This window comes from Puma concolor, chromosome D2 (assembly GCF_028749965.1).
Source record: "Puma concolor isolate L17-30 chromosome D2, mPumCon1.1.hap2, whole genome shotgun sequence".
Classification (NCBI taxonomy): Eukaryota; Metazoa; Chordata; class Mammalia; order Carnivora; family Felidae; genus Puma; species Puma concolor.
In genome coordinates this window covers 87,826,596-87,946,353 of record NC_141677.1, presented here as the reverse complement: position 1 = coordinate 87,946,353, position 119,758 = coordinate 87,826,596, and the positions used below count along the sequence as shown (strand labels likewise).

Genomic DNA, 119,758 nt, shown 5'->3' with positions numbered 1-119,758 from the left:
CCGAGGCCAGGCCAGGGCTCCCGTCAGGACATCAAGAGTCCCTGGGAGAACCGGCCCCCGCGGCCCCCCCGGGGCCCCGTCCTGGGGCTCCCCCAGCGCCCACCCAAGTCCTCACTGCGACCTCCCGGGGTAGCTCACACCCGCTAAGGAAGAAGGGGTAGGAGACCCCAAAGGCTCACCACACCTGCTGAGGTCCTTCCCTCCGTCCCCTCCCCCGGGTGCGCCTGCAGCCAGTGCTGTCCACTGGGGCGGGGGCGGGGGGGGACCCAGCCCTCAGCCCTTCCCCCACCTCTCCTGGCCACCTGCAGGGCTGGCTTCTCCCTCGGCCTGGGAGATGGCGGCTGCAGCTGCCACGTCCACGGCCAAGGAGTGAGGGGCTTCTGCCCTGCGTCCCCAGCAAGAGCCCCAGAACCCCCGGTGGATCACGCACCTGTGTCCAAAGGGCAGGGCCTGAGCAGTGAACCCGCCCCGCTGAAGCCAGCCTGGAGCTGGGAGCTGGCGAGGGGGGAGGGAAGGGGCTTCCGTGGATTCCCAAACCTCCACGGGCCTGGCTAGCGGGGGGTGGGCACAGAGAAGCTTCCGCTGGTGCCCCAGACCCGCAGGAGCCGACCCGGGAACCCTCGGGCCCTCCGGGCTCCAAGTCCTGCTCCCCCCTGACGAGCGTTCTGCAGACAGACGGACAGACAGATGGGGGTGGGGTAAGGGGGGACGGAGAGGAAGTGGGGGGGAGATTAGCGGGTGGAGCAGGTCTTGGGGCACATCCGGGACTGCAGCTTCTGCCCTTCTTGGAGGCCGACGTCAGGGGCCCGGGAGCCCGAAGGTGGAGGGCAGAGCCCAGAGACTCCCGTGGAGAGACCCCCGCCCCGCACGCCAGCCCCCCGCTTAGCCAGGCAGACACAGGCGATCGGGGGCGGCGAGGCCTGCCCCTTGCTCAGGCGGACCAAGGCCTGGGGTCGGGCAGTTCCTGGTTTTCCACCCTCATCCTGCAGGGGGGGCCCTTGTCCAGTCCCTCACGTGACCCCGGTGTGCCCCCTACCTCCGGGCCTGGGGGGGGGGGCGGGGTGAGGGCTGACAGGTGTCACCGCCTGGCTTTGTGGCTTCCTTCAGGAAGAAGCCTGTTTGGACCAGGAGCCCCGTGCTGCTCCCGCCCTCACACAGGCTGGGGTGCACAGCGTGCCCCGGCCCAACCCTCTTGCGTCGTGTCCTTGGCCGTGCTCAATTTTCTCTTATTTTTATTGGTTTTGGCCTCTCACTCTCTTCCTAAGTGGGACGCCTGCGTCCTTAACCTTCATTCTTTTCCCCTTGTAAGGCAGCACGGCGTCCTCTGAGCACCACTTTGCAGGGCCCTGTGTGCATGCTGTTCCACCCGCTGCAGACTCGACGGCAGGGCGCTCACTGCAGTCCAGTCCCAGTGGTTCCGGTTCCCATTAGACACTATTCTGTGACCCATGCATCCTTCGCAAGTTCACATTTTACTTCCCAGGTAAATTGAGATTTTAAAGGATTATTTTTATTATTTTAAATTACTAAGATTAATTTTTAGATCTTGTTTTGACTTTCCACTAATTGCATTAAGGACAGAAAACATAGTTTGTATGGTATCGATTCGCCGACATTGGTTGGTTTCTTTCGTGTCCTGACGTGCATTATTTTTCATAAGCCTTCCGTGTACGTTCGAGACTAACAGGAAAGGGGCGCCCGGGGGGCTCAGTGGGCTGAGGGTCTGACTCTTGAATTCGGCTCAGGTCACGATCTCGAGGTTCGTGAGATCAAGCTCCTCCTCAGGCTCTGCGCTGCCGGTGCGGAGCCTGCTTGGGTTCTCTCCCTCTCTCTGCCCCTCCCCAGCTCTCAAAAGAAATAAATAAACATTAAAGACGGAACGGGAACGTCCCTCAGAGTGCCTCGGTGGCCAGAGAGCAGGACGGATGTTCCCTCCCTTTTGTCAATACAGCTACAAAATCACGGACTCGACTTTCAGCCGCTCGGCGGCCGCGGCACAGCGCTCTCGACGGAAGACAGCTCCCCGTGGGTGGCCCGGGGCCGGGCGCTGTCTCAGCTCTGGTCTGATCCAGACTCGTCTTCGGCCTTGCCCCTCTCTCGGGGTCCCTCATGGGGGGTTTCTCCTTGTTCCCTGCACCTGTGCTCGCTCGGGACGGCTGTGCCTCCCGTCAGCGCAATTGTGCGGGAGGCGACTCCCACCCCATCCCCAGAGGCTCTGCCTCTGCCCCCACCGCACCGGCAGGAGCCGGCTCCCCCCTTGGGCTGGGTGGTGAGCCTTCCTGTGCAGCCTCGGGGTCATGCAGCGGGTGACTGGGGACCCTTACTCGTGGGGTGAAGCCCTGTGCTCACAAGGCCCTGGGGCCCCACGGCTGCCCGGCGGTCTAGCGGCTTATCTTGCTTCGCTTTTTGCCTGAGGAGTGGTTTCCAGGGGAGGCTGAGTGGGCCTCCTGCCCTCGCTGTCACACCTTGCTTCCCTGCCTCCTCGCGGCCAGCAGGGTGGGCTCACTGCCTAGCACGCGGGGTGTGCTCACGAGGTCCGGGCTCCGAACATGCCAGCTCGGCAGCTCCCGTGTCTGAGTTTGCTCTCCAGCACTGGGCCGGCGGAGGGACGGGGAGGGGGGACAGACACGGGTCAGGCGGTGCGGGGCTTGGGCGTTGACCCGGGCCAGGCCCCGGGATTCCACAGCCAACAGGCCAGGGTCCTTATCCTCAGGGGCCCCTGGAGGCATGCGGGAGCCAGGCTGCCCCTCATCGCTGCTGGTGGGGTCTGGTGGGTGGCATCCTCAGGCTCCGTGCCGTGAGGGTGCAGGTCAGGTGTGAGAACGTCTGCCTGCCGTGTCCGGGCGCCTGGCCGTCCGCCCCAGAGGCCGGGCCGGTCTCTGGCCCCACACCCCTCCCTTGTAGACAAAGCTGTTTCCTAAAGCATCTGGGGATAATTCCTCGCTGTGCTCCAAATGGGGTTTCCAGAACCTTCTGGGCTTGCAGGTTGACTCCAAGGAGGACTTTCCTCAGACGTGTGACATCACAGCACAGAGTTCTCCGTCAGTGCCTCTGTGCAGCCTGAGAAGACGCTCAGTGACCCCAGGGACCAGGCGGCCCAGGCAGACTCCGTGGGGCAGAGGAGGCTCGGAATGGACCCGCCCCGAGGAGCCCCTCTTCGTCCATCGGTCTCGTTGAGGCTCCAGCCACGTGGCTCGGACGCACACGTGAGCCTAGGGGACCCCTCCGGCACAAGTACAGGTCACGATGAGACTCAGGAAAGCATTCGGGGGGTCTCCGATACATCTGTCCCCCTCACAGGGTCACACTCTCCCTCTTCACTAGCAGGCGAAGGGTTCAAAAGGCAGGTCAATAATGTGGGGAGACTGGAAGGTGGAGCTTGGGGTCTCAGGTTCACGGAGGAGAAAAGTGAAGTCCTGTGGAACTGTGTCCAGGGCACAAAGCTGTCTGGTCTCATTCGTGAGTGAGTGGATGGATGGACGGACGGACGAGTAAGGGGGGAGGATGAGGAGAAGGATGGCCGTCCCATCCCCACTGTTGGTGGCCCGCATCCAGTGGCCACTGTCGGCACATTGTGTGTCGGGGAGCCCCCGCGAGTGGACGTTTCCGTGCGTCCACCTGTGACCCAAATTCCATGTCTCACGAGGGGTGGCGGCTCCCGGGGGCCCGGGACTCAGGAGCGGGTGCCTAGGTAAGATTGGACAAGGCCGGCCTCCACGCCCGGGGGCCGAGGGGCACAAGCGCGGACAGGAACCACTCAGACTGGTCAGGCACCAAGGCGGGACGGCAGACACCTGCTGGGACCTCTGCCCCGGGAGGGAACGGAGTGGGGAGCTGGCCTCTGCTCGGCGGCAAGGTGGGGTCCCCTCCTGCATTTAGGGCCCAGCCTGGGAGGCCCCTCCGGAGCCGGCCGGCAGGGTTCCAAGGCCTCTTCCTGGGACCCTGGGAGCAGCACCCTCATCAGGCTGGTCAGCCCAAATTCGGATCCTCCACAGAACGTGGCCTGACCCGGAAATCAGGTCTCTGGGAGATGGGCGCGAGGCGGAAGGAGACCAGGCCCAGGGCCTGGAGGAGACAGGAAGGCCCGTCCCCTGGGCCCCCTGCATCAGGGCCGGGAGGGCGTTAAGTCCCTGCTTGTGGTACTTTGTTCCGACAGCCCCCGGAAGCCATCACAGACCCCTGGCGGACTGGCGTGCAGGCACAGTGTGGGCTCTGTGACCACCCTGTGGGGCCCCGGCACGTGTGGGGCAACGGGCCCAGAGGTGGCGGGCGTGGGCTTGGACCGCACGACCTGGGTTCAAGTGCCCACCCCCACCCCCGGTAACACCCTCAGGACGCCCCCCGGGGCCGCCACGGGCTCGGCTATGCCTCCTCGTGGACTCAGAGCCCCCTGCCCCCTGCCTGGGCCCGTCTGCCTGAGGCTGGGTGCAGTTCCAGGTATTTTGGGGGTTCGGCCGAGGAGTGGCCAGCGGCTGGAGTCTGCCGGAGGGAGGTCCCGGGCAGTGGGCCATCCGTGGCCCCGAGCTGTGTGGGAGTGGGCAGCGGGGCCTGTCTGGGTGATGGCGGGGCTCCAACGGCAGCCCCCAAGCCCCCCCCCCCCCCCCCCCCCCCCCCCCCGCCGCCGGTCGATGAGGACCCACAGGCCGCACTGACGAATGTCAAGGCCCCGGCCTTCGGAGCAGGCTGGCGAGCCGGGTGGCTGACAGACGCAAAGGTCGCTGCTGATTAATACTGAGCTACCAAATGCCATGGGCCGCCAGACACGGGAGCGCCCCGGCTCGCAGCTGGTAATGGCTTAGGGATCGTCAGCGAGAGCTCCCGGGAGCCTGGAGAGCACAGAGCGAAGCTCCCCCCAGAAGGTCAGCCCACCGGCCGGCAGATGGCTGAGCGGGGGGTCCCCGTGTGCCCGTGTCCCAGACAGACCTGAGGGTGAGCCCGAGGAGCTCCGCCTGGTCCGTGTCCGCTCTGGGCCTCTGCTGCCCGGCGCACGCACAGCTGGAGACAGACACGAAGCGTGGCGGTTCACGCCCAGCCCCCAGGGCTGCGACAGGGGCCTCATGACAGCCAGAGCCAGGTCACCCCGGAGCCATGGCGCCCAGTCACCCCCTGCAAGGGAGAGACCAGTACTGGGTCCTCAAGGGGGATGAGGGCGGGCACCCATCAGGGGCGGCCGGGGCCCCGGCACCTTCGTTTGTGTCGGGAAGCAAACGGGCGTCAGGGAGGTCAAGAAGCTTCTGCTCACAGATGTCTGCCCTCCCCAGGGCCACGAGGCCTCCTACCACTCCAGGACGACAGGCAGCAAACACACCTGTGCGCACACACACACACACGTTCACACCCACGTGCACACATGCATGCACAACCCATTCCCATGTGAGTACACATATATGCATATGCACACGCACAGACCCAAAATAGAACCCACTTGCAACCTGTAAAAATAAATCCTTCCTTCTTTTTTTTTTAAATGTTTTTATTTATTTTTGAGAGAGAGAGACAGAGACAGAGAGACAGAGACAGAGTGCGAGCGGGGGAGGTGGGGAGACAGGGAGACACAGAGCCTGAAGCAGGTTCCAGGCTCCCAGCTGTCAGCACAGAGCCCGACGCGGGGCTCGAACCCGCGAACCGCAAGACCATGACCTGAGCTGAAGTCAGATGCTCAACCGACTGAGCCACCCAGGCGCCCCAAATCCGTCATTCTAAAAGTAGAGAAGATAACAAGCAAGTTGAGGATAAGAAGTATATTTTACAAACATTTCCAAATGGAGAAGTATGTATTTTGAAGTATCTGCTTCGAGCTTTCGTTAAAAATCAAGACTAAAGGCACTGAAGAAACGAGAGGACCAATCAGAGGCCTTCAGTGGAACTTCTGCCTGAGTGTCAGAAATGAAAAGATCGCTCGGCAGAAAGCAAACACGGGAAAGGTCACGGAGGAACCGGAAGTCAACCGGAGGAAAGCGATCTGCTCTAGAAGCCGTGAGGAACACGCACTGAGAGGATCCCAACCAGGGACACGGTGACAAGAGACATCTGGAAAGTGGAAAAGCTTTCAGTGAGTTTTGAGGTCAATTACATGTAGATATGAGTCTAAAAAATTGCATTTGGTTACAAGTCAGAACTAAATGTCAAAAACAATTCTTCAAAAATCACATAGCAGACGGGCGCCCGGGTGGCTCAGTGGGTTAGGCGTCCGACTTCGGATCGGGTCATGATCTCAGGGTTCGTGGGTTCAAGCCCCGCGTTGGGCTCTGTGATGACAGCTCAGAGCCTGGAGCCTGTTTCGGAATCTGTGTCTCCCTCTCTCTCTGACCCTCCCCCTGCTTATGTTCTGTCTGTCTGTCTCTCTCTTTCTCTCAAAATAATAAACATTAAAAATTTTTAAAAATCCCATAGCATAAAAACTATAAGTGAAATAACATATAACACTACTAAAATAAATCTGTACATCTAAAAGAAAGGGGTGATTTTCTGAGAAAATGGGCTTTTCCAAAATTGTCTCAAGAGGAAAATTAAGAAGTCCAATAGGTGACTAACCCTGGAATGAATTCAAAGCGTTGCACGAGAAGTGGTGTCAGATCCATACAATTTCAGGGTATTTATGGATATTTCAAAATTTTAAGCAACAGATATTTCCAATGTCATATAAATTGATAATTGATTTAAAAAATATGAACATGTTCTCCGGGACACCTGGCTGGCTCAGTCGGTGGAGCGTGTGACTCTTGATCTCAGGGTCATGAGTTCGAGCCCCACGTTGGGCGTTGAGCCTACTTAAGAAAATATATGAAAATCCTCCCACTTAACTTTATGAATCTAGTTTAACCCTGACACTAAAACTTGGCAAAGACAGCATTAAAAGAAGATTTATGGAACAGTCTCAATTATGAATTCAGACCTAAGAATTCCAAATAAATTTATAGCAAGTTAAATTCAGTCACTGTCTTAATTAACAATACATTGAGTACATTGGATTTATCCCTCAAAGACAGGGATAAGCTAAAATTATAAAATCTAAGCTGTATCAATAATTTAATCATATCTACAGGTTAAATGAGAAATATAACTCATTAATAAATACCACAAAAGGCATTTGATAATACTTAATATCCATTAACCTTAATTATTTTTTTTGTAGAGAGAAAGAGAGAGCAACAGTGGGGGAGGGGCAGAGAGAGAGAGAGAGAGAGAAAGAGAGAGAGAGAGAGAGAGAGAGAGAGAGAGAGAAAATCCCAAGCAGGCTCCACACTCAGCTCAGAGCCCAACGCAGGGTTCCATCTCATGACCCTGGGATCATGACAGGAGTTGAAATCAAGAGTTAGATGCTTAACCAACTGAGCCACCCAGGCACCCCTCCATTAATCTTAATTTTAAAAAAATTAATGTTTATTTATTGTTGAGAGACAAAGACAGACAGGGCATGAGCGGGGCAGGAGCAGAGAGAGAAGGAGACACAGAATCCGAAGGAGCCTCCAGGCTCTGAGCTGTCGGCACAGAGCCCAACACGGGGCTTGAACCCATGAACCCTGAGATCATGACCTGAGCTAAAGTTGGACACCCAACCGACTGAGCCACCTGGGTGCCCCAACCTTAATTTTAATCAAAGTAAATACACGCTTAATTTTAAGAGTCAGAATTATTTGCCAAGGTTTATAACATAATGCTCTAGTCCCTTAATTCCTCTTAACTTGTAGCAATTTCTTGCTTCCCAGAAGCCACAACTTTCAGCTCTTTTTAAAAAATTCTCCATACTTCATACAATTCTAAGTAACATACTTCTCCTATCATTGCTTGATTTTTCAGTTTTAGATATTATCTACTGGCTTGCTTTGGAAGTTTGAAACTCTCTTACGTTGCCTCCATCATTATACAGTCCCATGGACTTCTCTCCCCTTTCTCATTTTTTGTGGGCTATATCACAATTTTTATTAAATCAAAATTATTGTTTGTGTTATTAGATCAGGTTAACGTCATTCAGATCTGAATGAAATGTAATTTGATTGTATCTCCTTTGTTATGTAACTTTATAGTTTCCCAGAGTTAATAATTGCCTTACTAGTCATTAGCTTGATTTTTCTGCCTAAGGTTTACAGAACTTCTTGAATCCATGGGCTGATGTCTTTCATTTGTTCTGGGAAATTCTAGTCATCATCTTTTTGCACATTGCTTCTGCCCCATTTTCTCTCCTCTCTTTCTTAAACTGTAATTATTAGTGCATTAGAACTTGAGCATGTTCCGGGCGCCTGGGTGGCTCAGTCGGCCAAGCATCCGGCTCTTGATTTTGGCTCAGGTCGTCACGGTTCACGAGTTTGAGCCCAGCATTGGGCTCTGCGTCGGCGGTGAGGTGCCTGCTTGAGATTCTCTCTGTCCCCCTGTCTCTGTCTCTCTGCCCCTCCCCCACTCACACACTGTGTCTCTCCCTCTCAAAATAAATAAACTTTAAAAACAAAAAAAAAGAACTTTTGAGCAAGCTCCACATGCCTCACATATGTTTCTCTGTTCTTTCCTTATCTGTCTTTTCTCTCTGTGCTGCAGTTTGGGTATTTTCTATGAACCCGGCTTCTGGTTCCTCGATCCTGTATTCTGCGAAGGGTGTTGATAGAGTTACTAGTTTCTGACATTGAACATACGGCTGCAAAATATCCATTTGATCTTTTTCTAATTTAGTTCATGGTTTTTTAACAAATATTTCAATTCTCTGGTGAAACTTTCCATCTTTCCTTCAATTTTCTATGATATATTCATCATACTTATTTGGGAGTCCTTGCCTGCTAACTCTAATACCCAGATCACCTCTGGGTCTACTCCATGGTCTGGTTTCCCTCTTAATTATGGGCCATATTTTCTTGCCTCTTCCCATGTTCGGTTGGCGTTTGCTATATGCTTAACACCGCGCACGACGGAGCCGGCGAGGCCCAGGTAAGACTCTGTTCCGCCCATCCTGTCTTCTAGGTGTCAGGCCCGACCGGGCTGAAGCTGGGTGGGCTGACCCACAGTGTGAGCCCCCCCTCGCGGCCTGCAGGCCGAGCCACCCCGAGGCTGTGAGAGGCCTGATGGCCTTTCCGGTGCAGGCTGACTCCCCAGCCTCTCCTTTCCTGGCTCCCATCTGGTGAATGACTAGGAGTTTCTCGTCATCCCATCACAGGCCCGTACCGTCCAGGTCTCAGGGCCGCGGGCCCCGAGCTCTCCAGAGCGCGTTTGCCAGGGCGGTAGAAGGGCAGGAGGTCAGACAGTTGGGAGGAGAAGGAGGCTGGGGAGCTGAGTTCTGAGCCTGCCTGCCAGTGCTGGGGCAGGCTGTGTCTCCCTGCAGACAGCTCCCCGCGGGGTCCCTCGGGCCCAGAGGGTCACAGCTGCAGGCCTCCTGGGGTTTGCTTTGAACCCTGCCCACAGAGGAGTAACCCTCGTACCAGGCCAGGAGAGCACTCGCTGTGCATTCTGAGCGTTCGACCAGCACCGCGGGGATAATTGGTTAATTATTTGGAGAAGAAAATAAAGTTAAATCCCTGGCCAAGCTTCCATATAAATTAATTCCAGATGGATTAGACTAGCATGAAAAGAAGAGGGAAAAATCACGCTGTAAATACAAGAGGCATATGTAAGTATTGCGCCGAATGGAATTTGATAAGAACTTTCTAGGCACACACCCGAAGAAGGAAAATACGACTGGCTTTCAGTGCGTGCCGTTTCCACATCTACGTATATGTAAGTGTCTCCAATAACCTAAAAGCCAAGTGACAAGCAGGAAAACACATTGGCAACAGAGGGAGATCTCCAAAACTGATGTAAAAAAAATGGAGAGTGGGGGACTAGGACCCAACCGTTTCAATAAAATAAATCCCATGTCTCCGTGAGCCAGGTGCCTCTACACATCAGAGATGAAACGAAAGGCAGGTGGGATTTACCTGGCACCCAGCTGCCCACCCCCGTCCCTGCCCCAGGTGAGCCATCTCCTTCCAGGGGGCGCCCCTCAGACCCGGTTTTGATTCTTGGCCCCACCTGCACCCTGGGATTTTCCCTTCAGACCTGAAAGGCCCATTAACATATCTAAACAAATAGATAGTTTCCCCTGGAGACAAAGCGTGCAGCCCACGGGGGCGGGGGCTGAAAGGGAACCCCAGGAAGCAGGAGGCGGGGCTCACAACCTGCGTAGACGCCCTCTCCCTGCCCTGGGTGGGAAGTCCCTGACCCAGCCCGCCTCCCCCCCCCACCCCCCTCTCCACCCGCATCTGCAACTGCAGGGGTCCTGTTTTGCCTCAGGACTCCTCCTCAGGGTGTGAGCATCAAGGGGACAGGGACTCTGTATGACCCCGGGGCAGGGCATGAACGAACCTGGGGCCAGGTTGAAAGGATGCGGCTACAAGGCCACCCTGGTTCCCTCTGGCTCTGGACTTGTGGGTGACTCTGGCTTCCTTCTGTTTTACAGCCGTTCTACAGCAGTGACACAGGTATTGTTGAGGTAGGCAGCACACGCTGGTAAGAGACAGTGCCCACTGAGCCCACTGAGCAGACACCCAGCCAGAGCGGCGGCCGAGGGGCCCCTGTGTGGGGCAGGGAGGGGACCTGACGCGGGGCTTGAGCCACAGAACGGGACCTGGCCGGGCTCCTCCTGGCCAAGGGGCCATAGACACCCGCCGGTCCAGAAGTGTCCAGGTGCCCAGAGGGCAGGGCCAGTGCCCAGCTCTGCCAGAGCTTCCGGGCTGTGACGCTGCCCGGGCACAGCCCTGCCTGCCCCGGACGCGCCCAGCCCTCGCCCAGGGGTCAGGAGGAGACGCCGCGCAGGGCAGCGTGAGGGTCAGCGGGCCCAGGGAGACTCCCCAGGGCTGGTGCTGCTGCCGCCGTGGGAACCTGGGAGTCCGACCCTCGGCCAGGCCGCCCCTCCTGCCGGAGCCGCTCTTGTCAGATGGAGCTCCTGGCTCCCTCCCTCGGCCTGAGTCACCGGGAAGCCAGAGCGGGCCACTGTCACATCACCTGTGCCCACACACCTCTGTTTACCCAGCCCCGGAAGGGGCGATGACCCCATGTGAAGACAAGGGGCCTGCCGGCTGCCCCAGGTCACCCTCCCAGGGCGGAGCGGGCCGGGCCCCGGTGGCCGCATCACCGCCCGAGACTTGGGACCCGGGGGGCTGGGACCGGGCCAGGGACAGCCATGGCAAGGCAGGTGTGTCCACCGGGCCGCTGGGAGCCGCCGGGAATGAGGTGTTGTGTAACCTCCCCTTCCTCTCTGGGCTTTTCGATTTAATTGCGAGTGTATTTCCAGCAGCGGAATCTGGGCCACGGTGACGCGAGCGGATCTGAGGGGAGGGACCAAGGCCAGGGGTCTCTCCCTCCGCAGTTGTCCCCAAGCTCCTCCAAACTCTGGTGGGGTGCTCGGTGTGGGGGGACACTGAAAGCCTGCCTCCTGCAGAACACATCTGGGTGCAAAGCTGAGAAGCAGCTAGCCTGCAGACCCTCCTGCCCTCTGGGCCAACCCTCTTTCTTCCAGAACCTTCCTTCACTAGAAAGTGGTCGGGGCTGGGTGCTGTGGTGACCGCCCATGGCCTGGATCTCCAGGGTGTGACCTGCTGTGTGCTCTGCCCTGTCCCTGCCTGCAGGTGGCCCCCACCTCAGCTGTAGATGCCACAGGAACCTGGCCAGCGGTGGCTCATCCCTCCCACATCCCGGCCTTTCACAGCAGCCATGTATCCTCGGGCAGGGCTGACCTCTCCTGGCCTCAGTGTCCCCAGGTACAACAAGAGGGACCGCCCAGGGCCCAGCCCTACCCGTGTGGGTGCGCTCCGAGGACCAGGGACCAACCCACCACACGGGGCTCACAGTGGACCCTGCATCCACCCCTGGGCGGAGCTGGTAGGGGGACTTGTGGCCTTGACCTACAGGCTGACCGCAAATCGAGCGCTGCCCCTGCTGGCCCTCCCAGCCGGGAGGGGGGCCCTCTTTCCTGGGGGGCACCTCCAAGTGGACCGGACACTCGGCTGTCCCGGTGCAGTGTGGGCAGGTAGCTGGGGGCCGGCTCGGGGAGGGATGAGCGCCAGCAGGGCCCTCGGAAGGCGGCTTCCTCCCGATCCCCAGCCAGGATGGGGCGGGGCCTTCCAGGACTCTCTACCGCCCGCCCGCCCGAGGCAGATCCTGTCCCGGAAGCAGGCTGAGCCCCTAGCCCCGCCGACCCTAGAAGCGCCTGCTGCCTCTGCTTACGCTCAGCTCACGGCACTGGCCTCTCTTCTGGGCGGGACTGAGGCAGCTGGCAGCCAGGAGTAGGTGAAGGGCAGGCTTTGGGGGTGGCCCGTCACTGGGCCAGGCCACCAGTGACATTTTTAGAAAGGATTTGGTATTTGTTATTTCCAAAAAGGCATCCAAGTGGTCTCTGCGGGAAAGGGCAGCACCTTGGCCTCCTTCCGTGTACTTTACGGCTTAGCGCTGTTCTTATTTTGAATTACACAGCGGCGGGGGTGGGGGCACCCCAATCCTCCCCGGGCCTTGGTCACAGCCCTGCATGGAGCCCAGGAGGGACTTGGAGACCCAGGCCCCAGGCAGGGGCTGCTGAGCGCCCGAGTCAGGCAGCTCCACGTCGGGGTAGGCCCGGCAGCGAGGCAGCCCAGCAGACCACGACCCCCGACCTGGCTGGTGGCCCCTGACCCAGCGACGTCTGTGGGCGGCTCTTGTGGGCATGTCTGCCGGGGCCACTGCCCGCGTGCTCCTGGGCCGGCCTGGCACCACATCACGGTCAGGACGGTGCCCGGTGCTCCTGGCCAGCGGCTCAGCTCCTCCCCGCTCGGGGGCCGGTGGGTGGGGCCCGGCTTGGCCTGCAGGGCGGCCTGGAAGCTTCCGGGTTGGGTTGGGACAGGCCTGACTCTGTGGAGTCCAGCCAGAGAAGAAAACCAGATGGGCTTGTTAGGAGCTGGCCCAGCTTCGGGCGGCCGGGCACTGCTCTGGGGGGAAGAAGTGCCACCGTCCTGCCCCTGGGAGGCCCAGGGCCCTGGCAGGTCCTGGTGGGGACACCCCCGGCATTCCGGCCCCTCTGCTGCCTGGAGGAGGCGTCCCCATAAATTCCAGGCCCCGGGACAAGAGTGACCTTGTCCAAAGCAGAGACCTGGGGTCCAGCGGGACCACCAGGGCAGATAAACCCCCTCGGAGCCTCAGTTTCCCTTCACCTCAGCCTGGCACTGGCACCCCGCCCAGGGGTCGGCCTTCGCCAAGAGCCGTGTCTGCCTGGCGGCTGGGCCTGCACACCCACGGGCAGAACAGACAGCACACAGGATCCCTGGAATGCTGGAGAAGAAGGCCTTCCCTCAGGCTTGGCCTGGCCCCCTCTGGACGCCGCGGCCAGGCTTGGACACAAGCTGGTTTCGCCGCAGCCAGAAAACATGAGGCTCTGGCACAGCGAGACAGGCGGCCCTTCCAGGGAGTGTGGGCAGGGCTCCTGGTGAGGCTGCCGGGGGTGGACAGGCGCACTGGGGATGCTGGCCTCGGGAGCCATCGGGCCGGCCAGGAGGGCCTGCGGGGGGCCCAGGAGCTCAGCTACGGGGGCTCAGGCAGCCTCAGGTCAAGGCCCCAGACCGGGTTTGAATCCAGCACTGCTGTTTAAGCCGGGGTGACCTTGGCCTCAGTTCCCCGTCTGGGATATGGACACAATGGATGTCCCTAGAGATTCGGTGCAAGCTGGTGACAGGGGGTGCTGGTGACCTTCTATGGGGACCCAGTGCCCCTTCCTCAGCCCCAGCCCCATGCCCCTGCCGGCTTCTCAGGGAGATGGCTGGGTGTGCGGATGCGGATAGGGCCCGTTTCCTGCCAGGCCCGCAGCCGACCCCCTGACCGCCGGTCATCTCCATAGCTTCGCACTGACCACCTGCCTTGTGTCCGGGCCGTGCTGGGAGCCAAGGACAACCCTACCCTCAGGGAGCACAGAGGCCATCGGACGGGAGAGGCCCAGAGGAGACAAATAAGGAGGTTGGGAAACTGGCCTAGGTCGGGGGTACAGGGAAAGGCGTCCGGAGCACAGATGTCCCCCTGGGTCTTTGCGCGGGCCCCTGGGCACTGTTGGCTGCCACATCGACCTCGTGGCGCACGGGGCCGAAAGGGTCCTTCTTGGGTCCCGTTTACAGGCAAGGACGCTGAGGCCCAAGGGATGAGGCCTCTGCCAAGGCTGTGAATGAAGAGCTGGGGCCTGGACCCGAGGCTTTGTCCTGCGGCCCCCAGGACAGCCTCCCCAGCCCGGCCCGCCCCCTAGCCCTATCTTCCTTGGCTGAAGGCCCACCTGCCTCCCCATCAGCCCTGTCCCCAAGACTGGGGGAGGCGGTTCTCAGGGGACTATCCCTTTCCCTGGTGCTCATGCTGATGCCGGGTGACATGACATCACAATCCCAAAGCCCAGAACACACAACCCGCTCTCTGCTTCCACATCCTGGACCTCGTCCCTGGCCCTGCACCCAGACCCAGGCCTCCACCACCTGTGCCGGGTGCCTGGGTCTGGCCTCCCGAGGTCTAAGTGTCTCCGTGAGCTCCGGGCACCCCACTGGCCCTAGTCTCGCCTGCCTCCTGGCCCCTTTGCCACCCCAGCCTGGTCCAGCTGCAGCTCTGCCCAGCCCCACTCACCCCTCCCCTGTTAAGAGGAGGCTTGGAGGGGCCCCAAGCATTAGAATGGAGGTTTGGGTTGCTGTGCCCCCTGGGTCCCTGCCAGGGCATGCCAGGGGCAGCCTTGGGCCGGCCTGATGCCCACCCCACTGCACTAGCCCACTGCGCTTTCCCAGAGCCTCCCACAGGCAGGCTCTCCTCTCCCGGACATTTCTAGCAGCTGTGGAGATGTTCTGAGGAAGCTGGAGGCCAAGGTGTAGGGGCCCCTAGGTCCCCACCGCTGTGGATGCAGTGTTCTGGCTTGTTCTGTGGAATCAAGGAGAGACATCTTGCCCCTGTTTTCACACCGTGGCCCAGGACGGCCCAGCAGCAGCAGGCTTCCTGAGCCACGGTTCCCGGAGGGGACTGGGAGAGGCCCGCACATACATTCTGCTTCCTGCTGGCTTCCTTCCGGTAAGCATTCTTCCGGATGAAGGGCCGGGCTTTGCCCATGGATTCTGATGGCCATCCTGATGGGAAAGAGAGCAGAGTGGATGTGTGGGCTCCCTCGGCCTTCGCCGCTGGCCCGAGAAGCTTTCCAGGGCGGCAGGCCGTGTCACCGGGGAGCCGGGCCCCCAGGACGGCCTCCCCGGCCCGGCCCGCCCCCTAGCCCTATCTTCCTTGGCTGAAGGCCCACTTGCCTCCCCCATCAGCCCTGTCCCCAAGCACCCCCACCATCATTTTCCAAGGTGGCTGGGCCTCAGAAGAAGCTGCAGGCATCCCTGTGTGGGCTGGAATGTGACTCCGTGGGTTCCCAGGACCCCATGAGGTCCCCCATCGCTCTGTCTAATTTAGAAACGACTAATGAGTCCACTCCCCCCCAACCCCTGGGAAGCACTGCCATCTGTCCTGGTTTTCGAGGCTCCTCCTGATCCTGCAAAGAGCTGCAGGTGACCTGATTTACCCACAGTCAGAGGAGGAGGTGCCCACAAAGGCAGGCGGCAGCCAGCAGCGGGATCTGGTGACGGGGCAGGCAGGCTGGGCCCCCCAGCTGCACACCTCGTCCCAGGGGAGCCCGGGGGCGCCTCGAGGAGGCAGGCCGGCCCTCCGCCTCTGGGCAGTGCGGACTCCCATTCCTGGGAGAACCCCAGGTCTCTGCTCCCATGACCCCCACCAGGGAGGCAGGGACACATACGGGCTCCCTTCTACAGCTAGAAGTCTCCGGCCGAAAGGTCACCGCCAGCCTGGAGATGCTCCCCTTGGACGTCATCAGCGGCCCGAAGGCAACCCCTCTCCCCAGCCCGTCCCCTGCACGGTGCCATCCTCTCTGGGACCCGAGTGCCCATCCACAATGCCAGGGCAGGGCCCAGTAGCCAGGGAGGTCCTACCCAGGCACATGATGCCTGTTGGTTCATTCATTCATTTGCTCAGCCGTGTGTCTACTGTTCTTGAGCGCCCCCACGTGAGCGGCCAAATTAGTACTGGGGACGAGAAGCAGTTCACAGCCCTGGGAACAGACGGGCACTGGGCAGGCGGGGAGAGAGGCCTGGGGGCCTGATGGGAAGGAGACGGGGAGGTTGGGAGGGTTCTAGGGAGGAGATGAGGCCTGAGCTGGAGAGCTTGGGGTGGGGCTGGGAGGAGACACGCAGGGTCTCAGGAAGGGAGAGGGACGGGCAAGGCCCTGGCTGGGCTGGCAGGTGAGGGCAGAGTGCACTCTGGGAGGGCCCCCGGAACCCCTGTCCCCAGGCAGACCCCCACCCCCTCTGGGACTTAACGGCTGTAACTCTGGTCAGGCACAGGCTGAAGAGTAAGACAGAAGACAGGAGCGTCCGTCACTGACCCTGCAGAAAGGGAAGCCCGTATAGACAGTGTTACGGTCACCTGATGGCCACCTGGCTGCGGCCGCCCCCCAGGTCAGGAGGGACAGGGTAGCGGGGGATGAGGGCGCTTGCTCTGCCCTCCCCAGCGAGGCTGGGTCAGGCCCAGGACAGACCCCTCCCCAGTTGGGTCCTGCAATAGGGGCACGCAGACTGCTGTCACCCTGCGTCCTGCTTCCTGAGGCTGCTAGGCAGACGTGGACAGCATCGTGGACAGCCCACGGCTGGGCAAAGCTTGATCGTGATGGTTTCCATGAACCACAAAGCAAGCAGGAGCTGTTCTCCACTGTCCCTCACGGGGCATCTGCTGAAGGGTTTGAACTGGCTCTAAACCTACTCGGGCCAAAACCGCTGAGCTGGGACTTCTGTCCGTTCTGTGCAGTCCCCGCTCCTCAGGGGACTCCTGCCCCTGTGGATGGAAGGGCCTACAGACACCCCGGCTCCATCGTGGGCAACCGGCAGTGACAGGACTTGGGGCTGAGGGAGGGGGTGGCCCTGGGCAGGAGGCCACCACATAGCACCGAGAAGGTTGTTCTCACCTGACGAGCAGGTCTGGCCCTGAGCCCGTGCTTCGGGCACCTGGTTCCTGGCTGCCCGGCCACCTCTGGCAGGTGCCGATTGCCCCGGGGGCTGCGTGGGGTGCCCACCTCACCTCCAGGCATGAGGCCTGGCTGCCTGAGAGGAGGTCCCACGTGCTGGGAAAATAAAGGTCCCGGGGGGGGGGGGGGAAGGGTCATCCAGGATGATCCAGGCAAGGGTCCTGGCAGGGGAGCGGGGGGCAGGAGGGTTCAAGAGATCAGAGAGAGGCACCTGCCGGCTTGAAGGTGCAGAGAGGGGCCGGGAGCCAAGGAAGGCAGGTGCCTCTGGAAGGTGCAGAGGGCAAGGAAACGGAGTCTTCCCCAGAGACTTTGTAAGAACCCCCCTGCCCACACCTGGACTCACCCACTCCACACTCGTGACCTCCAGACCCGAGATGGTAAATCTGCGGCTTCTCAAGCCCCTAAGCTGTGGTGATTTGTTATAGTGGCCCCAGGAGATTCCCGCACCCTCCTTCTTGGGACCAGGGGTCCTCGTGGAGATGACGACGAAGGTGATGGCGATGGTGGAGGTGATGGCTGCCGCCGCTGCTGATGGTGACATGGCAGCTCACGTGCGTGGCCAGAGGGATGTCCCTGCCATGTTCTCGTGGAGAGTCTGGCGGCGGCCAGGTGCCCATGACGGGCCCTAGTGAACCCCAAGGGCAGGTAAGACACTTACGGACGTGGGAAACAAGCCGCCCTCTGGTGAGACTGCCTGGGAGGAAAGCCCGGGCGTGGGGGCTGTCCGGTTAGGGGCGAGGGGGGAGGGACTCCTTTTCTTCCAGGTCTCCTGTGGCGGCTCCACGTGACTGTAGCCAGAGGGTCTTTGGTGCCCCTTTCGTGCTGTGGGCTCTGGGAGTTTGTGGGCAGCAGGAAGAGGGCAGGGGGCAGCGGGGTCGGCATGGGAGCAAGGCACGTGCTGTGCCTGGAGGGCGCCCTCTGTTGGCAGATGTGGCGCGCCGTGGGTCCTGCAGCAGGGGGCCACCTCCTGGCGTGGCTGCACCTGTGACCCGCCAGGGCACCCCGGGGGGCGGGGTGGGGCGGCCCTCTGCCTACGCCTGCTCAGGCTCGCCTGCTCGGGCTCACCTTCTCTCGCTCCCCGGGCACCGCTCACCCAGCTGGCTCCTGGGGACTTGCTCTGAATGTCACAGGAGGCCCTCTCTCCCGGGAGTCTCTTGGCCTCGATGGCCGAGTCAGCTTGTCTCTTGAGAGTGTGCTCTTGTGGTTCCTTCTTCCCCTGCCTGCGGCCCCGCCCCACACCTGCCCACACCAGGGCGCCGGAAATGGCAGGATGGGAGCCACGTGGCCTCCACCACCAAGCACTGAGGCCACTGATGGCTCCACGTGGGGTCGGCACTGGGTGCGGGTCCCCTGGACTGAGCTTTGGGTGCATGGAGCCCGTCTTTGCGCCGTGTGGGGCGCACGCCTGGGGCCGGAAAGGCCTCTCCGAGACCCCTGTGGCGCTAGGACTGCAGACGTGGTGTCCCATCTCCCTCCTGACGTCTGAGAGCGCCTCCCTCTGGGCCCTGCCCTGGGCGGCTCCCCAGGCTCCAGTGCAGGGCTGACAGCCAGCACCGCCAACCGGGCAGCGTTTCTGGCGGCCACCTTCGGAAGGGGCCGGAGAAACCGCGCCCCTTCCCCTTGGCTCTCAGCCAAGCGCAGGCAGGACGCGGCCTGCCCCGTGAGGCGTCGCTTCGTGGCTGCCCTAAGACGCCACCACGCGATGTGTCTGTAAACACGGAGGCACCCCTGAAGCCCACCCACATCCTCACCGCCCAGGCCCCTGCCGCTGTCCTGCGTGCCCATTCGCCTGCCCTGCTGGCACTTTGTGAGGACGTGGAAAGGTACGTGGCTGGGGCAGGCACCTCCCAGGCAGGGGCAGGACCAGAGAAGAGGCGCTGAGTGCCGGGGCCGGCACGGCCCACTCAGGGGACGCTTGCGGGGGGGCTCTGGGCTCTGTGATCCGTAGACCCCAGGAAAGCAGGTCTGGAAACCCCCAGGAGCCAGAGCCCGAGGCGAGCTGGAAGATTCCAGACCCTGGGGCAGCTCGTCCACCGCAGACTCATGTCTGAGCATCCAGCAGCTCTTAGAGAACATTGCTGTCACTCAGAGAGCATCGTGGTTGCTATGGAAATGTCACTTCACGGGGACAACAGTGCTCTGTCTGGCGGCTCCCGGAGGCCCAGCACGGGGTGCTCGGTGCTGTCCTCACCCCACCTTGCTTCTTCCACGCTGTCCCCGTTCCCCCTGCCCCCGCCCTGGGTGGTGCCGCCACAGCGCTCTCCCGTCCGAAAGGGACATTTACCCCCTCCCTCTGTCCCCCCTCCCTGGCTTTGGGTCCTGGTCAAAGGACTCACCGTGAAAGCCGACAATGCAGTGTATACGGGCGGTGGGTCCCCTCCGAGGCTGCCTGTTTCCGTGCATCCCCCTGGCTTGCGACCAGGCCAGAACACCTCCTCTAGGTGCCCCTCGAGGGGCTAAGCCCCCGACAGGGAAGGGGAGGCAGGAGGCCCCTGCCTCCTGTCCCGCCTTCCAGTCTCTGCTCTCACTTGTCCTGTGCCAACCCCCCTCGGTCCTCCACCCGCGGCGCCTCCCACTTCAGCCCCGGCTGCTCTGCCTGCCGTGCACGTCCCGGGAGAACGTCTGCGCAGGTGAACGAATGCTTCCAAACCCTTGCTTTGGGAAGAAGTGATTGCGTCTGGGTCTCTGGAGGCCCCGGACCCGTGGGAGCACTGCCTGGGACCATTGCTGCCCCCCTGGGGCCCTGGCCCTGCTTCCGTGGCCATTCGGGGGCCGCGATGCCAAGAAACGTCAGCAGAGGGCACCGCCGCACCGTGGCGACCCCTCGCCTGCAGCTTCGCAGGCCGACACCAGGGAGTGAGGGTCTTTCCAAGGCTGGGACCTACAGCCACGCCCTCAGCAGTCCCTGGCGGGGCTCTAGGCCACGTCCGGATTGTCCCCAGAGGGGCTCAATGGAACAGCAGGGACTCCCCTGTCCCAGAGACGCGTGTGGGGCTTGCTATTTGCAGGAGCCTCACACATCTGGAATCTTCTGCACACCTTAGGAGGGGGTAACGTTTCTGGGGTTCAGAAGTGGAAACTGAGGCACGGAGCTGTTAGTCGCCTCCTGGCTTAGGTCCAGCTGCTTGGACATGGCCAAGTGGAGCCCACTCTTCTTTCCAGGACTCTGCCCCTGAGCTGTGGCTGGCCCAACCCAGAAGGGGCACCTGGGCCTTGGGGGTCCAGTCTTGGAGGTGCTGGAAATGCTGCGGTTCCAGGTGGGCCTGGGCCTGCAGAGGAGAGGCCTCAACAAGACCTGAGCCAACTCCCCGTAGATGGAGGGGTCGGCCCTCTGTTCCTGTGGCCAGGCTTCTTGGGGCCAAGGAGCTGGGACAGATACACTCACAGGTTAGCATGAGGGGTGTGGGCCTGGGGGCGGCGTGGCCCGGGTGCATAAGGAGGCCGCACGTGTGGTGGTGGCTCTGCCTTCTACAGTGTGGCCAGAAGAGGGCCCCCAGGCCCTGCAAGGCTGCACGGACCACCCAGAGGCTGCAGGGCCAGGTTGCTGGGTGTTCATTGGGCAGCAGAGGGCCCCAGGGCTGGGCTGGCTCAGGGTACGGCCTCCTTCCGGCTGGGCCCTGATGGCAACTCCCTCCTGCTCCCGGGACCGGGCGGCCACTCTAAGCCGCTCCCCAGGTACAGCACGTGGCTGTGCCAGGAGGATCCCGGGGGCCTGCAGGGTCATCCTCCCCACTGCCACCCTATTGGGCTCACGGTTTTCTGCCAGGGGCTGCAGCTCACCGTGCCGCCCACCCTGTGACACCACAGTCCCTGGGGTCCCAACAGCCCACGCACATCTGGGGCGAGGCCGGCACCCTCCGCTACCCTCCTCCTCTCACTTCTGCCAAACCTCCACTCGGTCATGGGCACGCGCTCCCCTGTGCGGGCCACGCTTGGGCCGGGATGCTGCCGGGCTGGCACCTGGGCCCTCAGCAGGCCGCCCTCTGGCCGCTGCCCTGGGGTCTCCTCGAGGGGGCAGCACACATCCTCCCCTGCAGAGAGACCCCCTTACCTGCCGAGGCCGCACGGAGACCGCAGGTCGTGGTGGCAGGCGTGACTGTCCCCACGCTGGGGGCTTGTCCCTAGTGCCTGGGCCCGTTCTGTGCCCTGCGGAGGCCAGACAGGACCAGCATGCCATGCTGCCTGGACCCCTGAGGCCTCATTCTGAACATGTCTGACCCTCGTCCAGCCCCAGGAGGCCCCTGGAGTGTGCCCTGGCGTGGGGGCCAACGTCCGTCCCACAAAGGCAGACCTTACCTTGAGCCAGGCCTTGGCGCCTCATCTATCAGACACAAGGTCCCAGCTCAGAAGGCCTCATGGAGGCTGGGGAAGATGCCCGGGCCACCGCCGTAGGCAACATGCAGGAGGCAGCGTCCTTGGACCTGAGCTCCATCCAGGTCCCCACCCCTGGGGTCCCTCGCCTGCCTGGAGCTGACCACGCCAGCCTCCGAGGTCTGAGAGGGTGGGAGAGGTGCCCACCCCCACCCTTCCTGTGTGCAGGACTCTGTTTACCCATATGTGGAGCCAGAGGGCCCCTGGGGCTCTGACCCCCAGGCAGGCTCCTCTCCCCCAGCCGGGGGCATCCTTTCATCGCTTTGCAGCAAGCCCCTCTGAGGAGTCCCCAGGGCGCAGAGACCCCCATACTGCAGGTGGGGGGGGACAGAGGAGAAGGCAGAGGCACCAGGTCTGCCCTCCCCCCCGCTGGTGCAGGTCCCAGAGCAGCAGCCCACGGGCCCCGGTCAGCGCTCAGCTGGACACACTCCTGCCTCCCCAGCTGTGCCTCCTGAGATGCGTCCGCCTCTCGGCCGCTGTCTGGGGAGGGGCTGGGGGTCAGGGAGAGGGTGGGTCGGAACTGCAGGTCCAGGGTGTCTTGGGGGGAGGGACTCTCTCCGTACCCCCAGGGTGACCCGCCCTGGCTCTCCCTTCACCAAAAGCCTTGCCTGGAAATCCACGGGAAGGGCCAAGCTGCCTCTCTGCCAGCTGACACCCCCTCCTGCCCTTGCCCTGCTCCTAAGCACCACAGCCTTCCCTTTGTCCAGGGGTCATGAGGACAAGCTGGACCAGCAGGAAGTCCTGGGGGTCGGGTGGGGGTGCTTCTGGGCACAGGGAGGGGCCTGGCCAGCCAGGTCCCTGGGCGGGGTGGGGCGTGTGTCTCCTACCCACCGTCTGGGCCTCCCAGTGCTGAGGGCGACGTCCATTGGGTTGGGACTCACCTCCCTGCCCCGCCCCCCAGCACCTCTGTTCCAGCCCCAGCACCCTCCTGGCACCTGGGGAAGGCCAGCCTGGCCTTCCGTGCTGGCCGGGTCAGTACAACTCAGAACACGAACGTCTGACGGGAGTCACCAGAATAACACAACGCACAAAGGCAGTGTGAATCTTTCATAGACGAAAGCACAGCCACGTCTAAAGACAGGATCCGCGGGGCCCCTGGGTGGCTCAGGCGGTTGAGCATCTGTGACTTCGGCTCAGGTCATGATCTCACGGTTCGTGGGTTCGAGCTCTGGAGGACAGACAGGTGGCTCCTGGCCCCTTATCCCGCTGGCCCACCCGTGATCTCCTCTTCATTTCTCCCCAAAAGGAAACTTCTTTTTGTATTTTCACCTCTTCTATAATGGGCAGCTTTTAGAAAACTTATTTCATTAAAATTCAAAATTTTTATTTTAGAAGCACAAAGTGCAAGACAAAGCAGTAGGTTCCCAGGGGAGCTTGGGGAGCCCGTGGGCACAGGGGGCACAGGGCCTGGAGGGGCGTGGTCGCCCGCTGGAGGGGAGCGAGGGGCACCCCTGGAGGCAGGAAATGGGGGCCAAGGGTGCTATTTCTGTCTGGGGGGCGGGGTTCTCCCTCTTGGCGCTTAAGGAAAACTGTTGCCCGACACAGCGATGAGCGGCCTTGTCCCAGGGGCCTGTGGCGTCCCCGGGGTGCCATCACTTAGGCCGTATTTTAATGAGGAATCCGGACAAGCAATGTGTTTCCTGCCTCTGCCAGGCGCACATTAGCTTTCTCCCAGAAACAGGGGCCGGCTCCTTGGCTCCGGCCTCCCCACGGGCCCCCAGGACCCCAGGCCCCCTCCTCCCCCGCCGGCCCCGCCCTTTCTTGCTCCAGGGTCTGAGGTGTCCCTGGCAGCCCGTCCCGCCAGAAGCGTTGGGGGGCCCAGTGCTCTTGGTGCCCTGGCGTCCCCGAGGACGGTGCAAGGGTCTGGGAGGCCTCCTCTCTCTCCCTGGGGGGAGGCCAGCCTCTTGGAGGCTCGAGGCGGCCCCCGCCGAAGGCCCTAGGCCTCCCCACACGGCAGGCCGCTGGAAACTCTGCCGTCCACCTGTCAGCACAGACCAGCGAGGGGCCCCACAGAACTGGCTTTTCCAGCCACTCCGCCCTGGGCCCCTGGGGGTGCAGGCTGGGGTGGGGGGGGCTGCCAGGGAGAAGAGAAGACGGCTCTCCTGGTGGCCTGGGCCTTGAAGAGAAATAAATAGGTTCTTGTGTGCCCAGTGACTCCCGTGCCCACTGGATCCCAGTGGGGAGGGGGGAAGGGGAAGGGAGGGGAGGCAGATGTGGGGGGGGGGAAGGGACACCAGCGAGACCCCCACTGTGTCTCATGCTTGTGCTCACTACCTGCACGCGCACGGACACACACACACACACATGCCTCACACCCGTGGCCTTTCGTCAACCCCCTGCCCCGCGTGGTGCGGCCCACCCAGCCCTGCCCAAGGTGCCAGGGGCTCCCTCAGCACCCCATGTTGCCTCTGCCTGCTGGTCCTGGCCCCCATGTGGGCCACCTTGGCTGCCCTGAGGGCCCCTCACCCCAGCAGGAGGAGGGAGAGGCCCGGGGCGTGTGGCCCAGCTGGCAATCTCACAGGCCCTTCGGGCCCTTCCTGAGCTGCTGATTCAAAACCCGAGACTCGAAAGTCTCTACAGACACCGCGTCCCAGCCTCAAGGGACCCCACACCCACGTCAGGCTCGGGTGGGACTCTCCCCAGCCCCCCCCCCCACCCCTCCCATGGGACCCAGCAGCTCCCCAGGCCCCTCTCTCCTGCCCAGAGGGCCTCCCGGCCAGCTGACCATGTGGCTGGAGCCCAGGGCCCTGGGGAGCTGCCAGGAAGGGCCTTGTGGGAGGCTCAGGGAGGCCCTGGCGCCCTCTCCGCCCTCCCCTCCCCACCCCCAGCTCCCCTGCACTTCCTCTGCCTCTCCCAGTGAGTCAGCAGGGAGCTGAGAGGCCATCTCTGTGGTCTGCCTAGGGCCCTCCCTGGGAGTCCAAGCTTCTGGAATGCTCCACACCTGAGGCTTCCTCAGCATTTGACCAAATATGGGGCCCTGCCCATCTCACCCCACCCTACCCCACCAGCCCCACCCCACCCCCACCCCTGAGTCAGCCAGGCTCCTGCCCCGGAAGGAGGCAGGACCAGAAGACAGAGAGCTGACCCTGGGGTCCCACCTCCTCCCTCCTTCTGACTAACTCCACTGCTGAGCTCGAGAGCTGACCAGGGCCTGGCCTTTCCCTCCCCCTGAAAGTGGCTTCCCGGTGCCCTGGGAGAGGGGCAGGGGCCAGAGGGTGGAGTCAGGAGCAGCTGGGAGTCACTGCACACTGTGACTCTGGCTGGGGCCTCATGACTGGGGGTGCAGCCCTGGGGGTCCCAGCGCCCAGATCCTGTGGGGAGAGGGGCAGTGCAGCTGCCCAGGGGCTCCAGGAGACAGGCAGAGCCAGGGAGCCCACCCAGGCAGAGCATGGCCTCAGGGGCAGGTGGCCTGTGACAGGGAGGCTGTCCAGGCCCTGCTGGGCACCCGCCCCCCATTCCAGCCCCAGGGACTTCAGGGAAGAAAGGGGTGAGCACAGGCCTTCTCCAAGGGGAGACCAAGCCCCCGGGCAGAATGTGGGATGGTCTGATAGCTCCCACACTCATGGGGGTGCCTCCTCATGCCCAGCTTTGGGGGCGCCAAGCAGATCGAGGGGTGTCATCCTGTTGTCCTCAGCAAGCTAACACTGCCCGTACCAGGGGCGCTGGGAGCCACAGCTGGGGCAGCTCCTCCAGAAGGGAGGCTGGCTCCACCCGTAGGGACCCTTGGCAGGACCCCAGGGTTGACAGCAGGTTGTGGCCCTGGAGTGGCACGTCCACAAGGTCCTTATGGGATCGGCAGGACATCTGTCCTGCACCCAGGCGTCACAAGCACCCAGACGCCGACCCCCTTCCAGGATTCTCCCATGCCCTGCCCTGCCATGGCCCACGGAAGTCAAACAGCCAAGCCCCCCGGGTGGGCACCTCGGGGCCAGGCCCTTGGACACAGCCCCCGCCTGGGGACACAGTCCCTGCCCGGGGACACAGCCCCTCCCCGGGGACACAGCCCCTGCCCAGATCTCCAGTGGGGTCTGGGTCCCACTCCTCTCTGCCATGTGGACCCGTAGTCGGCTCTGGTGACCTCGGGGAGGAACACCTCGCCCCGTCCACTGGGCCCACAGAGCAACCTTTGGGGTCTGGCTCTTCAGAATGTTCCCAGCCCTCCCTCTACCTGGCAACCACAGTGCACGGATGTGTCCCAGCACATGAAGTAGAGACAAGGCCCGTCGCGCCCACCCCTTCCTATGGTGCCGGGTCATCTGGGGTGTGGATGCTTCCGGATGCTTCCACGAGATGCCCTGTTCCCTGCTGTTCCCCGTCGTTCCTCCCCCTCCTGCTCCTGCTGGTGCTGAGGGGACCTGACCCGTCAGCCTTCGGGGCTGGTGACTTCGCTGGTCACGATACGGAGGTGTGCTAAGAACTCGCTTTGGTCAACGACGCACCCCTGCCCACATGCATGGGCACCCACCTGCTCCTACGGTCAGCTGGGAGGAGACAGAGCAGGGCCAGCGGGAGCATCAATGTTTAAATGAACATCTAAAAACAAAAAAATAAAATTGAAATCAAGATACAGATCAGGAGAATTGGGGATTTTAGCCAGCTTCATTTTTTTAAATAGATGAACATTTTTTTTTTTAAGTTTAATTATTTTGAAAGAGAGAGAGAGTGAGCACAGGTCACACTGCCAGCAGAGACCCTGACGCGGGGCTCGAACTCACGAACCGTGAGATCATGACCTGAGCCAAAGTCAGAACTCAGACACTCAACCGACTGAGCCCCCAGACGCCTCCAACCAGTTTTATTTTTTTTTTTAATTTTTTTTTTAACGTTTATTTTTGAGACAGAGAGAGACAGAGCATGAACGGGGGAGGGTCAGAGAGAGGGAGACACAGAATCCAAAGCAGGCTCCAGGCTCTAAGCTGTCAGCACAGAGCCCGACGCGGGGCTCAAACTCACAGACCGCGAGATCAGGACCTGAGCGGAAGGCAGACGTTTAACCGACTGAGCCAGCCAGATGCCCCTCTTTATTTATTTTTGAGACAGAGAGAGAGACAGAGCGTGAGCAGGGGAGGGGCAGAGAGAGGAGGAGACACAGAATCCGAAGCAGGCCCCAGGCTCTAAGCTGTCAGAACAGAACCCGACGCGGGGCTCGAACTCACGCACCGTGAGATCATGACCTGAGCCGAAGTCACAGATGCTCAACCGCCTGAGCCACCCAGGGGCCCCCGACCAGTTTTATTTTTAATTCTGTTTCTGCCTCAAGTCGTAGGCACGAATGTCTCCAATCACCAGCTCATGTTTTCTAGAACTCATTGCTTTGGCGGGTGCCACCTGCGGCCTGCTGTGGCTCGTCCATCTGTCCCCTCTCGCGGGACAGGTATGGCATCGGCTCCACGCCCAGCTGATGGAATTAAAAGGACAGATAATAAAGAGTGCCGGGGAGGGTGCGGTGACAGCGGAGCCCTGGCTCACGGCCGGCGGGAATGCACAGTGGCGCCGCCACGGAGGACAGCCTGGCAGCTCCCCGAACGTGAGTCACCCCACGACCCGGCAGCCCACTACTAGACATGTGCCCGAGACATGAGGACACACATCCACGCGAGGCGTGTGCACGCGTGTTCTCAGCGGCCGGGGCCCGGCAGGCAGAGGCTGGAAGTGAGCTGAGTGCCCATGGGCGGCTGAAGTGCGGCACAGGCACGGGGACCGTTTCTCAGCCGCAGAAAGAAGGGAATCACGGACACGCGCGAGCCGCCGAGCAACATGGCGAGTGAGGCGCTCGAGGGGGCCGGGTGCAAAGTCCACGTACCGTCCGGCTGCATTCACGTGAACAGTCCAGGAAAGGTAAAGGGAAGGAGCCAGAAAGCGGATTTGTGGGGGCCAGGCACTGGGGGAGGGGGGTTGCCCGTAACGGGCAAGGGGGAGGCGCTTGGCCCAGAGGTAACGAGCTCTTCCAGAGTTGCCTGAGGTGGTGAGGTGAAGGGCACAGGCCTTAGAGCTCGATAAAGCCATTTTGCGAACGGTTAAGGACAGGACCCCTCCAAGTTTCTAGAAAACGCACCAGAGTGCTTAAAGAGACAGGAGAGGTCACCACCGTGCGCTGCAGGGCGGGCGTCTGCTCCTGACCAGGGGCCTCCAGGGACCACTCACGGTGCCCACGGCGCCCACGGGTCCTGCTCCTCAGGGGCCACACTGCTGGTGCCCTGCGGGCTTGGCCCACGCGGCGGAATTCAGGGCTGCCGTCCCCGAGGGGCCCGAACGCCCGGGGCCCTCCTGGTCGGATCCAGCAATCTGTCCACCAGCACACCCCTGGGGGGCACGGCCTCTCAGACCAGGACAGACACGCTCGTCGAGGGCTGTTCACAAACACGGAATCTCAGCAGCAGAGAACATGTCAGGAGCAGTGGATTCCTTGGGGGACGCTGGGTGGGGGGCACCGGGGGGCCATTAAGGTTCTTTTGGTTTTGAACACGTGTTAACGCATGAGAAACTGTGTGAGAAGTGATGCTGATTTCCACAGCACTGTCCACACACGCACCTGTGTCCCCGCAAGCGTGCCCGGATGTGCGTGGTTCTCCAGGAGAATATGCCGGAGGCGACTGTGAGCGCCCTGGATCGCGGGAACTCTAATTTTCTTCTTTACCTATTCGTTTCCACTTTCTTAGCGAGACACGATAAACAGCTACAGTTTTTGTAACCGGAGCAGAACAGAACAACAGTATACACAGAAAGGCTGGCCCTGGGGGGCAGGGGGTCTGAGGGTGGAGAGGGGCTCTGAGGACGTGGGGGGCTAGCGGGGGGCTCTGAGGGCGGCCTCTGTTTGCAGGAGCTGAGGCCGCTTTCTTGCCCGAGTTTGTGGAGAGGCCGCTCCTGCGTCGAGGAGGAAATCCCCACATTTGCGCAAAGCCAGAGCCACGGTGAGGCTGGGGTCCAGGCTGAGCCGGGCAGGACCGGAAGCCGGCAGGCCCCAGCCCCAGGGGTGAGGCCATGTCATCCAGGAGTCTGAGAGCCCTGGGGCCTGGGTGGGCTGATTTCGGGTCACATTCCTGCTGGTTTTCTTTGTCCTCTGTGGTGCTCCTGACACAGGGCCTGGATTCGTGGTGCACCAGAGGTCGACAACAGCCTTTGTACTTTGCAGAGGCGTCCAGTGGGACCCAAACCCCAGAGAACCCCCTCAGAGGGGCAGGAAGGCCTCCCTGAGGCTCTGGCGTGTGGGGGAGTGGCCCCTTCCCGCATCTTGATTTCCTGGTGACTGTAGGAAGAAGGGAAACACTGGGGAGCAAGAGAGACAGAGAGAGACAAAGGGAGAGACAGGGAAGGAGGTTGGGACAGAGAGAGATTTTAAGGAGCTGGCTCACACGACTGTGGGGGACTGGAGAGCCCTAAATCTCCAGGGCAGGCCGCAGGCTGCACACCCAGGGGAGGGTTGGGCTCCAGAATTCCCCGGAGACAGAGCTCCCTCCTTCTCAGGGGACCACAGTCTTCTTCTCTTGAGGTCTTCAACTGATTGGATGAGACCCACCACATAATGAAAGGTAGAAAATGGTAGAAAAATTATATATTGGCCTCTGTCCCCTCAGAGAGAGGTCCTAAATCCCTCAGAATTTCCCAGTGACAGGACTGTCTCTGGGTCTAAGAGGTGACTCTGAGTGGGCCCCTGGATGGGGGCCAATCACCAGAAAGAGCAGGCTGCGGTTAGAAGCTAAGAACTTTCCTCCCCACCCCTCCCCCATCCCCCCTTTGCTCACCGCACCTGCGCTGAAACCCAGACCTAGCCCCAGGCTGAGCCCCGCCCCCGCCCCCCTGGGCACCAGCAGGCACCCGTCGGGGAGAAGCCCCTCCCCTCTCCCGGCCTCCCCGGGCCCAGACGTCGAAGGCCAGCGGCCACCTGACGTTGTGGGTCTGTTCTGCCCAACCTGGTGCCCCAGGTCTCTCAGTTAGTTTGAACACAGACCAATCCCGCCACCAAAGCCATGGTTCTGCCGTTGCTTCTGGAACTGGGAGAATCTGTGCTAAATTAGACTCAATAACAATTACATAATGAAACGCTCCTCCCTCTCTCTCTCCTCCCCCAGACGGGGCTCACGTTGAACCAAGCCTGACAGCCTCCATTACCGCAGAAAGGCTTTCAGCAGGAGCATTGATTTCCCGCCCGGGTCATTTATATCCTTGGGCGGACCCCGCGCACGGGCACCCGCCGCTCGGGCCGGCCCTGCACGGCCGGCCAGGGGGCCCTGGGGCTCCGCCACGGGATGTCGGCCACGGCGGTGATTCATTCCTCAGCGTCGGGTTGACATCTCGTTTGTCTTGATCCAACGTTAGCTCAAAGGGGGAAACGTTTTTGTTTCAAGTGTGAACCGTAAACTGTGCGTGTTTTTATTCCTTCATTTGCCGCCAGCGCAGGCGCAGTCCAGTCAGCAGAGAGGAAAATCTATATATCGGCTCCAATGTGCATCCCTCCAGGGACGGGGTCCACATCTGGCCTGCGCCTGGGGGCGTGGGCGTGGGGGGTGGTCACATCTGCTGCTGAACAAAGGGCGCCCTGGGGCCACTGACCCCCTGGAGCACACCCCAGTCCTGCCCCCCGCCCCGGGACCTGCTCCCTCTCAGCCCTTGTGCGGGTCCAGGCCCTTCCGGGACTCTACTGGCTGGGGCTGGGCCTGGAGAGTCCAGAGAGCCTCCCTGTGTGGCCTCCCTGCTCTGCGCCAGTCCATGTGGCTGCTTCTCCAGGGAGCGGAGGCCCCAGTCACAGAGTGGCCACGAAGCTCCCGTGTGCGAGTGACCTCAGAGCTTTCGTTTCGTCTCTGGTCCACTCCTCAACACGGACTCACGCAGGCAGGCCCCAGCATGGGGCACGGACGGGGCACGTGGGCTCCAGGCACCTCCGGTCAGCCCCCACCCCGGCACTGCCCGGTGGCCTCCAAGCCTGTCCCCACATTGCTCCCGAGGAGCCTCCACAGGGTCTGCCCCAGTCCACACTTCAGACCTGCCTGGGACCTCCCCCCAGGTCCCCAGGCCCCAGGCGAGGGGCCACCAAAGCTGTTGGATCTCCTAGCCAAAGTCCACACCCCCACAGCCCACAGAATAGGCCTGTGGCCCCCGGGGGATGGTCTTCTTTCCCGATGGCCCGGACTGTTTACCTGGTGCGGCCCCATCACTGACACGAGGACCTAGGGGAGGCAGCGCCTGAAGGATGTGACGTGAGGGCACCCTGCCCTCCAGAGTGACCTGCACACCCACCCGCCCGCGGCTTAGCCCCATGACCCCCACAGCTCCAAAGCCACTCCTCAGAACCCGTGGGCCAGGGGGACTCGGGGACCCCACCCATCATCCCCGGGAGGGGACAGGAGGGGACGGGAGGCCACCAGTCCCCACAGAGAGGCTGGGCAGGGAAAGGGAGGAACCAACAGGAAGCTGGGGGTGGTAGGCTTTGAGGACCACCCCAGGAACTGGAGGAACCAACTGCTTCCTGCTGAGAGCTAGCCACGCCCCCTCCCCTCCCCATGCACCCCCCAACCCTGGGTCTGCCCAGCTCCTTGGGCCAGGTCAGGCCAGCTCCTTGGGCCAGGCCAGGGCTCAGTCCCGCCAACCACACAGGCAGGCCCGCTGTTGTTTGCTGGTGCGAATTTGCCAGAAGGCCCAGGGCAGGTGGGGAGTGGCCAGAAGTCCTTACAGTGGCTACCTTAGCGCTTGGTTAGGCCAGGTTGCCCTCCCTGAGCCTCCAGGCGCGAAGAGACACAGTCACACACGCCGGCACACAGACCTGGGACAGCCAGGCACACCCCACAAAGACCCACAGCCGCAGACAGTCCCCGGACAGATGCCCTCACGGACACACACGACCCTCACCCCCGCTCTCACACACACGCGGGGACACACCCTCCCACCTGGCGTCCCCGGCCTGCACCCCACAACAGGTAGGCAGGCCTGGCGGCTGGCTGCAGTTACCTAGGAAACGGTGTCACCATCGTGGCATCGCAGAGTCTCAGGGGCCCCCAGCAGGTGCCGGGCAAACCCCCCGGAACCCGCCTGGGACTCAGGCTGTAGGTAGGCACGGTCTGGATGTAGAGAAGATGGCCGGTGGGCAGAGCGGGCCCCACTGGGCGAGGAACAGGCCTGAGAGATGGCAGGGGCAGGCGAGAGCCCCCCCGCCCCGGGGCCCCCAGGGGCCACGACTCTGACACTCCAGATCCTGAAATGGGCCCTGACCTTGTCCAGCCATGGTGCCCACAGACCCATCGGCAGTGCCCACTAGGCGGGATCACTTCCTCAGACAAAAGCCGTCTCAGAGAGAAGGAAAGGAGCCAGGAAGAAAGCAGCCCGAGGTCCTGCCTCCCCAGGAGAAGGGGCAGGACAAGGACAGCGAGCTGGGCAGTCGGCAGTAGGGAGGGACATCTCTAAGCGGGGGGCGGGTCAGGATAGGGGGCAGGGCTTGGTCCTGCGCCTCTGCTGAGCCAGATGAGGGACCACTGCCAAGACCCAGGCTACCTGCTCGCCGACAGGTAGGGCTGAGTGCACCAGGACCTGCCTTTTGGGCTCTTGATGGGGCATAGGGATCCGCGCAGGGACATGGGGGGCAGATGGGTGTTCAGAATGACAAGTATGCAAAGCTGGGGCAGGGGGAGCAGACGCCTGTCCTTCCTGCTGGGAGGTCTCCAGCACACCTGCCCCACTTGCTCGCTCGTTGGCTCAGAGCCAGGCCCCACATGGAGGGCGTGGCAGACACCACAGAAGGGACAGGGACAGGGACAGTCAGTGGCTGAGCCCCCCGGCTGCAGGTTGACATTCAAGTCCCTCAAGCCCTGAACAGGCTGCCCACCATTCCCACTGCCTCACCGGGTGCCCGGTTGGAGCAGTGACTTGGGAAAGACCCTACCTGAGCCAGACCCAGCAGCCGGACCTCGAGGGGAGGTGGGGAGGGGAGGGTGGACAGGCTGTCTCTGGGACCCAGGGGGTGAGAAGGGTCCCTGGTCCCGAGGAAGGAGGTCAAAACAAGTGGGGCAGAAAATGGCCTGTGTGGGCACGGGCAGGGGGACCGCAGGAGACCTGGGCGCAGCGCCTGCGGGAGACAAGCCGGAGGGCCTCGCACAGGGGCAACAGGTGGGGACCCTGAGCGGCTGCTCTGGCCCCGGGCCGGCGCCGACCATGGAGGTGCTGTGCACACAAGGCCACACTTCGAGGGTCTCTGTGCTCACGGACCCCTCCTGCAGAGGCCTTTCCCTACAGCCCCCAGGGTGATGCTCTCCCCTCTCCGCACCTGCACGGCCCTCCGCGCAGCCCCTGTGTCCCAAGGCCTGGGGCAAGCCTGCGGGGGGCCAGGCCCAGGCCGGGCCACGCCTGCTCTGCGGGGCTCGTCCTGGACACAGCACTGGAGAGTTTGCACTGCGCCGTCCTTTCCAGGGCACTTGCCACCGGGCGCGTGAGGAATCGCGTGGAGACGATGGCGGTGCGGGGGCTGGGCGTCCAGCCTGCTGTGGGCCCTCGGGAGCCAGACGCCCGGCCTCCCCCGGCGCTGGGGCGAGGCTCCCGCCGCCACGGGGAGACACGGAGACGCAGACTTCACGCCTGCTCCGCGGTGAACGATAACTACCCTCCCTCTTGACGCTTCTCCCGGCTTCTCCCAGTGAACCCGTTTTCTGTCCGTGTGAGATCCCGGGGCCCAGCCCACTTGGCTGCTGGTGATGGTGTGGATTTCAAAGCCACATACTGGGCTTTGTATTCCCACTGGCGTGTGTTCTGACTCCACAAGCGTTTGGTGTTTCCCCCAGATCAGGGATCCTTAATTCAGGGGCTCTGTGAACTCGGGCAGGAGAAAATGGCCCCTGTCTTTGCACAAACCTCCACCTGAAAGTTGGCACTGCCCTCCACTGGGAATGTCCCCGGTGCCGGGAATTTTCTCCGTAACCCACAGATGCGCCTGTGTCCCCGTCCTCTCGTGGCAGACGCTTCAAACGTCCACGCTCCCCACAACCGCCAAACCACGGGGCCTCTGCCATGCGGGGGACACACGCACCACCGCTTTGCACGCCTGCGTCTAGCCTTTTGATCATTATCTCAAAACAACTGCCTTCGTGTGTGAGCCTATGTGTCTTTATTCATTGAAAACCTAAATGAGCAGGTGGAGTGCAGGGGATTTTCAGGGCAGTGGCACTATTTCGTGTGACATTGTCGCCGCGCGTTTGTCAGAACCCACGGAAGGTATGGGTTTGCACAGAGACAGACCCTAGTGCAAACTATGGACATTAATTCATAATAATGTACCGGGACTCGCTGGGTGACTGCAACAAAGGCACTCACTAGGGCAGCTGTGAACAGCAGGGGTGGGGCGTGGGGAGGGGAAACGGGAATTCTGAACCGTCTGCCCTATGTTTCCGTAACCCCAAAACTGCTCTAAAGTATAAGGCTCATTAATTCTTTGCCGTCCATGAATTATGGGAAAAAATTGTCATCAGGCCTTCCTCCCACACCCCCACCGGAGCATGGCGGGACTTAGGACAGCCCAGCCCCTCACCAGCCGCGAGTGGGGCGGCCGGTCCCAGGGCCACGCAGCCCTGGGTTCCGCGGCCCGTGAGCCACAGGACAGCGGGCATCTCCAGGGTGGCCTGTAGGAAGCGACGGTGATGAAAGGACAATCCGTGTTGACGCGTCCCACACACGCGCACGCACACGCACACGCGCACATGTGCACGGCATCAGCAAATGGCCCCGCTCCAGGACATGCCAGAACATTCCATTCCCAGCTGTGCAGATCCGAAATTCTTCTCTGACGTTTTCCATTCTGACTGCACGTGTGATTTAATCTCAGCATTACATTCAGAGTAATTAAACCAAAAACCTCATTTCGGAGGTTTTCCTGAGCGTCTGCATCGATGTTGGACACCTGACTCCTACCGTGGATACCGTGCCAGCGGGTAAAACCACCTCAGTCCCAGTAAACACAAGCCCGACCCCAGATCCCGCAGAAAGAGGTGCCTTTTCTGGCGAACCGACCCACCAAACTGTCTGTTTAGGTGCCCAGATCTGGCAGGATCTCGTTTCCGTTTTGAGATCTCAGAGCCAAATTCAGTTTAACAACCTAAACAATTAGCCTACTTCAGAGCGAATGTGTTTAAAGTTGGAATGTAACACATTAAATATTTCAAGGAAAAGAGGCTCGCCGTGTGAATCAGAAAGTCAGGATTCCTGCAGAGCTAAGCCCAGAAGTGATGCTTGTTCGGAGGGAGCGCGGTCAGCCTGCGGGAGGCTCGCCTGCGTGCGGCATCCGCCTGACGGAACACGGACGCTCCATTTCGTTGCCAGGAGTACGCGGCCCTGTGCCACAGGCCAGGGAGCACACGGCCAGCTGGGTGTGCGCTCCACGCCTCACCAGCGCCACACGCTAGGTCCCTGAGTATTTGAGGCCCACCGCGAGACCGCTCTGGGGACACGGACGGGCTCCGAGACGCTGGGGGCTCGACCAGAGAGGCCGGTGACACGAGTGTCCCATCCAGGGAAGGGGCGCCTGTGGGGTGGATACAGTTCTTGCCCGAAGGAGCATCCCGTGGGGGCTCGGGGCTTCCGGGACCAGACGTCGAACGACCAGGCTGGTGGGGCTGGGGACAGGCTGCAGGTGGTGACCTCACCGCCTTGTCACTATCCTCTCCAGCCTCCGTGGGCCAGCGCGACGGGCCAGCAGATCTTAACGCATCGTGCGGGCAGCCGCTGGTTAGGGACCGTCCCAAAGGGCTGACGTGTCGCAACCAGACGAGTGTGAGAAAGGCAGCTTGAACAGTGGGCACCGGCAGGCTCGGGTGTGTCTGTGCACCCGTGTCTGGAGTCCCAGCCCCACCACTACCCTCGGTAGCTGCCGCGTGGGTCGCGTGGGAAGTCCACATCCATGGGGTAGGGGAGGGCCAGCTCAGACAGCAGGGCCGCAAGCCAGAGGGTCTCAGTGCCTGCTCCTCGGACTACAGCTGGGAGCTGGGGTCACATCAGAGCACCTGAGACTGCAAATCCCCATCACGACACCTTCACAAAAAGGACGTAAGTGTCCACGACCCACGGGACCCCGACGTACACCGACACAGGACCCGTGCGTGAGCATCCTTGGCGGCGCTATTTATAACGGCCAAGAGATAGACACCACCCAAGGTCCATCGAGAAGAAAGCGCATGAAGGACACGTGGCCCACGCGCGGATGGAGTGTGATCCTCGGAGGAGGGGGAGAAGCGCGAGGACGTGGAAGGGCGCCGGAGAGACCACGCTCGGCGAGAGAAGCCAGGGCAAAGTCCACGTACTGTAGGATTCCATTTGCACCAAAAGTCCAGAACAGGCCACGCCTAGAGACAGGGCGCCAGGGGCCGGGGACCGCGTCAGGGGGCGACCGCTGTGCCCTGCAACCCCCGACTCTGAATGTTCTCAACACCGCTGAGTCGTACGCTGCGCGGGGGTGGCCGATGCAGCTTGTGCTGGTTTCCCGTCTCCCCAGAGGGCGGGGGCAGGTGGTCTGAGGCGCTTCCAGGACCCACGTGCTTGTCTCTGTTGCAAACCCTACCTACGCTGACAATACACAGCCAATTGCTCAAACGAATCATCGAGACCGTTGTCTCTGCGACCAATAGCCATTAAGAGCTCCATGCTTCAAACTGCATCCAGATTAGGGACCTGAGGGCTGGGATAGCATCACAGCAGCCGGCCCTAAAATCTCCCCTTCCGGCTGCCCCGTGGGTGCCGATCCTGGGCACTGTCCCCAGCGGGACCCACGGGTGGTGGGAGGGAGCAGGTGGGAGCCGGTGTTTTGGGCAGGGCCTCAGTGACCATGCCGAAGCAGGCCTCAGCTGTGTGCCCCCAGCCCTCCTCTTTGTGGGGGAGGGACAGTCCCCTCCTACACAGACCCGGTGCAGGACCAGGCAGCCCAGCCGTGGGCCTCCTCCCCGTGGGATCTGCAGCCCATGGGGTGCCACTCCCACCGTGAGGGGCTCGGGCTCTCCCCACATGTTCCCCGAGCCCCCCGTGCTGCCCACACCTACCTATGGCCCCTTCCCCTTTCTGCAGGCCTCCCTCCTGGCCCCACCTTCGCCCCGCCCAGTGCCCCTTGGGTGGGCCCGTGTTTGCCTCCCCACCTCTGCTCCTGCCAGCTTTCCTAGCTGTCCCGAGGCCCAACTCACACCCACTGGTCCAGGATGCACTCTGCATGTGGACACCCCTGCCCTGATAAGGACTGGATGTTTGGGCCCCCAAAATCCCTATGTCGAAGCTTAACCCCCAGCGGGCTGGCTTTTTTTTTTTTGGAGAGGAGCCTGGGAGGCGGTTACATTTAGATGAGTCTGTGAGGGTGGCCCCCGGGTAGGGTCAGCGTAAGAAGAGTGTAAGAAAAGACACCAGGCTCATTCTCTCCTCTCTCTCAACCACACAGAAGAAGGTGGCCGTCTGTGAACCAACAGGGGACCCTTACCAAACACCGTGAGGCACCTTGACCTTGGACTGCCAGCCTCCAGTCCGTGAGAAGCACAGGTCCATGGTACGTTGTCATAACAGCCCAAGCCGACTGACGGCCGCCTCCCCCCAGGAGGCCTCAGCCTCCGAATCCTTGTCTTCAAATGGGGACACTGATCCCAGACCCTTCTTCGGGTTCCTTAAGCTGTGCTCCCAGATTTGGGGCCCTGGGCCTCTGCCCTCAGCCACACTGGGGATGGAGGGGAGCCCCACAGCCCCGCCTCCCTCATGTGGTCAGTGATGTCCAGCCAGTCTGTAAAAGCACAGGGTCAAGGGTGCTGGCTGCCCTGCCAGAGGCCAAGGGCCTTACGAACTGATCTCTGATCTCTAAGGTAAGGAAGCCAACTCTGGCATCAGGAAGGACTGCTGCCCTTACAGGTGGGGCAGGAAGGGAGGCAGGCCCCGGGACTGTGTTCCTGAGCGGACCCAGGGCCTGGGGACAAATGTGCGGAAGGCCCACCGGGTAGGGAAGGTGGGGGAGACTGCAGGTTCTTATTTTCTGCTTTAATTTTGCTGATTTTCTACCACCAACAGTGGTTATTTCATAATTAGAGAAAAAGAACTCTTGCAGCAAAGGGAAGGCATGGCGGGGTGGGGGGTGGGGGAGCCACCTCTGCAGGACCCCGAGTGTCCAGGGCTTTGGGGCCCTTAAATCCGGCTGACGGGATCAGAAACCAGCTGGGAGATGTGGGCGCCTGCGGTGACCCGACCCGCGTGGCAAAGCCCCTCAGCGCCAGTGAGGACCCTGTGTTTGCTCTGCCCCCACCCTCAGTGCCCCCAAGAGCAGGAGGCACGTGGTGGGTTCCTGTGCTTTCCTGGGGAGCAGAAGCGCAGTTGTGGGGCCTAGGGCCCCAGCCCCACACCCAGCACGTGTGTGGCACGGCGCCCTGTCCCCATCGTGAAGCCCAGGCCTCTCCAGGCCCAGGCCCCGGTGCGCCCCCAACGGCCAGTTCACAGAACCCGTGGGGTCTGAGGGCGGGAGAGGGGTCGGCCCCCCTGGCAGGCGGCAGGATGGGCATAAACCTCGGGTTCCAAGCGCCTCCGGTAACACCCTGGCCAAGCCGTGCCCTCTCCAGGTCTGGGTCCCTCAACTGAACAACGGGGTGGCACCCCAGGTTGCTATGGGAATGCAGAGGGCGTTCTGTTGCAGGGGACCCGAATAGGAGGCCAAGTGGAAGCGGGTCAGAAACTCTGCTCTCCCTCCTCCATCCGGGGACCCTTCCATCCCCGAGGACGCCCCTCCAGCCCCTAGGCCCACCTCCACCGCGTCCTCGGACCGCCCCCCCCGCCCCATCCCCGCCCCGTCCCCGCCCCGTCCCCGCCCCCGTCCCCGTCCGTCCCCGCCCGTCAGCCCCGCCCCCCGCCCTCCTCCCTGCCCCGTCCCCATCCCTGTCAGCCCCGCCCCTGTCAGCCCCGCCCTCTGTCAATCCCCCGCCCGCCCCCCTCCCACCCCCTCACCCTCACTTCTCCCGTCCCTGCCCCCTGCCTGGGCTTCATCCCCGTCAGCCCGCCCTCTCCCCGCCCTCTCCCCGCCCCATCCCTGTAAGCCCCGCCCCCTGCCAGCCTCCCCCGCCCCCGCCGGTCCCCACCTCTGTCAGCCCCTGCCCTCATGCTGCAGCCTGGTGGGGGGCACTGAGACCCCATCCCTTGGAGGAGCAGGGCATAGGCTGGGATGGGGCACGTGACAGAAAACAGACCCGGAAGTTCGCCACCTGTCACCCTCCTGTCCTCCCCAGGCCTCGGACATCAAAAGCAATGCCAGCTGGCCAGGGGTCAATGACCATCGACCAGCCCTGGGGGAAGCAAGGACCCTGGTGACTGGGGTGGGGTCGGGGGTGGGCTGGCTCCTTCTCCAGAGTCCAGGCTGGGTGCGGGAAGGGGCCTGTGGGGCTGGAGGCTGAATGAGCCTCCCCCGGGGGGGCATCCAGGCCCAGGACGCACCAGGCTGGGCCTGGCTGGCTCCTGGGGCCACATTCCCCCTGTACCCTGCCCCCAGTCTCCTTGAAAGCAAGAGGGACAGGCTCTGTTCATGGGGGGCATGCCCAGACAGCCCTGTTCTCAGAGCAGAGCAGCTCCTGCAGGGGGTCCATGGGAGGCAGGGCCCAGAGCTGGAAGGGCCCAGGACTGCTCCCTCTGGGCTCCCGGATGTCCCTCCAGCCCGGCCTCACATACTCCACACCCCATTTATTTACACCCAGGACCTCATCACACTGAGCAAGCTGGCCCCTCCTGCCAGGGCCATGCTCGAGGTGGGGGGGGGGGGGTCCCTCTGTCGAGAGGACCTCCTCCCCAGCCCCTTCCAAGCTGGCATGAGCCTTCCTCCTCCATTTTCCCAACCAGCACCCAGCACCTCTCCCCACCCCCACCCCCCTCCTCGAGCCCACTACTTCCTGCTGCCCTTGTGCTGGCCCCATCCATCAGGGTCGCGGTGGGGGCGGGTGGAGGGAAGGAGCAGAGCACCTGAGTCACCAGGGCACCCGGATGTCCCCAGGGACCAGCCACCTACCCAGGTTCGGGGCCAGCGCTGGGTGTGGGCCCTGCCTCCCAGTTCTTGGGAAGAATGACGGACTATCATGGACAGGCTTGCCGTGGGTACCATGAAATCAAACTGACAAGAAAACATGATTAATTTGCTGCTTAAAGAAACAGTCACAAAGACTTAAAAAAAAAAAAAAAAGCTACCTTCCCTTTTAATTAGATGCGCTGTCTGTCCCTGCATGCCCAGGGGCCAGTGCACCCCAGCTGGGTGGGGGTGCGGAGGGGGAGCGGAGGCTGGCTCTCATCCAGACCCTCCTGCCGGACGGGCCTGGAGGCTTCAGCAAGGGCTGCCTGAGGGGCGCTGAGCCAGCGGGCTGCTGGTCACGTGAGGGGACCCCAAGCCAATGGCAGGAGAGGGCCCTGAGCAGGACTAGGTGGCATCCACCCGGAGGCAGGGCTGCTAAGGGACCGGGGAGCCACAGTCTGAGAGCTATCTTGGGGCCAGGCATCCCAGCTGGGAGGAGGGCACTGACCCAGGACAGCCCAGGGACAGCTCTGGGGCAGGGCCGGTCTCTGTCTCCTGCGATGGTGGTTGGGATGGGACGCCTGGACACAAACCCCCACACCCCGGTGGCCATCCTCATGCCTGGGCCTGGGGGCTGTTCCTGCTGCTGTGACCTGGGAGCATGGGGCTGGGAGCCCTGGCCGGGCGCTTAGTGGTCTGCCTGTGGCTGTCCGGCTCCGGGGCCCTGAGTCCTCGTCTCCGTTTGTGATGTGCTTCTCCAAGGAGCCATGCCTAGCTTTCCAAGAACGCCCTCTCTCTGCCTTGGTGCTGTCCCCAAATCCAGGTGGCACCGTACAGAAGCCGCTTCTCCCCTCAGAGTGGGCATGGCAGCCCCTGGCACCAGACCGGGGGGATGGCCTTAGGGCAGCTGTGAGCGCAGGGCCCGCGGAGCAGGACAGGAGGGGAGGGGAAGAGAGCACGGCCCTCCTTCCTCCAAAGCTCGCCCTGGCCTGGCGGACTGGCGAGTCTTCCAGCTGTGGACCCTGGGGGCCAGCACAGCTCCTCCTGAGGGTCTATTCTGGTGAGGTTCTGGCTCTGCTGTGTCCTGCACCCTCTGCCGCCCAGAGTCAAGCCCAGAACCACAGGAACCAGGGGGGAGGAGAGTCTCACGCTCTTCTGTCCTGGGGGGCTCTTGAAGTGCCCCCCCCCACACACACGCCCCTGCCTGGCCCCGAGAGTCCTGGTGGGGCCCTCAAAATGTTCCAGTAAAACCAGGACCAGGCGGAGCCGTCACCGTCTCTTCTGGAATGTCCCTCGGCTCCGGAGAGCCAGCCGGGAAACCAGGAGGCAGCAGGGAGGGAGAACAAAACCATCCTCCTGGAGAGCCACGCGCCCAGGGCAGGCAGGGAGGGAATGTGGCACGGGCCACCTGCTTCTCAAAGCTGCCACCTTCACACACGGTGGGCGTCCCTCCAGGGGCCACCCGCACGCGACACACAGGACCACACGGAAACGCTGCGCCCGGCGCGGCTTTGACACAGACCTCCCTTCATTCTCTTTCGTGCTTAAATAAAGAAGGAGCAGAACTCGTTTTCTGTTTCTTTCTTTTTCTTTTTGGTCTTTAAAGTGACAGAAAGGAGACAGGAGCAGCTCCTACAAACAACAGGCCAAGCTGTTTTCCTTTGGAAGTCTCCCGCATTCCCAGAGTGGCTCCCCTCCCCAGGCCCTCACCGCCAGGGTGCCCGCAGGCCCCCAGCTTTGGGAGGATCATGGGGGAGGCCGGGCAGGTTCCGGGTTCTCAAGTGCACAGAGACCCCGTGCCGAGGGCTTGGGGAGGAAGCGCCCCACACGTGCAAGCTGGTTTCTGGAAGCCTGCGGGCCTGAGGGGGCCTGGCCCAGGACCTGGACGCGGGGTGGCAGGCCTCGCCCCTGCTAGGTGCCCCAGTGGGCGAGGCAGCAGCAGGAAGGGTGTCGTGGGCTCCTGGAACTTCACAAACCACAGGAGCTAAAGCCTGAGTCGGGGGATAAAGACGTTCAGCGGGGAGGAGCCGCGGTGCTCCTGGGGGCTGTCCTCCTCCCCACACACACCTGCTCCCCTCTGGGGACCCCCCAGCAGGCTGGCCACCATGGGCCTGGCGCATTTCTGCAGGCAGCTGGCCAGAAGGCACACGGGGCCCCTCAGACGGAACAGGTGATGCGGAAGGCACCCCCAAAGTCAGAAGCTCCAGGAGAACAGCCGCGCCCTCACCGTTGGTGACCTTGAGGGAAGCAGAGAGGGAAAGAGGTTACCTCGGGGTCAAGTGCTGGGGGACAGGCCCCTTGGGGGTCCGACCACCAGTCCAGAGCACCCGCTCAGGCTCTGTCTCGCCAGGGACCCTCAAGGACCCCCCAGCTCCCACTGGCCCTCACCACCCCAGGAATCTCGCCTCCCTGGTGCCACATTGTGCCCGCTGAACCTCCCGGGTGGCCCCTGTCCCACTCGTGTCCATCCCACCTCCCAGGGCCCCAGGATTTCCCAGAAAAAGGTGCAGGACACTTGACGGCTCAAGAGCCCAGACCACGGGGCTCCCCATGAGACACTAGATCCTTCTGGCCCCTCATGGCCAGGGGGACTGGGGAGCTAAAATGGTTGTGCACGTGGCTTGGGGATCACAGCTCAGAGGGACCCCGGTGTGTCACCGTCAGAATGTGTGACCTACACCCTCTGGAGGGACACGCCCTCTTGGTGTGGGGGAGCCCCCTGGGGCTGAGGGGACAGGCCCTTGAATAAGAAAACCTTTCCCAGGTCTCCCTGAGCAGGCCCGGCCGCAGGGATGGACGGGCACCTCAGCCCCGGCTCCCGGCCCCACACGGGGACAGCAGCCACGCCCGAGTCTGGTGACCGGGGGCAACGTGTTCTCTGCACTTTAGTCGGGGGGGTGGAGGGACACGTGGCAGGTCTGCAGCGCCACACGGTCACAGGAGGTCCTGGAGGGCGAGGGGAGCTGGCGTCCAGCAGACAGGAGACAGTCTGGCCCGGCCAGGAGAGCCCACGGGGCGCAGACGGCTGCTCTCCTACCAGGAGGGGCCGGGCTCCCCCACCCGCCCCCCCTTGATGCGCTCGGACCAAACAAGCAGAAATGATGCTGCCCCGGTCCTGCCTCAGACCCCCAGATGGAGATGCCGCGACAAGGCCCAGATTGCCCTGAGACCGCCAGGCTGGGAGAAGGCTCGGCCGCCACGCCGAGAGGCCCTGCGTGTGTGTGAGAGAGATGGGGGGGGGAGGGGGAGAGAGAGAGAGAAAGAGAGACAGAGAAACAGAGACAGACACACAGCTCAGGGCACCCGACGTATCGTGGCAGGGGAGGGGCCGCACGGACACCCCAGCCCCGGCCGGCGCCACGGCCCAGGAGCACACACAATCATAAGAAACACCAAAGCCGCGACACGTTAGGCCCGTGTGTGGTGGCAAATCCTGTTCACACATCACACAGTGATCGTCGCCGTCTGAAGGCCCTGACGGGTTTGATCTCTCTTAGCTGGGGACAAATAAGTGAGAACATAAAAACTAAGCAGCCAAAGAATGAGGCAAATTCAACTCTGCAGAGAATAGAGCTGAACAAAAATGAAATTTACTCACGGGTATCTGCACGGATGGGCTGCGACGTCCAACACCAGCACTGAATCTGGACTCAGCCAAATGACTGTGTGTGTGTGTGCGCACGCGCGTGTGGACACGTGTGCCCAGGTCAGCCCCGTCCACACCACACCGGCCCTGGGGGGGCTGGCCTGGAGGCCCCAGGACCCGCCCGTGCCCTCGAGGGGCACAGAGGTGGTGCAAGCAGGTGGCTGGGAGGAGCTTAAGCCCAAAGCAAACCCCCCTCACCCCCCCGGAGGACGCAGCTGGCCCCAGGTCGGGGGCTGGGTGGAGGGGACAAGACACTGACCTCCCAGACCTTGCAACACAAGGCTGCTGCCCTTGCGGCAGGTGTCCGTGGTTGGTGGCCCCTCCCTGCGACATCACCGAGGCTCAGGCGCACTGACCGTCCAGGTCCCAACCCGGCGTCAGGTTCCCGAGGGGCCCAGGAAAGACCCTGGGGCAGAAGGGCTGACAGCAACAATCCCACCCGTGAGTGGCCCGGCTGGGCGGGGGGCAGGGGACGGCCCTTCCTCCTCTGTCCAAAATGGCCGGATTCCGGTGACCGGGAGAGGAGCTCTCTCAGTGGCTGCAGCAAACCAGAGCCGCGTTGGCCCTGACACAGGGCTCTGGGGGTGGCCAGCAGCCCCCCGGGGGGCAGGAGGGGCGGTGGGTGCAGAGAGGGGATGGGGGGTGTGAGGGTGGAGATGACCACGGCCCTGGTGCTTAGGGCTGAGGGGCCATCACCACCCCTGCCTTGGAGACAGGGGCTCAGGCTCCCGACCCTGTCCAAGGTCACTCACCTAAGCCTCGAGGCCAGGACGCAAACCCACATCCCAGGATGCCCAGAACAAAGCACCCCAGACCTAGTGACTCCAAACCACAGTTACCCCCTCTCTCTCCTGGAGGACAGACACTTGGAATCGAGGTGTCCCCAAGGGGGAGCCCTGCCTATAAAAGGCCTCAGAAGGGGACCCCACGGGGCCCTAGGCCTCCCTGGTCGTAGACTCCGCCACAGTGCAGCTGGACGGACGTCAGGCTGAGCCCCAGGAGCGAGGTGCCCCGAGATGCCAGGCCCTCTGCTGGAAACAGTCTTCCCCCAAGTCCAGGCCTGAACACCCAACCCCGGCCCCGACCACACTCCCTGTAGGGAAGGCTGCTCCAGAGGGCTCCACAGTTCCCTGGCCCGTCAGGGAGGAGGCCTGAGCAACATACACTCAAGGGGCAGGGGTTTCTGGCCTGGGGTGGCAGTCCCTTCCCTGGCCAGGGAGAGGCCCCGACTCAGGGTCTCCAAGAAAATGTCTCTCAGAAGAACATGACTCAAAGTCACTGTGTCACGGGAAAGCGTGCTGATCCCAGTGAGCTCTGCCTGGGGGGTGTCTCAGGGAAGATGGACGGGGGTGACAGCCACTCTCCATGGATGCGGGAGCTGGATGGGGCTCTGCCCACCCCCCCCCCCCCACAGCCGCTGCGCACTCTGGGCAGACGAGGTGGGGTCCCAGGTCCTGCACCGTTGAGCACGCAGATCCCAAACAAGATGAACAGTCCCTTAGGGAGAAACACTGGCCAGATCTCGGCCTGTTGCACAAACCCGTTCCCCCGCAGAACCGTTTTCTTTCTGCCTTTTCATCTGTCCCTGCCCGGGAAGCAGCTGTGACCACCCAGGCTGAGCTCCTCTGCAGGCGTCCGCACAGGGGACCAACAGCCCACCCCGGACAGGGGTTTGGGCAGCCACACCTCCATGATCAGGTTGCTGAGTGGCCCAGCAGACACGGTGAGGAGGGGCATGGGGGCTCCGGGGAGGTCACGGCCGGTCACAGCGGGAGCTGCTGGGGGCCGAGGGGTCAGCACCACCCGGGAATCGGCGCACGGGCCGCCCCTTTCCGTTGAATGCTTTGGGGGCTCACGTCAAAGGCAAGCACGCTTCGCTGCGAGAACCACACCACCCCGGGAGATAATTAAACCTGCCCAAGCCCCTCTCCGTCAGCAGCACGACCTTTGGAGATGTCGTTAAACATCCATCAGCCCTGATCCTCGTTAGAAAAACGCACCACAGGCTCCAGAGGCGGCGGCCAGCCCGCCCCTTTCGCCCCTTTCTGTCTCGTGCACCACACGGAGCCTTCAAGGAAGCCCCCTCCCGACAAGACAAACAGGGTGGTCACGGGACTGTCCTAGTGCCCTCGCCCACCGCCGCTCCGGCTTGGCCGGGCTCCATGGGAAGAGCAGGTGTTTTGAGAAATCTGGGGAAGAAGGGGGAGCCCCCTGCACCCTCCTCGTACCCAGCAGCCAGGAAACCCCCCTCAGAATGCGCAGGACCCCTGCCGGGTCACTTCCTTCCTCCCAGCCCAACAGGCCCAGAACCCGTCCCTTGTCATGCAGGGATGTTCTGGGGGACCCCCCAGAGCACCCCAGCCCCTGCTGTACCTCCCACCCGCCCCCCTGGAAAATGTGGGGAACAATGGGAAAGGCGAGATCACTACACTGGCTGGGCGGCCACAGCCACACAGAAAAGTTCGTTCTTCCCGGGGCTTCCTAGGCAGGAAGACACCCAATGCCCAGCGCGGCTGCCCCGCCTCCCCTCACCCCCACCCCAGGCTCCAGGGTCTCTGGGCAGGGCCCTGCCTCCACCTCCACCACGCAAGTGCCCGGACAGCCCCTCCCCCCTTCCCCCCTGTCTGCCCCTCACTGGTCCGGGCTGACCTCCCAGGAGCTTGTCCCCCATCAGGAGTGTCCCCCATGGGGCCCCGAGGTCACCAGCACGGGCCCCATGGTTAAGGTCAGCCGAGGCCGCTCTGTCTGCCCGAGTCGCTGGCGCCCTAGTGACTGGGTCCACAGCTGGGGCTTGTCGAGAAGATGGGGGTGACCAGGAGGGCTCCCCTCCCCCTACAGGGCCTGGGCTGTGTGGGCGGAGGGTGGGCAGCATGGCAGGTGCTGGGCAGCGTCCCGCGTCCCTTGACGGCGACCAGAGCTGTCACTCCCAACACGTAAGACCAGAACTAAGAAGGCCCGTCTCCCCAAACCACAAGCCTTCTGAACACGGTGACATCAGCCAACAGCCACACGCAGAAGGGGGAACCACCAGGCGTCACAAAACAAAGCAAGAGAGGCAGCCGCTGGCCGGGCATCATGGATGTCCACCGTCCTGATGGTGTGTGCAGAACGCCCCCATGCGGACCCCCACCAACCCCTCCCCCCCCCCCCCCCACGGCCCAGTCCCTCAGAAGTGCCTGCCACACAGTGGCCACCTAAGCTCACGTCCTGGGTCTGTGACCCCGCTCCAGCCCCAAGAGCCCCACAGCACACGGCCTTCCATGGGCCACACACACACACACACACACACACAGAGCTCTGCCATTTGGCCTTGGCTCTTGGCCAAGCGCGGCCACCCCCTCAACACTGCGGAGACCCGTGTGGCCTTGGCTGTGGCCCCCGTGCACCCTCCTCTACAGAACTGGGCCCAAAGCCACCTGCTTGGTCCCCATGGTTCCTGCAGCACCACAGAGACCCCGGCCCAGGTGTGGGGATCCCAAGGCCACTGAAGTGCTATTTCCTCTGGGAAATTCAGACACGCTGGCAGGAGGCCTTCAGAATCAGGGTCAGTCACGCCCACCGGAAGTGGACGACTCCCAGGAATGCGGGTATCAGAAATGCCGGCTCCTCCAGGATGGAGGGCTGCACCACTGCGGTTTGAAGGAGTTGCCCCCGGATATTTGGAAGTTGATGCGTGGCCTGAACCCTCTGGTCCGGAGGCCCAGGCGCCCCGCTCCCAGTGCTCCCCCTCTGTCCGGGGAGGGCCCGGGGCTGAGGTCGAGGTGTCCAGAATCCCCAGGAGAGCCCGGGCTACACGTGATCTGTCCACGTGGACGTGGGAGCCTCCAGCTCAGGGTTCTTATTCCAGAGATGCCCCGGGGCAGATGCCAACCTGCCCACCTGCCCCAGATCCTCTTCCCGGGCGGCTTCCCCCACTCCAGCTACCCCTCCAGCTGGGAAGCACCTTCTCTTGCCCGGGGTGCTGCGGGCTGGTGGGCACATCAGGCAACCAGTTCTCCCCAAGGCCTAGGCGGGGCCGAGGGTGCTGGCTGTGCAGTGGAGGGCCCGGCTGGGGGCGAACCCCGGCTCTGTGCCTCCCGCGAGCCAGCATCCCCAGGTGTGGGATGGGGTGCCACAGTCCCGTTCCCCGGTGCCGCGGGCCCCTGCTGCGAGGGTCTGAACTCACAAGAACTTACTTACCTGAGGGGGAGCCCACACAGGGCAGCACAGAATGGAGGGGTGGCTTGTCAAAGGGGCCCTGATGGAAATAAGGGTGCAGGGTGACCATGCCGAGCTGGGGGCCTGTCAGGCACAGCTGTGCACAGGGGGCTCTGGGAGAGCTTCTCCAAGAGGGGGACCAACAGCCTTGAGCAAGAGGCAACGACCAGCAGGCACGGCGCGAGGCAGCCGCTGTGGCTTTGCCACACGGTGCCAGGGGCAGGGCGTGGGGAGAACCTGGGGGTTCTCGGGGGCCTGTCTGCCCTACACCTGCACTCCCACTACTGGGTCCAGTCATAGTCTCAGATCCCCCGAGGCCTGAAGGACCTTCCTGCCTGGTTACGTGCTCACACCCCCCGGCCCACACCCCATCTTGACGTGGCTTAGAAAGGCGCAAGGGTGCCGGTGGGCCCGGGGACTCTGCCAGGATGGGGACATGGTCTCTGCACACGGCCACCAGCATCTGGTTGGTGCGGGTCGGAGGCGCAGTGGGGCACCTGGGGGGTGTGGACGCTGCTTACGCCCAAGCGGGGAGAGGGGGCTCCATGTCTGTGCCCGCTTATGTCGCAAACTCAGGAAGATCAGCCAACACTGGGGGCGCCAGGGCAGAGCCAGACGTCTCCAGATGGGACTGGTTGCACCGATTTGACGTGGGACCCTTGTCACGTCCATGAGCACGGAATTACAAAACACACAGGAATATCTACAAATGGAACGTAAAATGAAATAAATGACCCTAACTGTAGGTCGTAACAACCACAGAGAAAGAAACTGTCTCGATGACTTGGAAAGAGGAACTTGACACATAGCCCCCACCCCAAGGACACTAAGATCCTTAAGGAAACCTTGGAGTATCCCCACTAATCACCCAGTAGCAGTATTCCACATATATTACACAGCTGATATATTACATGCCAAATATATGGTTTACATATATTTAATATTTGACTTATTGTATATACACATTAACTTTTACATAGAAAATTAATACCATTGACCCCTAAATAGGGATTGGGAGCACTCACCCCAGCACAGTCAAAAATCCATGTGAAACTTTGACTCCCCCCAAAACTATTGTTAATTGGAAGCCTTGCCAACAACATAGTTAACACATATTTTGTATGTATTATATGCTGTATTCTTACAACAAAGCCGGCCAGAGGAAAGCAAACGTTATATTAAGAAAACCGAAGAAAGAGAAAATTTTACATTTACAAACATTCACACTACTGCTGTGTATTAATCGGAAAAAAGTCCGTGTACAAGTGGACCTGTGCAGGTCAAGCCCGTGTTGTTCAAAAGTCAACTCCATGTGAATTTCATTAACAAGCAAGATTTTCTGCATAAGAGAACAGAAATGTAAACCAAACAACCAAGAAGTAAAAATTCTGGATTAGAAAAATCAGTGGTGGGGCGCCTGGGTGGCTCAGTCGGTTGAGCGTCCAACTTCAGCTCAGGTCACGACCTCACAGTTCATGAGTTCGAGCCCTGCGTCGGGCTCTGTGCTGACAGCTCAGAGCCTGGAGCCTGCTGTGGATTCTGTGTCTCCCTCTCTCTCTGTCCCTTCCCCACTCGTGGTCTGTCTGTCTCTCCCTCTCTCAAAAATAAACATTAAAATTTAAGAAAAAGAAAAGAAAAATCAGTTCCAAAGTCAATTTCTCTTCTAAAGATATTCCTAGGTCTGCTTGGAAACCACGGGGGAGGGATCACCAACTGCCCCTCCCTCGAGAGGACCCAGGACCCCTTGGGGAACGGCCAGCCCCAGGTGTGGGCGGGAAACAAGCCGGAATCCTGGGTTGTGTACAAAGCATGGCCACGGCTTGGGAGCCACTGAGCTAACCTGCCGGGATAGCCCTTGGGGACGGAGTGACAGAAGCCCCGAAAGGGCAATCATTGCACGGATTGACGGGAGTGAGTATGTCCCACGAAGTTGTGTGCTGTGACAGCTCCCTGGGCACTCTGCAGAGTGCTGGGAGCCGACCTGTCCTGCAAGACTGCATCCAAAGGTTACGGGATGCCCAGGGTGTCACTGAAGGTTGCTAAGGAAAGACCTGGACAGTGATTCTGAAGAAGATGGGGCCCTGGTGGAGGCGGTGCTGCTCGAGTCCCACGGCACAGGCGTGCAGAATGTGGGCCCTTCCCCGTGCACCCCTAGACCTCTGACCTCGGGGCAGGTGCCGGGTCCAGGGGTGCTGAAGCTGCGTGGAGCCAGGGGTGAATATTCAGAGCAGGTGTGGGGGGGGGGGGCAGGGGCACGGAAGCAATGACATCCAGGGCGACGCGTGCTCTCCCTGGGGGTACAGGCAGCCCCTCCCCGAAGTCAGGAGAAGCCCCCTTGCTCCAGGTACCTGCTGCAAACACGTGAGTCTCCCAGCACAGCCTTGCCCCTGCTCCCGCCCCGCCTACCTGCACCCTGCCTGGCCACCTGGCACTCAGGGCACTGCCCAGCAGAAGCAGAAGGAGCGGCGAGGACGGCCCCGGCAGGGGGGAGGTCGGACAGGGCCTGCGCGCCCACAGCAAGCTCAGAATTCTCAGAATTACAGGCCTTAGTTTCCTCCGGGAACAAAATAATTATAACCTTCGCGGAGAACCTGAGTTCCCTGAAAGCAGTGCAGGAAGTCAGCTGAAAACCCATCTCCAGACGCGGAAGCACCTTTTTATTTACAGCTGGGAAAAGAGAAAAGTCGGTTTGGGGCTCGCAGCTCAAGCACCCTGCTCTCGAAGGCACGACAGACAAGGAAAGTGAAACCCTGGACACGGGGTCCGGATGCTTCTGCCCCAGCCGGCCCAGCACGCAGCACATGTACGCAGACTTCCAGCCTGAAGGACCCACCGCCCACAGGCACAGCCTCCCTGGGGGGGGGCGGTGGATCCTTCCGGAACAGCACCACACAACCCCGTCAGGCTCCAGTCCCCTTCACCACCCGCTGACCCGTCCCTGAGCCCAGCTAGCCTGTCAAGGACGAGGCTGGGGGACCCAAGCTGGGTGGACACACAGGCCCCTAACATCTGCTGACCAGATGAGAGGGACACTGGGCAACTGGGGCCCCGAGGACTTCGGGCCCCACCCCTGGAAGGGGACTGTCACCCTCTGCAGGGAAGGTGCTGCGGTGTGACCACATTAAGGGCTCTGATGAGGAAACGCTGGCTTTCTCGCATGGCCGCCCTGGGGTCCTTGCAGGAGGGGGGCAGAGAGAGACTGGACACTGAGGAGCGGGAGAGGCCATGTGACCGGTGCGGTCACAAGCCCAGGGACTCTGGGAGCCCCCGGGAGCTGGAAGGATCCTCCCCTGGGGCCTCCGGAGGGAGCACAGCCTTGCAGACGCCTGCAGTTTGGGGTTCTGGCCTCCAGAGCCAGGAGAATAAATTTCTGTTCTTTCCGGTGGCCCCGCATGTGGTCGTTCGGGACCGTGGCTGCAGCTAACCCTCCAGACGCCGTTCGCTCAGTGAAGCAGGAACCCAGTTCCTGGCCCCTCGAGGGGGCTGCTCTGTGACCTCGGAAAGCTCCCTGCCTTCCGACACCCTGGCGACTCAGGCAGAAAGGGGCGCGCTGGGGCCCCTCCAGCTCACATGCAGCCTGGGAGTGTCCCACTGGCCCGAGAGGCAGGGAGGGACCCCGCGCGGCATTCTGCCCCCCCACCCCCTGCAGGTACCGCAGAGCCTGGCCCACGCCTCAGCGGAACACTGCCAACAGCCCGTCCCCCACCCGGCTCTGCCCAGTAGGGTCCCTGGGCTCCGAGTGCTGCACAGAGGGTGCTCTCAGGGCCCCTGGGACCCAGGTCTCCTGTCCCCATAGCTCTGGGCCCCGCGGGGCACGCTCCTAATGACCGTCGACCCTCTCCCCGTGTGGGGCCAGCAGGCTGGACGAGGCCCCATCCCATCTGTGCCATCCACCTCCCTGCCCAGTCCCCATCTCTGGGCCCCTGCCAGGCCTCACACCCCGTAACCTTGCTCTGCCTCTCCGCTGCACCAAAGCTTCCTCCCCTCCAGCAGCCATCCCGTGGGGCCTAGATCATTCCACGGATCCACGACCCCAGGTCCAACATTGTTCTGAGTGCTGGCCTGCCAGCCGAGACTCGGGCACTCAGACACTGGCCACCGTGGTCCCCAAGTTCCGGGAACCGACAACCAGCATCCCTGGCTGGTCTCTTCTGGCCTCAGATCCCTGCTCCCTGCTCTGTCCCCTCCCCTCCTGTCCACCTCCCCACCCCTGACCCCACAGCCAGGGGTCTTTCCAGTCCGAATGGGGCCATTCACCCCTCTGCCTAACATGCCCCCAAGGCACCCTCTGCTCTCAGGACAAGGCTGCAGCGCTGGCCTCCCCAAGCTGTGTGCCTCCTGCCCCACCCTGGAAAGTGCGCGATTCCTTCCGCCAAAGGCCACAGGCACTCGCCCTATTAGCTCATGATCAGCTCACCGTTCCATTCTCAGCCATGTGTCGCCTCTTCCAGGCAGCCTCCCCGGATACCTAGTCCAGGTCAGCTTCCTCACCAGACACTCTGCTGTGGGGCCCTTGCCCCTTCTCAGCACCTTCCTGCACGTGATTACGCACAAGTCTGGGGAACGTGACACAAGGGAGGCCCTCCTTGACGCTGTGCACCCTCTGACCCCCATCTGGAGGGGCACTCGGCCCTCCGTGGGCGGGATGCCACCCTCGGGAGCAGTTACCCTCACCTGTCAGGCACCGCTGCCTGCCTGCAGGCCAGGCCTGACCAGTCAGCTCCCAAAAGGCCTCGCCCTGTGACCCCTGGAGCCCCTGGAGCGTCACAGTCAGGAGGGGGACACCCGCCCCATCCAGCCAGGAGCACAACCCCATCCCCACCCCAGGGATGCAGCCTGTGGCAACCTGGGGGAGGGAACGTGGGAGGGGCCAGAAAGGCGATGGCCAACAGGTCATTACCAGACCCGCTGGGCACCCTTCCCTCACCACCCGGCCCACGTGGCAGGTGCTACGGTCACTCCGAGACAGATGAGGAAAATGAAGCTCAGAGATGCCAGCCTTCGGGGCCAGAGCAGCAAGCGAGCAGCCAGGGCCCTGAGAGGTGGCCCCATGTCTGTCCCTGGAGGTCAGTGCTTGCTGAGGACCACTGTGCCCTGTCACCGGAGCCCGCCCCGGGCTGGGCTCTCACCGGTGCCCTGGCCACCGAGTCCCAGGATGGCTCGGGGCTTCTCCAGAATGTCCCTGTGGACACCCCCCTCTCAGCTGAGCCTCCTGCCGCCCTGCAAAGTGGGACGGAGGAGTCTCGGGACCAGGTGGCCCCGGGAGGGAGCTGCCCCCATGATGTGTGCTGCTTTCCTACTGACGAGCACTGGTCAGCAGCACAGATTCTCCCCCGGGGCCGAGGGGCTCTCGGCAAGTGCCTCAGGGGGTGGTAGCAGGGCCAGTCGGGCTGGGCCTCGGCAGCCAGTGGACGTGGCCTGAAGGACAACTGTCCCCAGCAACCCCTGCCCCAGCGGCAGGACCGTGCCGGCCTCCTCCCAGGCGTGCCCAGGTGCCAGCGACCATGCCGCTCCCGTGCGAGGCGAAGGCAGTTCCCGGCTTCCCCCTGGAGGAACAGAGGGCCTGGTGCCCAAACAGCACCACTGACACTCGAAAGCAATCTTGTGGATGGGAGACTCCCGCTCACCAGCACCATTAGCCTCCTGCCTGGCGTGGACCTCACGGCAGCCTTCCATCCTCATACAACAAAACTAAAGGGTCACTCGGGCAAGACCACTTTGTGCTTTGGTGCCGACAAGAGCCAGCATCCCTCGCTCCCAGAGCCCCGCGCACCGCTGGGGACAGCATGGGCACAGTCCCCGAAGCCAGAGGGACAGAGACAGAGAGATGCTCAGAGACAGAAACAGAGAGAGGGAGAGACATACAGAGAGGAGAGGGAGGCCGGGAGGGAGGGGGAAGGGAGTGGGGAGGAGGCCGGGCTGTGGGCACGGGGCCCCTACAGCAGGCAAACCTGTCTGGCAAGATTCTTCCCTCTGCTTCCTGGTAAACAGAGCCAGCCCTGAACCACCCCAGCCAGGGGCTCCCTGCCCACCAGGCCACACTGCCACCTCCCCCCATGCCCCCCATGCCCCCCCCCCCACCATGGTGGGCTCACGTCCCTAGGAACTGCCCACTGTGACCGGGGATCTGAAGGTCAGTTTCGAGGACTGACTGCTCACCACATCCTCGCTGACAGCACGGGCCCACGGCGAGTGGGGGAGGTGCCCAGCTTCCACCCTGGCCCCAGACCAGGCCAAGGGCAGGAGGGGCCGGGTGAGCAGAGAGGTCAGGTAAGGGGGCAGCAGAGGGCACAGACGGTCCCGGGGCCCACAGGACACACCCAGAGCGGGGAGATGCCCAGAGCACCTGACCTTTCTCCAGACTACCCCCCCCCCTCGACACACAGGGCGCCCACGCCCCATCACAAAGACCCGGAGGTCACAGGGCTGTGCCTACCTCGGGGGAGGACAGGTTTGTGTCTGGACCCCTGGGAGTCTTTCAGGGGCAGTGACCAGGCTCGATGCAGGAAGTAGGTGGAGGAAAGGGTGGGGACAAGGCTTCGGGAGTCCTGGCTGTGACCCTGCCCAGGCGCACCCCTCACCATTGCTTCCTCAATCCTAGGACCCCCCCAGACACGTGGCGCAGCAGTGAGGGACCACGCCAGGTGCCCCACCAACCCCTTCCCAACCACACGTCGGCCGGCCCAGCTGAGGCCCGAAGGCCCGAGCTGGGAAACTGGCACCAGACAGGCAGACAGGCAGGTGGACCAGACCGGACAAGGTCAGCTAGAGGTCACAGAAACTGAGGCAGAGGCCCCCCTGGGGTGGAGGAGTGCTCCTCTGACACCCGCCTGCCCGCTCTCTGCTTCTGTGGGCCTGGGCCTTAGGCTAAGGGGCCCGGAAGAGGGACATGGCCTGACCTCCACAGGGGGGCCCCACCACACGCCCTCGGGTCCAATGCAGGCAGCCTGCACGGGACCCGCCTCCTCCCGTGGGGAAGGACAGGGAGGGGAATGGGCACTGGGGGGGCCACCACGGGGGCCAGTGACCGCTGGACACACCCCGCCGCTCAGGCCCCAGAGCCGACACCCTCCGATGGGAGCACACGCAGCCCCTCCCTGCATCCTGGGCCCCCCGGGAAGTTCACGGCGGGCAGCCTCTGCCCCTCGGCCGTTTCCTGACACCCCGCATGGTGACCACCCCACATGTTGCCTGGTGACACCCCAGGCCCATGGGGTCTCCTTCTGAGACCTGGGGTGGGAGGCCCTATAGAGTTCTCCTGGGGTGGAGACAGAGGGCAGGACACCGGCCCAGGGACAGACCCCGGAGCACCTGACCGACACAGGTCCGGGAAGCACGCGCCCGCCGGAATGGGGGTGGGGGCTGAGGCCACGCGAGTGGCATCTGAGGGCAGCCGGCCAAGTCAGGACCCACTGGGGACAGGAGGGAGGGGCTGCGGCCCCAGCGTGGGGAGAGAAGAGGGACTGACCCCTCAGAGTGAGTGGCCAAGAGGAAGCTCCCCGCCCCCAACACCCCGCGCCTTCTCCAGGACTCGAATAAAAGGGGACGGAGATCTTTCGCGGCGCTTGGAAAAATGGCCGCCAAACACCAACCAGCCCTGTTCTCCGCACGGTGGCTGACGATCCCCCACGACTCGATTCGGAAAGCCTCTCTTCCGCGAACCGCAAAGCAGGGTGCCGCTGCCATTAAGCAGGCCTCTCTGCCAGCTGCCAGCCAGAGGGCGGAGGCTTCCCAGCAGAGCGGCGGGAGGGGCACAGGAGCAGCCCTGCGCGCTCACCTGGCCGGGCGGCTTACGTCTCAAACTGGGTTAAGACCTCCCTTATTTCCGGGGCCACAGGCTGCGCGGCGTTGGCGGCCTCCGTTATGGCTTTCCGGTACATCCCCTTCTTCTTACGGTTAAATCTCAGTTTGAAAAACTCAGAGAAAGGGGAGAGTTTTGAAGTAGACAAGAATGACGTAGTCGGAGAACCAAACCACGAGACTTTGGCTTCTTGCCAGGAAGGCTCCCCGTCCTCCTTCTGGCTAAGACTGATGTCAAGGACACGCGCTGGCCACCAAGGAAAACCATGAACCTTACCCCACACGATGTCCCCCACGGCCACGGTCCTTCCGTCCTCAGTCACGCACTTGGAGACGCTCTGTGTGTGCAGCCTGACTGTCAGGGGCGGGACCGTCTGCCTCGCGGCCCCGGACGAGGACCTCACAGACGCACCGTCGCCGGACAGGTCACACGTGTCCGGTGACGGCACTTCCGAGCTGCACGATTTGGACTCGTCCAGGCTGTCGCCGCTCCACACAGATTCGCCGGCACAGTCCGTCCCCCTCCTAGGGCAGGCGGCGAGGAACGCCAGGCCGTCCTGCTGGGGTTTGCCCTGGGGACACCGCTTGAAGTCATCATCCTCACCAGAACTTCCGGAAGACGAGTCCACCGGCCCACGGCCCGCGGAGCCGTGGCCCAGGAGAGGGGGTGAGCCGGCCCGGGGGCCTCGCCCGTGGCCGTTGAGCGCCTCCACCAGCTCGGCTCTGTAGACGGGCTCCCGCTCCCCGGCCCCCGGGCGGTGGGGCTTCAGGCGGATCTTGGGGGGCGGCAGGCCGGCGCCAGGGGGCCCGGGGCGCGTCAGCTTCAGCTTGGGGATGGAGGCGCTGGGCCCGCCGGGGTCCTGGCCGCCGCCGTGCAGGGCCTGGGAGGGGCAGAAGGGCTCGAGGGACCCGTGCACGCGGGAGGGGATCTCCACGACCTCGCCCGTGCCCTGGGGCGTGCTGTAGGAGATCTTGATGGCCGGGCTCCGTGGCACCCGGGCCTTGTCCTCCTCTCGCTTCTCCCTCTTGCTCCTCCTCGTGGTGGCCGCGGGGTCGCCACCGCCGGCCGGGTCCTCCGGCTTGCGGGGCTCGCTGTCAAAGCCAGGGCCGCTGCCCACCCTCCTGCGCGGCCTCGGGGCACCCGGGGGGCCGGGGCTGGCCTCGGGGGGGCTCAGCGTGCTCTTGCACTTCTCACAGAGTACTTGGCGCGGCCGCAGGCGGATGGGGCTCAGGGCCAGCCGACCCGGGTCACGGTTGCGGGACAGACGCCGGCGTGTCCTCTTGATGGTCCGGGGGGGCGGCTGCGGCACCCACTGCCGGTAGGTGCTTCTTAGCCAGAGCGGGGGAGGGAAGGGGGCGCCTTCGAAATATGGCGGGAACGGGGGCACGAGCGGTGGCTTGGGGTCTGCAGTCTCGGGGGGCTGGTCCCCGTCGGGAGGCGGTGGAGGGACCGTCCCCAGCTGCATTGCCTCTCCGTCTTGCTCCGCGGGGGCCGGGCCGTGGCAGCCGTTGACTGGGGGGTCCTCGGGCTGGGGCAGCGGGGCCGACAGGGGCAGGCCAAACAGGCCGGACCTGGCAGAGGGGAGACAGAAGGGGAGAGTCAGGACAGGAGGACACCGCTGCACCTGGCCCCGGCCCGTGGGGCCCGGAGCACCTGGGGAGGCACACGTCCCCACGTGTCCACCACGTGGGACATTTCAGGGGAGGCACGTGCTCCACCAAGTCTCGTGACCAGCACGGCGGCCAGCTCTCGGGTCCGCAGGGCCCCGACGTCCACACCTTGCTTCACGGTAACAAGGGGAATGGGGGCAGATGGAGACTTCCCAGGGCGCCCTGGGAGCCTGAGAACAGGGTCTCTGGTTCTATGACATGGCCTGAGCAGGCCAGCTGCTCTTCATGGGCCTTGTCCACCTTCTCCCTCCTCCCAAGGGAAGACCCCAAGCATGGTCCCTACAGGGCTCAGGGAGCCGGGTCCCAGGCGCCGGCCGTGTGTGGGGGCAGCAATGGCCTCCACAGCCCAGAGAGGACAGAAGTCAGCCACCGAACCAGAGCTTTGGGTCTGGGAGTGAGATGGCTCCCTCCCAAATGCTGAGTCGGTCTCAGCTGTCTCCACGGCCCTCGGGTGAGGGTGACACCCACACCACCCCTGGCCACCGTAGCCTGGAAGGACCACCCCTCCTGCCGGGCACCGCCAGGCCCTCCCACAGGCCCTCCAGCTCCAGGAAGGAGAGTGGGCCAGGCAGTGTCGACAGGGCCACGAGACCCATGGGAAGGGAACACGAGAGGGCAGGAGGACCCCTCCCACGAGGACGCACGGCCAAGGCCAATGGCACAGCGGCACCCACAGGGCTCCGCAGCCACAGGCCTGCCCTCTCCCCGGGAAGCGTCGGGCCAGGCAGCCTCCATTCAGACGTCTGGGCACCTTGGGGTGTTTCGTTGTTGAAGTCAGTGGTCAGTGCTCCATCCCCCCGGACCCCGCGCCGGGAATGTCGGGAGGCCGTACTAACTCACCAGCGACACCCGGTGCAGCAGGAAGACACTCACTGTTCCAAACAGTGAAAAACAAGGCCGCGTAGGTATGCGTAACTTCTAAACAAATGTGACGTCACCTGCGAGCCCCTTTTGCCAAAACCTGTTACTTTTTACACACAAAAACAGACTTCTTCCGCCAAGTTAAGGGAAACACGGCACTTCTGTGCTCACTGTCCACTACGAACCTAACTGAAGTAGAAACGACAAATGAACGCTTCTGCCTTTTCTATTTCCAAATGGTTTCTCCGTTTGCTGCTCTCCAGAAGAATCGAGGCCAGCTAAGAGGGCCCACCGCGCAGGAAATCACCGCCTCCAGCTTGGTCCCCGAGTGCCGCGGACCGGCCGGGAGCGGGCACAGGCCACATGGGAGCCGGCTGCAGAGGGCTGCGGGACTGGCCCAGGCGCAGTGACCCGCGGGGACATCGCCCCCTCAAGGTCCTCGGTCTCGAGGTCGATGAGTTAACAAATATGGCGGCACACCCACCGTGTGAACACTGCCCCGTTTCCGTTCAAGGTCGTGGCAAAAGCCCGGAAACCACGGTTTTCCTTTCTTATCAAGCTCTTGTCTACGTGCAGCCATCCCCTGAAACTAAAGTCTTCGTGTGTGGGGGCAGGGGGTTCACATTCATCTCCTCATGACCAGAGAGTCCACAGACACAGGACCGTGGCCACGGGCCCCAGGGAGACTGCTCCTGCCCTCTGTGTGGCCAGACAGCCGAACTGTAACCTGTAACTGTGAGCAAGGGAGAGCGGTGGGGGGAGCTGTAAGGCCAGCCTGGGAGGGAGCACCCAGCCACGGGCCGCAGGGGGGCACCCGGCTCCCTCCGAGGTGGGATTCTGCTCTGGGGGAGGGGGGAGCAGCCACGGTGAGCCCCGCCACCCATCTCCGTCCTCTGCTGGGCATGTGGCTCTTCATGTGCCCAGTGGCCCGGGACGGCCAGGCCATCCCCCTGGACCACATGTGCTGCGGCCCCTGCAGCCACAGGCCACGCATCCCTGCTGACCAACAGCGATACCAGGGTCTGCTCCCCAGTGCTGGCCACCTGCACTAGAGGACTCGCACACTAGGATGGGCCGGGACTCCTGGGGAACGGGGGCCCCGGGGTCGTGTCCTCACCGGGAAAAAGGGTTCCGCACCCCGGCACCGGGCACACGGACCTCACAGCCCCAAGAGCCACCTCCAGTTTCTGTAAGTCAGGGTTTACTGACGCCCAGCCACGCGTGCTCGTGCTGGTGCTCGGACTACCCTTGGCTGCCTTCCTGCTCCCTGCTCCCCACCGGCACTGCTGAGTAGCCAGGACAGAGGACAGGCGCCAGGCCCAAAATAGCTACTGTGCAGCCCTCTCGGGGAAGTCTGCTGGGGTCCAGGTGTGGGAGACAAGGCCCGGCCCAAAGCTGCCCCACCCCACCCACAGTTGTGGCCAGCAGGCCTGTCACCAAACCTCACCCTGAGTCCTCAGGCATCAGAGTGGGGACTGGACCCCACACCGGAATCAGCACCTGGTTCTTCCCTTTCAATAAGCCTCATAGAACATAGAACATTGAGAACAAAGCAAAAACTCTGAGCGTAAACACATGTACTCACACCAAGACATACACACACACACACACACACACACACACACACACACACGTGCACACACATTCACCCTGAGCTTCTGGGCCAGCGTGCTCACTGCCTCTTGCTGTTAGGGGTGCTGGGATCCCCTCCATGGAACCCATGGCGCCCATGTAGAGGCCTCAAATGAAGGGGGTGTTGGCAAGGAGAACGGGGAAGGCAGGAGGTCCCCACCCCCCGCAGCCGTGGTGACCTGACAGAGGGTGACATCAAGACACGCAAAAAGCCCCCAAGGGGCCCCTCAAGGGACAGCCTTAGCCCCAGTGGGAACTCCAGGATGGCCAGGAGGTCACCGGGGAGACCAGCCCCTATGCTGAGTGGGCACCCAACTGCCACCTGTGGGTACGAAATAAGGGCCACAGTGAAGGTTCCAGAACCTGAGAGGGAAACCTGTAGGCACGTCTACAGACCAAGGGGTCCCACAGACCAGGAGAGGCCACACAGCAGACAGGATCCACACCCCTGGGAACTGGAGGGTTGTTCCCAAGGCCCCCCAAAGCCCACTTCCTGCCCCCCTTTACAGGCACTCAGACCGTGACGAGACCGTGGGGACTCATCCACATTCCCCACTCCCCTCCCAAGCTTCTCTGCCGTCACCCCACTCGGAACCAGCCCACATCCCCCCAGGCTCTCCTTCCCTCTGCCCCACCCTGTCCCACGCCTGTGCCCCTACCAGCCTGCCTGTGGGAGTGCAGAACCCCTCCTGCCAGCCGGGGTCCGGGGCACCCCAAGAGCAACCCCCCGGGGCAGGTCCTTTCCCTCACCCGGAACCCGTCTTCCCTCCAGAAGCCTCCTCTGCGGGACCCTGTGGGCTGACAGCGCCTTTGGCCACCTCCCCCCGCCGGGGGGGCAGGCTGGGGACAGCTGGGGCGGAGAGGGGGTTGTCGCCCTACCCCCGAGGCCCCGAAGCTGTGCTCCAGGGAGGTTGCCCCCCTCACCGTTTATGACACACCCCTCAGAAGTCCCTGCGTGTTTACGACAGTCACAGAGACCGGTGCACGTGCTCTATGGCTCCTGAGTGACCCCTCCCTGCCCTGGGAGGTCAGACACAGCATCACAGAGGACCCAGAGCCCAGGCAACACGCCTGCACCTGCCCTGTGTGGGGACCACAGCCTCGGGGGTGCGGCGGGCTCCCAGATGTCAGCTGCGGCCTTGTGGATCGGCACTCGGGCCGGCTGACCCCGCGGCCCCGTGACTCCGCAGGCGGCTGCTTCCTTCCAGCCTCGGCCACACCCACAGCTGCCGGCGGGTAAACAGAAGCCAGTGAGGGGCTCGCTCCCTGGGCAGCAGGCGCCTGGGCGCCAAGCCCCGCGCCAGCCCCGTGAGGTCCACACCGTCCCCCTGCCCGGTTCGCCGATGGCGGTGGCGAGGCGGCTGAGGGAGGCCAGGGCACCCGGCGGGTCTGGTGACAGTAGCGGTCTGGGCTCACGTCTCAGCTCCACTGCCTCCAAGCACAGAGACACAAGCTGTTCTCGAAGGATCTCAGCACCCTGTCTCCAGCGGGGTGACCTCAACTGGACCGGAGGGCACGAGGCGTGGCAACACCACAGCCTGTGGTTTGCCTACGGGGCCCAGCCCCTCGGTGAGGCCAGGCTGTGCTGACATTGGCACGTGCCCAGGGCTGGTGGCCCCGGCCAGCCTGGCAGTGCCCCCCCCAGGTGGCACCGCAGGGCCTCAGCAGGCGAAAGGGCTGGGTGGCCCAGGAGCCCCGCTGTCCTGCCCTTTGCTGTCCTTGCTGGACCCACCGGTTGCCCAAGGATGGGGTAGATGTGTGTGAGGAGGGGCCCTGGGACCGGGGAGACTCACAGTGCAGAGCTGGGGCCTGGAGGGCCGGACTGACCAAGGTCTCCATGCAGGAAACTGGGGACCCCCAAACGAAACCTCAGCACAGCGTCCTCGGGGAGCTGGGGGAAGGGCAAAGGAAAGGTGGGGGACACCGAGGTGAGGAGCCCAGGAGACTCTGATGGGGGTGAGACCCAAAAGCAAAGCAGTTTTTCCCCCGAGTGTCCCCACTCTGCCGAGACGAAGGCACGGCCATCTGGCATGGACACCGGGCCCAGAGAGAAGCAGCCTAGCCTGCAGTCCTTGGCAAAACACCAGCGGCCGGGCCTCGGCTCACCCGCCCTCCCTGAGGTCTCACCCATGCAACCAGCTCAGCAAACCCCCAGAGCAGCCGGGCCCGAGCTGGCCCGTGGCCAGGAGGAGACGGCCCGGCCGCCTGCCAGAGCTCCCGGCCTCCCCTGCGGCCTCTCCGCTCTACGGGCTCGGGATCCAAGCATCTGTGGAACCTGACAGCGGCCTCCGACCCCAGCCAGGTCCACGTTTGCCCTGGACTTTCCTTCCTCAACCTCGCACAGGGAGAGGCTACCCCGGTGTCCGGTAGAGAGGTGAGAAAACGTGGCTTCTGGAACAGAAACACCCCAGGGGTCCATCCGAGGAGCCTGCAGCCCCAGGACAGGCCTGAGTCCAGATGGTGAGGCCCACCCTGCGGCCAGGCTCCTGCCCCCCACCTCCCTTCCCCCTCCCCCCACGACTCTACACGTTGGTTTAGGACACATGCAGCAGTCTGTCTCCTCTGCAGCCCTGCACACAGGGAGTTGCAGGGCCTAGCCCCGAGGGAGGGTCAGGAGCAGGCTGGCACAGGGAAGGTAGGGTGGCCTTGCCAGGCCTCTAGGGTGTGGAGGCCTCTGGGTCCACTTCTGCTCAGGGACTTGTGAAAAACAGGTTGTCAGGGGAAGTCACAGCCTGGACACCAGAGTGACCTCTTGTCTACATGGGAGGCCGCCCCGCCCCCATGGGTAGACCCAGGGTCTCGGGGACAAGCCATGGGGCAAGGCTGTCACATCTGGCCCCCCGAGTCCCAGACCACCAGCATCATCCCAGTAAAGCTCAGCTGACCGCACCCTTGTCTAAGCCATCTGAGGGCTCCCGCAGTCCACACCCCCTCATCACCTCCACGCTGGCCAGGTCCCCTGGGTGCAGCTGCCGGCCAGCCGCAGACCCTGCCACCCCATGACACACAGGGCGCCTTGCTCCCGGCCCTTCTGGCCCCTAAAGGCAAGGAGGACGTGCTCAGCAGGGCCCGGACCAGGCGTCCATCTTTGCCCAGTGAACCATCCCAGGACTGGTCACCAGTGGCCAAGCCTCCCTCCTGGACCAGGGGCTACGCCTGGGATGGAACAGGGGTGCTCTCCTGCCCGGGGACAGGCCTGCTGGGATTCCTGACTGGCCAGAGTCCCAACCTCCCAGGGTGGGGTGTGGGTCACAAAGGCCCAGGAATCTTGCACGGTAATGGCGCCCTGGGTGACTCACAACTGGGGAAGTTTGAAAAACACCAGTTCGGGGATGAGGGCTGGGGGCCTGGGGTTTGCCATCAGGCCCGATGGGGCAGCTGGTCGTCGGGGCTCCCATTACTCTCGAGACGTCTCCTTTACCACTCGGGTCTCTGCTGTCCTGGGGCCATGCCTCAGCAAGGGCCACCCCGGTTGGGGGACCTCAACCCCAGGGTACCCCCAAACCACCCACAAAACAATGCCCACACCCGCCCGGCACCCCAGCCCAAAGACTCGGGGCAGGCCTGGGCCATCTGCACCCTTACTCCACCAGGAGAAAGCACAGCCTCACAGGGAAGCTGGAGGGTCCACGCACAGTCTTCCTGGGACTCAGCCCAGGTACACAGTAGGGAGTCAACGAATGCAGGTGAAGGCACGAGAGGGCAGGCCCTCAGCAGTGGAGGACCTTCCTTCAGAGCACAAAGCAACCTGGCAGCAGGTTCAAGGCTCGGGTGGGAGGAAGCTGGGCACCGGCGCCAGCAGCTCCACACACCTGCTGAGATCTCGGGGGCCTCTGTGAGCTCTCGTCCTCCTGTGCACATTTGGGGACGGGAATCTGCCTCTCAGAGGGCCAAGGGAGGGGATGCCACTTCCCAAATGCCTGGAGAGTGACACTGCTCATGGGCCCCGCTCTGGGACGGGAAATGGGGGCTGCACGAGGGACCGCTCCCCTGGGACTGCTCCACCCCTGCGGGAGACTCAGGCTCCCGGCCCCCCACCCCCCACCCCAGGCCCGCACACAGACACTGGAGGCTGCTGACGATGACAGTCACTGGCACGTGCCTGGCCGCGCACCACGGGCACACCGACAGCTGCGGCCTCGCTGCCCTCGACAGACCTAGGACGACCCCACTGCTCTGGGACCCGCGGGCTCCCAGAGGTGGGCGGCTGTGTGCAATCGGAGGTCCCAGCTGTTGTTCCCGGCCGGCCAGCGCCACCACCCAGGGTGGGGCCTCCACTGACCGGCCCTGCCACTGTCACAAGTCGGGGAGGGGCAGCAGGCACCGAGGAGGAGAAACCGGCCCCAGGGAAGGCGGATCGGTGCCACGGACACGGCAGCCCAAGGCCAGACACCGCGGCCCACAACAACCCCCCCGGGCTGCCAAGAGACCCCACCTGATGACCAGGCTGCAAACAGGAGTGCTGAGTCCTTAACATCACGGGCAGAGAGCGGAAGGCAGGGTGAAACCAGAAGTGGCAAGGGGAGGGGAGACGAGGGTGGGCAGTTTCGGGACCACGCCCTGGAGGGCTGGAGGCGCTGGGGGGCCGCAGGGGGTCTCGGGATTCCCCACAAGGAGGAGGGATCAATGCCAGTCGGAAAGAGCCAGCGCTGAGAAGAGCTGCACCCACTGAGGCCTCGGTTCTGGGCCACTCTGGTTACAGCTGAACGTGGCCGTGGCAGGGCTGACGCCCACCAGCGTGCTGCTGCCAGTTCCCACACTGGGGATCCCAGCACGGCCCGCTGGCTTCTATGAGGGGGGTGGTTGGGAGGGGAGTGAGGGGGGCTGTTGATCTCCACACCAGGTTAGCCACAGCCTCGGGGAGGGGAGCCCAGTTGGAGGCAGAGAGGAAGGAGGGTGAGGCTGCCATCTCGGCAAACATTGCCACCCACAAGCCGAGGGGCCCACAGCCTCCCTTGTGCTGAGCTGGGGAGCCCAGAAAACGAGGGGGGGGGGGAAGCCTCTGCTGCAAGTGCCCCTCTCCAGGGAGGAAAGGCCAGGCAGGGCTGTGCAGACAAAGCCTGAGTACAGCCCCCGCACAGACAGGGGAGCAGGGACGGACCGAGCTGGCAGTCCTGCCCGAGAGAGGAAGTGATGGCCATCAGGGGCAGGAGACCTTGGCCACCGGGGAGGGGGGGGTGGGGGGGGGGGTGGGGGGGGGGTGGGGGTGGGTACAGGCTTGGCAGCCTCCAGGTGGCTATGTTGCAGCCCGCGCCCCCCACCCCCACCGGGTCCCGCCAAGCACTCTCTGTGGTAGCCAGGGCGGAGCGGGGTGACAGTCACCCGGGAGGCCATATGTTAAATCACATGACTGGTGCATAAATGGCTTCTGGCACGTCTAATAAAGAGATGATGCCAGCAGGGTAACTGTTGAAGAGTGATGGTCTTCCTGCCACGTCCCCGCTACTGCAAGATCTGGGCTCCACGGAGGGAAAAAGTTGGGCCTCCACAAGGGGAGCCATTTACTGCTCTCAGCTTGGAGATAAGGCCCAGCAGGAGCGCCAAGACATTAGTGCCTGATTAATGCCTAATCATTTATCTGCGCGACAGCTCACTACCATGTGACACTGTATCCAGGAGACTCTTCCTGCCGCCGAGTCCCTGCAGCGGGCGCACAGGTGCGTCTCAGGTGCCCCCAGGCCTGCCCGGGGACCCCCTTCCACCCCGGAAAGCAGGGCTCCTGCGGCCACCGCCCCCCGCCCCCGCTCCGCACCTCCACGGGCACCTTCTCGCTCCCACACTGCCCGGGGCCCCTGCGCCCCAGGCCGCGCTGCGTGGGTTAAATCCCACCGCTGGACGCAACTGCTTGCCATCAGTCCAAGCCTCAGCCCCGAGTCGCTCCTAGGAGTCTGGGGGGACCCAGGGCGATAGACAGGACGCCCCCACTTGTGAGCGACTGGCAGGGCAGGGCAGGGCAGGTCAGGGCAGGCGCGCATCTGAACCCGCTCCCCCGCCGCCCCCCAACCGACAATTCTGAAAACAGCCGAATTCAACAGTGCGTCTGAACAAAGAAAAGTGCGTTAATTATGGCAGACGTGCGGAGTTCGGGAGCCGCCGGCACGCGGCGGCGGCGCGGGGACTCCCCCCCCCTCCCCGCCCCCCCCCCCCCCCGGGCGCCCACCGCCGCTCCCGCCCCGTAAGTCGCGACGACTTTGAGAGGCGCTCTGGGCCCCCCGAGGGGCGGCCGCGCTCGCGCGCCCCGAAGCCCCGGGCCGGGGGTGGGGGGTGGGGGGATGGAAACCGAAAGCGGGCGCCGGCGCCGAGCCTGCCCCGCCCCGGAGCCGGTCCGGGCCCCCACCCCCACCCCCACCCCGCCCCGCGCCGGCCGCCGGGGGTGGGGGGAGGGGGGCGCCCCCGCCCCCGCTCACTTTTTCGTGCAGTCCAGCAGGATCCCGGCGAAGCTGCGCTCGCCGCAGCTCACGGTGACCAGCAGCGCGCCGTTGACGACCTGCTCCACCCGCACCGGCAGCCGGCAGCCGGCCCGAGGCTCCATGCTCCCGCGCCGCGTCCCGGCCCCGGCCCCCGCCCCCGCCCCGCCGCCGCCGCCGCCGCCGCCGCCGCCGCCGCCGCCGCCGCCGGGTCAGCCCGCGCGTGACGCCGCCCGCCGGCCGCCTGACGTCACAAAGCTCCGCTCGGGGCGGCCACCGCGAGCGGGCCGGGGCGGCGGGGGGTGGGGCGCGCGGGGCACCCCCCGCCCGCCGACGGGGCGCGGGGGGTGGGTCGGGGGGAGCCGGGGCCGGGCGCCTGGGAGCCGGCGAGGAAGCGCATTGCGGGACCCCCGGGACGGGGCAGGGCTGGCTGCGCCCTCCGCTGGGGCCCGCGGCCGCGAGCGCCCGCCCAGAGGACGTGCGGGCTGGAGCTCAGGACCCCTGCCCCGGGGCCGCTCCCCGCCCCCCGCCCCCGCGCCGGCCCGGCCCGGCCCGGCCCCCGCCTTCCCCCGCCCTCCCCCCGCCTCCGGTCTGGCACCCGGTGGCCACCCGGCACTGCGGGGAGGAAGTCCGGGCGACGCGAGCAGGAAGCCGGTCGGGCCGGGCCGAGGAGACGCGGGCGCCGAGGGGACACCAGCGGGCGCCCAGCTGCGGCCCACTCGAGTCCTCGCAGCGGAGGGGGCACTTGGCGAGCCTCGTGCGCTCGGCGCCTCCGCGGGTGACCGGAGGGCGCGCGCCCGGCGCGGGGCTGCCTGTGCGCCTGGGGGTGGCCCGCAACGGCGTTGGGGAGGGTGGTCCGTCCGCAGGTCTCGGCCGCGCGCCCCCGGGTCGCCGGGGGATCTGCGGGGTGCGTGCGACCCCGCTGCGCCCAGAGGGCCCGGGACCCCGTGCGGCGTCCACAGCGGAAAGGACCGCCTTCCCTGAGTGACAGCGGGGCTCCCCCACGCGCGCAGCTGGCGGGCTGGGCTAATTGGAGGTGCAGGCGCCGAGCGGGCGCGGGCCCCGCCGGGACCCCTTCCGGAACCCTGCTCCCGCGCGCCTCCAGCCCAACCAGATTTCTCCACTGTCCCGAGCCTTTGCGCATTTCGCACCTTGCTCGGGACCCCGTAAAAAAGGCAGCCCTTAGGGCCGGCCTGTTGCAGTGACCTTGCCCCGGCCCGGCTGGTCCCCTGAGCCAAGCTCGCAGCGAGCGCCTGGCTGGGCACAGGGGATTGGCGGGCCTTTGGGTTGTCCTGACGACCCGGACGCCGCCAGGCCCCGCCCACCCCCCCGCCCCCTCCAGAGCCCAGGCCCTGCCCCGCCCGGCTCGGACCTGCGCCGTGGCCGCCACCCCTGGCGCCGCCGGGGACAGTCGGGGCCGCAGTGGCGCCGCTCCTCCTCGCCCTCCGGCGGCTGGCCGCGCGGCGCGGGGAGCAGGCCGAGGGGAGCCGGGCGGAGCCAGGGAGCCCGCGGGGAGCTGGCGGCGCCTCACCGCCGCCAGTTTTACGGGGCTGAGGATCAAGGCCCAAGGAGCCCTAGGGGAGGCCTGGGAGCCCAGCGAGCACGTGTTCTCTGCAAGGCTTGGGGCTCCTCTGCAGAGTGAGGGGTTTCACCAGGAGGCACCTCCACCTGGCCACCTCTTCAGGGTCCGCCGCCTCCCACCCTGTGACTGTTGGGCCCCCAGCGGGAGCCTGACTGCTTCTTCCCCCACAGGCCTTTGCAGCCTCCCCACGGGGGAGGTGGGGGGCGGGGGGGGGGGACTTTGGGGCAGAAATGCCAGGCAACAGGGGCCAGAGGCTGCCTACCTGCTCAGCACAGGTGCAAGCATGTCCCAGATGCCTCGTGGGCACTGGGACCATACCACGGACCAGGCTGCTGGGGTCTGAGACAGATCCCGGACCAGTGGGGACATTGCAGAGGTGGGCACGTCAATGCGTTTCCCCCGGGGGAGTGGGGGGGGGGGGTGCTGGGTGTGGGTGGGAGGTGCCTGGGAGAGGTGCCCTGGAGGGGGTGCTTGAGTGAGCCGGCGACCACCCAGGGGAGAAGGGCCCCACGGGGCAGCTTGGGCAGCAAAAGGCTGCTGGTTGCCTAGGGGCCCAATGTAGGGGGCTTCTGGGGTCTCTCCCAGGCGTTAGCGGGAGGGGCAGGGAGGGGCTGGGCGCCAGAGACACCCGAGGAGCTCTCCTGGAGGGGACTGTGAGTGCTAGCTGGATGGGAGGGGCCGGCAGACCCACCCTGCAGCTCTTCTGCTGAGCTGACCCCCCCCCTCCCCCGCCCCGGGGACTTTCTCTCAGCCTCTGCCCCGCTGGGCTGTGCCCTGTGCACTTTTTAAGTGAAGTCGGAAGCCATTTTCAAAATCGCTTCTCCGGGAAGCAGAACCTAAAGGCATTGGCGGACGGTTGTTTGATTTGCAACTTAAAGGGTGGCTGTTTAGGGTCCCCCCCCCCACCAGACCATCACTCTCCTGGGAGGAGCACCCCAAGCTGGCTCGCCTGCTCCCCCACAGGCTTCCCCCCCACAGAGCTCTGATTAAAAGGCGGATACCCTTAGGGAGGGACCCGCCAGCCCAGGGGGCCTGGGTGCTGACCCCACTTGCGGACTCCTTGCTGACCCAGTGTTGTGTCCTCTGAGTGTCCCCTTCAAAGGCCCACCCTACACACGCTGACCAGCCCAGCCCGGCCAGCAGGTTCTAGACAGAAGAGCCCCAGGCAGTGGGAGAGCTGCCCTCAGGCTGTGGAGTGACCCCCAGACTCAGGGAGAGCCAGCTGGGAGCCTCCCCCCTGGGTCCCCGGACTCTGCCCCCAAAGCCTCTGCTCTCTGCCGCAGGCACCGGGCCTACCCAGCACCCAGCCCGTGGCCTGGCCTGCCCGGCAGAGTGAGCAGGGCCGGCAAACACGGCCGGGTGTGCAGGGTGGTGGCGCGAAGGGGGACGGGAGACCATCCGGCACCCTCACTGGGCCGAGCTGAGTGACCACGAGCTGGCAGGAGGGGCGGCGGGGCGCTCCGGGCAGGTGCTAGCCGTTGCGTCCGGCTCCCCTGGGTGTGGTTTCTGTGCTGGGCCTTGGAGGTCCTCCAGGATCTGCCCCCACACCCCCGCTCCCTGCCGCCCCCCTGCCAGCCCAGTACCAGCGTCCCTCCTCGAGGACGGGCCGGGCCCCTGAGAACCAGGGCCTGGGTGGGGACGTTGATCTCACTAAGCACCCACGTGCTAGCACCCATCCCACGTCCGGGGCAGAGCGGGGTGTGCCAGCGGACCAGGCCTCCCTGAGGCCAGCACTGGCACACGGCCCCTGTGCTGTCCCCAAAGGCAGGGGTTCCAGGGAGTCTGCTTTGCAAATGCTGAACCCAGGGGACCCAAAACTTCCCCTGCGGGTCACAGATCCCATTGGAAACATTTGTTTGGTTCTGTTCCCCTCTGGACACCCTGCGTCCGCGATACCGGCGTGGTTCTGTCTGACCGCCCTGCAGGGTCAGGTCTGGAGCCCTGTCCCCACCCCAGGGATTATGAGGACTGTCACGTCTCGGGACGAAGCATCTCACAGGCCTGGCTGGGAACGGAACCCGCCGGGACTCCTGGAGGTGCCACAGAGAGCAGTTAAGAGGGCGGACTCAGGCCACGTTCGTTGCTGGAGTCCCGCTGCCTCCCCTGTGCCTCAGCATCGTCCTCCGTAGAGTGGGAATCACGGCAGTGACACACACAGCCTCCCGGTGGAGTGAACCATCTAACGTGGGAAGGATTTCGCATGGCATTGGCCGCAGTAAGGGCTCTGCAAGAGTCAGTGCTCATCACGGCCATCACACCACCGCCACCGTGGCCTGTCACCATCAGTTGTCCCCTCTGTCATCACCATCACCACCACCTCTGTCATCACAACCACCTGCCATCACCCCTGTCACTGGGCCATCAGTGGAACCACAGGGGGAGGTCAGGGCTGAGCGGGGCACATCCCCTGAGCAGCGCCTGCCCGGTGGTGGCAGCGGAGGTGCGGAAGAGCCCGGGTGCCTCCCGGGGAGCTGTCGTCGCCCCACTCACCCCATGGCCTGCGCCCCCCACTCTGCTCCGGGGCCTTGTCAGGGGAGCTGAGGCAGCCAGGCCCGGATCCGAGGGGGCCCGCGGTAGCAGGCATCTGAACAAGAACAGTTTTCGGGCGGGGGATCGTTTCCCAAGGTAATTGCTTTCATTTCAAAACAGTTGATCCGTGGCCCTTCTTTTTCTGATCCAGCTCGCTGGCTCTTCCGTGGTCGGGGAAACCACAGCAGGCGACAGGGCAGTCCCTCGTTTACCCCTGCACACCTGTCACACTCACCTCCAAGGGCTCCCCAGGGCTCGAGGGCACCTGCCCAGTTCTTCATTTCACCTGGTTTGCCGTTCACCTCTGGTGTCCCCATGACTTCCCGCAGGAGAAATGCCCCCTCCGCTGACCCCAACCGCCCGGGCGGAAGTGACCCAGCCTCTCTCCCAGAGTCCAAGACCAGCAGTGCTCCCAGGGAGGCTCCGCGTGACGAGGCGCAGCGGAACACGGCCCGCGGCAGGATATTCCCAGAGCCTGCCTGCCTGGTCCTCCCCAAGAACTCCGGCGGGCGGCCGGAGAAACAGACCACAGAGGGTGGAGCACATAAAAACCGTCTCCCCAACGAGCTGCAGGCCCACGCGTGGGGGCGGCGGGCAGAGTGACGAGCTGGGGCCACTGCCCCGGGGTCCTGCCAGGTGGGACTGTGTCCCCAGGGGAAGCAGAAGCAGGGCCCCCACGCACGGGGGTGGCTGGGCCGCCAGCACTCGACATGCCAGCTGACAGCCCGGGAGGTGCAGCAGGAGGGGCCCCGAGGAGGAGGAGGACAGCGGGCGGGGTCTGAGGGCGTCTCCCAGGGGCGTCCTGACAGCTGGGCCACCCTCCTCGCCGGGCTCTCCCGCAGACCGACATCTTCTCACTGAGGACCACCACACCCTGGACGGAAACCAGTCTCAGTCCCAGGTGGCCTCCTGGGTTTTCATTCTCCTGACACCTCATTAACCTCATTAACCTCATTAGACATCTCTTGTGTCGTTACCTCAACCTGGCACGAGAAAGCGGCTTCTATTTGCTAAAACAGCATTGATATTTCACGGCTGAACTAGTTGCAAGTTACCCAACCTGGTGATTATTTGGAGAAAGCCACTCAGAGTTCACAGACCATGTTTTCACACCCGAAGGCTCTGTTCTGCCTGCTGCGCTCAGCCCCCGGGCCTCCTGAGCCCAACCCCAGGACAGGCACTGCCCCCGCCCAGGCCCAGAGGGGCGGGTGGGCAGGTGTCACTTAGGGAGAGGCCTGTGCTGGTCCTTCGGGGCCAAGCCCAGGGGACAGCACTCCAGTGCACACACCAAACCTTGCTGTGGTAGCTGAAGAAACTTCGGGCAAGGGCGGGCAGTTCTTTCCCATTGTGCCGACCCCCACGTGCCTGGGTGTACACGGCCTTTCGCCTGCTCCACAGACCAACAGAGTGAGCACGGAGAGCACAGAGATGGGGAGCACGGAGATAGGGAGCACAGAGACGGGGGGCACACAGAGATGGGGGAGCACAGAGATGGGGAGCACAGAGAGCATAGAGATGGGGGAGCACGGATATGGGGAACACTGAGGGCGGAGCACGGAAATGGGGAAGCACAGGGAGCACGAGGATGGGGGAGCACAGAGATGAGGAGCACGGAGATTGGGGAGCACAGAGATGGAGAGCACAGGGAGCATAGAGATGGGGGAGCACGGAGATGGGGAGCACAGAGGGAGGAGCACAGGGATGGGGAGCACGGAGATTGGGGAGCACGGAGATGGAGAGCACAGGGAGCATAGAGATGGGGGAGCACGGAGATGGGGAGCACAGAGGGAGGAGCACAGGGATTGGGAGTACAGAGGGGGAGCACGGAGATGGGGGAGCACGAGGATGGGGAGCACAGAGATTGGGAGCACGGAGATGGGGGAGCACGAGGATGGGGAGCACGAGGATGGGGAGCACGGAGATGGGGGAGCACAGAGATGGAGAGCACAGGGAGCATAGAGGTGGAGGAGCACGGAGATGGGGAACACAGGGAGCACAGAGATGGGGAGACGGAGATGGGGGAGCACGGGGATGGGGAGCACGGAGATGGGGCAGAGCCGCTCTCCACCCCCAGGGTTGGAAAGGCCCACGGTTGCTTCCTCCCTGCTCTGTCCCACCAGGAAGAAATGGAAGCTAATGGTGTCATGCTGGGGGGGCTGTTTTCCCAGTGAGCCCTACTCCCCACGGGCTCTGGCTCCCCAAGGCTACTGTCAGCTGTTTCCAGCCCAATAATGTGGGTTTCTGTGCACTGGGAAGCATGCAAACCCAGCCAGGGGGATTCTTCAGGTGTCCTGCCCCGGGGGGTTGGTGCAAACAGTCTCTGTCTGGACGCCAGGAGCCGCGGTGGCCTGCAGAGTCCGCGTCCCGCCAGACCCGGCGCGAGGACTCCACCCTGCACTGCCCACCTCAGCGCAGGCCTCTCTTGCTCTCTCCGGGCACGGCCTCCCCCACCTGACGACCTCCTGTGGTTACTTGGGGCTCCACCTCTGCCCACAAGGCCCAGGGCCCACGTCCTGGCCACACCTCCACAGTGTGAGTCCCTTCTGAGACCTGGATGCCGGTATTTCCTGGGCTAGACAGTGGTCAGCGCAGGGGGGGCTCCAAATGGCACCTGCACCTGACCGTGCGCAGGTGGCTGGTGGGAAGAGAAGGGGCCGTGCTGGCCGGGCCTGACCCTCATTTTAGCCCAGGGCCACTGAGGAATCCAAGGACGTGAGACGTGAGCCAGGGCTCCCCTGTCATGATGCAGGTGCCTGGTGACGGTGGGAGAACAGACACCACAGATGTCAGCCCCTGGGGGGGCCCTACATGGGCCCAGGCGGCAGGCGTGTGCAGGAGAGGGCACAGTCCCTGCCCTGCAGCTCAGTGGCGGCTGTGTGCCTTGTCCTGGCTAACTCGAGGCACCACCTGCAGGGAAACTTGGGTTACTGCGCCAAGGCCTGGTGTCAGCCCTGGTGGCTCCAGGGAGCAGGTCCTTGGTGGGGGACACCGTGTGCAGAGGCCCCTGGATTGCACCAACTGCTCTGGACAGCGGCCATGGCCCTGCAGCCCACGCCATCCCATTTCCTAGCACAATCCCTGCCCCCCAGGGGTTCCTGGCCCTTCCTCTGGCTCTTCCTCCCTCCCCCTTCCCAGGGTTGTTGGGCAGAAAAGGCCTCGAGGTCCCAGGATGCACCATCCAGGCAGTTAGCACAGATGTGCTCGCTCAGAGATTAAGGATGGAGGTCAGATGACCAAACAGGAGAGGAGCAGGAGTGGGTCGGTCAAGTGCCAGCAGGGAGAGCACCCCCATCCCAGACACCCCGATTCCACTGGAGGGAGGGTACCCCCCACCCAAGACACCCCGATTAAACTGGGGAGAGGGCACCCCACCCAGACACCCCAATCCCACCAGGGGGGAAGGCACCCCACCCCAGACACCCCAATTCCATCGGGAGGAGGGCACCCCCACCTCAGACACCCCAAATCTACAAGGGAACCAACCACAAGGCCCAATCAGCAGCCAAGCTAGGATAGGACTCTAAAATTGCCCCCCACCAGTGCTAGCAGGATCAGTGACCTCTGTGTAGGCTCAGAATCAACGAAGGAAACACCGAAATGAACAAATCATAGAATGGTAGAATGACTACTTAGGAGAAGCAAAAAATCAACCACTGGTTGACCTAAGGGAAGGGAAAGAACTTGGGGTGGGGAGTGTCCCTGGTCACTGCCCCAGGCTCCCTCCCCTCCAACCTGCCTGTCTTCCGAGTCAAGTGGGTGCTAAGCTGGGGGCGGCTTGGGTCCCCCATGAGACATCAGGTGGTACCCCACAAGGGCAGTAGCCATGCAAAACCAAGCCAGGGTCTGTTGGGGGGTTGGTCACTGGACCGCATGGCGGGCCTGGTCTAACCCTGCCTCCCTCCCACCAAGAGGTCAAGGAGCTGAGAAGCCAAATCAAAGATAGTTTCAAGGTCAAGCCCTTGAATTTACTGAACACTCAGTCGGAGGCTCCTGCAGGAGGGTCTGAGCAGCCTGGGTGAGGGCTAGCTAGGAGGGGCTGACGGGGGCAGAGGGGAGGGCCGGGTGCTGACCCGCGGACGTGCCGTCGGTGAGACAGGCACAGACGCGGGCACGGGAGTGCACACCCGGTGGCTCGTCCTTGGTGTTCTCTCCTTTAATCCGGCTTAACCCTTTTACAGCCTCTGAAAAAGCCACGCAGACCCCGGGGGGAGGGGGTGGCGTTGGAGCGGACGCCCCGGGCGCGCTCTCAGGGAAGGACACCCGGGCAGGGCCCACAAGCCGCTGCACCCACTCCTTGGTCTGAAGAGTCTTTGTCAGCGCCAGGGATCCTCACTCATTAGCACTCGCGACCGTCCTCAGACTCAGTATTTCGTGTCGAACAGTATCTTCTGGGGCTGGGACGCAGGTGGGTGGCGTGGACGGTGCCCAGCGAGAGCCGCGAACCGGTGGCTTCTAGTTAAGGTGGGCCCCGGTCCCGACTCCGTCACTTGATCCTGTAGCTTCCTGGCCTTTCGGGAGAAAGGGAGGGGGTGGACGTTAGCCCAGCTGGCAGGGCCCGGGGTGGGGGCACAGCCCCGTCCACACAGGAGGACCGTGTACAGGTGCACAGCGCTCTGTCGTGTCCCGGGGTCTGCAGGGGAGCCGGCTGAGCACCCTCCCTCCCAAGGAGGACAGTGACCTCTCCGGGTAGGCCCGTGGGCTGTGCCTCCCGGAGTCCCCACCAGGGCCCCGCCTGTGACACCTGCCCACAGCTTAGTGAATGCCAGTCTGTGGAGGGTTGAAGACAGGAGCAGGGGCTCCTCATGTGGCCAACATGGGCACCATCCCTGACCATGACCCCACCAGAGCCTCATGCCTGTCCTGGGGGGGCAGGGCCTCAACTGCACCCTCACCCCACAGACACAGCAGCAGGACCAGGGTCCCTAATAGTGGAAGGAGATCCCCAGCGGGGAGTCCTGTGCCGCTCCAGATCCCATGTTCTCAGCCAGTCTGCTGGGCCAGGAAAAGTGGTGGACGGGGCTCCGTGGCCCTCAGTGGGATAAAGTGGCCTGCGTCAAGGAGGCAGGCTCTTTCCTGTCCCGGTCCCGCAAGAAGCTGGCCAGCGAGTACTCGCGTCTGCAGTGCTGGGACCTCCCCGGGGCATAACCCGGACCGCCCTCCAGCCCAGGCACCGAGACCCCTAGTACGGATCCGTCACAACCGTGGGTTAACGTTCAGGTCCACGTCATTATGGCTGGGTAACAATTACTACCCTGGACAACGTGGGATTAGGGGCGCCAACCCTGCACGGCAGAAAATCCGTGTGTAACTACTAACTCCCCCAAACCGTACGAGCGGCCCAGAAGTTAGGCCTCTGTTGCCAGTAACACACACCGTTGATTAACAGCTACTCTGTATGCGGTGTGTGTTCCAGACGTCATCTCACGACAGTCAGCTAGAGAGAAGACGACGTCACTGAGGAAACCACAAGGACAAGTTACAGCACGTACTGTCAAGGACCCGCCTACGAGCGGACCTGGGCCGCCCCGGCCGTGCTGCCTGTTTTTTTCCCTGCAGAAATCTATGTTCGTCGTGCAATTACTAACCGCTCCTTCAGAAAGATTTGCTTTGTTTTCTTTTTTTTTTTTTTTTAATTTTTTTTTTTTCAACGTTTATTTATTTTTTTGGGGACAGAGAGAGACAGAGCATGAACGGGGGAGGGGCAGAGAGAGAGGGAGACACAGAATCGGAAACAGGCTCCAGGCTCCGAGCCATCAGCCCAGAGCCTGACGCGGGGCTCGAACTCCCGGACCGCGAGATCGTGACCTGGCTGAAGTCGGACGCTTAACCGACTGCGCCACCCAGGCGCCCCTTGCTTTGTTTTCGACACACTTGTCCGGGAACCTCTCGACATCCTGTCCCCTTGCTCAAATGCTCAGCGATCTGTCTGCCCTGGAGAGACCCTCGGGGCTCCTCCCTGAGCTCCAGGCTGGTGGCCTGCACAGCCGACAGCCTGGGGGGGGGGTGCTCCTGGGCTCTCTTTTGGGTCAGCTTCCTTTTTTCTGGAACACTCACTCCTTACCCGTTCTGCTGACTTGATTTGGAAGGATGCACTCTGCAGTAGCTTCCAGAGAAAGGCCGCGCAGAAAGGAACGCGGTGAGACCTTGCGTGGGAATGCCTCTGTCCGTGGGCACCTGGCCTGCCAGTCTGAGGACAGAATTCCTTGCTGCCCCCCCACCCCCCGGTGGTGAGGCCACTCTGTTCTCTCCTGGCCCTTTGCAGGTTTCAGCTTCCTGTTAGACCAGACGGGACGCGTTACACTCCGTGACCTGCCTCTCACACATCATCATCACCCAGGGGCCGTGGTTTACGGCAGGGCTCACTCCTGGTGTGCGTTCTGCCGGCCCAGACAGATGTATAATGACAGGTGTCCGTCACTGTGCTGTCACAGAGCTGGCACCACCCTAAACATCCCCCGTGCTCCGCCTGCTCATCTCTCTGTCCCCCAGCCCTGCAGCCACAGAGGCTCCTACTGTGCACAGAGTTTTCTCTCTTCCAGAACGTCATACAGTTGCAGCCTTTTCAGATGGGCTCTTTCGCTTAGTGATATTCATGTGAGGCTCCCTCAGGTCTAGTCATGATGTGACAGCTCGTTCCTTTTTTGGGGCCAAATGGTACTCCATGGTCTGGAGGGACCACGGTTTATTTATCCGCTCACCTACAGAAGGACATCGTGGTTGCTCCCAAGTTTTGGTAACTATGAGTGAGGCTGCTATGAACATCTGTGAGCAAGTTCTGGTCTGGACTTAAGTTTTGAACTCTTGGGAAAATGCCTAGGGGCACGATTGCTGGACCTCAAGTTCAGAGTACATTCAATTTTGTAGTAAATCACCAAACTGTCTTGCAAAGTGGCTGTGCCGTCTGGCATCCCCACGGCATGAACGAGAGTTCCCGTTGCCCCACATCCTCAGAGTTCCCGCTGCCCCACATCCTCACCAGCATCTGGTGTCGTCCGTGACTGGATTATAACCATTCTAATAGGTGTGTGTGGTACCTCTCTGTTCTAATTTGCAATTTCCTAACGACATACAATACTGAGCATCTTTTCAATGCTTACTTAACATCTATATATCTTCTTCGGTGAAGTGTCTGTTCAGATCTGTGGCTCGCTTTTTAATTGGGTTGTTTTCTCTCTATATTTTGGATAAGCAGTCCTTTAGTAGATGTGTCTTTTGCAACTATTTTCTCCCAGTCTTTGGCATCTTATTTTTTTTTAAACTTTAAAAAAAATGTTTATTTATTTTTGAGACAGAGAGTGAGTGGGGGAGGGGCAGAGAGAGAGGGACACACAGAATCCGGAGCAGGTTCCGGGCTCTGAACTGTCAGCACAGAGCCCGACATGGGGCTTGAACTCACAGACTGCGAGATCATGACCTAAGCCGAAGTTGGACACTCAACTGACTGAGCCACCCAAGCGACCCTATTTTAATGTTTATTTTTGAGAGAGACAGAGACAGAGTGCAAGGTGGGGAGGGGCAGAGAGAGAGGGAGACACAGAATCTGAAGCAGGCTCCAGGATCTGAGCTGTCAGCACAGAGCTCTATGTGGGGCTTGAATTCATGAGCCATGAGATCATGACCTGAGCCAAAGTCGGACACTCAACTGACTGAGCCACCCAGGTGCCCCTGGCATCTTATTCTTTTGACAGTATCTTTCGCAGAGACAAATTTTTAAATCTTAATGAAGTCATTATCATTTTTTTTGTGGTGCCTTTGATGTTCTATTTAAAAATTCCCCACCAACCCAAGGTCACCCACATTTTCTACGTCATTTTCTACAAGTTTTACAGTTTTGCATTTTACATTTAGTTCTGTGACCCACTTTCGGTTCACTTTCGGGGAGGCGTAAGGTCTGGGTCTAGATTCACTATTTTGCACGTGGACGCCCAGCGGTTCCAACACCATCTGTTGAAGACACCATCTTTGCTCTGCTGTGTTACCTTCGCTCCTTTGTCGGATATCAGTCGACTGTACTTATGTGGGTCTTCCTCTGATCCACTGACCCATCTGTCTACCGTTCCACCAACCCCACGCCATCTTGATTACTGTGACTTTACCGTGAGTCTGCAGGTCGGGTAGTATCAGTCCTACAACCTTGTTCTCCTTCAGTGTTGTGTGGGCGATTCTGGGCCCTTGTCTCCTCTCCATATAAACGTTAGCAGCAGGTTGTCGATATCCACAAAATAACTTGCTGGGATTTTGATTGGGATTCTGCTGAATGTCTTCATCAACTTGGGAAGAACCGACATCCTGACGATATTGAGCCTTCCCATCCATGAACATGGGATTCCTCTCCACCCCTTTAGTTCTTGTTTGAGTTGACTCATCAGTTTTGTTGTTTTCCTCACACAGATCTTGTACATATTTTGTTAGATTTGTACCTAGCACCATTTTTTGGGTGCTAATGTGAATGTTCTTAATTTAAAATCTCACTTGTTTGCTGATGGTATATAGTAAGTGACTAACTTTTACATCTTAACCTTGGATCCTGCATCCTTGCCATAATCACTTATTAGTTCCAGGAGATTTTGCTCAATTCTTTGGGATTTTCTACACAGCCAACTAAGTTATCCAGAAACAAAGATAGTCTTAACTCTTCCTTCTTAATCTACCTCATTTTCCTTTCTTGTCTTGTTGCAGTAGCTAGGACTTCCCATGTGATGCTGGAGAGAAATGGTCTCGTTCCCGACCTTCAGGGGAAAAGTAGTTTCTAGTGTCTCACCATGAAGTACGATGTTCGCCGTAGTTTCTGTAGATGCTCTTTATCAAGTCAAGGAAGTTCCACTTGTGCCTAGTTTGCTACAAGCAGTTACCACAAACAGGTGCTGGATTCTGTTAAATGCTGTTCCTGCACCAAATGATACGATCGTGTGATTTTCCTTCTTCGGCCACAAGGTGACGATGCGTTACATAAAATGGGTTTTGAATGTGGAACCAGCCCCGTGCACCTGGGACAAACTCCACTTAGTCATGGTGTATAATTCTTTTTATACTTGTTAGGTTTGATTTGCTAATATTTTGTTGAGGATTTTCGCATCTGTGTTCAGGGGAGACACCGGCCTGTAGTTTTCCTCACACGTGACGTCTTTGTTCTGGTATTAGGGTAATGCTGGCCTCAGAGGATGAATTACGATGTTTCCCCTCCACCTCTATTTTCTGGAAGAGATTATAGAGAATGGTATCATTTCTTCCTTAAACGTTTGATAGAATTCTCCAGTGAACTCACTTGAAAATTATTATCGGCTGGATTCCTTTAATAGATACTAGATATTCAGACTGGCTATTTCTTGTGTGAGTTTTGGCAGATGGCGTCTTCCAAGGCATGGTCCATTCCGTGTTAGGTTATCAGACTTGTGAGTACAGCTGTTCATAATGCCAGACCGGCCTTTCACTCCACAGTTGAAGCTCGAGGCACAGATGTTTAGAAGCCTTAGGAGGTAGAGCTTGGGGGTGTTTAAGGAGGAGGTTACAGCCACGAACAACGGATTTGGAGAGAATAAAGTTAGCTGAGAGGGCAGGTGCAATTCTCTGGGCTGGGAAGGCAAAGCCGGCAGAGGGTAGAGTCTGACAGGGTGGGGTCCCTGAGAGGCAGCCCAGGCCCTGCCTGCGCTCCCTCCTCCCCTCCTCCTGCCCCGTGGACCCCGTGGACAGAGGAGGCGACGGAGCCCTCCGACGGGCTGTGGGGACGGCTCTGTGGGCAGCTTTGGTGCCGAGCCGCTGCGTCAAGGTGAGCCTGGGCTCGGGGGGCCGGGGAGAGCAGACGTGTTTTCCTGCGTCCATGAGCAGCAAGGGCACAGAGGCATCAGGCTCAGCCTGCACAGCCTGAAGCCGGTCACTCTGGGGAGGTGACAGGTCCCCTTACCGCTGGGTGGATAACTATGTGTCATCTGGGGCAGGAAGCCACCTTTCTTGAGCGCGGCATCATTCCCGTAACCCCGACCATTTCTGCACACACAGCACACGTCTGTGCAAAGGGGCCTGCCTCCCTGCCCATGGGTTCCAGGGGGTCAGCCGGCTCCAGCCCCGTCAGGGTCTCACCAGGCTCTGCTGGTTACCAGGCGTCGGGCAAGGACCCCACGGGCACGTCCCCATTGTCCCTGCCGATAAAGCGGAGGCCGTGCTGGGGTCCCGGCAGGTGGCACAATGTGCCAGGGGGCTCACGCACCTCGCACGCCAAGAAAACACCTCTTATCCTCCCACGAAGCGCGATTCTGGGCACGTCCCTCACGTGAGGCACGTGGAGCGCTCCCCACGATCGAGAGAACGCGTGCTCCGAAGAGGCGCGGCAGGTTCCCTCCGATTCTTAACAGAACGATTCGTTTTTACACAGAGCCAATGCGCACTTACAATCTCCAAGTCCCGGACAGCCGGACTCATTTCCTTGAGTGGCGCTGTGCCTCGAAATCTTTCTCTTCCCTCGTGCGTTTTCTGAATGTGCTGCTTTAGGTTTTCTTCCCAGAGCTCCTCTCGGAAGGCCCTGAGGGAACAGAGGGTGATGAGGACATGGTTTTACACGTCGAGTCGAAGTCTCGGCAATCCCTGCTCCGACAAGGGAGAGAGAATTTTCCTTTTTTCCTACAGGCCAGAGTGCAGTCCTGGGGCTCAGGGGCTGTCGCCATGAGAATGGGGCCACCTAGGCCACCCGCTCCCCCTCCGGGCAGCAGCTCAGACAGGCCCAGGCGGTGAGAAGCCGCAAGAACACGCGCCACGTTTTAAAACTTCACATCCAGGTAAGAAATTACACATTCAGGGCCGTGCACAGACACTACACGAAAGGGACAGTCTCTGTCTTCACAGGAAATACACAGTTGTGATAAATCCTTAAACGGGATTATTAAATTAGGATTTCAGACATACTTGCTCTGCCAACATCAGGGCTTTGGGCTTAAATTCTCTGCCTTTAAACACGAGGATGTTCAGAGTAGCAGAGCATTCTGGGCCACGCAGGAAGGGCGGCAGTGCCTGGTGTGTGAGGAGGCCCTGGAGTCTGGGGTGTCTGCCCAGGAACAGAACCACCCCCCACCCCCATCCCCCACCCCCCCAGCCTCCCCAGGCTCCCGAGCCCGGGGCCTCCCAAGGCCCCAGCCCCACCCCCCAGTGGCCCCGGAGTCTGGGGTGTCTGCCTGGGAACACAACTGCCTCCCCCTAGCCTGGGGCTTCCCGAGGACCCTAACCCCCCCTAGCCTGGGGCTTCCCGAGGACCCTAACCCCCCCTCCCCCCCCCCCCCCAGCAGCAGCCTCTGTGTCGGCTTTGTTTGCTTTTCAGCATAATGGACACAGGCAGGACGGTGGCCTCCAGTCCTGCCCTGCACAGACCGCAGTATTGGCACCTCTGAACCCCGGTTCTCAGGAAAGCCCTGCCCACAGGGCAGTCGGGGTCCGCGGGCACACGCTCGTGTGCTGTGGGGACAGCTGCATGCAGTCCATTTCCATCTAAGCCACTCCACGGGCTGGGGTGGGTCCTGTCTGCGGACCTGCAGGGTTGTCCCCGGGGTTCTGGGCATGAACACGAATGACTCCCCAGAAAAGAACACCCCTTCGCCGTCCACGCGTCACACCAGGACGACCTTCCTCTGGGCCTCCTGGTCCCCAGAATGTGGAAACACGGCGGTGGGCAGAGCCGGGACGTGCAGGCCAGGCCGGTCCTCCCCGGAGCACGTGAGCCCCCCACCCACGCCCAGAGCTCGCCTCCGCTCGGCTTCGGAGCGCCCAGGGCGGGGCCGGCAAGAGGGGGCACGGGAGCCCCGTCCAGCAGTGTCCCCGGCCGCCCATGGCTCTCCCCGCGTGCCCGGGAGGGGTGCAGGGTGCAGAACAGCACAGTCACAGCATCAAGTGTGTTGTGAGTGAAAGAGCCGAGAGGAAAATGCACGTGCACGCACACGCACACAGGCACACAGGTCTACTTCCGGTGTGCAGCAGCTGGGGAAGGGTGAAGGGCCCAGCGGTCATTCCCGGGGTGCAGATGCTGGGTCAGCATCGGGGGTGTGCTTGGTCACCCGCACTGCACCGGGAAAACTGCAGAAATGCCACGCCCCCAGCAGCTGCTGTTCCCGCCCTGCCCCGCCCCCGCTCCCCCTCCCCCTCCCCCGGTCTGCCCCAGATGCCAGCAGGTGCCAGTGAGTGCTGGGGTGCGAGCGCGGCCACCAGCGGGCAGCGGGGCTGAACTCGGACCCCGGGACCAACCTCATTTCTTCACTTGTTTGCGAGGACTTCTCTTTGCTTTGCCTCACGTTTCCGGGTGGATTCACTGGCATTTTCTCATTGTCTGCCAAATCCACGGCACGGGGAATCTTTGACACCACCTAGGAAAAGGCAAGATATTTTCAGGAACCCAAGGAAATGCTGCCGTTCACACGAAGCCAACCGCCCGCAGGCAGTAGACTCATCCTTCCTCCGAGGAGGCCGCAGGCTGGACGCTGGTCGGTGGGAGGGCAGGGTCCGAGGGGGGATGCCAACGGGCCTGGAGAGCTGCCCGCAATTCTGTCCGCAAGGCGGACAGGAGCCGTGCTCTAGAATGGGTTCCACGCCTCTCGAGTGGGTGCGGCTGTATTTTGGATCACTGAGTTTCAAGCTAATAGGTAAGTGCTCCTGCACAACTGACCTGTGAGAAGGTAGGAAGTATCCTGTCGTTGGGACAGCCTGTATTTATAAACTCACTGCTCTTAGATCCATGACGTCACGGATCAGCACGGATAAATGCTGAAAACCCAGGAGAAGCACTTGGGGTTGGCTTTTCCTGATAAAGCCCACCGATTCCAAGTGAGAACCTGCAAGGTCCGTGGGATGCAGGTAGAGAACAGCGTTCCTGTCTGCCAGTCCCCGGCCCCAGGTGGGATGCGGCACCGCCCCCATCGCAGGATGCCCGGCGGGGTGCAAACGTGTCCTCCGGTAGCGCCAGGACCCTCCCCGGCAGCCCCAAGTTCACGGATGGCGGAGAGAGGGCACATCTAGGGCAGAGCAAGATGCGATAAAGGTTCACGTGTTTCTGGAAGCTCTCTGAGAATCGCAGGCCATGTGAATTCATTTTGGAAACAATTTCCTTTCTAAGTTATGGCACTGCATAAAATATGTCCAAGCAGCACCGTAAATGCTGGAATACTCCTTACGTCTAAGGGTCTGAGGACCTGATGCCAGGATTTCTGGTCACCTGGGCTCTTGGATTTCCTCATCCACCTCTCCGGAGTCGCACCTTTCATCGCCTGCACGATCCCCCTTCCTCCTCGTCTTCCCAACCCCTACCTGGGTTTGCCTTTCTAGAGCCTTCCTTCCCTCCTCCCTCCTTGGGCCACACCCAGGTGTCTGCCTGGCTCTCCTAGTGTCCTAACCAGCTGCTGCCTCCACTTTCCTGACTCCCACCTATGATATGCTCCCATGGCAGGTGGGCTTTGTAAATGTCTCCTTTGGTGTGGCCCTGTGCCCTTGAGACACCTCAGACACTCCCCAACTCTCAGGGAGCAAGCCTGAGAACCAGACTGATCTCTCCCTATGCCAGGGGGCTTTAGACCTGTGTGTGTGTGTGCACCTATGTGTGTGCACCTGTGCCCGTGTATACCCGAGTGCATCTGTGTGTGTACACACCTATGTGTGTGCCTGTGTGTGTGTAGCTGAGTGCATCTGTGTACGTGCACCTGTGCATGTGCCTGTGTGTGTACCTGAGGGCACCTGTGTGTGTGCACCTGGGCCTGTGTGTCTGTGTGTGTGCCTCTGTTCACATGTGCCTGCCCCTGAAAGGAGAGCACGCCCTTTAGGGCATTGCAAGGTGGGCAGAGGGAGAGACGTGGCAAGTGTGGGTGTGGGGAGAAGGGCAGGGAGGGCAGGGGGACTCCCGGGGAGGGGAGGCGGGGCTCCGACCAGGGGCGCCTCCGGCTGAAGTCTGCAGCTGCTACCCAGACTGTGTCTATAATCACCTCATGTGCCACAACACCTCTAAGTGGATTAGCAGGGCAGGACCCGGTCTGCCTGGTTCATGTGCCTGACTCTGGGAAGGTGCTTAACCCCAGGGGATGGGGGTGGGGGTGAGAGAGGGAGGGGGGAGGGGCAGAGGCTGGGGTTGGGGGTGGGGCCGGAGCTGGCTTAATCCCAGTGGATGGGTGGGGGAGGGAGGGGGCCGCCACACTTTCCCAGGAGGACTCCTAAACATTTCTCCAACAGGAAGAGAAGACAAATACAAATTCAGTAGGTGTTTTCTAAAGTCAGTAATGTGGGGCGCCTGGGTGGCGCAGTCGGTTAAGCGTCCGACTTCAGCCAGGTCACGATCTCGCGGTCCGTGAGTTCGAGCCCCACATCAGGCTCTGGGCTGATGGCTCAGAGCCTGGAGCCTGTTTCCGATTCTGTGTCTCCCTCTCTCTCTGCCCCTCCCCCATTCATGCTCTGTCTCTCTCTGTCCCCAAAAAAATAAATAAAAGTTGAAAAAAAAAAAAAATAAAGTCAGTAATGTAACTATTGTTCTTAATTAAAAGTGTATGATTTGGAAAGAAGCCCCCAGCCACAGTTTGCTATCAGTACAAACACTGAGGAGGAAGACGTCCCACATACCCAGTCCTCTAATGAAAGCAAGGACCACAAGCAGGGACGGACAGGAGGCACAGCGGCGCCCCCACGCCCTGCAGGCCTCCAGCCCTCCACCTTCTGGGGACAGAGCCCACACACAGCCGCTTCCTGGGGAGGCCGGCGGTGCCGGCGTTCACGGGTCCACGTTCCCTCTGCCACATTGCCCACAGACGCGCATCTCCGTACGCGGATGCCAGGACTCGGACTGCGTGTATTAAAGCACGGGGTCACCAAGAGCTCAGAGAAGCTCGGATTTTTAACTTAGGTATTTTCCAACACGTTGCAGCAACAGCAGCGGCCACGGTGGCTGGGAACGCGTGGCCCTAGCGGGTGATGGCGTGGCAGCCACTGAGCAGACGGAGCCTCTGTCCTGTCTTTACTGCCACTGGGGGGTCCCTTGCGGGGACAGCCTGTCTGCCTCCACCCACGTTCCTCCTGAGCTCTTTAACTTAAAACAGCCTGGTGATCATTCTTCAGATCTCAGACAGCGGCCTTTGTCCCAAGTACAAGTGTTAGCCTGTATCTTTTGACTTTGATTACGGTACTCCGGGCTGTCTAGAAATTTCAGTTTCATAAAGTTAAATTTTTCTCTCTTTACGTTTATTTACTCATTTTCTGAGAGGGCGCACAAGCGGGAAGGGGCAGAGAGAGAGGGAGAGAGAATCCCAAGCGGGATCCACACTGTCGGCGCACAGCCTGACACGGGGCTCGAACTCACAAACCACGAGGTCACTGAAACTCATGACCTCAACCGACTGAGCCATCCAGGCGCCCCGAAGTTAAAATTTTCTATCTGTAGTTCCAAAAATTCTGTATTTCCTATTTGATTTGTGAGGCTTTTTGCCACTCCAGATCATACAAGTATTTTTAAGTTTCTATGCTACAAAATACAACAGCGACTATGCACAGCATGTCCGTGTGGTTCACAGATTATACAGAACAGGATAACCTTCCTCTTCTTGCAGAGTGTTGTGGACGTCACATTGCCCACTAGAGTAAACCGTGTACAAACAGAAGCTAGCTCCAGCGATCCCACTCCCGGGTGCCCCCCCCCAAACTGAAAGCGGGGCCTCAGACACCCCCGTGTGCACGGCAGCAGATTCACAGGAGCCCGCAGGTGGAAGGGACCCGAGTGTCCACCGTGGACGAGCGGGTAAACGCAGCGGTCCGTCCACACGGCACGACGTCCCCCGGCCTCGCGGGAGGGAGACGCCTGCCACGCGCGGAGGAGCCCCGAGGTCGCGATGCCCGGTGACAGAAGCCGGACGCAAAAGGACAGGTCCGGTGTGACCCCCACCCTCTCGAGGTCCCCGGAGCCGTCATGTTCACAGAGGGCAGACAGACAGAGGGAGCAGGGGAGGGGACGGGGACCTGGTGTCTGATGGGGACAGACCTTCCTTTCGGGGGGACGGGACGGGAGAGTCCTGGGGACAGAGCGGGTGGGGGGGTGGCTGTGCGTGGGGTGAGCATGCTGGGTGTTCCTCAACTGGACACCTGAAAACAGTTCACACGTTTTACGTGACGTGTGGATTTCACCCCCATCTTACAGAAGGAAGGCTTCCACGCAGCGCCAGTCGCCAGCCTCCACCGTTAGTGGCGCTTAAATACAGCTCCGCCAACGGGGCCGGGAGCCGGCAGCCCCAGCAGGCTCAGTGGTCTCCTGGTCTTGACAACCGCCTGTGCGATGTGGGGAGAGGCTGGGAGGGGGTCCCTGCAGCCGGCAGGAGGCGGGTGCACCCCGGACCCGGGCGCCAACGGGACAGGAGCGCTGCTGTGGGGCCGCGTGCACTCAGGGCCCGGACACAGGAAGAGTCCAGCCTGACTCGGGCACCCCCCCCAACCCCTGCAGCCCTGAGCCCGCCACTGGGAGCCCCCTGCCGGGTCCGCCCCGATCGGCATCCTGCAGGGCGGGCTGAGGGGGAGCTGGACGGACAGCAACAGGCGACACCTGGCACAGGTGACCACGGATCCCGTGTGTCCGGCCCGAGAAGCCAGAGCCTGGCCGAGTCGGAAGCCTGGTTGGGGGGAGGATGGCACTGGCACATTCCTGGCTGGCAGGGGGTTGGGACCCCAGGAGCCTGTGCAGGTCTAGGAGCAAGGGGAACCTTCCAGAGTGGCCACACACGCTTTGAGGATCCGCGGAAGAGTGGGGGCCCAGCGGGCAAGGGGATGAGATGCCTGTGCAAAGGCCCTGTGGCAAAGAAGAGGGTCTAGGTAGGATGACAAAGAGGCTCCGGAGGGCACTGGGGGCGAGGTACAACAGGGTGAGGAGGGCAGTCAGGAGACACAGACACGGAGGCTGGTGCCCGTGAGCTGTGAGGACACAGTGTCAGAGGACTGCTTGTGACCATCCGCTGGAGAGACCCAGGGATGGAGGTAGAGATGATGAGGCCCGGCTCCTGGGGACAGAGCCAGCCTTGGGGACGCCTGACCCGAGGAAGGTGGCAGGACACAAGCAGCTTCTCACGGGGTCAGGGGGGACGCTCGAGAGGAGAGGAGCTGCAGGGGAAACAGGGCACCTGCCGTCCAGGAGCGGGGCGGCACCACGGGCGGGCCTGGGCAATGGTGCCGGGACCAGCCGAGGGAAGGGGTCCGTGTGCCACAGCAAAGCGCCGGGAGGCCGGGAGCAACAGAACTGGGGCCACAGAGGGGGCACTGGCAGAGGCCCAGGGGAGGAGACGGCAGAGCCTGTGCGTGCCCGCCTGGTGGCCTCTCTTTTCTCCTTGTGGTCACCTGCTGACTGAACGGCAGAGGCCAGGGGAGTAGTCAAGCTTTGCAAGAGCGGGTGGGAAGGGGTGCGTGGGCGGGAGAGGGGAGGGCTGAGATGCCCCGACCCCGCAGCAGAGCCTAGCACCCCTCCGCAGCAGAGCCGGGAAGCCAGGGGCTGGCCGGGAAGGGACAGCTGGGCATTTGCAGAGTGGCGTTTCCAGGGGGCCTGGGTGACAATGGGGCACAGGCCCTGGGCCAGGAGCTGGCGCTCCGGGAGGCAGGGGACAAGCCGAGCCTGGTCTGGCCGCGCACAGGAGTGCTGGGCACGGCGGCCGTGGGGCTGTAAGCACTGGTTTCCTAATTGTTTTCCGTCAGTCCTACATCGCGGTCCCACTAAGAGTCCTGATCCTTCCACGGCACATTAACTGGCTGTAGGTCAAGGACGCCGTGTGGGTTTGCTTTCATACGCTCGGCTGGGGGGTCGGGGGGGGGGGGGGAGGAGGTGAGGGTGAAGCATCTGAAGAAGCCCGAGCCCTGACCCCGCGGGGACACCCAGCCTCACAACATCCTTCCTGCATGTTCAGAAAGTCCCAGAAATGTTTTACGCACCTCGTAGGCCTCAGGGAGGCGAGGGCGTCCTCTGCAACAGAGGAAGAAGCGGGATGTGGCGTGGATGGCTGCCGTCCCCTCCCAGCCTCCGGCACAGCGTGGCTTCCCGCCGAGCCCCTTGGGCAGGGTGTTCGCCCCTGGAAGGACCCTGCCCCAAGGTCAATGGCTGGGGGGTTTCCCACAAGGGTGGCAATTCTCCTCCACCCGCAGCCGACACCACTGGGTCTCCTCACGTCCTCACGGCCGCCCTGCCTGAGTCCAAGCTGCCCCTCACCGCCAGCTGACCGGCTTCCAGCCAGGCCTCCCACAGCCCCTCAGGGTCAGTCACGCGCTAGAGCAGCTCACAGAGCTCAGGGCACAGCGGAGGCTGCAGCCTGGGAGCAGCTGCGGGAACTGCCACACGGACGATTCGCAGGGCCACACGCGATGAGACGGGGGGGGGCGGGGGGGCGCATGGAAGATTCATGGGGCCACATGGGACAGGTGGGGGGGAGGGGCCCACATGGGACAGGCGGGGGGGTTCACGGGACAGGCGGGGGCCGCATGAGACAGGCGGCGGGGGCACATGGGACAGCGGGGGAGCACCCAGGACAGGTGGGGGGGGGTCACCCGGGACAGGCGGTGGGGGGGCCTCACGGGACAGGAAGGGGGGGGCCGCATGGGACAGGCGGGGGAGCACCCGGGACAGGCGGGGGGCTCGCCTGGGACAGGCAGTGGGGGGGCCTCAAGGGACAGGAAGGGGGGGCCGCATGGGACAGGTGGGGGGGCACATGGGACAGGTGGGGGAGCACCCGGGACAGGTGGGGGGGCACATGGGACAGGTGGGGGAGCACCTGGGACAGGTGGGGGGGCACATGGGACAGGTGGGGGGGCACACAGGACAGGCGGGGGGGTGCATGGGACAGGCAGGGGGCTCACAGGAAAGGGTGGGGGCGCACGGGACAGGCGTGGGGAAGCGTGAGGAGCTGCACATCCTCTCTGGGTGCCACCCTCCCGCACCTGCGGGGCCGTTGGGATGGGGCTGAAAGCTGCAGGCCGCGCTCAGGCGGTCTTTCTGGGGACCAGCCACGTGACGAGGCCCCACCCTGAGTCACCCGTCAGCATCAGCTGAGGCCGGCTCCCAGCGCTCCCTACGGTAATAAGACGCGCCCGTCACCCCCGGCCCCATGGGGTTTTGCAGGTCTGTGGGGGCAAAGCACAATGTATTTCTCGTCAGGCCGCGGTCTCGCAGGCCAGCGTGAGTCTCACACGGGGTCTCAGCTCGTGCTGTCCTAGAACGCCTTCGAGACCCTCGTGTCAGTGGGGTATCCTGCTAGCTCACCCTTTTCCGTGGCCACGGGGTGACCCCGAACTTGGGATACAACTTATAGCCACCCATCTCCCGGCATGCCAGTTGTTTCCACTGCGCTGCTGCGACCGAGCTCGGACGGCTTCCTCGAGAAGGTGTGAGTGTGCAAGTCGCCCTGTTCCTGAAGCGACGGCACACGGATCTTGGACGCTCACGTGTTGTGCAAAAATGCGGGTGGTGACAGAGAAGACGGGATGGGAGGACGCAGCACGTCGCCTAGGACGCAGGCAGGCGTGCGTGCCGGGCCGGGAGCGGAGGGCAGCCCGCCCGGGGAGGCCACACGGCGAGAGGAGGCGGGAGGCGCCGCTTCCCCCCGACTCGCCGTGGCTCTGATGTGGCTCTCACGGTAAAGGAACACTAAGTGTCTGCGGGGAAGTCAGGTGTCTCAGGGCCTAGAAGGTCTGAGAGCCACCCGCTCTCCCGTCCCCCCGGCCAGGTATCCTTAGTGAGAAGTACAGGCACGCCTTAGTGAGAAGGCAAACACGCCCCGTGGGAAGGGCCGCGGTCACAGTCCCGGCTCCACCTGGCGCTCCGAGGACCCAGGGGCCAGCCCCGTGGGCACCGGCATCGGGACTGTGGGCATCCTACCAGACCCCGCACTTGGATAAAAGGGCTCCGTGTGGCTTTTCTCTTCAGGTGACGGTTGCTCTGCTTGAAAGGACAGAGGCCTCACAAGGAACGTGAGGTGGCAGCAGGACTGGGCACAGACGTTCCCATTGGGACAGCGCTGGCGGCCGGCCGGCCAGACACGAGCCTCCCGTGGGCGGAGAGCGGGCCCGGCGCCCAGCCTGGCGTGGAGCGTCTGGTCCCCCCCCCCCCCCAGCCCCTCCCCCGCGTCCCCCACCCCCAGTCCTGGCTCCTCACACGAGAGGAAATAGGTCTGTCAGCGGGCCGCAGGCTCCACCTCTGCAGCGGGCACCGTGGCCCCCGGACGGGATGAGACCCCTCCCGCTGGCGTCCCTGTACCAGACTCCTCTGGGGAGGCAGGGGCTTGCCCAGGGCCGCCTCCGCTGTCCTCTGGGTCCGGGCTCGCTCCCGCCACTCCCGCGGCGCTCCTTCGTCTCTGGGGAGGACATGCGGCACGTTAGCCGTGGAGCCAGAAGCAGCCCCGGCACAGTTTCCCCCCAAACCCTTTCCCGTCCCTCCACCCAGACGGGAGGCGCCCGTCTGCTCCTGTCCCACGGCGCCAGCTCCGTGCGAGGGGACAACACAGGCCGCCCCCCCACCCCCGGCCCCCGGGGCTGAGCAGCAGGACCCTGTCCCCAGGGAAGATGTGGGCTCTGGCTGAGCTCAGGAATCAGAGGCCTTCACGGTCCCCATGACACCTGAGTTCCTTCCTTCCTTCCTCTCTCTCTCTCTTCCTTTTTTTAGAGAGGGGGTGGGGGAGAGGGAGAATCGCAAGCAGGCTCCATGCTCGGTGCAGAAGCTGACGGGCGGGGGGGAGGCTGGATCCCACGACCCTGGGATCAAGACCTGAGCTGAAACCGAGAGTTGGACGCTCAACTGCCTGAGCCACCCAGGCGCCCCAAGTTTCACTTCTATGGCTGAGCTTCTTCTGTCCGTCCCCAATCCCCTCCACCAGGGAGCCTCCACGCTGCCGGCACAGCTTGGCCCTGCGCGGTGGCCTCGCTGCCCCTGAGCGGTGACCTTCCAACGGTATCCACTGGACTCACTGCCTGCCCCGCGGAGGTGGGGCTGCCGCACCGGATGCATGTGGAATTTCTGAACTAAACGGAAAGACCAGCCCCTGGTTTGGCCGTGGTTGCAGCTTCCGGGATGGGGTGGGGTCCCAGCAAATCCTCACCTGGCCCTGGGCTCCACCCAGCTCGCATTCTGGAGTCTGGAAGCTCTCTCCCCAGCCCCACGCCCCTTCGAGGCTGCTTCCTGCCTCCTCCCAGGAGGTTCCTGAGCCCCCTCCCCCAGCTGAGCCAGGCTCCACCACTCGTCTCCTCAAATGGAGCTGTGACCTTCCACGACCTGGCCCCTGCCGTGCCCCTGGACAGGGGCTCCACCCGAGCGTCCACTACCCCTTACCCACTCCCGGAGAGGCACAGGGGGACGCTCCGAGGGCTTGCATGTGCACAGATAACCAGGTGGCGTGACGGGGGTCCACGGGGCTGTGCTGAGTCTACGCCACAGGACGGGACTCTGCACGCTGTCACCAAGGGACCACAGAACGCCAGCGCAGGCCCGAGGCAGAGAAACCAAGAAGACAGCGCTCGCTTGCCCTTGGTATTCAAGAATCTCCTCCCACAGAGCTGTGCGGCATCCTGGGCGCCGCTCGAGCCCAACCTCGTGGCAGGAAGCACATGTCCTCCCAGCCACACGCCACGGTGACCACAGCCACCCCAAGTGCCACCTCCCTGCACGCTGTCCAGATCGTAGGACTCGCACTGACACAAGGCAGAGCGAGGGATGAGGGGGTCCAGAAGGGCAGGTTGGGTGGGTATCACAAAACACCATAAAGAAAGGAGCCTGGAGGGAGGTGGGGAGGGGGACCCTCCTGCAGCACCGTGAGAGGCGCCCCAGCGGTCACGGTCATGCCAGTACGTTTGCTCCAGAAGGGCCTGCAGAACCGCCCTGCAAAGCCACCTGTGCTTGGCCCACCCACACCTGGAGCTGGTGGTAAAGCAGCAGATCCGGGACTCCAGCCAGAGGACTCTCTGGGGGACCCGGGGGGCGGCCTGAGCTCCAGCCGGGGGCCTGCCTGGCATGTGGCTGATGACCAGTGTGAACGTGCCCTGGAGCCGGGACTCCAGGCATCAGCTGCACGTCTGTCATCAGGACGACAGCGCAGGGGGTGGAACACGGCGAGTCCTGACCAGTTCTGAGGGCCGGACACCTCCCTCCTTCCACAGAGAGGGTCGGGCCCCGTCAGCATGTCCAGCGCGGGGAAGACACGGGTGCACCCCTGCCACACTGTTCCTGGGCAGTCTGTCCCATCAGAGTTCCCAGAGTAAACGCACTTGTGCAGGGAGATTTCAGGACTGAGGAGGGTCTATTCACACGGGGTGTGGCAGGCGGCCCCAGGGACAGAGCAGGAGCCCTGTGACCCCAAGCCCCGGGGAGGAGGGACGGAGAGGCTGCCAGGACCCAGGCGGCACTTACAGGGAGGTGCAGGGGGAAGCAGGACCCTGCCCTCCCTCTCCGCCTCCTCTCTGATCTCCTGCTGAGGCCCCCCATTGGCCAAACCCAGCCAGGAGGTGAGGGGCACTGGGGTGCCATGGACGCAGTCCATGCTCGACGGCCTCCTGGGGCCCAGAGCGCAGTGGAGACGGGCGGCCGGCGGAGCTGGAGGACAGAGGAGCCGGTGAGGACAGGCCCCGGCCCGGTCCCCCGCGAGGCTGACCGCAGCTGCAGGCAGCACACAGCCACCCAGGCAGGGGCAAGAGGGAACTGTATCGGTGGGTGCTTCTTTTTTTTTTTTTTTACGTTTATTTATTTTTGAGAAACAGAGTGAGACAAAGCATGAGCGGGGGAGGGGCAGAGAGAGAAGGAGACACAGAATCTGAAGCAGGCTCCAGGCTCTGAGCGAGCGGTAGCACAGAGCCCAATGCGGGGCTCGAACCCACGAACTGGGAGATCATGACCTGAGCCGAAGTTGGACGCTCAACCGACTGAGCCACCCGGGCACCCCAACTGCATCCTTCTTTTAATTTTCAACTTTATTCTTTAGAGCTAGAGAGAGCGAGCGAAAGCGGGCCCGTGTGTGAGTGGGGGAGGGGGAGGGCCTCAGGCAGGCTCTAGGCTCGGCACAGAGCCTGACCGGGCTGGGGCTCGATCCACGACCCCGTATCATGACCTGAGCCAAAACCGAGAGTCGACGCTCAACTGACTGAGCCCCCCAGGCTCCGGGGAGCAAGGCTTCAATGCACAACCTTCCTTAGAAGAGCCCCGGGAGCCAGGTGATCGGGAAGAGGGCAGGAGGGGGTTAAGAAAGAACAAGGAATCTGAGAAGACGCTGAGTGGAGCGGACGCAGAGCAACGACCCCCCGAGGCCTGTGCCCACAGCCGCCCGCCCGAGGGAGACAGCCAGCAGAGCACCCCAGAGGAGGCAAGAGCAGAGCCTTCCCCAGAGAGAGGCAGGCCCCGCCAGATCACTCACCTTACGCGCTGCTCCCTGGGGGCCAAGGCCCCGCTGTCCTCCGCTCTCCTGGAGGGAAGCCCCACTCGCTGCCGTGGCGCCAGGGCCGGCAGGATGCTCCTGAGGGAGGACATCTTCCTTCTACCGTCACAGACCCCGCGGTGAACACTCCCCCGCGGACGGCACGCGCTAGAACACAAACACGCAACACGTCCGAGCAAGGCCCGTGGGGGCCGATGGTGAACGCCCACGGGCGCCCACGGAAGCCCACAGGCGCCCACAGAAGCCCGAGGCCTGGCCGCTCCCAGGGCCTGGCAACCCGGGGCTCCTGCCTCGGAAGGCTCTGGGTGTCTGGGAACCGGAAAGACAAGTGCAGTTGCAGAGAGGACGGCCTCCTCCTTGTCCATAACGAGACGGGGGAACTGAGGGAGGGCGGGGGTGGGGGTCAGGACCCGGGAACTCAGTGCTGAGCTGGCTGCAGCTAGACACCCACACTGCCCACCCCCAGCGCCTCCCAGGTTGGAATCGGTCGACAACACTTTGGTTTTCTCCCGAGAGTTTTCAAACCCCAGGACGGGAGAAAGAACGGCACAATGAGCCCCCGAACACCTTTCACGGGGAAGGAAGTTTTCCATCAGCCGGACCCCAGCCTTTCAGACTTACTTTTCCTAACAGCCCCCCCACGGAGCGGGGCCACAGACACCGCGGACCACTGGACACGCATCCCTGCCGTCCGTGGGGGCTGTGCCGCGCAGCGCCACAAACCACAGTAACCGCTGGGATTCTGTGCTCCCCAGGGGCCGATTTCTGTCCCCCTGGAATGGTACCGCCCCCTCGTGTGAGTGTATGAGCTATATTCACCAGTAAACGTTCTCTTTCTTTGTCCCTCCATCCACACGCATGGGTGCACACGCACACGCACACGCACAGGGTCTGAGTTTCTGGGTAACTGTAATCCCAAACCAGGCAAGCATCCACCACATGACAAATGCCGACAGGGCACAGACATCTACCTGACGTTTTAAAAGATCACGAAAAATGGTATTACAATGTTGGCAAGATCAAGAAAATACACCCCGGCTTTTAAATTTTACCTGAGAGCGTGTCTGGAGCCGGAATGTTCTTTCTCCTTCGTGTTCAGAGCCGCCTTGAGGTTTGCAGGTAACTCTGCCGGTAAGAGCTGCTTTGCAAGCACTTCCTCCCGCTCCTTCCCGACAATCTCCTGCCTCAGCCTCCAAAAGCGCCTGATTTCCTCCTTGCCCGGCCAGTCTTCTGGGGAGGCAGTGGACTTGCCCAGCTCACTCAGGCCTAGCTTTTCAACAGGAGGGAGAAAGTCTGCCTTTTCTTTTAACCTCCCCCTCCGATCCTGAGAATTAACAGCGTCTTTGTCGGCCACACACTCTGCAGACAAACACAACGGGGGGGGGGGTGGGGGCTCCGTTGGGTGCGTCGCGGCAGCTGGTCAAGTCACCAGTAGACGCAGTGCTGCTGGCCGGCTGCACCTCTACACGGCCCCCCGGAGCCACACGACCCTGGTGACCGGCTCCCTCCACCCTCCGGCCCTTCCACTCCACGTCTATTTATACAGATAAAGCACACTTTTCTGTTCCGCCAGCCTCGATCTTGTAATAGCTTTATTTCTAATTAATTCTTGGCCCAGGTGCCTACTGTGTATGCTTAGCAAGATCGCTGTCGACCCTAAACACTGTCCTCTCCAGGTAAGTTACTTGAAAGGAAGCTCGCCAGGAACACTCTTGCCTTTAGGATTACGCTCCACTGTCCCCTCGTGGACGAGCAGCCCCCACCTCCTGCCCCCGCCCCCACCAAGGCAGAGTGGGGTCACAGGTCGAGCTGACACAGACTACTTTTTGGCTTTAGGTTCAAACTCGGAACACAGACACTTTGCATCTGGCCATCCTTTCTGAGAAATGACCCTGGATTCTGATCCGTCATTAAGAGACGAAGCCAGTATATTCTTTGGGAAACCAGGGTGTTCGCGGTTTGCAGCAGCAGGCAGGCAGTAGACGAGGCAGAGGCACGGAGCTGTGGGCGCCCTCCTCGTGCCCTGGGCCCTCGCCATCCCGGGGTTTGCCAGACTCCCCTCCTACCAGCACCTGCACATCTGCGCCTGGCTGTTTCCTCCAGCCCACGAGGGCCAGCGTGCAGGGCTGGGGACTGTGCGCCCCTCCGTTTGGCGAGGCATTGCTGGTCTGGAGCCCGTGTGCCCTACTCCCCCACTCTGCTGTGCAGTAACCCCTGGGCCTGTGTCCAAGCGGGAACCCTGTGACTGCTGAGGCCTTGTGAGACCCAGGTCCTGACCCGGTCCGTGGGGGCAGCACCCGAGGGGCTGTGACTGCTGAGGCCCAGTGGGGGCTTCCCACCTCTGTTGGCCTCCTCCCCTTCCCCACGTCCCCCGCTTCAGCCTCCATGCTGCCGCCTGGATCGTCTCTGGAATCAGTTACTGGCCCTTGCATCCTGACTCAGGAACTGCTGTTGGGGGACACAAACTAAGACACTTTGCAAATACAATCGGTGTTTACGATGACACATTCTGGGGTCATTTGTTTGGATTTGGGAAAAAGATCAGCACTTCCTAATTACTTTGGCCATTCCTTATGTTTACTGAGACGGACTTAGTAATTCACACACGCTGACTTTATCACATGTGTAACTATCATGGCTGCTTCAAGTCTAGGCGTTTTCTTAATCTAGGAGCTGTGTTTAAGCAGTAAAGATTTCGACGCTCTGAAGTAAATTTTCAGAGCACTCACTTTTTTCGTGAGCATTCAGTCACAATTCTCTTTTACGTCTACTTTGTCTGAGTGGAACCACAGTGCTCCTTCCCGGTTAGATTATCTCGTGAGCACGTGAGAACGCCTGGCTGGATGGTCCGCACGTTGAAAACACAGGATCAAATGTTGAGTGAGCCTGCGCCCAAAAAGTGGCACGGCCACGGCCCCCTGCCCACGAGTAAGGGCACTTACTCGTCACTGTCACTCGTCACTGTCACTGCTCCTGTTGTGAAATAGTTGTCAGACGGGCCGAGGGAATTTCCTGAAGCAGGTGCCTGGTGAAGCTTGCTGGTGAGGAGTTTCATTCGATTTACCCAGTGAACTTTTACCAGATCCCACCCTAGACGGGCTCTGCAAGGGGCGCGGAGAGCGCAGACCCATGAACACAGAACCGAGGAAAGACACAGCTCCGACAGGCCGGCACGGACCCCCGATCGCGGTGTGAGTCCAGCAGAGGCCACGGGAGGCCCAGCGTGCTCCCCGTGACGCCACTGAGGAGACAGACTCCCCGGGTCCTGGTTTTAACAAGCAGCGACTTCAGTTCTAATGCAGTTTGGTGCAGTGACGGTCCCACCAACCTGGAGAAGCTGACCCTCAGGGAGGAGGCCGCTGCATGGTGCAGGCCTGCAGGAAGGCCAGGATGGCACCCAGTCCCTTCTGCACGACGAGGGGGGCGGGGAACTCCAGGGGGCAGTGTCTCAGGTTCAAGGCTCTCAGTGTGGTCACGTTCCCTGTGAGAGAGGAAACCATACCTTCACACACTCCTCCACGGAATGAAACAAGGAGGAAAGATTAAAGATCCTATTGGGAATTTGGGGGAAAATGATACGACAGATGTATCATTTGCTGTAAAATGCTGTAAAAAAAACCAAACAACTCTGCAGCGGAGGCAGATCGCACAGGTGAAGACCAGGCGAGTCGCAAAAGGAAATAAATGAAATAGAGCGAACAGAAGAGACGGTAACAGCCCTGAGGCAAAAACCAGAATACGAAATTGCTGTATCATCTGAAATGCAACAAAGCTCGGGGAGGACAACGTGACCCATACTCAGGAAACAAGCGTCACTAGAAACTGTCCCCAAGCAGCTCAGATGTTGGATTTAGCGAACAAAAAATTCCAAGCAGTCACAAGTATGTTCAAAGCCACGAAGGAAGCCATGTTTAAATAATTACAGAAAACTATGGTAAGATGACTCAACAGGGATGAAATGTCGACAGAACCAGAAATTATAAGAAAAGAACCAGCTAGCGGTTCTCGAGTTGAAATTGCAAAGACCGGGGCGGAAAGTTCTCTAGAGGGACCCGGCAGCAGACACGAGACGGCAGGGGACACAAGTGAGCTTGATGATGCGAGAGAAACGCCATGAGATGGGGAGAACTCCGGAGGCCCGCGGGACGGCCTCACGTACGCTGGTGCACACGCCCGGAACGAGAGCCACGGAGGACCCGAGCGGGGCCTGGCACGCTCTCTGAGGAAACCACGGCGCGCGTGCCCCCTGCTCGCTGACAGACGCCAGGGTACTGTCCAGAAGTTCACCCCAAGTAGGTGACCGCCAAAGGCAGTCACGCCTGGAAACATCAGAGTCACGAAGACGCAGAGAAACGAGCTTGAAAAGCACAAAGGAGCAACAAACCATCACACACACGGGCACAGGGGTAACTTCCGGGTCAAACAGTGGAGGCCAGAGCCCAGTGAACGGCACGCTAGCATGCTGACAGAAGACGCCTGTGGGTCAAGCGCCCTGAGCCCACCCAGATGGCCCTGCGGGAACACGGGCGAGAGGCAGCTGTCGGATCGCCCGAGCTGCCCGGCGGCAGTCGGTGACCCGGCTCAGGGACTCCACGTCTCCCCCGCCGTTCGCACAGTTTCAAGTCCAGCTGACCGCCCCTGGACGGAGGGAGAGAGTACAGTAGCAGAGGACAGAACCCGTGAGCCGCAAGGCCGGCGAACGCAAAGTAGCAGGATCTGGAGCAGAGACGAGAGGGGACGGGAAAAGAAGGGCAGACTCGAGGCCCGCAGGACAGAGTGGAGATGCCGACACCCACCGAAGGGCGGCCCAGGAGGAGAGAAGAAAGGATGTGAAGGAAGCAAGGTCTGCAGAAAGAATGTCAATAGCCAGGGGTTGTCCAGCTCTGATTAAAGACCCCGCTAAAGGTTCCAGAAGCTCGGTGAACCCCAAATAAAGCGGATGCAAAGAGAGATGCGCCCAGGCACACCGCAGGTAAACTGCTGAAAATTAAACACAAAGAGAGGAGTTTTAAGCAGCCAGCCGAAAAAAGATTCATCGGTTTTAAAGGAAAAACAGTAAGACTGACAGCTGGCTTTTCAGCAGGAGTTAGAAGCCAGAAGACGATAAAGACATTTTCAAAGTAGTGAACACATCTCTGAAACCTGGGTTCTCTACTCAGCCAGACAGCCTCCAAATAGGATGGAAAATAAAGATGACTTTTTAGAAAACCAAACTTGAAGAATTCATTACCAAAGAGGAAATGATAATACTAAAGGGAGATCTTCAGGCCACGATGGTCATCCTGGGTGAAAGCGGGCAACTTGAGAAACGAAGGTTAAATGTAAGATGTAAGAAAATATAAATAAATACTGACAGTTTAAGATGAGTTTGTGGGATTTATAACAAGACGTAAAAGCAAAATCTATGAAAACAGCACAAAAGGCAGGAAGGAGGCAATGGAACTAAAAGTGGTGAAAGTCTGACTTCAGCCGACGGTCATCCGTCAAGGATGGACGGCATAGTGTCTAGAGAACCACTAAGTGATGCTACAAACAGTACAGTGAAAACTCTGCTTCCCGCAATGTTGGCGTAGCTCCAATCTGATCAACTCCCTGCAGATAACCAGTCTGCAGAAACTGGGCAGAATATACACCACCCGTGGGCAAGCCAGAAATGAAAAGCAGGCAGAAACTAGAGGGGAAATGACAGCTTCCAGAAGAGAAAGACACAAACGCCTGTACCATCTGTATGGCTTTCTGCCTGACGGAAGGCCCCAGAGGGCCCCACGCGGGGCAGCTGTAACAGACAGAAACCTATGTGACCTTGTAGCGCCAGAGGACAGACCACAGAGCTACTGCACCAGCCAGAAAGCGAAGGGGTGCACTCCAGACAGAAGAGGACCGCCAAGGGGGGCCCTACATCGCCGTGCAGACGGCCCACGTGCAAATCCCTGGCACAGTCCTGAACTTCCCGCACACAGCACGGCCGCACCTGCTGCCCGATGCCAGAGACAGTCGGGAGTCCGGGTTCTCTCAACTTAGCTATTAAAAAAAAAATTTTTTTTTAAGTTTATTTATTTATTTTGAAAGAGGCAGAGACAGTGCAAATGGGGGAGGAGCAGAGAGAGACAGAGAGAGAGACAGAGAATCCCAAGCAGGCTCTGCACTGTCACCTTGGAGCCCGATGTGGGGTTCGAACTCATGAAACCGTGAGATCATGACCTGAGCCGAAACCAAGAGTTGGACACTTAACCAAGTGAGCCACCCAGGTGCCCCTCAACTTACCTATTTTTAAAAACCAGTACTCTAAAGAGGAAGATAACAGAACCCAGAATCTCCACAGTGTATCTACCACAACGTCCAAGATATAATCCAAAAAATTATTAAAGGAAAAATTTGTTTATACTAAATGAAACAAAAGAACTCTGCACAGAAAAGTAGAAACTATTTTTTTAATATGAAAATCCAAGGACTGAAAACACAGTATCTGAAAAAAAATTACTAGACGGTTTTCACAGCCAATTAGAGATGACAGAAAAAGATGCATGAACTTGAAGATACCGATCTATCTTCTCTGAAGAGCAGAAAAATTACCTTTTTAAAATGTACAGAAGCTCAGTAATCTGTAGGACAATAAAAAAAGGTTGGACAAATAAATAGAGACAGGAACAGAAAAATATTTGAAGAGTTAATGACCAAAATCTTTCTCAAATTTGGCAAAAAGATGTGAATTTCAAAACTGGGTAAGTTTAACAAACACCTAGTAGGAAAAATATAAAGAAAACCACAGCTAAGGACCTCAGAGTCAAAGCACTGAAAAGCAAAGATACAGAGAAATCTTGAAAGTAACCAAGGCCAATGGACACAGTTCATAAAGGAGGACGAAGAGTGAGTGACCTCAGAGGCCTGAGGGCAGTGGAACTTCTTTTAAGTCCTGGATGAAACAAATTCAACCACTATTTTTAATCAACAATATCCTTTGAGAATCAAGGCAAGGGGTGCCTGGGTGGCTCAGTCTATTAACTGACTCTTGATTTTGGCTCAGGTCATGATCTCACAGTTTATGGGTTCGAGCCCCGCGTTGGGCTCTGTGCTGATGGTGCAGAGCCTGCTTGGGATTCTCTATCTTTCCCTCTGTGTGCCCCTCCCCCATGTTCCCTCTCTCTCAAAATAAATAAACTTAAAAAAATTATTTACATCAAAAAAGAAGGCAAAATGAAGACATTTCCAGAAACATAACAACTAAAAGTCTGCCAACAGACTGATTTTAAGAAATCTGAAGAGAAGTTCTTCAGGCTGAAGGAAAAGGATACCAGCTGTATCTTCAGGAAAGAGTGAAGAGATGTCTACCTGGAATGCTACACGTTAAGCAAATATAAAATACTTTTTTCTCTTAGTTTCTCTAAAAATACGTGACCGCTGAAAGCCAAAACTGTAAGTCTGTGTTGCAGGTTTATAACATAGGTAGACCTCATCTGTAGGACAGGCTGAGTATTAGGAGGACCGGAGAGAGCAGGCCGGTATGGCTATCAGGTGGTGACATCAGGTGGTGACACAGGACAGCGCTAGCTCGAAGCATGCGTGGTGTAACCCCGACAGCAACCGTGAGGCGGTAAAGGCATGTTAAGAAGAATAACTAAAAAGTCAATATAAAAGTTAGAATAGAAGTCTAAGTAATACCCAATCAACATGCAGTTATTGGAACAGAAAAAAAGCATTGAGACAAACAGCAAAGAGTAAAACGACAGCCCTAAATCCGTTCATGTCAATGATTATATTAAATTAACCAGTCTAACCACTTCCATTAAAAGGCAGAGATAGTCTGACTGGACGGAAGAGCAAGACCCTGCTACATACTGCCTACCAGCCATGCAACGGAGAGGCTGCGTGCAGCGGAGAGGTTCGAAGTAAGAGAGTGGAAAAACGCATCACGTAAAGAGTAGACAGAAGAAGGTGGCAGCGGCCACACTAGTCCGTCCTGAATGGCCAGTAAGCACCTGACAAGGTTCACGTCGGAAAACACCCGGAGATGCCGCGTTTTGGGGCTCGTGGGAGCAGCCACGGCAGCACTTGGGGGAAATCACAGTTGTCACAGCATAGGTTAGAAAAGAAAGGTTGAAAACCAGCGATCTAAGCCTCCAACTCAACAGGTTAGAGAAAGAACAGCAAGTTAAACCTAAAGAAACAAAGACAGTAAAGAGCAGAAGTATGAGACGAAACGAAACAGATGCGGAAAGGAGAACATCGTCTTCTGCTTCCTCCTCCTCGTCATTCACAGCAAGGAAAGTGAGTAAAAGTGAAGGCAACGCCCTCATACGTGTCCCTGCAGATCCACCCCAAGACCGCAGTGCTGAGCCCAAACTGCAAGTCTCCAGGACAGCTCATCGGGAGGCTTCAACTTAGAGACGGTTCAAAAGGAGGGTCCTGGGTGGGGGATGGGCAGTGAGGAGGGCCCCTGTTGGGAGGAGCACCGGGTGTTGCCTGGAAACCGATGTGACAATAAAGTTCCTATTAAAAACAAAAAACAAAAAACACAAAAGGAGGGTCCTTGAAACAGACATCGTCTGAGAGCCGTCAGTGGCAGAGCCCTCCAGGAAAGCGAGGGGAGGGCGAGTCCGGACCCGCGGGCCCCCCGGGAGGGACAGGGTGCAGCGGGCACCGGACCGGACCGGGGCTCGGGAGTTGCAGTGTGACGCCAGCTTTCCTGAGCTGTGCGCTGGCTACAAAGCGCCACATCCTTCTTCTTTCTCCCCCCGTGTTTACACGCCACACTTTCTACGAAGAACGCAGGTCCCCGCATAACAGCTCTTGGGAGCCGCAGGGTCTGGGGCCCCGAGGGACACAGTGGAAGCAACTGTAAATAGTAGCCAGCTGGCCCCCGCGACTCGCCTGATACGTCCACTACGGGTTCCGCTAACTCAAAAAGGCAGCATTTCACAGCCAGCTTTTACGGTATTGCTTGAATACTTACCCAGCTCCACAGGTAACATTTTGATAGGATTTCTTTCTAAAAGCAAAGTTTTCAAATGCCTTTAAAATAAAACAAAAAATACATAGTTTAAAAAGCAGAAAATCAAATGACCGTCCCTAAAAGACACCGTCAAATTTCCTCCTCTACCTCCTCTCCCTGGAGTCAGCTTCAGCGTGGGCACACTCATTTATGGCGTGCCCCGCGTGTGGCCCCCGTTTCAGCATGGGCCAGGCTCCCCCGTCGGCAAACTGACGCTTGGGGCCAGGCGACTCTCGGTCAGGCGGCCCGTCCTGCGGGGCGTCCAGCTGCCTCCTTGTCTCTACCCACGAGTGCCAGCGGGACCCTCCCCGAGCGGTGACAGCCGCGGAACCGAGGGCACCGCCGCCCTGCAGGGGGACGGGACTCCTGCCCGCGTCTCCTGAGGCATGCTGTGAGGAGGCCTCGCACCCTAAGGCGCTCCGCCAGCAAGTCCTCCCCGCTCGAAGTGCCGGGAGCCCGCTGCGGCGCGGCACGCTGTCCGGCTGGGGAGGGAGAATCCGTAGTCTCAGACGAGGAAGTGTGGCATCGGGGCATTTCTCCCTGCACCGGGCTCCAGACCCCTTCCTTCGTGGAACACCTAACACCCCTGCAAAATCTCTCACCAACTAGCCATGGAGAGAGAGCACGAGAAAGTAACACTTTTAGCAACACTAAAAAGTTACTGATTGAATGATAGGAAAAAAGGAGTATTTCACCTTAAATTCTATCTTCCCCCTTTTACCATACTGTGCTTCTTTTGTTTTACACACATCATTCTTTTTTTTTTTTTAAAGGTTTATTTATTTTAAGAGAGGGAGAGAGAGAATCTGTCAGTGCAGAGCCCAATGTGGGGCCCAAACCACGAACTGTGAGACCATGACCTGAGCTGAAATCACGGGTCAGGCGCTCTGCTGACTGACCCCGGCGCCCCTCCCGTGGAATTCTGAAGACTCATCATACACTAGGGATCAATTTCTTTCTCTCCTTCACTTTTTAGGGACCAGCAGCTGAAATCTGGCATAAAAAGACCACAAACACCCCGGCTCATGTTTCCAGGCTCGGGGACGGGCACCCGGGACGAGGGCGGGACCCCTCCCCCTGCATCCGTGTCACCCCGGGCTTCGCCGAGCGACGTCTGGAGAACTGTCAAGTCGGCCGTAGTATTCAATCTCCACACCTTTGCTGCAGCACACGGCCGGCCGGCCGGAGTCCCGGGCACACGGGGCTGCTGACCGTGCGGGGATGGCCGCCGGCCACGACGGGGTCGCCCTCACAACCGCCTGGAGAAAAGCCCCCACCCGCCTCCTCCTCTATCGCGGGCCCGGGAGTCGCCGAGCCCTCAGCGGCCCCAGGAAAGCAGCAGGGTGACCACGGGGCTGGAGAGCCGTCCACCCTGCGTCCGCGCCTTCGGCCCTCCCGCCAGAGAGGAGGCCAGCGGCCGAACGCACCTACAGACCCCGCGTGTGAATCCGCGCGGCGGGTGGAGGGAGGCCATCTCAAGCCTTATCTCCCCTTGGACGGTGAAACCATTAAAATCCAGCATCACGACTGGTCAGGGTCCCCAAGATTTGAAAGCGGAAAGGCAACGTCACAGACACACAAGTGAGAGTTCTCCCGTTCCGGCCCAATGAAGTTTAAGTTCCGGACCAGCAACCCCAAAGGAAAATCAGATCGCCAAGGGGTGAGACGACTTTCTTTCCATTTACTCCCTTGGTTTTCCTTACTTACGTGAGGTCTGAAAGGAACAGACGTTATCGGTCAAACTTTTCTCAGTGTATGCAGAGTGAGTCATGTCAACGCCATCACTTCAACCACCGGGGGTTGGTTTAGCCCCAGTCGTGGGGTACAGAAACGGCCCGAGAACGGGGCACTGCCTGCTCCCCACACGACGGACAGACCCCGCGTCTGCGCCCCCGTGAGCAGGCGGCCGGTGCCCTGGATGTCCCCGCCACCTGCCTGCTCACGGGGGCGCAGACCGCGGGAACCAACCACTCACCAAGGAAGCGTCTTCCTGCCTTATGCAATGACAGGTTTGAATATTCTCGTGCACACGTTAAATAATAAATTTGTAAATGTTGACCCCTAGGCACTGTCAGTCCATGGGCTGTTTCACAGATTCTCCACGGAACGCATACACCGCAGTGGCTTGCCGGGGGAGGCGCGTATGCTGACGTACAAATTTCTCTCTCTCTCTGCTAGCAAAGCTTACACATCCAGGACAATGAGCGGGGAGAACATTAGTACTGGCATTGCTTTCATTAGGCCTTTTGGAAAGTTTAAGGTTTTTAATAAGCCCGTAATTACTTAACACTTCTGATTAATATGTTTCAGCTCTTCGGCAAGCAGATCTAATTTTAATGATATAATGGGCTATAAATCACATGCAAAATTATATCTTAAACGACATTCAGCAGCTGGCTTTGACTGGCAAACCAACAAATTCCAAACTTGGAGAACTGTGTGCTTATTTTAGAAGAAAGAGCAGCGCTTTGGGAAGAGGCTTTCGTTTGTTTACACTCTGAGGAGCAAACCCTCTCCTCAACTGTGCTAATGCCACAGTCTAGGGACAGAAAGCACTAAATTATCCTCAACACAAAAGATGAGTCACCCTGGGAAGAACAAAGCCTTCCTTCCCAACCTGCCCTAACCAGCAGCTCAGAAGACTCACGAGGTCGTCAGCTGGAAGGGACACGGTGGGCGGTGGGCGCGGCCCTCAGCCACCGTCACACCGCCCTGGCTCTGGAGCCTGGGACAGGGTTCTGTGCGTCCAGCGGCACCACCCACAGATCCCGACGGCCCCAGAGCTCCAGGAAGACGGCTCCTGGCTCTGACTGCCCCCTGCTGGAGACCCCAGCTTGTCATCAGAAGTCAGCTGCTTCCTTGTGGGGCCTGAAAAGGCACAAAAGGTTCACACATGTTCTCTCACTGTTACACGGACAGAACGCTCACTTCTTACAAAACACTTCAGCAAGCAGTGAGCCACCCTCCAGGCAAGTGAAGGGCCTTTACAGCCTCCCGCTCTGCTGCCTGGAGGGGCCACCACGGCCGTGTGCGGACGTGATTACTCACATAAGAACCGGGGGTCGCCCTGGGACACTTCTCTTCCTCCCGTGCCCTGAGCCAACCTGAACCCCACCGGCCCTCAAGTCCACCTGGCACTCTGCCTTGTCAGCCTGGCCCAGGCCGCCGCCTCTGGCGGGGACGGCCGCGTGGCCTCCTAACTGGCCTTCCACGACCACCCTCGCCCCCCCTTACAGAGTGACCTCAAAGCCAAGTCAAACTGCAGCCCTCTCCATTCCAACCCACTGTGATTCCCAAGCTCTTTCAAAATGAAATCCGACACTGCATCCCTGGCCTGCTAGCTGGGCTGACCCTCTTTCAAGGCATTTCTTGCCCCTTCTGCCTCCTGTGTTCCTCTCTGGCCTCCCTGCCGTCCCTCACGTCCACCAGGCACACGCTCCCAGGGCCTACGCACGTGCTCTCCTCTGCCCAGGAAGCGCTGGCATTATAGGACAGCCTACAAGGGTTACCGGGTTTTCAAAAGGGTAAGAAACATTGATCTGGAAAGACGCGGGTGCTAAAAGCAACGGGGTCAGGACAGTAGGCCGAGCTCCCAGAGAGCGTGGCTCCCGGGGGAGTGCCGGTGCCAGCTGACCCTTAGCTGCTGGGGAGAGCCCACGTGAGGAGGAGGGAGGGAGGCGAGGCATTTGTTCTAGAAGCGGGGGTGCTAGGAAATCCCTGGAATCAGAGCCGCAGGAATGTGGGGTTTCCAACTCTCCAAACGGAAAGCATTTCTTGTTCTTTACCAGAAACTAAAAGATATACACGAGTCCTCAGGAGCACAGAGGCCGGCTGTAGCTCCTCAGCCTTATTTCTGACCTTCAGGCAGCTTCCCATGAGGAGAGTCAGGGATGGAACCAGGTGTTGCCAAAACCTCACGGATGGCCCGGCAAAGGCACTGTGGCTGCCAGCATCCCCTACCCTAAATTATAACTACAGTCAGGTGCTTTGTTGCATCTCCTAGCTGGCTTCAAAAATAGCGTTAAAAGCTTCTAGCTGAAACCAAAATTCAACCAGGAGTAGAAGCTACGCAGCAAAAGAGCAGGCACTCAGGCATCTGAAAACGTGATGGTTCTTGAAGTCTGGAAATGCGCAACTCACTTGTGAGACCCGATCCCAGAAGGAAGAGCTCTGATGCTGTTGTAGCGGAAGTCCAGCCACGCGAGGTTTGGCAGCGACTGGAAGAAGTCTGCGGGAATCTCGCAGAGGGCGTTTCTTTGAAGATGCAGTTGCTTCCAGGGAAGAGAAGAGAACGTTCTGTCAACTAAGCACGTTTTGAGCCGTGACTTAGCCAAGGCAGCTCCAGAACAAACACTAGCTTTTGCAACCACACACACCAAATTGAAAGAAAACTCACACTAACTGATCCTTACGTAGTTTAAACAGCAGACAAGAGGGAAAGAAAAGCACCAGGACCCCTCGCACGCCTCGCGGGCTGGACAGGGACTCCACCACCACACGGGGCTTTTGCTACAAACACCCCTCAGACCAAACGTACTTCCCGAGTTTTAAACCCCTTTTCTCCTTCGTGGGTCCCCACGCTCAGCGCTTCTCAGGCTCCATGGTCACTGCCCCCGCCCTCGCGCCCTAGCACTCAGCAGCCCGCGGGCCTCTGCTCTGTGGACAGGCAGCAGGAGCGGAGTCTGGTCAGGGACCCATCCCAAGCAGAAAATTAAAGGAAACTAAAAGACAGGTGTGCCACGCTGCTCTCCGCGGCGCGGTCTCTGACGGGCAGGTGCACAAACACGACCCCAGCCGCCACCACCTCAGCAAGGGCTCCAAGTGCCAGCCCAGCGCCATCAAGTCTCCATCAGGCGTCAGAAGGAGCAGGAAGGGAAGGCTGAAGACGGCATGTGCCGCGGGGACTCTGGTTGGGTCACGTGGGCACATATAATCCCACAGTCGGGCACAGCACGATCGTGGGTGGAGAAGAACCCCCTCGATGGGGCCGTTACAGGTCGTAGGTCACACCTCCCTACCCAGGTAGCAGAGTGCAAAGTCACGAGAATGGCCTGGAAGCCACGCTTCCTGGGTTCAAATCTAGATTTCAAAACCTTATTAGCTGAGTGACTTTGAGCAAGTTCCCAAACCTCTCTGGGCTCCGGCATCCTCCCCTATGAAGTGGCTCAGGGGACCCACCTGCCAGACTACGCTAAGCGAGCGATGCGGGGTGCATGGGAGTGCTAGGAAAGCACCAGCCACCCCCTCGGGCCACGCTGTCCCCACTCCCAACTCTGCCTCCGAGGCCGTCCTCCGAGCCCCTTCACGGGTCACGACAGGAGCTTTACAAGCGCACAGAAAGCAAACTGTCCCGCCAGGCAAGCCGTGGGCAGTTACCCTGCTGGCCGCGGGTGGTCTCGGGGACACGAGCTGGCGGTCACTCTGGCAGGGGTGTGCACACCTCGACGCGAGGCTGCAGCGTGGGCTCCAAGCCCCCCAGGCCCGCTGTCTCAGGGCAAGCTGCTTCTAAGTGCCCGACTCCAAAACCACAGTGGCTTGAGGGAACAGCCAGGTGATTGCACCCTGGCAGGAGCCCACCCTCCCTCCCGGGCCGGCGAGACCCGGGGAAACTGGGCCCTCCCGCGCTCCAGGACCGCATGTGGCCGTGAAAGCGGTGGACGTGCTCGCGGCGACTCCGGTGATGGCTGTTTCGCCAGCACGTGTACCCATAACCCCTCGAAGGCCACGGCGCCGAGCGGCCGCCTCCTTCAGTGATTGGTTGCCATGGCGATAACATCTCTATTCACGTCTCTGTTTTCCGAAGGGCATAAGCAGTTATGATGCTTCTTTATTAAGCTTGAAAAGCAGGCTCCTTCTTCCTTTATGCACAGAGGTAACACAGTCTCATGGCACCATCAGGGTCCGGACTGCCAGCTGGGAGCGTGTGCCCGCGCAGAGGGCACACAGCAGCCCTGACGACCCAGGAATTCACTCCAAGAGGTGGGTGCTCGGGGAGGGACGGCAAGGCCGGTGGCGGCCTGGGCAGCAAAACCAGGGCGTGTCACGTGCAGCAGAGGATTTAGTCCTTGAGCAGCCACTTACGATTAGGGCCTGCAGCTTTGTAAAAGCACTCCCAAAGGTCAGTCCACACCGCAACGGTGCAGCGTGTCTGGCGTGTACCATGCTGTGGACACTGCGGTCCAGGTCTTGCAATAACCCACAGCAATATGCTCACTCTCGCGTTCCAGATGGAGACGAATGAGATTTAAGGAAATTACAGGAGTACCAGGCAGCAGGAGCCCCGCTCACGTCAAAACTGTGCTCTGACCGAAGCTTGTTCTAGAAATCACGGGGGGTGAGACAGCGCTCCCTGGATTACCAGCTGGCACGGGCCTGGCGAAGACACTGGGCACAGGGCAAAGTCCACGGGTAATGTCAGCAGAGAGGGCTGAGAAACAGTGGTCAACTGACTCGATGTTGTGTGGGGGTCTGTGGGCGCGGTGTTTTACGTGAGGCCAAGGGTGTTATGGGCAGTGGTTTCTACCACCAGCTCTTTGGTGCTTAAGAGCCTCTGGGGAGACAGGATGGATATCACAGTCCAACTCCACGAGGTATTTGCATTGGCTCGTCCCCGTACCTCAGTTTCTCACTCTGTGCTGAGCCGCACATGAGCCCCTGAGTCAACCCTCTTCTGTCTCATTCTGGAATCTCTCTCCTCAGGTGAGGCCTCCAAGTAAAAGCCATTCATGTCTACCAGGCAGAGGCACAAATGAGAAATGCCCCACTTACTTTAATGTTGGGGATTTTAAAGATCTCTTCTAAATGGTGAAGGCCACGTTGACTCAAGTCTAAGACCGATGAAAGGACGACCCCCTTGACCTCCTGGTGAACCTCTCCGGAAGGGGAGGCGGGCACGCTGCTAACTTGGCCGGCACCGCGCTCTGGATCAGCCGCCCCAGGGGGCAGCTCGGAGGGGCCGCTTCCGTCCATCTGCCAGCCGTCGGGGAGCCACTGCTCATCCTGCGCGCTCTGGAGTCACCTGGAGACACAGAGGGAGACACGGCCACAGCTAGGTCACTGCCACACTCACCCAGGTGGCACGGGGTGGTTATGGGGCAGATCTGCGACAGTGTCACTTGCTTACAAAACCACCATTTTTCATAAACGGTATCATAAATTTGACACTCAAGTTCGAAGGAAGGAAGAAAGCAGGAAGTCAAGAAGGTTCTGATTAAACGTATGAGCCTCACTTTGCAGCACAGAGTTCCAAGATTCCACTTTAAGCTCCTGGAAAACACAATGACCCAAAACAAGAATGGCTATATTAGGGATGAAAACGTCAGAAGGTTTCGGCCTGTAAGCCAATACGTTCCTCCCGTAAACGTGGTGTGGACGGATCCCCCGTCCACACTGCGTACTCCTGCTGAGGTTCTGAGCTCTCCCCCGCCCCCCATCCCCCCCACCGGGTACCAACCTCCCCGAGCCCAGGAATCCTGCCCGTTCGGCTCAGGGAGCAGCACTGGGTCTGGGGAACACAAAGTTAGGTGCTGGGAAAATCTGTCAGAAAAGAATCTTCACTTTGAGTTGTTCAACAATATTCCCAAAGTAGTTTAAGAACTGCTGCTCACCAGCACCTCTTCTGGGGAAGCACACTTCCACGTGTAATTTCTAACTTTTTTTTAATGTTTATTTATTTTTGAGACAGAGCGTGAGCAGGGGAGGGGCAGAGAGAGAGGGAGACACAGACTCCGAAGAGGGCTCCAGGCTCTGAGCTGTCAGCACAGAGCCCGACACGGGGTTCAAACCCACGAACCGGGAGATCATGACGCGAGCACAAGTCAGACGCTAAACCGACTGAGCCACCCAGGTGCCCCTCCCCGTGTAATTTCTAAACAACGGATCCAGCGGTAATAACACACATTGGAATGCTAATGGGCTCACACGCGATCCCTGGTTAACGCTCCACTTGGCTGGTACACGAGCGCACACACATACTTCCTTCCCGTGCTTGTGCTGAGGAGTGCGAGGCTTGGGGTGGTTAAGGAGCTGCCCAAAGGCTGAGCAATGAATGAGAGAGGGCGACCCACGGACACCCCGGGCCTTCCCTCATCGATCCTCTCCTGGGAATCAGCACCGTGAAGGCCGCTTCAACCTCCTACAATCCTCCTGAGGGGAAAAAAAGTCTCAAAACGACAGCGAAACAACAGGACCTGAAAATGGGTAGAGCGGACTCCTGGGGGGGGGGGGGGCGGAGGCTGCGCCACGTCCCCACCATGCCTGCCTCAGTTTCCCCATCTGCACCGGACCTGGTTGGGCGACCCGTTAGTCCTCAAGTTCCAGGCCTGGGGTGCACAGCCTTTCCCGGGGCAGCCGGACAGGGCACGGTGGGCCAAGGGGGCACCGCCTTCCTTCTGCTGCCTGCGCCCATCTCACCCGTGGCGCCCTCCCACCCCAGCCTCACCTATGGCGCCCTCCCACCAGGCACCTCCCCCCTCACCTGCAGCGAACCCCCACCCCCACCCCACCCCCCTCACCTGCAGCGCCTTTCCCCTGCACCCTCTCCTCACCTGCGACAGTTCCCCTGTCCCCCCATCTCACCTGCGGAGCCCCCCCACCCCCCACCTTACCCGCCCCCTGCCTCACCTGCGGCGACCCCGCACCCCACCTCACCTGCGGTGCCCTCCCCCCTCCCCCCCCACGCCTCACCTATGGCGCCCTCCCACCAGGCACCCCCGCCTCACCTGCGACACTTCCCCTTGTCCCCCCATCTCACCCGCGGCGCCCTCCCACCCCGCGCTCACCTGTGGCACCTCCCCTGCCTCCCCCCACCTCACCTGCGGCGCCCTCCCCCGCCTCGCCCCCTGCCTCACCTGCAGCGACCCCCCCACCCCACCCCACCCCACCCCACCCCGCCTCACCTGCGGCGCCCCTCTCCGCGAGCAGGAGCTCGCTGGCACGCGGGGAACCGAGAGCGGTGCAGCCCAACGATGCAGGCCGCCAGGCCCACGCGGTCGCCATGGAGACGCCCTACGGGGTCCCGGAGGGGCCAAGCCGCGGAGCACGCGCAGCCGCGGGGAGGGCGGTGCGCGTGCGCCGGCCGCGGAGGCGCGTCCCAGCGCGCGTGGGCTGCGGGCTCCCGCCCGCCCGCGGTCTCTTCCGCGCGGCAGGCGGTGGCGCCCACGGGGGACACGTGTGCCTTAGTCCGGAGAGTCGGATGCGCGAGGAGGACCCTTGCGGCCGCGAGAGCGAGCAGAGCCTGGGCGGGGCGCGCTCCACTCCGCCCAGCGGCCTCCAGGGCCCGCGAACCCTCCCGGGGTCCTGACCTCGCTTCTGCCCCGCGCCCGCCTGGCTCCTCCGAGGGTCCCGGGATCGCCGCCGTCACGCGGACACCACCACCGGGGGAGCAAGGAGCCCCGCGTGGGCCGGGGCCAAGCAGGACTCCCTCTGCCGCCGGGCGCTCGGGCGGCGGCAGGCGGACGACCAGGCAGACGCAGGACCCCCGGGGGCGCCGTTGCGGGGATCGAGGGGGCGGACCTTCCGCGCCGCGGAGCTGGCTGGACGGCCTCCGAAGGCTGTTAGTCCACGGCTGTGCTGGAGCAGGCGGCGCCGAGGGGAAGCTGCCGGGGACAGCGGGCGTGGGCACAAGCAGGAAGCCGGGAGGACGGACCGGCCCTGGCGACGTCCTGCAGAAGAAGTTGGCACCGTCCATCGCAGGACCGCACACCTGCCTCCCACCAGCGAGGTGAGCTAGCAGGTGTGCAATAGCGGATGGGCCGCAGCCATACCTGGGGCCCCGCCCGGACCGCCCACGTGTGAAAACCGGACCACTGCGGCTTCACCCTCCGTCCGCCAAACCTCAGCGAGATGCCTCTTGTGATCCAGTTAGCAAACCCCGTGGGAAAGGGGTTGGGAGGGGGGAGGAGGGATGGTAGTTAAGGCTAACTTAGCTGACGCGTCACAAAGCCACCACAGTACCTGAAACTAAATTGGGGACACTGTTAGAAGGGCTGCCAAAAGTATCATCTACAAAGGCCCCTGAAGAGCTTTACACGGATTCTAAGATAAGATCCACCTTGCTGTGAAAGATCACTCTCGGTTTCCGCTACAGAAAGGGCAGGCTAGGTCGTTATGACCAACCCTTCCGCAACAAGGGAGTGAAGCATTCCAGAAAGGTGAACTTTTCCCCCAGTGAGCATCTTTCTATTCGGAAGAGGTATTAGAAAGTTCCGCTACTGGGGCATCTGGGTGCTTCAGTTGAGCATCCAACTTCGGCTCAGGTCATGATGGTGAGTTCGAGCCCCACATGGGCTCACTGCTATCAGCAGAGCCTGCTTCAGAGTCTCTGTCCCTCCCTCCGCCCCTCCCCCGCTCGCACTCTGTCAAAAATAAAACATTACAAAAATTATAAAAAACAAAACAAAAACCTCAGCTTCTGAGCAAAGCTCCCAAGAGACCAAAGACCCAAGGGATTAAGTTATTAGTCTGACATCCCTGCAGAGACAGAGGGTCTAGTAAACCCCCGGGTTTTGGGGTTTTGGGTTGGGGCTCCATAATGCCTTACTCTAGGACAAGAGTGACCTGGAGGAATGCCAAACCTCATGGGGCCTGAAGCTCAGCCTCAGACCGCAGCTGTGTGACCGGGGTGCTGTGTTTTTGGCTCCCAGCCAGAAGTGGAGGTCAATCCTTTCCAGAGAAGGAAGAAAATACCATCTTAGGTCTCCAGTTATCTTCATGGTTTTAGAATGTGTAACATACGGGGCACCTGGGTGGCTCTGTCGGCTCAGGTCATGATTTCACGTTTGTGGGTTTGAGCCCTGTGTGGGGCTCTGCACTGACAGTGAGGAGCCTGCTTGGGATTCTCTCTCTCCCTCTCTCTCTCTCTCTCTGCCCGTCTCCCCCAGATGAATAAATAAACATTAAAACGTAGAAACAAAGTGTGTAATGTTAGTCACACACCAGGCAACATGAACGTGATCAAATCCAAGAAAAACAGGAGAAAGAAGAAACTGACTTGTGGGTGGTCCAGATAATGAAATTTGCAAGAATACAGTTTGGTAAGGCTTAATATGTTCAAAGAAATAACGATATTGGAAATTACAGCCAGGAATCAAATTGGAATTCTGGATCTGAAAAAATACAATAATAGCTTAGAGCTGAAGAGGGTGTTGGTGAAGCAAAAGTAGGTTAGAAGACCACATCCATCAACAGGCAGGGAGAGTAGGGTCGGCACAGGGGATTCCACGAGCAAGTCTAACACACGGAGACTCTGGCCAACTCAGCACCTCCGTCCTGCCCTCGGAGTGCCTCCTCTCCTGCCCTGGATACTTTTCTGCGTGGTTACAGGGGCTCTTGCAGGAGGCTTGGAAACGGAGGAAGACGGGCTGTTAGTTTCTGGAGGCACACGCAACGCTAAGGGCAGGTGAGAAGTTCAGAGCAGATTCCCAGATGACCCACCGTGGCAGGACGGGCATAGTGTGGCGGTTACAGACGTGCCTGTCGGAAAGTGTATGAAAAGTCTTTCTTCTGATCTCACTCTTGAATGAGGGTTAACTGGTATAGAACTCCTCGTTGGCAGTTATTTCGAGTCAGAATTTTAAAGACACGACTCTTTGGAAGCTCTTGCTGCTGACGAGAAGCTTGCTGTCCGTTGAATTGCCATTTCTGTGAGGGAAATCTGTCTTTCCTTACTGTGTCCTTAATGTCCTGACATTTCACTACGATAATTGTGAAGTGTGGGTTGTTTCAGTGACGCTGCTTGGCACTTGGTGTGTTCTTCCTGTCTGAGAACAGAAAGGATCTTCGATCCTGGACATCCCAGGCATTTTGTCTTCACGTAAATGTGGCCTGTGGTCTGCACCCCGACCTCGATTCTCTTATTCTGGGTCTCTTGTGAGGGGATAGATTGAAACCAGTCAGTCCATCTCCATGTCTCAAAACTGCTTTTCTTAATTTTTACCTGTGCTCTCCACCGGGAAATCTGTCTCCACTGGTGCCCACTTAGACTTTGTATCATGTACTTAGATGGTTATTTTTTTATGACTTCATGTCTCATTTCTAATTTTCTTTGTTCTACTGTTCTTATTTTGTTTTTCCAGTTCTTGTTTTATAATCTCTTCCAAGTTTTTGTGGATGTTTTCTCTTTATCCAATGTGAGAATCCTAAACATGGTTATTTTAAAATCTGCTCTATTTTAATTTTTAGGTTGCTGTATTGTTTTCATTTCATCTGGGATGAATTCATCTGCTGGTTGCTGATCTTGTTATCTTTCTTCTTAGAGTAACGTGCTTTGGAATTGAGGCTGGCAGGCTCGTCGCAAACAAGGGGCTTGTGTTCTGTGTTCTCTGTCTGCTCACCTGTCTATGTTTCTCCGTCCTGCAGGTGCCTCCACACAGCCTTTTGGGGCTCTGCAGCGCTGATGTGTGTTACACTGGGTGCTCGGGGCTCTCGTGCAGCCACCCCCTGAGAAGTGCAGAAGTGTCCAAGTCCATCCTCTGGGGGATCCTCAGGTAACTGTTGCAGAGGTGATTTTCTTTCTCAACTTCCTGTCGTAGAGGTGGGAGACTTGCCCTGGGTCCAATTTTAGGTGATGCTCTTGGCTGTTGTTCCCCCACTCCCTTTGGGCAGTTTTAGACTCTTCGACCCTCAGGGACCGCATTTCCCAGCCACTTGCCTGTTTCTGGACCCAGAGCCCCACAGGTCCAAGGTCTCTATCCTGCACCCTGTTCTGTGTCTTCCTTCCGCCTTTGGTCTGTGGAAGGGTTAGGGTTTTTAATGCTTTCTTTTTAAACATCTCTGTCGTGGCCGTGGATGGAGGGAATGGTGGAAGGGTCTGTGCGCGTGAACCGAGGGTGCCTGCTTCCCCAGAGGAAGTGTTTTATGCACAATGGACAATAAGAGCATTTTGTTCTGTTTTATTTTTTCCTGTTTAATTTCTTGGTATGAAGAGGCTGTAAGTTATGTTTGGTAGATTCCTGGTAACTAACATCCTTCTGTATCAAAAGAAAAGCAAAATAAAAAATATGTATTTTTTAAATGTTTATTCATTTTTGAGAGAGAGACAGAGTGCAAGTGGAGGCAGGGCAGAGAGAGAGGGAGGCACAGAATCCGAAGCAGGTTCCAGGCTCTGAGCTGTCAGCACAGAGCCCAATGCAGGGCCTGAACCCATGAACTGCGAGATCATGACCTGAGCCGAGGCCGGACGCTTAACCGACTGAGCCACCCAGGCGCCCCCAAGACAAAATATTTTTAAAACTTGAAATCTACTTTCTAGAAAGTTTTTAAAAAAAGAGAATAAGCATTTCTAGGTAAGCTTCACAGACTTCAGAACGGCTGGGAGTTATTTTCTGGAAAACGTTCCAGATGCTTCTGAGCAGCTGGCGCCATCTCTGCTCTGCCGGCCGCGCCGAGTTCTAAATGTGGCGGTTGAAACATATCCTTCCTCAGAAGGCAGTGAGGCCGCAGAGGGAAGACGACCTTGGTTTTCACGGGTGCCACCCGCCACTGAGAGTGCATGAGGCGTGGGCAGCGGGACCGCCTCAGGAAGGCAGGAGGACCACGCGGGATGCTGGTTCTCTGGCGTCTCGGGAGGAGCGTGGGATGACTCCTCAGTGAATGCTTCAGGTGAGCCTGGGGGTGAGCTCGCCTTTGAGATTTGGGGACAAACAGTTGAGCCCCATAGACGGCCCCCACCGGCTCCATGGCCCATGGGCACCGGTCACCCTCCCCCAGGCTCCTGTGAGCTCCGGCTCTTGGTGGGGGGGGTCAGGGTGCAGTGGGGAGGGAGGGGGGGGCTGGCTCTGCATGGCCCTCTGCCTCTGCCCTCCCTCTCCTACCCGGCATCGACCCACTCTTAAAACCCAGGCGTCCGCAAGGTCCTCACGCAAAGCCCTCGTGAGAACAGCAGGACTTTCCGCATGGCTGGGGACAAGGGTTCATATCCCGGCAGAGCGGCAGCCCCCCTGTGGGGCAGTCCAGACACGGTCCCTGCCCCACCCCCCACAATCTTCCTGAGTCCCGGTGCTCCCCTCTTCCTTTTCCACTGTGGGGATGAAGCAGATTCCTCCCCAAATGTCTCCTAGACAGCGGGCTTTGAGTCTCTTTCTTGTCCCCTGGCGAGGTCCTTCGCTTCCTGCGAGCCCATCAGTGCCATGAAAGCGTGGATTATGTGGGACCTTGCTGTTGTGTCGCTTGGGGGCCCCTCGGGGTATCAGCACGGAGGCCGTGCCCGAGAGCGGCACACAGCGCCCCGTGGCACGAGGGAGCCCAGTCAGACTTGAATGAACGAGTGAGGAAATGCAAGTGCATTCCTGTCTTTCCAGCTGGCGTGTGGTCCCACGCCCACAGCATGCGGCCACGTGTCCGGGATTTCTGATAAGCGGAGCCCATGCTGCCACTGGAGAGAAATCAGCCCTGTAACACGACGCGGCCCTCATGGAACGGATGGTGCGCAGAGGGCAGGCGTCTCCGGGGCACAAGAGAGAGCCTAACACAGGAAGCGCTTTGCTTTCAGCCTCAGACGGAAGGCTCTCGCTCGCACGGACTCATCTGTGACCTGAGCACTTCCAGGCCGTGTCTGCTGGGCTTTCGTCGCCTTGGCATTCATGCCCAACAGGGTGAAAACAGTTTGCCTTAACTCCGTTTCCGTTGTATCTGTTTCCCGTGGCTGCTGTAGAAATCCGTCAGAGCCTTGGTGGCCTGCGACAGACGCGTTTCTCCTACAGCTCGGGAGCTCACAAGTCTGGCTGGCTTTCCCTGGGTGACGTGAGGTGTCTACAGGACTGCTTCCTGCTGAGGCTCTGGGCGAGGATCTGTTTCCTTGTCTTCTCCAGCTTCTCGAGGCACCTGCGTCCCTTGGCTCACGGCCCCTGCCTCGTGTCCTCACTCCATTGTCACACCTCCATCTCCGACTCTGACCCTCCCGCTCCCTCTCCCGCGGAGCCTGTGATGCCGTTGGCCCATCAGATAATTCAGGATCATCTCCCCCTCAGCATCTGTCACTCACCACGTGTATGACGTCCCTTCGGTCCTGTATGTACCATACTCACAGGTTTTGGGGGTAAGGTTGTGGACGTTTTGGGGCCACCATGCCGTCCCCACAGTGAGCATATCTCCTGGAAAGGAACTGTCTTCCCTGGAGAAAATGTGGCGACGAGCTGATGTGGAGGCTCACAGCCTGTGGCCGTGGGTACTGGCCTGTGACGGCAGCGAGCGTGAGGCCCAGGCCGGCCAGCGACGGCCCCGCTCAGTCCGCACGGTCCAGAGAAGCCGGGGATGGAAACCAAGAAGCCAGGGGCAGGCGCTGCGGCACCAGTCATGACACCAGGCCCGTCTGCAGACCCGGGCCCAGCGGTGGACCCACAGCGCCCTCTGAGGAAGAGGGCTGCCCCAGCCCAGCACCGGCGGTGACCCCCGCCACTCCCCCCGGCTGCCGTGACCACGGGCGCTGGGACGTTGAGAACTGGGGAACATGGGCTGGGTCCATATTCCTACCTAAGGGGGGGGGCTGAGGTGTCACCATGGCAGCCGTTTGAGTGCCGCACGTAGAGGTGAGGTAAGAGAGATGTCCTGGCCCAGCTGTGTGTGGTGGGCACGCAGGGTCCACAGCCCACCCCCAAGGCCGTTCTCCCAGCCCCCAGACCGATCGCTAGAACAGATGTACGGCGGCCAGCCTCACCTCGGTATTTTCTGTATGTTCGTGCCGTGTTCTCTGGGGCCTTGCTGGGTGGGCAGAGACGCCGCCCCCAGACTAGGGGAGGCAGGGGACGGGCGTGCACGTGGGGCGTGTGAGGGGCCGAATCGTGTCTCTCTGAAACCCATGCATTGAAGTCCTGGTCCCAGCACCTGAGGGGTGGCCCTGACCCATTCTGACGGGCGTCCTTGTGAGAAGAGAGGACACGAGGACACAGACACGCACGGGGACGACCCCGTGGGGACATGGGAAGGGCCGGCTGGCTACACGCTGAGGACTGCAGAGCGAGGCCTCGGGAGGAACCGGGCTCGTAGACACCTGATCCTGGACCTCCGGCCTCCAGAAGCGGGAGGGAATTAGCCTCTGTTGTTTCAGCCGCCCCTTCCGTGGGATCTGTGGTTGCGCCTTCAGGGGGCTGATGGGCGGGGTGCCGGTGGCGGGGTCGGCTCACGGGGCTCCTGCTGGCGCTTCAGAGCTTTTACATGTTCCACGTGTCACGTGTCCCAGAGCAAATGAGCTACGGGACGAGCACCTGCTGCCCAACTGCTGTGGGGGGCACGGGGTCCTAACCCACCCCTGCTCACACCCAGGCCTGGGTGGGTCCTTCCGACCCTGTCAGTCACTCGTAAAATGCGGTGGTCACGACGGGGATCTTGTATGATGGTGTGAGGTCTGAATGCAGCTTGTGGTAAGACAGCAGCGTGGTGCCCGACGGGCCAGCAAACGCCGGGTGCTCGTCTCCGTGACGCCGGGTGGGGGTCGTTACCTGATTCCACACGGAGAAGCGAAGGTGCAGGGTGGCGACTGGGGGCTGGAGACGCCCCCGGGAAAATGGAGGACCTGGATTCACGCCCGGCTCTGGACCCGCCCCTCCTTCCAGGAGCATCTAAGGGGAGCATGAGAAGGTGGGGGGTCCCCTCCCACAGCCACACTCTAAAGCAGAAGTGATTCTCCACAGGGGGCCTTTCTGGAAGCCCAGAAGCAGCAGGCTCACACTCTTAGGTGGACTAGCCAGTAGCCACGACACCGCCGGCCCCCGGCCCGGGTCTGACGTCCGGCCCCTGGCGCCCGGGTCCTGGGCCAGATCTGAGCTGAGCGTCCACACGGACCCAGCCTCTGGGCTACAGGGCCCAGCCCCTGCCCGCGGATGTCGGCCGCATGGCCAGAGGGGTGCCCACGGGCCCCTGCAGAAGCTGACACACAGCCTGAGCTGGGCAGCATGACCGTGTGGCCTCTCCCAGGGAGGGGACGATGGCACACAGCCCGGTGTGGATAACCTGGGGTGCCCGTGCCAGCTTGTGCTGGGTGTCCCCAGTCAGGACAGGCGCGGCTTTTCTCTGACCGGCCAGACAGAACTTTCCCAGTCAGGCCTGAAGAAGCCTGATTTCTTTCTTGCTTGATTTCTTAACTTTTTTAATGTTTATTTATTTTTGAGAGAGAGAGAGAGAGAGAAACAGTGTGAGCAGGGAAGGGGCAGAGAGAGGGAGACAGAACATGAGCAGGGGAGGGGCAGAGAGAGGGAAACACAGAGTCCGAAGCAAGCTCCAGGCTCCGAGCTGTCAGCACAGAGCCCAATGCGGGGCTCAAACCCACGGACTGTGAGATCATGAGCCAAAGTTGGACGCTTAACTGACCGAGTCACCCAGGCGCCCCATAAAGAAGGCTGATTTCGACTGCAAAGTCTTTGCTTCAAAACCAGGTGAGGCAGCCAGGGTGCTCACAAGCCGATGTCGAAGCAAATGAGCAAACCTTTTTAAAATTTTAGAGAGAAAAGAAGAGCTTTATCGGAGCCCAAGTTAGGCCCAGCTACCCGAATACACGACTTTCACGAGGAGGGACTGCTCCGGGGAGGGGCCTTTGGGGCAGCGTCATATGTGTTTGCACATAAAACATTACAAATCATCACGACCGGGGACAGTGTGGAAGGTTAGAGACTTTATCTTCCGTTTCTAGTCTGTGCAAGGCTGTGGGACTTTAATTGCATGGGGAGCAGGGAGGTTTTCTCTTTTTCTTATCTGTCTGTTCAGAATGCTTCTT

At 61.0% G+C, this 119,758-nt stretch overlaps 2 protein-coding genes and 1 long non-coding RNA gene across 6 annotated transcripts; all 3 read right to left on the bottom strand.

Moving 5' to 3' along the window:
• Positions 1–7,737: 7,737 nt before the first annotated feature.
• On the bottom strand, positions 7,738–11,468 carry LOC147576250 (uncharacterized). The gene is made up of 3 exons (XR_015241939.1): positions 10,934–11,468; positions 10,327–10,467; positions 7,738–8,580 (listed from the first exon to the last, which is right to left on the bottom strand). It is a non-coding gene; the product is annotated as an uncharacterized LOC147576250 (long non-coding RNA).
• Positions 11,469–25,259: 13,791 nt separating this feature from the next.
• PWWP2B (PWWP domain containing 2B) lies at positions 25,260–65,741 on the bottom strand. Of its 4 annotated transcripts, XR_015241938.1 has the most exons (4): positions 65,574–65,741; positions 54,980–56,574; positions 41,427–41,596; positions 40,926–41,350 (listed from the first exon to the last, which is right to left on the bottom strand). XR_015241938.1 is itself a non-coding variant. In XM_086681245.1 (3 exons), exons 1-3 carry the CDS (start codon positions 65,696–65,698, stop codon positions 25,866–25,868), a joined length of 1,476 nt encoding a protein of 491 aa, XP_086537371.1. In that variant the 5' UTR covers positions 65,699–65,741; the 3' UTR covers positions 25,260–25,865. The 4 variants fall into 4 exon arrangements, 3 of the variants coding, with proteins under 3 accessions (XP_086537371.1, XP_086537370.1, XP_086537372.1); XM_086681245.1 differs by lacking the exons at positions 40,926–41,350; positions 41,427–41,596 and adding an exon at positions 25,260–25,921 and having other exon boundaries at positions 55,280–56,574; XM_086681244.1 differs by having other exon boundaries at positions 40,926–41,596.
• Positions 65,742–73,617: 7,876 nt separating this feature from the next.
• Positions 73,618–111,086, bottom strand: LRRC27 (leucine rich repeat containing 27). Its single transcript, XM_086679470.1, has 12 exons — positions 110,952–111,086; positions 108,823–109,072; positions 106,195–106,325; positions 102,016–102,074; positions 96,415–96,546; positions 94,118–94,424; positions 93,045–93,212; positions 89,804–90,002; positions 87,592–87,747; positions 81,907–82,025; positions 80,071–80,200; positions 73,618–74,192 (listed from the first exon to the last, which is right to left on the bottom strand). Exons 2-12 carry the CDS (start codon positions 109,021–109,023, stop codon positions 74,046–74,048), a joined length of 1,749 nt encoding a protein of 582 aa, XP_086535596.1. The 5' UTR covers positions 109,024–109,072; positions 110,952–111,086; the 3' UTR covers positions 73,618–74,045.
• Positions 111,087–119,758: the final 8,672 nt, after the last annotated feature.

Coding starts and splice junctions, on each gene's coding strand:
- LRRC27 (XM_086679470.1), bottom strand. CDS start 109,023: ATGGACGGAAGCGGCCCCTCCGAGCTGCCCCCTGGGGCGGCTGATCCA. Junction 93,213..94,117: donor GGCTCCAGACACGCTCTCAG/GTAAAATTTAAA, acceptor TTTGTGTTCTAG/CGCGTGCCGTCCGCGGGGGA. Junction 82,026..87,591: donor GCCTCCCTGAGGCCTACGAG/GTGCGTAAAACA, acceptor GCCTTTTCCTAG/GTGGTGTCAAAGATTCCCCG.
- PWWP2B (XM_086681244.1), bottom strand. CDS start 65,698: ATGGAGCCTCGGGCCGGCTGCCGGCTGCCGGTGCGGGTGGAGCAGGTC. Junction 56,575..65,573: donor CTGCTGGACTGCACGAAAAA/GTGAGCGGGGGC, acceptor CCCCTCTGCCAG/GTCCGGCCTGTTTGGCCTGC.